The following is a 144,179-nucleotide window of genomic DNA, read 5'->3' as shown; positions in this document are numbered from 1 at the left end:
GTGAATGTACAATAATCCACAGAGTAAATTTTCTCTCCAAAATGAAACTGGCACAGATCATAAAGTTTTTCAAAGCATAGACATCCATATTAAGAAAGCATGATTTTACGGGGTAAATTTACCCCCAAAATATCACTGATCCAGAATTTATGACTTGAAACCTATAAAAGATTGCAAAACTCTACAGGGTAAATTTCCTCTGAAGGTGACATTGATACAGTTAATACACAGTAATTCAAAGCTGAAGCAACCACACTGATGATATTGAGACATTACGGGGTAAATTTTCCCCCAAGAAAGAAATATTGAGACAGTATTAATAACTTGCAACATTTTAAGAACCCACAGAGTAAATTTCCTCTCAAATATGACATTGACACAGTTCATCAACACTAATTCAAATCTAAAGTAAAAATCTTGATGATAGTAGGACGATGATTTTACAGGGTAAATTTCCCCTAAAAAAATCACGAATACAGTATTTATGACAAGAAGCATTTTCAGATAGCAAAATTCTACAGAATAAATTTCCTCTCAAAAATGACATTGATACAATTTATAAAAATTACACAGTAAATCAAAACAAAAGCAACCACGCGGATAAACGCAAGACTTTACGGGGTAAATTTCACCCCTAAGAAACTTAATATACAGTATCAACTCTCCTTTGGAAACATTACACTATGAAAATAGTAGAACTCTACAGAATTATTTTTCTCTCAGAAACTCACGATAAAGCCAAAGCTACCATCTTACAAGGAAGACGATACGGGGTAGCCCCCCCTTCTAAAAAAACAAAAAAAAAAAACAAATCTCTGATATATGTATCAGATCCATGATTTGAAAACACATTAAAGATGTTGAAGATAACAATCTATAGGGTAAATTTCCTCTCTAAAAATAATATTCAGGCTCTGTTCAAAAGTTATTTAAAAGCGGAACGTCCACTTTTCAGAAAGCAAGACTTCCCCCCAAAGCATATAACTGATTCAGAATTTATTGTTCAAAAAATCTTCTCATAAAATATTTGACCCAAGCCGGTATAAAAAATATGTTTGTTTCTTCTACCCCGACCCTAAATTCTCAAGTTGGGTCGGTAGGTAGGTAAACAATTCTATTTTTCTGACAGCAGTTTTGAAAATACATAAATTCTAAAATTTAATGGAAAATTACATTTATAAATAAGAAAAGTACGAAAGAAAGTGATTTGTGAACAAAATGTTAAGTATCATACATATGCCGTTTAAAAGTAAAACTCATGAATAGTTAATTCACAACGGTAATTAAAATGAACTGGTGAAATATCTCACGCCAGAGTACATTTATATAAATTGAATTACAAAAAGACAAAATTCTGAAATACGCAAAGACTGGAAATTCGAGTGTATTTTTCAAACCTTCAATCACCCTGCTGTGTTTATAGACAGTCAATGTTCTTTTTTGAGAGCCATGAGATTTGCAGTGGTTCAAGAGCATTTTGCTTTGGAGTTAAGACGTAAGTGGTTAAATTTAAGTCGCAGGTCAAATACGAATGAGGAACGTTGAAAATTCTTCAAAAAGGACTATAAAAATTCATGTCAAGTGTCGCAGAAGATGCTGACTCAAAAAGATCCCAACTGCTTAATGGCAAAAAACGTGCGAAGTACGTGTAAAGATCCTTTGGAGCGATGGGGAAATGTTCAAATGTCGTTCCAAAAAATCTCGAAGGGATGAAAACCAAAGAGACAACCAATCTTTAAGGACCTAATTAAAGAAAAATACACTGGACGTCTCAGGAACCTAAATTATGATTTTAAAACTATTTGGAAAGAGTATTTAAACAATATTTTAATGAAACAATCCGAATCACCAAATGATAAAAATTGTAAACAAGTCATTGTCACGAAGTCTAACCCGTAAATAAAGGCATGAAAAGTACAACTGAATTATATAATTTATCACGATGAATATGCAGACATATTTACAACTCCTATGATTCAATAATGGCATATAGTAAACATAGGAACATACTCAGTAGATGAATTGTTTATTACATCAAAACTCAAATTAAATAAAATGCAGTGAAATTGAATGATGTTTGCATTAGGTGGGCCCCTCATCTGCTCATGAGGCTGGCCTTTCCATGTATTAAGTACCTGAAATTCAACAGACAGATTTGTTTGTTCGTTGTTTACCGTCCTTTTCGAAAATGTATTCACTTACATCATAGTAGAGACGCCAAGACATCTCCAAAACACTCTTAATTAGCCATGGTAAATTTTATTATCAAATTGTTTCAAGAGTGAAAATTTCTAGTTAGCTAAAGGCATAAGATTGAGACATCGTCGTTGTTTTATGAAGAACTACTTCTCTGTAATCACATCTAGGCGCTATTTTGTTTCCATCAAATGCTTGAAAATCACAGTAGAACAATGTCGGCGTTTCTGATAAAAACTGATTTTGATGAAATTTTATTTTATAAAACTTGATTTTAATCATTTCATTTCAAAAATCTTTTCAGTCGGCGCGATTTTATTGGGCAGTTCGCGTTAGGGGAAACAAAGGTATTTTTATACCCCCGCTTGAAAAGCGGTAGGGTATATAGTAATCGGTATTTCCGTCCGTCCGTCCGTCTGTTACGCTTTGAGGTACCCATCTCTTATCGGCAACTCCTCTCATACCACTGAAGGAAATTTAAATAAACTTTCACAGATTCTTAACTATATATTGCCATTGTTTACCTCCTATTTTACTTTTTGATCTGACATATACTTTTGATTTTCCAGAGCAAAACATGGACACTGCCATTATATTCATATGGGAGGCGGGGGTATCATTTAGTGAGCTCATTGCTCACAGTACCTCTAGTTTATTTTGGCCTCACACAGTTTATATTATGTAGAAATCGAAAACATCTCATTTTAAAATAACAAGTATCTACGTGGTATATTTGCTCCCAAAGAGTGTCAATGATACAACAAAATATAATATTTCCAGCACTAAAATCATGTATAAACATTTCAAGATGATGATAGCAAGACCAATAGGGGTAAAATCCCCCCCCCCAAAGAGTATCATTGATACAGTCATTATTCGCAGTAAAAAAACAAACATTATATAATAATAACAGCAGAACAATACAGGGTTTAATTTCCTTTAAAAATAAATTGATACAATCTACACTTTTTACAGGAAAAAACATAAATGTTAAATCTTATTGACAAAAAGACTTTTGAGGGACGTTTTTATCACAATATACCAATGATGTTATACATTATATCGTATAATCTATAAATAAACAACATATAATCTATACAAACGCATACAATTTTTTTTCTGATTTCAAGCCGTATTCATCAGGGGGTTCAATGCGTTTGCAGTAGCATGGTAACGACACAAATAATATCTCAAAGTTCGTTGAAAACTCTATTGTCTAGTCTATATCCGAGAAGGAAGAATTCTTAGGCCAGTCTCTTTCTGGATTATTTTCGAACAATTTGATTTCAAACATATTTATCACATTTGACAAGAAATAAATTTATTAATCATAATGCAAACAAGTTTACAATTTCTAACTACCCGGGCCAGGATAGTTAGTATAACAAAAATAACAGAGTAACATATATTGATTAAAGCATTTCTACAAATGTCACCATCTTACTTTTATACAAGTGGGTTTTTTTTGTTAAATTCATTAAAATGTCCATATTGTTTTAAATATTTGTTTTTACATAAGAAAATAACATATCTTTTGTTTCAGTTTTGTTCTGAAATCTACAAAACATTTTAAATTTATATATATTCAATATACTAAGAAAGTCACAAAGATAGTAAAAAATTGTATTTTGGAATTCCGTTCAAAATAGACACCTAGGACCACAAGGTTCCATTGTAAATCAAAAAATAACACAGAACTCAGATTTATCCATAGTATATGAACATGTTCACAATCAAAAAGTACATGTCCAATATCTTCACAATTTCATAATTTCATCACACATATTACATAAGGCAGATGCTCTATATTTGCATTTAAAAAGAATACTGTTGCAACACAATGTATTATTCAGGAAATTTGTAATTAAATTCACATATTCTTTTGTCATAGGTGTCTTTAACTTTGTTTCTATATATATCACACTAACTCTCTTGAGTAAAGAAATAAAAATTTAAACATTAATTAATAGCTTGGAGATTTAAATTTTTAAAAGAGTAAATTATCGTAAAAGAAATTACATTTTTATCTTCAATACAATATACACCAATTACAACAAGTCATATTGAAACGTAAAGATTTTTTTTTACACATTGCTGTTTTTAATATTTTGTATTTACACATCCAATTTGATTTTTGTTTTAAATCAAAGGACAATTCTTGGAGACTTAAATTTTCCAAATTCGATAAAAAAAGTCTTTTATATGACAGTTTGTTTTATCCCACTTTTAATGTAATTTTTATAACAAATAGTTTTGTTCTCATATTTATACATATCATTATTCCATATTGGTTGTTGAGCAAAACTTACATTAGACAATTTAGTTTCATCGATATATCTTTTACAATCATTAAAACTGCAGAATAATTCTTTATAAAAAAAATCGAAAGGTTTGAAATGATTTTAAAGTCTGGGAGTTTTGTCTCCGATAATATTAACAGATATATACATTGTGTTTTGCTTAAATTAACTTTTGAACCAGCGTGTTAACAAAAATCATCAACAGTCCTTACTGAAACATTCAAAGAAGATATATCTTTTAAAGCCAATGTGAAATCGTCTGCATGCTGAATATTTTTAATATCGCTTTTCATGTTTGAGACATTGATACCTTGCATTTCATTGTTATTTTTAATTTTAAAGTAATTTTAAGGCCAGTATTTCTGCCATTCCAAAATATAAATTCAATGCTTTGTTAAAATATTTTCTTTTATTACATTTTGTGTTGTGTTCAATGCAAAAATTAATGAACGCAAAACGTTACAAGGAAAAAGTACGTTGAACATTCTGCATTGATCTCGACGCAAAATGTTTTAATCCAAGAAAATTTTTTATCGCATTTTGCATTTTGGGTTATTGTATTTTGCGTCGAGGTCAATGCAAAATGTTATAATGATCCCTGTTTATTAAGTCACCTGAGTAAACTCAGGTGACCTATTGCTATCTGTTTTCGTCCGTCGTCGTGTGGTGTGCGTCATGCGTTGTCCGTTAACATTTGAACATTTTCAGCTTCTTCTCTGCAACCACCGAACCAATTTCAACCAAATTTGGTACAAAGCATCTATGGGAAAAGGGGAATAAAAATTGTGAATTTCATGGTCCCTGCCCCCCTGGGGCCTGAGGGGTGGGGCAAAAACCACTAAAATTAATGCAATCTTTAAAAATCTTCTTCTTTACTCCTGCACATCAAGCAGTTAAACTGTTTGCATGATAGTAATCAGCATTGAGTCCTTTACCAAAATTGTGAAATTCATGGCCCCAGGGTCAGGGGTTCTAGTGCTATGGCGGGGCTAAATAAGTATATAGTGAAAATGCATTATTTCTTTGAAAATCTTCTTCTCTGCTCCTGGGTATTAAATAAACTAACTAAGTGCATAGTTATGATGAGCAACAGTGCCTCTACCAAAATTGTGAATTTTATGGCCCCAGGGTCAGGGGTTCTGGTGTTAGGGCGGGGCTCTATAGATTATATAGTGAAAATTCATGAATTCTTTGAAAATCTTCTTCTCTGCTCCTGGGTATTAAATAAACTAACTAAGTGCATAGTTATGATGAGCAAGAATACCTTCACCAAAATTGTAAATTTTATGGCCCCAGGATTAGGGGTTCTGCTGTTAGGGTGGGGCTCTATAGATTATATAGTCAAATTACATGAATTCTTTGAAAATCTTCTCTGCTCCTTGGAATTAAATAAATTAACTAAGTGCATATTATGATAAGCAAAGTGCCTCTGCCAAAATTGTGAATTTTATGGCACCAGGGTCAGGGGTTCTGGTGTTAGCGCGGGGTTCTATTGATAAGATTATATAGTGAAAATACATAAATTCTTTGAAAATCTTCTTCTCTGCTCCCGGGAATTAAATAAACTAACTAAGTGCATAGTTATGATGACCAAGAGTGCCTCTACCAAAATTCCGAATTTTATGGCCCCCGGGTCAATGTTAGTGCGGGGCCCTATAGATTATATAATGAAATTACATGAATTCTTTAAAAAATTTCTTTTCTGCTCCTAGGAATTAAATAAACTAAGTCCATAGTTATGATGAGCAAGAATACCTCTTCCAAAATTTTGATTTTATGGCCCTAGGGTCAGTGGTTCTAGTGATAGGGTGGGGCTCTATATATTATATAGTGAAAATACATTAAATCTTTGAAAATTTTCTTCTCTGCTCTTGTGTATTAAGCAAATGAACTACATATGTAGTTATGATGAGCAAGGACCCTGATCTTCGAAAATTGGGAATTTCAAGGCCCCAGGGTCAGGGGTACCATAGGGGGTGTACTTATATACAGAAACTGGATGAATTGTTTAAGATCTGCTCCTTGGTATTAATCAAATATTTTTGAAAAGCAAGGGTGCCATTTCAAAATTTGTGCAATGTGTGGATCTAGGCCTAAGGGTCAGGGGTTCATGTGTGATAGGGGCATTACTGATTATTGCTGAATATTACTGATTACTTGAAATGCATTTTTTGTTCCCCCACCCTGCCTATGGGTATTAAGTAAACAAACTAAGCAACTGCTAAGTGTACTGTTATGATGATCAATGGTGCCTCTTTCAAAATTGTGAACGCCATAACATCTGGCTTAAAACATGAATCAAATTATATAACTGGAAAGTTGTTGCATAATGCTCAGGTGACCTATAAGGCCCATGGGCCTCTTGTTAAATTTTGCGTTGTTATTACATTTTGCGTTGTACCAAAGGATCGTATAGCATATAGTTTCACTTTGTTTATTTATTTTCAGGTTCAATTAAAATTTCTGAATACAAAATCTCGACTGAAAATAATTGCGAGTTTGAGACTGTTTTTGTGGAGAGTCAAAAAATAGAGAACTTCGATGGAAGCCTCCTTGCAGAAAGCAATGGCGTATTTCCAACTCAGCGTTTGTCGTTACAGATTACAGAGGAAATATTTTCACTCCATTGCCGTAGTGAAAAAACAATATGTGAAAGATCTCTGGTTAATCAAATACATAGCCTTGAGCCGAAACCTTTAAGAGTTATAGCTAAATGCGATCTGTTTTTTGTGTTTGCAAAAAAAATCCGCAAAAGATCACAAATCACAAAGACGAAAGCGAGAGTACTATTACTGTGCGGTGGTCATTCAGAAGATCAATTGTTTGCAAATGCAATTGTAAGATATCTGAGCACTTTAAGTAGTAATGAAGAAAAGCTTGATATTCATAACCTTCAAGAAGGATCTCTGGCTGTTTTGGAGGGTGCCATTTTACTAGCTCGCTCAAAAATAAAATTACGACCAAAATCAAAATATCTTATGGCGGCGGCTATTGATATTGGGACAGCATACAGTGGTTATGTTTTTTCAATAGTATCTGACTTTTTGCTCGATCCAATGAAAACATTTTCATATGATTGGGTTGATGTATACAACGGAGGCATTACGTCTAAAACGTCTTCTTGTATTCTTTTTACTCCTGATGAATTGTTTTTCGCTTTCGGATATGATGCAGAACGACAATACTATGAAGATCTTGATGATGATGATCGAGAAGAATGGCTTTTCTTTGATTTATTCAAAATGAAATTATACGAATCAGAGGTATGAAATTTTTTTTTTTAGAATTTTAAGTTAGTGCCCAGTCCCACAATCGAATATTGCTGAACGTAAATTTTGACTGAAACTGGTTTACTCGGTTAAAACCTATTTTAACGTACACAATAATTTAATAGTTTGTATAGTTGCTCCCAATAAAATACAACTCTTAATATTGACTATACAAAAACATTTGCAAATCATTTGTCTGAGTAAGGAGAGTATTTTCTGTATTAAGAGTGATTTGACCTCAACATCATTTTGCTCAGTTGAAATTTCAACCAAGTACACTAATTATTTTTGGGGGCCATTATACGAGGGTTGTCCCGTAAAATTGTGGACAAAGCGTTTTTCTCGAAAAGTAATGGGCGCACTAAGCTGAAAATTTCAGGAAATGTTTATTTATCATATTTAAGTGTATGATAATTTTTTTTGATAAAATATAGGCAAAATAAAGATTTTATTATGCTTGAATGTGCATGAGGTATTGCCCTACGGCTCACGGTAAAAAAAAAACAAGTTTTTTTTAAAGAATACACAAGTTTGAATTCAAAATAAAAGATTTAAATACATAAGATTTGGATTCAAATTATCCTAATTCAATTCCAAAATGAATTTTGTAGTCTATGTAAAAATTTTAAGGCATTTGCTTAATTTTTGGCAGTTTTCGAACATTCTAAATGGGAAAGTGGTAAACACAACAGACGAAAAATGGCGACGTATTATGACGTTACGGCGCACCGGAAAACAGTTCCGTTTTATTTCGATGTTGTAATGACAACTTTAGAGACTTGAAATGACCATAGATGAAAAAAGATTTTAAAAAAAATTATCACCAAATGTTAAGTATACAAATGAAATAGGAGTTTTCTTAGCGGAGTTTTTTTTGACCGAATCCCTGGGGAGTTCAAAACATACGGACAAACACCTAATGTATTAGCAAAAGACGCTGTCACAGTAGACTGCCGATATTAGATTTTCTATTAGTTGAATGATGGTGAGAATATTGTCTGTTACTTACTAATAAATCTTTAGAAGATCACATGAGGGTGCCAATTGGTTCCTCGGCTGTTTATGGAGACTAAAGAATGTTTATCAAAGAAATTCCAAAATTTAAGTCGGACTCATCCAACTTCATTTTCAGCAAAGATAAAACGTGAAGCTGTTTTAGACATTTTGACGTTATAATCCATGCGACGTAAGGTGATACAATACATGGCATAACATTTCATAATTTGTTTTTTTTTTGCATATATTTATCTGAAATACTGTGTATATTACTAAAATATCTCTTGTACTAAAAAATAGTGAAAATTTCAGAACGCAGTGATTTTTATTTTTCACATTAGACAACATGTCCACGATTTTACGGGACAACCCTCGTAAATAATTAAGCCAGGAAATTGAATTAAAACTTTAAATATCTTGTGTGTGGACGTCTGAAAAAGGGTCAATCGACGAACCCACTTTGATTTTTATGGTTCAGCTTAGTTAGCAACATTATTAATCTATCAAGAAACTCACGTACGAGAATGTATATAATTATGTTTTGAAAGTTACCTGTTAGAATTCATTCAACGGACTATATATCAAAGTATGTTTTCTGTCACGAATTAAAACATTGTCATGCAAGTTAAATTTGAAAGAACGGTATATTCAGTTATATATGTTTCTTGATTTTTCTGATACCGAGTGTCTTAAAACTCATTTCTTTTCAGGATTTAAATTCATTGTTCCTGGAGTCGAAGTGTGGAAAACGATTGAAAGCTAAAACCATCTTTACAGAAGTAGTAAGATATATGATGACAAGTTTAATGAATCTATGCTCCACTCGTCTTGGTAGTAGTATACACAAGAATGAAATTAAATGGATCATCACAGTGCCTGCAATTTGGTCAAATTCAGCAAAGTCATTTATGAGAGAGGCAGCTGTTGAAGTATGTTCTCTAAAATACAATCGAACTGTGAAGTCAGTTTAATTTTATATCAAATAAAATCTAAAGCAGACTTTAAAATGCATTTCGAGTCAATTTACTTTTCATTTCATTGCCACTGCTCAAACGACTTTTCTAACATTTCATTTCCGTATGAAATTGATAGGCGGGCATTGAATCAGAAGACCTAATAATTGCTCTTGAACCGGAAGCTGCTGCAGTGTTCGTGCAACATTTACCTTTAAACAAATCAGTGGATGAAAAGGCACTACAGAGGTTTCCTCGAGGACTGAAGTATCTAGTTCTTGATGCGGGAGGTAACATATTGTGATATTAAATAGATGAAATACAAAATAAGAACTGAGATATATTTCAAAATATTATTTTATTTTATTATTATATATATTATTTATATTTATTTAACATTTTTAGAAAGTACTTGTGTTTCGTCATCACCACTGATGTTGCTAAATATATGCTTGCCATGATTCGGTAAAATAACCAATAATCGAACAAAATGTAAAGGACGAATGGCTATATTAATGAAAACAAGTTCTTCTATACTTTTCAAATTTTGTCAATAAAAAATATTTTTTTTTACTATCAATTAAAAACAAATTACAGTTGTAAGGAGCATGGCGAGAACTATATATGCACAAATGTGTAAACTGTGTAAAAATTGAGGAAATTAGAATGAAATATATGTAGGACTCCAAAGTGCGATGGAACTTCAAAGTCCGATGGTCACACCAAAGTCTTATGATCTGTGCTAACCCCACACGCCAAAGTCCTATGGTGCAGAAAACAATTGACGTTTATGACGTCATAGAACTATTGCGCAAAAATACGATGCTGCACTATGCCAAGGTCCGATTCTTTTAAATAAATTCAAATAAATATTAAATGCAAAGATCAACCCTCATCTTTTTCTTTATTATTATTTTATTAATTTATAAAGCGCAAAATTACATATAGTTTCTATGCGCTGTACAATGGTTTTGCTAACATTTCATAACAATATATCAATAAAACCTATAAATATGTTATGGAAAGTAAATAATCGATAAAACAGACTTTATTTAAAACATGGTAGTAAGATGAAATTGGTTAACATAGACAAGGCAAAATAAAATGAAAATAAAAACTGTTATGTACAGAGGAAAGTACTGAAGTTGAGTTTACGAGAGGTTACACATGGAGTCCTAGATGTTATGCTGGAGGTTATATTCACGCTTGAACAAGAGTGTTTTTAGGTTCTTGCGGAATGCTCCATGTGCTTCAAGATCCCGTAGTTCTAAACGCAGGTCGTTCCACAGTTGTGCGCCTAATGTGCTTATGGATCTTGCACCATATTTGTTTGATGATTTCTTTGCTATTACTTTCCATTTGTCAGAGGATGATCTTAAAGTCCTTTGTGGCTGATAAGTAGGGCATAACTCTTTCATATATGGTGATGCTGAGGAGGAGTGTAGAGACTTGTGCATGGTAGTCAGCACTTTATTGTATTATTTTTTTCATTCCTTAGAAGAATATTTTGCAGCGTATTACAAACGGTGTCAAGGAAACTGTTCCTTCCTTTCTTTGGATTAAAATTTTATGTATTCCTTACAAGATCACTTTCAGACGTGCTTTCGTCTTCGTCATCCTTATGAAAAAACAATGCTAGTCTTAATTTTCTTGTATATTCCTTGATATCCTTAGATAATTCCTCAAGATTAGAATCACTAGGGGTTGGTGTGAATTTGAATCCTTTTGATAATAACTTTATTTCAGCTGCGTTTAATGGCCTACTTCATAGGTTTATCACTTTTGGGTCTATTGTTCCCAAGTTTCCCTTTGTCCTTGCAGGTATTGGTCTTGCTGAAATCTTTGTCCTTTGCTCCATTTGCCTCCTCCTAAAAAATAATGTGAGGATTTCTTTCCTATGTAAGTTGTACCATTTCTTCTGAATAAGTTTCCAGAAGGATTGAAAGACTTTATGGGTCCCTGTCCAGGATGTCTGTTTATAAATGATTGTTTTTCTGTTGAATATCCTTATACATCATTGTCGAATTATTATTATTTTTCTCGATGCTGCAGTGGCCCGCGTGGCGCAGTGGTTAGAGCGTCTGCTCTAGCGTCGCGAAGTAAGTAGTCAATCCTTACGTCGCGGGTTCGAATACCACTGTGGGACGTGGTTACCGGTTCTTTGGATGAGACCGTATAAACCGAGGTCCCGTGTCGCAGTAGGTGCTGGCACGAAAAAGATCACTCCCTGCTCAATGGCCCTAAGTGCCGAGTATAGGACAAAATTTGTAGCTCTTCACCGGCAAGTAGTGGCGTTTCCATATGAGGGAAAAATTCTCGAGAGGGAAGTTTAACAATATACAATCAATCAATCAATCTCGATGCTGCATCTTCCCTGTTTTTCACCAATTCTTTGAAGCAGGGATTTGAAACGAATTTCTATTAATACATGCATGCTGAGTTGTTTCTTTGTAACTAGATGTATTTTTTGGTCTACTGGCTGCTTCAGCATAATTCAATTCCTGTTGTCTTGAGTTAGTTGCTGGTACTGTTTTTCCTTTTTCTTTTTTGTTGTAGACTCTTTGTGAATTTTTTCCTTAATATCTGCGTTTCCGTATTATCTTACGTAGTCAAGTAGCCAAATTTCCTTGTATCGCCATCTATATATATCAAGGATTTCTTTTCCTCTTTTTCGTAGTCTAGTTTCTAAATATTTAGAAAAATCTCCAAGATTCTGCCCGTTGCTTTTGTTTGTAATGCTAATTTTGTTGAAAGATATTTGATTTCATGCGCAGTAATTCTATTTCATTCTAATTTTTGTCACTCATAAGTAATTGAGTGAAGAACTAAAATGTCTGGGTGAAAGTTACAGGTTTGGATAAATCCTTTTAGTTTATTACTTTGGTGATCTCTGCAGCTGGTGTTAGTTTGCTTTCGCTGATTCCTTTAATTTACATTATTTAGATGTCGCAATGAGTAAGACGCTCGGTTTATTAGCTACTGTGTCGTGCTTTGATTGACGCTCTCCAATTTTGGAAGTGTTCACCACTTGAGCGTAAGAAAAGGGATTTTTCAACTTTTTGTCCCCCGCTTGAAAAGTGGGGGATATTAATTTGGGTTTGTCCGTCCGTCCGTCCGTCCCTCCGTCCGTCCGTCCGTCTTTCTGTCTGACTGTAACGCTTTCGTTTCCACACGATATCTCGAGAACCCATTGAGCTTTTGCAATTAGATTTAGCATAGCGACTCCCTATGGACTAAAGAAGACCCCTATTGATTTTGAGGTCAAAAGGTCAAAGGTCAAGGTCATAAATAAGCAAATTCTGTCTGTTATAACACTTTCGTTTCCACACGATATCTCTAGAAAACCATTTGAGCTATTGCAATGAAATTTTACATAACAACTCCCTGTGGCCTAGGGAAGACCCCTATTGATTTTGAGGTCAAAAGGTCAAAGTTCAAGGTCGTAAATTTATACATTCTGTCTGTGTGTAACACTATCATTTCCGGGCGATATTTCAAGAAGATTTTGAGCTTATGAAATGTAATTTTATACCAAAACTCCCTAGGACTTCTCTCACCCCTCTCAAAGTGCCCCGCCACGTCTGTTTTATTAGTATTTATAGTATTACATGTCGCTATTTTTAGCACAGGGGCATGCGGAGAGTTATTGCGTATAAAACAGGTTCTCGGCGGACTTTATGTTCTTATGACATCTATTAGAACTGTTTAATAAAGGCTTAATAAATCAAACACCATGGATTGTGTAAAATTTTGACAATATCGAGCATGAATATATACATGTATGTGACTTCAGTTCTGCATTTACGCGACGGCATTTAAAGAGCCTCCGTGGTCTAGTGGTATGTCTCCCGCTTCATAAGTGCGAAGTCCCGGGATCGAATCTCGGACTATCCTTTTTTTTTTAATTTTCTTTTTTTTTAAATGATAGTATTCAGCATGTGAAAAGAAAAATTTATGAGGTAATAAAAATCATTACAGTGTGATAAATATTCCATATAAAAAGAATCTTCTAAACACATAATAGAGAATAAGCAATCGAATCTTTATACACATATTGACATACATGTATTCTATTTTCATCAGTATACATGTATATACATTTAATAAGTCAGGGGGATCCGACTTTTTCCCTAAGCTGGGGACACGAATTCTCTGAATTAGCTTGTTCTCTTTTCTCTCCAGTGTGTTAAGAGACAGAAATCGTTCATTCTTTTTTCTTGCACACTGACACCACTTCTTCAAGCATGCTTCATTCTTATGATTTATAAGATTAACCAAAGAAAAGATGTATGCATCACCCTTAAAAATAAAATGTGTTTGAAAATTAAAATTACATAATTGATTTTAAATTAGTAAATGAACAGCAACAAAACTTTTTTTTACACAAATAATTATAAGATTTCAATATAGTTTTAATTTTTCCTTGAAGGAGGTACTGTTGACATAACAGCACATGAAGTACTTGACGATTGTGGGCATGTGAAAGAGATAATAAGTCCTACAGGAGGTCCTTGGGGAGGAAGCAATGTCGACAGTGAATTTCTACGATTCCTTTTTACAGTTCTAGAATGGACGGACACATGTTTAGAGATGAAATATGAAGATGCCATTTTTGAAGCGCGAAAAAAGTTTGAAAATAAAAAACGGCTGATTGATCCAAAAAAGCAGGGAAAAGTTACGATTGATTTGCCTCACCCATTCATTAAAATTATACAGAAGATATACAAATTGAAAGATAATCAATCAAAGGAAAACTGTATCAAAGTTATGTTTGGAACTGAGAATATTGAGTTCTCAATTGTTAAGCACAAAATTCGCTTGGAAAGTAAAGCAACTGAGATTTTCTTTCAACCGTCGATAAATGGTATTTGCGAACATCTTAAAAGCCTTTTTCAAAAGGAACGTGCACTTGGAATAGACACTATCTTAATGGTAGGAGGATATTCTTCGTCACCTGTTTTACAAAACGCAGTGCGAAGTATGTTTCCTTCGAAACGTGTAATAATTCCTGTGGATTCCATGTGGTCTATTTTGCGTGGCGCAGTAATTTTTGGTCATGATCCAACATTCATTAAACAGAGGAAAAGTAAATATACATATGGAGTAGCATGTAGTGAAGTTTTTAATCCAGCCATCCATGAAGAAAAATACAAGTTTACTAAAGATGGAAAAGTGCGATGCAAATCTATTTTCAGCAAACACGTAGAAATTGATGAGGACCTTCAAGTAGGGGAATATCAGTCCGATATTTCTTATGCCATTCTCAGTGATTATGATTTTTCCTTAAGTGTTTATGCTACAAAATCACCAAATCCAATGTATGTAACGGACACTGGTTGCAAACTAATTGGATCACTGAGTTTGAAGGATCAGGTCGCAGACACAAACAGCTTCATAAGAGTCCAAATGTCCTTTAGTGATACCGAAATAAAAGTGAAATTAGAATACGTAAAAACGGCAAAATCTACTGTTGAAAAGTACTTGCAACCATAAAAAATTACTGAAATGATTTTGTAAGGTTTGATTGTAGAAACATTGCATCTCAATAATGAAATAATTAATTGATTTTTGCATCATTGAGCTCTCCTGCGAGATACATAGCGTTGTAGCAACCTCTAATGATAAAACGCCGCTTAATGATACAAATAGCATTAAGCATTGCAGTTGCAACGCTTAATGCCATAAATTATTGCATTATTAGCTGACATTATCAACTGCTAAATCGCCGCTTAATGACAGAACTATATCATTAAGCGTCACAAATGCAGCGTAACCCCGACGCTTAATGAAACAAGCAAATATCGACATAATCGACGCTTAATGATACACACTAGTGTTTCAGTAGAGAAACACCGATATCTTACGAACGGACGTAACCAAAAACGGGGATCTGTCATTGCTGTCTATTGTATTCACGGTTGCTTTATTGAATTCTTCAATTTTTTTTGGATTTCGATAGATAAAATTCCCATAAGATACCTCAAAGCCACCTCTTGTCGTAGACGCTTCCGTCACGGTACAATACATTTCAATGGACATTTAAACGAACAAAGGGGTTCAAAGAGGGAAATGAAAAGAAAACTTTAAAAATGTCATTCCGCGGCTCGACATAAAAAATTATAGTAAGTGCGGATCTAGTAAGGGTCGGGGGGGGGGGGGGGGGGGGGGGCTTTACGAAGGGCGGTTATGGTCTAAAACTAAATTTCAAAAACTTTAAAAAATTCTTGTTCAAAATACTATAAAATTAATATGGCTTTAATACAGAGGTATTATAGCCATATTATAAATCCAGGGGGATGCCTGTTCGTAATTTGTCGGTTGATAAAGCTTCTTCATACAAACAAGATCTTCAAAAATCTTCATATTATTCTCACGGGTGCTAGTAGGCAGGACCCCCCCCCTTTCCACTTTAACATCCAAGACCCAAAGCTATTCTTTTTAATTTCACTGTAAAAACTCAAAGGCTTCTTGAGATATTGCTTGAAACAAAAGCGTAACAGACGGGCAGAGTTATAAGACGAACGGAGAAACCGAATTTAGTATCCTAAACTCTTAGTGGGGGTGGGGGGTCGGCGCAAAAATGGAAGTTTGTTTTGAATTGTGTTTTTTACATACTAGTAATTTAAGAAATCTGAGAGCAAGTTCCATATTAGCATGCCATTATAGGACCTATACCCCCCCCTCCCCAATCCCTGGAATATATATTAATCCGGGTCCAAAGATATTTTTGGCTTTCTTTCATTAATAACATTAACAATTTACAACATACAAAATTGATTCCAGCAGTTAACGAGCTAATTCAGAGAATTTGTGTCCCCCACTTAGGTAAAAAGTAAACCATGCGCAGTTCGAGAGGGGGGGGGGTGTCGGATCCCCCTGACTTAAGTTGAAATATTATTATTGGTATACATGAATACTGAAGCAAGTAAAATATGCCAATATGGATATAAAGATTTGATTGCTTATCCTTTATTATGTGTATAGAAGATTCTTTTTATAGGGAATATTTATCACTCTGTGATGATGATTGTATGAGTTTGTAGAAGCCACACCTTGTAATTTTTTTTTCATTTCACATGCTGATTACTATCATAAATAATAATAATAATAATAATAATAATAATAATAGCATTTGTATAGCGCCCTATTTAAAATAATTTACTCTAAGGCGCTGAACAGACACTATTTCAGATATAAGAGTAAGCTAAAATTATAAGCTGCTAGACTAAGATCAATTTGAGATCACATTAAAAATTTCACACAATACAGGTTTTGCCCAAAATAAATAGTCTGAGGACAATAAAACTCGATAACTTGTTCAAAATAAAAAATTACACGTCGTATGCTATCTTAAAAAGATAGTGCCCCTCCAACTGAAATTGCTTGCTTCAGGCCTGTTACATATACAGTTGTATATAAAATAAAAGCTGTCCAAGATAATTTAGTTTAGATCGCCATTTAATACATCATCTAAAAAGATACTGTCTACCATGAATAGTTTATTTCTTTGAAGTGATATTTTAATAAATTTTAAAAGAATCTCTCTCTCTCTCTCTCTCTCTCTCTTTCTCTCTCTCAATACAAGACACTTTATAAAGCGCACTACCTATTTTCTTGATTGCACGGATTTATTTTTTTCCAAGCTGTAAAAAGTAACCTTTCCCCCTATGAACAAGGCGCACACTACGAGTAGTTTGTAATCGTTTAATCACTGACGCATGACAAACGTGTTTCCTAATCCGTCTAAAGTATTATGGTGTATTTTCTTCTATTTGTTCGCTTTTTTTAAACATATTAAGTGATTACAAACAATTTTACATGAGCAATTTTCAAATACAAAGTGGATAAACACTTTCCGTTCTATTTTACACATATACTTATTTCTTCTGATTTTAAACTTTATATGGGTGCAATCACTGGTCCCGAGAAAATATCGAGATACGGAAAGTTAGGGAGAGTTACGTTAGTTCGTAAGATGTCGGTGTTTCTCTAGTAAGCGTTGCAGTTGCAACCCTTAATGATATAAAATTTAGAAATCGCTTGTAATATCTAAGAGAAACACACATCCACCTTTCCTGAACAATGAGATATCACTTGTCAAAATATTTATATATGCCCTTGTGCTATATAAATGGTAATTATTGAAGTTTTACTGTGTTTTCTATTTAGTCAAGGGAACGTCTTTAAGCCCCGGATGTTTAAGAGACAGACAGTCAGATAGCTGGCAGAAAGAGATACAAACAAAGGGATAAAATGATATTCAAATCCTTTTAAAAGAACCCTTTTTTACTGAAAATACAGAAGCAAAAAAGCAATTAAATTCCTTTTAATTTGATACAATTATTTTAATGCTCAACCTAAAGTATATAGAATATATTTAAATATTCCAAACACTGTATTTTAGATTTGATACAGCTTAACACACATGTCACTGTTAACGTTTCAGATATACGTATCGAGAAATAAATTTATAATTTTTACTATAATTGTATTTTTAATCTGCTTCGTTTCTTCAAATTTCGAAAAAGAGACGCATCAATATTGACAATTTATGTTTAAGTATATAAAATACAAAGAATATAAATGAATGCAATACATTGAATGATATATTATTTGGAGAAAAAGGTTCATTTATCCTTTATTTGTTATTAGTTTTACTTGAATACATTACTGTGGCATGATTATTTTAGAATCAATTTTTAAAAACTAGTTCATGTATATAATTATCAAATTATAAAAAAAAACATGTCGAGTGAAGTTGATGAACTTGATTTTTTTTTTAAATTCTAAATAACGCATACTTCGTTTTGTAGTATATTTGCCCGTCTGTCTGTCCGTCTGTCTGTAAACAATTTTTGAAATTGCTACTCCTCCTGCAGTTTTGGTCTGATTTCAATATAACTTAGCACACAAGTGGACTACACTAAGATACTTAATTTCAGTATCGGTTTTTGATTTTTGTGAACGGTGTTGTCTTAGTTACTAAAAATAGAAATAATATAATAAAATGCTACTTATCCAACATTTTTTTTCTGATTTCAAAATAACTTAGCTCAAATGTAGACTGCACTTAAAGATATCGGTTTTTGATTTCGATGAACGATGTTGCCGTGGTTACTAAAATAGAAATTTCTGTGAAATACTTTAAAAATGCTTATTCTCCTACAGTTTTAGTCAGATTGTAATATAATTTGGCAAGTAATTAGACTATACTGACATACACTATTATCAGTTTCGTGTTTTTGATTTTGTTGATGGATGTTGCCATGGTAACTAAACTTAAAAATTCTGTTAAAGTTTATCGAAAGCTATTACTACATATGTGGTTTTATCGCAGTCTTGCCACAAAAACAGACTTAATTAAGGACCGTCATTCTATTTATTGCTTTTGTTACGTTTTAAGCCCCAACTGCTACTTTTTTCTTCCTTTATTATAAGTAAGTACAAACGAGTAGAGCTACAGTTTCGATAGATATATATATATATATATATATATATATATATATATATATATATATATATATATATATATATATATATATATATATATATATATATATATATATTGAAATTTAAGATGTCCTTGGTATAGGTATGTACATATAGAAAAATAATCCAGAGTTTGGAAAAGATGATCACATTTTATTCCAAAGCGCTTTCGCCATTCGGCTCTTCAGTGGATTTTGAATAACAATAGCAACATGACATGATAACGTCGTTATTATGACGTCATAATGAAAGGACAACGTTGAAATTTGGCGCAAAATATGTCCGTAGAAAGCGCCAAATTAAATAGACCTGACACTGTAAATGATACATATTTACACAATAACAATCAATAATTAATAAATTTTAAAAACAATATTAACAGTCATTGATTAAATCAGAACATTTATCTGTTTAGTTTAGGCTTAAATTTATCAATGAAATATTGTTCTTTTGCCTGCCGTAACTGTTCATTTTCCTCAGTAACTTTATAAAACGGAAAGATACTAAAACGTCCTTTACCGCATTGTTCAAAATGTTCGTTGCACGGAGTATTTCTTACGGAAGGGTCCCTTGATATGAATATGAACTGCAAAACCAAGAACGTCATTTATTGCATGACTTGCCGTGGTTGCGGAGAAAATTACATTGGTCAAACAGGGAATAAAATATCCGACCGTGTTAGAGTACACAAACAGCAGACAAGGGACCCTTCCGTAAGAAATACTCCGTGCAGCGAACATTTGGATTTCGATAGATAAAATTCCCATAAGATACCTCAAAGCCACGTCTTGTCGTAGACGCTTCCGTCACGGTACAATACATTTCAATGGACATTTAAACGAACAAAGGGGTTCAAAGAGGGAAATGAAAAGAAAATTTTAAAAATGTCATTCCGTGGCTCGACATAAAAAATTATAGTAAGTGCGGATCTAGTAAGGGTCGAGGGGGGGGGGGGGCTTTACGAAGGGCGGTTATGGTCTAAAACTAAATTTCAAAAACTTTTAAAAATTCTTGTTCAAAATACTATAAAATTAATATGGCTTTAATACAGAGGTATTATAGCCATATTATAAATCCAGGGGGATGCCTGTTCGTAATTTGTCGGTTGATAAAGCTTCTTCATACAAACAAGATCTTAAAAAATCTTCATATTATTCTCACGGGTGCTAGTAGGCAGGACGCCCCCCCCCCCTTTCCACTTTAACATCCAAGACCCAAAGCTATTCTTTTTAATTTCACTGTAAAAACTCAAAGGCTTCTTGAGATATTGCTTGAAACAAAAGCGTAACAGACGGACAGAGTTATAAGACGAACGGAGAAACCGAATTTAGTATCCTAAACTCTTAGTGGGGGTGGGAGGTCGGCGCAAAAATGGAAGTTTGTTTTGAATTGTGTTTTTTACATACTAGTAATTTAAGAAATTATCTGAGAGTTTGTTATTAAAATAACAATTTAGGACACAATTATAATCCGTTTATTGATGCCATTATTTTTAGGAAAATTCACTATACCCCCCCAGACGGTCCCCTTTAATCTTTTAAATCCTGGAATATATATTTTTATATCCGGGTCCTTTAATTTAATCGATATTATTTGGCTTTCTTTCATTAATAACATTAACAATTTACAACATACAAAATTGATTCCAGCAGTTAACGAGCTAATTCAGAGAATTTGTGTCCCCCACTCTGGTAAAAAAATTGTAAAATTTCATGCGCATATTCGAGAGGGAAAATATAGGGGGGGGGTTCTGTATGAAAATGGTAGTGCTGACTTAAAAGTTGAAATATTATTATTGGTATACATGAATACTGAAGCAAGTAAAATATGCCAAATGGATATAAAGATTTGATTGCTTATCCTTTATTATGTGTATAAAAGAAGATAACTTTTTATAAATTTCGGGAATATTAAAATATCACTCTTGATGATGATTTTATGAGTTTGATAAACACACCTTGTAATTTTTTTTTCATTTCACATGCTGATTACTATCATAAATAATAATAATAATAATAATAATAATAATAATAGCATTTGTATAGCGCCCTATTTAAAATAATATATATTAAGGCGCTGAACAGACACTATTTACAACATACAAAATTGATTCAGTTATAAGAGTAAGCTAAAATTATAAGCTGCTAGACTAAGATCAAATTATTGGTATACATGAGATCACATTAAAAATTTCACACAATACAGGTTTTGCCCAAAATAAATAATAATCTGAGGACAATAAAACTCGATAACTTGTTCACACAATACAGGTTTTGCCCAAAATAAAAAATTACAAAAAATTACACGTATGCTATCTTAAAAAGATAGTGCCCCTCCAACTGAAATTGCTTGCTTCAGGCCTGTTACATATACAGTTGTATATAAAATAAAAGCTGTCCAAGATAATTTAGTTTAGATCGCCATTTAATACATCATCTAAAAAGATACTGTCTACCATGAATAGTTTATTTCTTTGAAGTGATATTTTAATAAATTTTAAAAGAATCTCTCTCTCTCTCTCTCTCTCTCTCTCTCTCTCTCTCTCTCTGTCTCTCTCTCAATACAAGACACTTTATAAAGCGCACAACCTTTTTACTTGATTGCACGGATTTTAATTTTTTTCAAGCTGTAAAAAGTAACCTTTCCCCATATGAACAAGGCGCACACTACGAGTAGTTTGTAATCGTTTAATCACTGACGCATGACAAACGTGTTTCCTAATCCGTCTAAAGTATTATGGTGTATTTTCTTCTATTTGTTCGCTTTTTTTTAAACATATTAAGTGATTACAAACAATTTTACATGAGCAATTTTCAAATACAAAGTGGATAAACACTTTCCGTTCTATTTTACACATATACTTATTTCTTCTGATTTTAAACTTTATATGGGTGCAATCACTGGTCCCGAGAAAATATCGAGATACGGAAAGTTAGGGAGAGTTACGTTAGTTCGTAAGATGTCGGTGTTTCTCTAGTAAGCGTTGCAGTTGCAACCCTTAATGATATAAAATTTAGAAATCGCTTGTAATATCTAAGAGAAACACACATCCACCTTTCCTGAACAATGAGATATCACTTGTCAAAATATTTATATATGCCCTTGTGCTATATAAATGGTAATTATTGAAGTTTTACTGTGTTTTCTATTTAGTCAAGGGAACGTCTTTAAGCCCCGGATGTTTAAGAGACAGACAGTCAGATAGCTGGCAGAAAGAGATACAAACAAAGGGATAAAATGATATTCAAATCCTTTTAAAAGAACCCTTTTTTTACTGAAAATACAGAAGCAAAAAAGCAATTAAATTCCTTTTAATTTGATACAATTATTTTAATGCTCAACCTAAAGTATATAGAATATATTTAAATATTCCAAACATTGTATTTTAGATTTGATACAGCTTAACACACATGTCACTGTTAACGTTTCAGATATACGTATCGAGAAATAAATTTATAATTTTTACTATAATTGTATTTTTAATCTGCTTCGTTTCTTCAAATTTCGAAAAAGAGACGCATCAATATTGACAATTTATGTTTAAGTATATAAAATACAAAGAATATAAATGAATGCAATACATTGAATGATATATTATTTGGAGAAAAAGGTTCATTTATCCTTTATTTGTTATTAGTTTTACTTGAATACATTACTGTGGCATGATTATTTTAGAATCAATTTTTAAAAACTAGTTCATGTATATAATTATCAAATTATAAAAAAAAACATGTCGAGTGAAGTTGATGAACTTGATTTTTTTTTAAATTCTAAATGACGCATACTTCGTTTTGTAGTATATTTGCCCGTCTGTCTGTCCGTCTGTCTGTAAACAATTTTTGAAATTGCTACTCCTCCTGCAGTTTTGGTCTGATTTCAATATAACTTAGCACACAATTGGACTACACTTAGATACTTAATTTCAGTATCGGTTTTTGATTTTTGTGAACGGTGTTGTCTTAGTTACTAAAAATAGAAATAATATAATAAAATGCTACTTATCCAACATTTTTTTTCTGATTTCAAAATAACTTAGCTCAAATGTAAACTGCACTTAAAGATATCGGTTTTTGATTTCGATGAACGATGTTGCCGTGGTTACTAAAATAGAAATTTCTGTGAAATACTTTAAAAATGCTTATTCTCCTACAGTTTTAGTCAGATTGTAATATAATTTGGCAAGTAATTAGACTATACTGACATACACTATTATCAGTTTCGTGTTTTTGATTTTGTTGATTGATGTTGCCATGGTAACTAAACTTAAAAATTCTGTTAAAGTTTATCGAAAGCTATTACTACATATGTGGTTTTATTGCAGTCTTGCCACAAAAACAGACTTAATTAAGGACCGTCATTCTATTTATTGCTTTTGTTACGTTTTAAGCCCCAACTGCTACTTTTTTCTTCCTTTATTATAAGTAAGTACAAACGAGTAGAGCTACAGTTTCGACAGATATATATATATATATATATATATATATATATATATATATATATATATATATATATATATATATATATATATATATATATATATATATATATATTGAAATTTAAGATGTCCTTGGTATAGGTATGTACATATAGAAAAATAATCCAGAGTTTGGAAAAGATGATCACATTTTATTCCAAAGCGCTTTCGCCATTCGGCTCTTCAGTTGATTTTGAATAACAATAGCAACACGACATGATAACGTCGTTATTATGACGTCATTATTAAAGGACAACGTTAAAATTTGGCGCAAAAAATGTCCGTAGAAAGCGCCAAATTAAATAGACCTGACACTGTAAATGATACATATTTACACAATAACAATCAATAATTAATAAATTTTAAAAACAATATTAACAGTCATTGATTAAATCAGAACATTTATCTGTTTAGTTTAGGCTTAAATTTATCAATGAAATATTGTTCTTTTGCCTGCCGTAACTGTTCATTTTCCTCAGTAACTTTGTAAAACGGAAAGATACTAAAACGTCCTTTACCGCATTGTTCAAAATGTTCGTTGCACGGAGTATTTCTTACGGAAGGGTCCCTTGATATGAATATGAACTGCAAAACCAAGAACGTCATTTATTGCATGACTTGCCGTGATTGCGGAGAAAATTACATTGGTCAAACAGGGAATAAAATATCCGACCGTGTTAGAGTACACAAACAGCAGATAAGGGACCCTTCCGTAAGAAATACTCCGTGCAGCGAACATTTGGATTTCGATAGATAAAATTCCCATAAGATACCTCAAAGCCACGTCTTGTCGTAGACGCTTCCGTCACGGTACAATACATTTCAATGGACATTTAAACGAACAAAGGGGTTCAAAGAGGGAAATGAAAAGAAAATTTTAAAAATGTCATTCCGTGGCTCGACATAAAAAATTATAGTAAGTGCGGATCTAGTAAGGGTCGAGGGGGGGGGGGGGGGGGGTGTATAGAAGATTCTTTACGAAGGGCGGTTATGGTCTAAAACTAAATTTCAAAAACTTTAAAAAATTCTTGTTCAAAATACTATAAAATTAATATGGCTTTAATACAGAGGTATTATATCCATATTATAAATCCAGGGGGATGCCTGTTCGTAATTTGTCGGTTGATAAAGCTTCTTCATACAAACAAGATCTTCAAAAAATCTTCATATTATTCTCACGGGTGCTAGTAGACAAGCAGGCCCCCCCCCCCTTTCCACTTTAACATCCAAGACCCAAAGCTATTCTTTTTAATTTCACTGTAAAAACTCAAAGGCTTCTTGAGATATTGCTTGAAACAAAAGCGTAACAGACGGACAGAGTTATAAGACGAACGGAGAAACCGAATTTAGTATCCTAAACTCTTAGTGGGGGTGGGGGTATATATATATATATATATATATATATATATATATATATATATATATATTCATATATATGTATATATATACATATATATATATATATATATATATATATATATATATATATATATATATATATATATATATATATATATATATATATATATATATATATATCAGAAGTCCATGAATTCACAGTGGTCGGTATAGTTGTATAGTAAAAATAATTAAAAAGAAAACACGAAGACAACGGTTTTTGAAAGTAAAGCATTATATATATTAAAATTCAAGATGTCCTTGGTATAGGTATGTACATATAGAAAAATAATCCAGACAAAAACAGACTTTGGAAAAGCTTTTGTTATGATCACATTTTATTATATATATATATATATATATATATATATATATATATATATATATATATATATATATATATATATATATATATATATATATATTGAAATTTAAGATGTCCAAAGCGCTTTTGCCATTCTGCTCTTCAGTGGATTTTGAATAACAATAGCAACATGACATGATAACGTCGTTATTATGACGTCATAATGAAAGGACAACGTTAAAATTTGGCGCAAAATATGTCCGTAGAAAGCGCCAGATTAAATAGACCTGACACTGTAAATGATACATATTTACACAATAACAATCAATAATTAATAAATTTTAAAAACAATATTAACAGTCATTGATTAAATCAGAACATTTATCTGTTTAGTTTAGGCTTAAATTTATCAATGAAATATTGTTCTTTTGCCCGCCGTAACTGTTCATTTTCCTTAGTAACTTTATAAAACGGAAAGATACTAAAACGTCCTTTACCGCATTGTTCAAAATGTTCGTTGCACGGAGTATTTCTTACGGAAGGGTCCCTTGATATGAATATGAACTGCAAAACCAAGAACGTCATTTATTGCATGACTTGCCGTGGTTGCGGAGAAAATTACATTGGTCAAACAGGGAATAAAATATCCGACCGTGTTAGAGTACACAAACAGCAGATAAGGGACCCTTCCGTAAGAAATACTCCGTGCAGCGAACATTTTGAACAACGCGGTAAAGGACGTTTTAGTATCTTTCCGTTTTATAAAGTTACTAAGGAAAATGAACAGTTACAAAAAGTAACAGACAGGCGGTATCCTAAACTCTTAGTGGGGGTGGGGGTATATATATATATATATATATATATATATATATATATATATATATATATATACAATATAGAACAATATATATATATATATATATATATATATATATATATATATATATATATATATATATATATATATATATATATATATATATATATATATATATCAGAAGTCCATGAATTCACCTAAACTAAACAGATAAATGTTCTGATTTAATCAATGACTGTTAATATTGTTTTTAAAATTTATTAATTATTGATTGTTATTGTGTAAATATGTATCATTTACAGTGTCAGGTCTATTTAATTTGGCACTTTCTACGGACATATTTTGCGCCAAATTTTAACGTTGTCCTTTAATTATGACGTCATAATAACGACGTTATCATGTCATGTTGCTATTGTTATTCAAAATCCACTGAAGAGCCGAATGGCGAAAGCGCTTTGGAATAAAATGTGATCATCTTTTCCAAACTCTGGATTATTTATATATATATATATATATATATATATATATATATATATATATATATATATATATATATATATATATATATATATATATATATATATATATATATATATACTTTTTTTCGATATATATATAAGACTAAGTTTACATCTGACTAATATTAAAATGAAATAGATTTAAATGAATAGGTTCTTTTTTCTTTACAAGAGAGACCCTCTTTATTAAATTAAATGCATGTACTAGTATTCATTTCTTTTAGAGGAATGGTCCTGTTCCTAAAAACAATGTTGGAACTTTTTTCTGAATCTTAACCTTAAAATATAATGAAATATTAAGAATATAGGAATCAAAACATAATTACATCATAGTTTTAAAGTATTTACTATTGTTAAGTAAATTCCAAAGTTTTCACTGTAGTAAATCAAGTGATGGTATCAGTGAGATTAAATTTGACCGTTTAATATTAGAGGCAAGGTCAGGTCCAGGTCATTACCTTTTTCCTGGCCATTAAGGTCATACGACACGTTCCTTTATAATATGTTTTGTTTCTCTTGGAATAAGATAAAAAAATTAATATTTGGCATTCTCTTCTGATCTCTACATTGTTTTCAAAATGTTTTTAAATATAGGTAAACCAAAAAATGGTGAGATAGGCCGTTCAGAAGATTACCCATCAGGGTTATATAAAAGATATGAACCTTTAGTATCTTGTCCAAATGACTGGTAAGGTACCCTTATTTTTTGCGAGAATCTAGTTTAAGTACCTATTCTTCATTGACAATCTCTTAAGAAAAATTATATATTTTTGAGGAACGTATCGTCTGACATTAACATTAAACCAGAAGTTTCTGTCGAGACTGTAGATCTAATGGTTTGTATTTATAACAAAGGATCACTGCATGCATCAGACCAAAACTATAGAAGGAGTAGCGTTTTAAAGGAATTTCACAGACATTTCTATTTTTACTTATTATGGCAAACGTGTTCATCAAAATCAAAAACCGATGCACTATTTTATGTATCTTAGCGTAGTCTAATTGTGTGCCAAGTTATTTTGAAATCAGACAAAAATTGTAGGACAAGTAGTGTTTAAAAGGAATTTCACAGAAAATTCTGTTTTTAGTAACCATGGCAACACTGTTCATCGAAATCAAAAACCGATGAAATATCCTATGTATCTTAGTGAAGTCTATTTGTGTGCCAAGTTATATTGAAATAAGATCAAAACTGTAGGAGGAGAAGCATTTCAAAGGAATTTCACAGAAAATTCTATTTTTAGTCACCACGTCAACATTGTTCATTGAAAATGAAAAACCAATGCATTATTTTATGTACCTCAGTGGGGTCTACTTGTGTGCCAAGTTATATTGAAATCAGATCAAAACTGTAGGAGGAGTAGCATTTAAGAGAAATTTCACAGAAAATTCTTTTTTAGTAACCATGGCAACACTGTGCATCGAAATCAGAAACCGAGGCACTTTTTTATGTATCTTAGTGTAGTCTACTTGTGTGCCAAGTTATATTAAAATCAGACCAAAACTGTAGGAGGAGTAGCGTTTTAAAAAAAATGTTTACAGACAGACGGACAGCTATACAGCTAGACGGATGGAGGACGGACACATTACTATCGCAAAAGCTCTTCTGGTCAGAGCTAAAAATTACCGTTTCCAATAATGCGATCCCTACGTGTAGTTCAAAAGATTTTTTTTTTTTACAGTTCTGCATAAAAAGATACTGCCATATAGGGCCTATAAGATGATATTACCAATTTGACATGGATGATATAAATAAAATGGATATTTGCTAATCCGAATTTCCGCTATTTTCTCAAATTTTTAGGATTTATTACTTATTTTTATATGCTTCCTATATTTAAATTTTTCTAATTTTCATATATAGTAAAATTGGCACATAAAGGTACAAAATGATACAAAAACTAATAGTTTTGATCGTTTACTAAGGGCGAAATAACATATTTTACGGATTTTTTGCTCAAATCTGTACTTGGATTTGAAGCATTTAAAAGCAGACATAGATCTAGTATGTGTGAAAAATCTTATTTATTTCATATATTTTGAAACTTTAGTCCCTTATCATTAATTCAACTTACATTTAAATATTGCGTCTAGTCTTTGATTGCGTGAAAATTATTACTAAATTCAATGTTCTATAATAATTTTAAGAGGCAGTACGCCACCATTCCGCCAAAAATATAGTCCCTGCTAGTTTTCAAACGCAATTTTCAATTTCTATTTCAAGTTGTATAATTGTGATGAGGAAAGAAAAATATGGTCTTTTTATTGTCTTGCATCTTAATATATGACATATAAACAAGTATACTTTGAATATTCCATCTAGTCAGAAACCAGAGAATAATCCTACTTAAGTTTAATATTTCTTCAATGTTTTGGGGAAGATTGGGGATTTTTACTCTCCATTTTTGGAGGCCCTCCCCTTTACTTGGGAAATTTTGACACAGACTTGTTTTACAGTACCGACCTGACACAACCTAACACCAGAGCGAACCCGGAGCGGACCCCGGGTTTGCTTCCCGGGTTCGCTCGGGGTCCGCTTCGGGTTTGCTTTCAGAAATTTTGGGACCTCTCCGGGTGCGCTTTGGGTGCGCTCCGGGTTCGCTCCGCGTTCGCTCGGGGTCAGCTCTGGGTCCGCTAGAGCGAACCCGGCGTTCGCTTCCTGGGACAGCTTTACGCACTGATGCGTGAAGCGGACCCCGCTTTAATCTCACCGCCCGTAAGCCCCCCCCCCCCTTGTATATTCCATACAGTAATGGTATTGTGGATCGATCATTGTTGTTTATGCGACGATGCGGACATGTACACTGTACATGTAAACAGTGATATAATGGAGAACATTGATAAATTTTCTAAAATTCAGCTGTACATTCGACGTAGATTTACATGTACATGAATAACTGATTTCCTTGATTTTTCGATCCCGAGAAATTCAAAGTAATTCAGCAGCGGGTAACAAGGCATTTATTTTTCTTAAGTTATAACGAGAAAATAAAAAAGAAGAGGAAGAAAAGAGTGTTGAATTAATTGTCCTTGTATCGAATGTTGTACAAGTGAAACTGACGAAAGAAATACAAACTAAACAACTTTTAAATTCATGCTTTATATAGTTTAAAGATACATTATATTTTGTTATTCCTACGTTTTGCTAAATCGAAGTTTACATGTTTGCTTAACACGTGAATTATGATATGGCATCTATAAATTACATGTAACGTTTTGTACATCTGATATATTTAGATTTCATTTATATTAGTTACACATTAAAAGTTCGTAATAAATATTTACCGGACATTTTCTAAAAAAAATATAAAAAAAAAATTACATTGTATATTAGTCTAGAACTTTTTCACGGTCAGAATTTTTGAGCCAGTATGATTTTTATCAGAATAATGAAAAGGGCAAATGATAATTGTTCTCCCGACCCCATAAGAATATTTTAATATATGCCCCCTATTTCACACACATATTGTCTTTAAAATATTCTAATTATTTAATTATTTTATTTTTGATTTCTTAATTTACATGTTACATTAAATTATTCAAAATTTACATCAAAATTATTGATCTTCTTAATCTTCTTGGGCATGAAAAAAATGCGTATATATGAAAATCTTCCTTCTGGATGCACAGATTGAAGTCATTTCGCCCTAATGGTATCAACAAACTGAATGACTTCACCAGAATGAACGTGAATGAGACCCAATTCCTGATGATACTTAACAAGATAATTCTTTCAATATAGTGTAACTCTACAGTTTATGGTGTCCGGATAGGGCCATTTGCGTTAGCGCGACATCGCGTTCAGATAAACGAGACATCGCGCTAACATACAACACGCCGTCGCGCTAAGGCAACTTTGCACAACACGCCTTCGCGCTAACACACAACACGCCGTCGCGCTAACACAACTTTGCACAACACGCCGTCGCGCTAACGCAACTTTGCAAGTTTCACAGTCTAGTAGCTTACACAACTTTGCACAACACACCGTCGCGCTAACACACAACACGCCGTCACGCTAACGCACAACACGCCGTCGAACTAACACAACTTTGCACAACACGCCGTCGCGCTAACGCAACTTTGCACAACACGCCGTCGCGCTAACGCAACTTTGCAAGTTTCACAGTCTAGTAGGAAGTCGTGTACGGAAATATAAGACTGCGCATGCTGATAGCAATTTACGTGTTCATCATTTTTAAAATGCATGATGAACCGAATGGGATATTCGTCTTTGGCAGAAGGCAATCACAGGGAAGACGTTACTCGTAAATATAAACTTTTGATATTTATCAGTGTTTATCTTATAGAAAAGGTTACATGAATCAAATGAAAGAATTTTAGAGGCCGAATTTTCTCTCAAAATACAATATAATATATTTTCTTCTGTCAAATTGTACATTTCACAAACTATTATTTTTTTGTTGATAAATGAGAAGACCTCATTCGAGAATATTTCTACGGTGAGTACACAAATCTGGAGATTTGTGGTATCCTGCTTTTACGACATGAAATAGTAATCAGGTAGGCCTACTATATAAGATCTAATATATAGATCCCGGCGCCCCCCCTCCCCCTCCCCTAAAATTGTCAAAGTTAACGTAAATCACAGTTTCGTCTAGAAAATGTAAATATGTCTACTTGGTAGACTTCATTTTTACCCTACAAAATCTCTAGAACCCAGGAGCTTCCGGGGGGCTTCGCCCCCCTGAGCCCCCACCAGATCTTTGCCCTGGACCCACTGGGGGCCTCAAGGCGACCTCCATACCCCTTTCCTATTTTTGGCGCCCCCTCTAACTTCAATTCCTGGATCTAAGCCTGTACTATAAATTGATTATGAAAGTCCCAACCAAAATATCATTTTAGAGCCAATTAAGTAACAAATATTGCTACAGGACATACAGTGTATGCACATGTATTCTCTTGATTTTTTGCACCCAGTATAAGACATCTGAAAAGAATAATGGCGATGATTGGACTAAGAAGACGAATGCTGCAAAACACTGTTGAGGCATCTTATGCTATCATGGTAAAACATTATTTAAAATAATAATAATAAAATATATAAATCTTAAAGGTCCTTTTTATACATTTTCCTTTCTTTCATTACCATAATTTGAACTACTACATGGAGCTCATGTAAATTATATCTTTAATAACTGTTCTGTTATTAGTTTTTTTTTTTGTTTTACACATTCTTTATTTTTGTTTTACACATTCTGTTATTTCATACAATAAATGATTAATAACAAATACAGAAGGTGTAAATTTTTACATTTTAGAAAGGAGAGAGAGCAAAATAGAGAGAGAGGATGGGGGGGGGGGGGGAAAGAGGGAGAGAGAGAAAGGAGTGCATGTATTCATAATATTTTTTATCAATCTATTTAAAAGTTCATTGAAATAAAAGCTTCCAACAGTTCCAGCAGGTATCAAACATATCCTTTTCACCATTTTTGTATGCAATATATTTTTGAGTTTCATAAAATGTATTCATGAGCGATATCGCAGCAGGCACATTGAGTGTCTTCCCTGTACACCTCGTTGTGTAGATATAATATTTAAGCCATAGAACAAGATTATTTTGAATCTTTTTCCTTTTATCTAAGAATCCAAAAATGAAATTGTTTTTTGTAACTGATATTTGAAAATTTGTTTTATTTTCAAGGTAATTTTCAAATTCTCTTAAAAAATTTTGTACATGATCACACTCCCAAAGCAAATGTTCAATTGTTTCTTCTTCCACTTGACAGAAAGTACAATTCTTGTTGTCTATGATTTTGATTTTGAATAGATATGAGTTTTAGGCCAAAATTTTGTTCAAAATTCGATACTGAAACCATTGCAATTTGCAATTGTTTGTAACTTTAAAAGTCAATTTAAAAAAAACAATTTCCATTCTTTGTCGTTCAGTTCAAATACTTCATTCCACTTTCTTTTACCAGTAGGTTCTGTGCTATTTTGATTGAGAAGGTTATAAAACTGCCTTGATTTTTTGCATTCTAAAAGTGTTTGTATATTTGAGATAACCAGAGGGTTTTGTGATTTAATTATATTTCCATCAAAATTCACTTTTTTCATGCATGCTTTAAGAGCACTAATAACACTCATGTATTCTAAAAAATTAATTTTCACTTGTGGATATATATCACAAACAGATTCATAAGTCAAGAAAAACCCTCTTCGTTTATAACATCATTAAGGTATCGGATATTACAATCAAACATGGATTTATTGAAAAAGACTTTTCCCCCAACAAGGATGTTGGGATAATAAAAATGTGGAGCATTTGCTGTAACTGAAGCTGGGTTTTGTTTATGATGTAACTCAATCCATGCATCAAATACATCAGCCCAAAATTTGTTTTTCAGTGACTTTTTAATATTTTTAATATATTCAATTCCGCATGTTGTAGCTTTATTCATATCTAAAATAGGTATAAAAACATGTAGATCTCTATTTGACAGTAGGAGTTGTCTCATCCAAAATAATTTTAAGGAAGTTGTAAAAGCCTTTACATTTATCATCTTTAACCCCCTCATCTTCATATGTTTTTACAATTACATCCTTTTTATTCTATGTTGAGAGTGATTCCACAAGAAGGAAAAGAAAACTTTATCCAACTCTTTATAAAAAGTGTCATCTGGGTTAGGAATAACCATAAAAATATGTATATGTATATAAGGCAAAACCAAAGTTTTGATAACAGTAATTTTTCCTATTGGAGTTAAGTGTCTTTTCTCCCATTGATGCAAGATTGATTTTATTCTGCTTAACTTTGGCTGATAATTCAATTTATACATATTTTAAAGTTCTACATCAAAATCAATTCCAAGTAAAGAGAATCTATTAGTCCCCCATTTCAGATTAAAATCTCTAGAAAGGATATCTTGACTGTATTTTTTGGATCCAATCCATACCGTATTAGTTTTCGTAAAAATTAACTCTTAGTCCCGACTTATCTGAGAAATGTTGTAATACTTTAATTGTTTCTAAAAGTGATTCCTTGCTACAATCGAGAATAATTGAGGTATCATCAGCTAGTTGCGATAATTCCTTTTCATTATCACATATAGTAATTCCTTTAATCTTTTTATTTTCTCTTATTTGTATAGCTAAGATTTCTGCACAAAGTAGAAAAATATATGGTGATAACGGACCCCCTTGTCTACAGCCTCTTTGTATATTGAAGGATGCTGAGAGATTGCCACCTTGATTAATAGCAGAAGTAATATTATGGTACAATAATTTTACCCATTTATGTATATCAGGTCCGAACTGAAAATAAGTTAAGGTTTTTTGTATAAATTTCCATGAAACAGTATCAAAGGCTTTTTCAAAATCAATAAGTAGTAGAAGACCAGGAATTTATTCCTCTTCAGTATACTGCATTATATCATAGATTAGCCAAGTGTTTTCCCCTATATATCTGTAAGAAATAAACCCTGTCTGATCAGGATTGATCAGTTTATCTAAATAGGTCTTTAGTCTATTTGCAATAGAACCAGAGGCTATTTTATAAACAGTATTTAAAAGTGTAATTGGACGCCAGTTTTTCAAATATTGTCTTGGTTTTTCTCCTTTAGGCAAAAGTGTAATAATCCCATGTCTCTGGGTGATTGACAGACTATCATTTTCATAAGCATAATTAATTGACCTAATAACAAAGACTCCGAGAAATCGCCAAAAGACCTTAAAAAACTCTGCTGAAAACCCATCAGAACCAGGTGATTTATTTGCTTTCATTTTGCTAAGTGTATTAGAAGCCTCTTGTAATGTAATTTTACCTTCCAAAGATACACTTTCATCAATTGATAACTTTGATATATTTTTGAAATTCAATTCAGAATTTAAATCATATTTTTTTAACTCATTGTTAGATGTAGAGTATAAATTTTCATAAAATTGCTTTGTTTCATCTAAAATTTCAAATTGGTCTTGAGTTATCTCCCTATTGTCTTTAACAAGTTTGGGAATTATTTTACTGGTAAAATTTCTTGATTCTAGACCACAAAAGTAATGAGATGGTTTCTCCCCCTCTTCCACCCATTTCGCTCTACTTCTTATATATGTTCATTGAAGTTTGTGTTTTCTAAGTTTTTCTAGCTTTTGCTTTTTTCCATTTAATTCCTCCACATTGTGTTCAGAAATATTTTCTTCTAATGCCTTTATTTCTTCTAGTAATGTTTTCTCTTCATTAACTTGTTTTTTTTTTAGATATGCAGAGTATGAAATGCTTTTCCCTCTTATTTCCATAAGTAGAGTTTCTAGAAATAATTGATCATCGATGGTAAAATAGAGGTTTTCATCTAAAATAGTATCAAGATTATCATAATCATAAACAGGAAGTGCGTATTGCCTTTTTACCCTTGAGATAACATCTCTGATACATTCTAAGTATTGCTTATCACTAAGTAGGGAGTTATTAAATTTCCATAGGCCCCTTCCCTTTTTAAAGTCATTAAAAGTTAAAACCATAGAAATCATAGAGTGATCAGACCTGTAACTTGGTTCAACTGTACATGCATTAAGACAAGGTAGCAATGACTCAGATATTATAAGATAATCTAACCTACTTTGTTTAAAAGGATTTTTTTCCTCCATGTATACCTTCGAAGTTTTTCATGAAGCTGCCTAAAAGGATCCAAATAACCATATCCTTCCATAATTTCTAATACTTTTTCTCTAGCCTTCGGATTATTAATTGCTTTGTAATTATAGCTGTCTATCTGTGGATTTAACACTAAATTAAAGTCTCCACACCACATTATTACAGTTCATTTCTTCAATAGACTCTTGAATATTTTCATAAAAATTTGGTGTATCAGTATTTGGACCATACACTGTGCATAAAACAACCTCATGACCTTCTATACATAATTTCAAAATGTGATAATTTCCATCTTTATCACCCTTTTCGGAACAAACTTTGAAGTCAAAATTATTATTAAAAAGTATTGCTACCCCTCTCGAGTTCGAAGCATAGGAACTGAAGTAACATAGGTATTCCCACATATTTCTAACCTCATTTTCTACATTATTTGTAAAATGGGTATCTTGAAGACAATAAATATTATAATTGAGACTTCGTAAGTAGTTAAAAACATCTTTGCGTTTAGAGATATCGCCTAAACCTTGACAATTAACAGATAGAAATTTAATCCTCATCGAAATTTACAGACGGAATTTCTTGAGACCTGCTGGAAGGTGATCTGAAATAGGTATGTTCATGAATGCATGCGTATAGAGAGAGAAAGAGGATCAACAGAGCCCTGCCCTAACACCAGAACCCCTGACCCTTGGGCCATAAAATTCACAATTCTGGAAGAGGCACTCTTGCTTATCATAACTATGTGCTTAGTTAATTTATTTAATACCCAGAAGCAGAGAAGAAGATTTTCAAAGAATTAATGCATTTTCACTATAAAAGCAATAGAGCCCCGCCCTAACACCAGAACTTCTGACCCTGGGGACATAAAATTCACAATTTTAGAAGAGGGACTCTTGCTCATCATAACTATGTACTAAAATAGTTGATTTAATACCCAGGAGCAGAGAAGAAGATTTTCAAAGAAATAATGCATTTTCACTATATAACTTATTTATTCCCGCCCTAACACTAAAACCCTGATCCTGGGACCATGAATTTCACAATTTTGGTAGAAGACTCAATGCTCACTACATTCATGCCAACTCTTTGCCTGCTTGATGTCCAGGAGTAAAGAAGAAGATTTTTAAAGATTGCAGTAATTTTAGTGGTTTTTGCCCCACCCCTCAGGCCCCAGGAGGGCGGGGACCATTAAATTCACAATTATTTTCCTCTTCACCCATAGATGCTGTATACCAAAATTGGTTGAAATTGGTTCAGTGGTTTCAGAGAAGAAGCTGAAAATGTTCAAATGTTTAACACACGACGGATGACGGACGACGCACGACGACGGACGAAAACGGATAACAATAGGTCTCCTGAGTTACTCAGGTGACCAAAAACAGAAGAAAAACGTTTAGTAGAAAAACAACAAAAATAGTATTACCATTTTCAAGAAAACACCTATGTTTAATCTAAATGGTGAAATAATTTACAATCCAAAGCATTTTTGGTTTCCGACACTCCTTGATATGAATTTAAGTACTGTAAATCACTTTTTATCAGCGAGAACTTTATTTTCGCGTAAATACGCGAGACAGTGTCTCCGCGGAAATTAAATTCTCGCGTATAATGGTATTCCTTAAGATGATATAGAGCAAAAACCAGAATTCGTGAAAATTTTATCTCGCTAATCAAGAGTCAATGACAATCTCGCGAAAATAAAGTGTCGGAAAAATTTAGTGATCTACCGTAACAACTAGCACAGGAAAAATGTCCACATGTGTTAAACATATGTTTGGTTTCACATGTGTTCAACACATGTTTTATAGATGTAATACATGTGTGTAAATAAACACATGTAAAATATGTGTTTCATTTATATGTAAAACATATATAATATACACGTGTTATACACCTGTGAGAAAATATATATGTTAAACATATGTTTTTCACCACACATGTATAACACGTATGATATATATGTAATATATGTGTGCGAAAATACAGATGAATTATACTAGTTTAATTTATATAAAATATACCGGTATGTGTATTCATATACACATGTTAAGTTTTATCTCATATGTGTGTGTACATTTATTCAAAAGAATTTGTAAATGTTAGTAAATTTTTACTCATGTAAAGTTTTACTTTGTTTATCCCCTCCCCCCCCCCCCTTTCCCTTCTAAAAAAAACTTTCACAATTTTTTTTTCTGTAATAATGCATTTATCAGACAAACATTGATAAAGAATGAATCATTTTCTTTTCATTTTAAATCTTATGGGCTTGGCTTACCTCTTGAGTAAAATTAAAATAATTCCGTATTTGTCTCCGGGCCGGTTTTGTCTTTTATCGGATGAAAATGTACGTCATTTTTGACGTCACTGCTGCAGCAGACGTGCTGGGTGTATTGGCAAGGTAATTGATCTCCAAACAATTTTTAAAAGACTTTTAATTCATATTGTTTTTAGCTCACCTGAGCCGAAGGCTCAAGTGAGCTTTTCTGATCACATTTTGTCCGTCGTCCGTCCGTCTGTCTGTCCGTCTGTCCGTCTGTCTGTCCGTCTGTCCGTCTGTAAACTTTTCACATTTTCGACTTCTTCTCAAGAACCACTGGGCCAATTTTGACCAAACTTGGTACAAAGCATCCTTGGGTGAAGGGGAATTTAAATTGTTAAAATGAAGGGACATTTCCCCTCGCAAGGGGAGATAATCAAGAAAAGGCAAAAATAGGGTTGGGTCATTAAAAAATCTTCTTCTCAAAAACCACTGGGCCAGTAAAGCTGAATCTTATGTGGAAGCGTCTTGGGGTAGTGTAGATTCTAAATTGTTCAAATCATGACCCCCGGGGCAAGGGCGGGGCCACAATGGGGAATCAAAGTTTTATATAGAAATATATAGGAAAAACCTTTGAAAATCTTCTTCTCCAGAACCACTGGGCCAGGAAAGCTGAAACTTATGTGGAAGCATCCTGGTATAGTGTAGATTCTAAATTCACATCATGACCCCTGGGGGAAGGGCGAGGCCACAATGGGGAATCAAAGTTTTACATAGAAATATATAGGAAAAATCTTTGAAAATCTTCTTCTCAAGAACCACTGGGTCAGAAAAGCTAAAACTTATGTGGAAGCATCCTGGTATAATGTAGATTCTAAATTGTTCAAATCATGATCCCCGGGGGAAGGGCGGGGCCACAATGGGGAATCGAAGTTTTACATAGAAATATATAGGAAAAATCTTTGAAAATCTTCTCAAGAACCACTGGGCCAGAAAAGCTGAAACTTATGTGGAAGCATCCTGGTATAATGTAGATTCTAAATTATTCAAATCATGACCCCCCGGGGAAGGGCGGGGCCACAATGGGGAATCAAAGTTTTACATAGAAATATATAAGAAAAATCTTTGAAAATCTTCTTCTCAAGAACCACTGGGCCAGAAAAGCTGAAACTTATGTGGAAGCATCCTGGTATAGTGTAGATTCTAAATTGTTCAAATCATGACCCCTGGGGAAGGGCGGGGCCACAATGGGGAATCAAAGTTTTAGATAGAAATATATAGGAAAAATCTTTGAAAATCTTCTTCTCAGGAACCACTGGGCCAAAAAAGCTGAAACATGTGTGCCCATGGAAGGATCATGGGGTAGTGTAGATTTCAAAATGTCTAAATTATGATCAGTGGGGTAGGGTGGGGATGCATTATGTAAAACAAGGGGGAAATCTGGTAAAGAACAGAATGGTCAACGCTTCTCAGGTGAGCGATGTGGCCCATGGGCCTCTTGTTTAAATATCATTTCATTATAGTTACAAGTGCGTATGAACTTTCTACATACATGTAATACTCTTATCATTGTGACTTGTCATGCATTTCGTAAACCTAACGATAGTGATCTGTAAGTAATTTTGGTAAAAAATGTTTCTGACTGAATGTAAGAACGGGCACTGGAAGTGAATGTAAATATATAGTATGTGTATGTATAAAAAAGACCGTTTTTTTTTTATACATACACATATTAACTTCCAGTGCCCGTGAATATAATCGGTTACATGTTAGGCATTACTATTTTTTATAAATTGTATACAGGTAAGTTATTTTGGATGAATTTTTTTCTGAATGAACGTAAACATTACATGTTAGGCTTTTTTTAAAGGCATTATTGGTTTTCCTTTTGTTACGTACTGATATGAAAGTGAAAGTAGAAACCTTGAAACCATTGTGACTGTCAATTGGTGTTTATGTATGTTGAGGTGGCTGTCAAGTCGATTCTTTCATCAACTTAATAACAAGTGTTTGTTTTTATGGCCTATAGATGCATGCAGTAACTTGAGTTCAGTTTCACATTGCTGCGTCTAAAAAGCCCAAAGCTGATAAGACTGGCGATTGATCCTAAAGTTGATTTGACAGAAGATTGCATCTTCACAATATTAAAGGTAAAAATAAATACTTGCAATGAAAAATCAAAGTAAACATCTGTAATGACTCCTTCATGACAAAATATTTCTTGATACATTGTAATTTCTTTTTGTTCCTTTATAATTCTACATTATATTGTTTCCACGACTTCATAAATAATAAGTCCAATGCAATACTACAATAGTTTAATTCTATATTATAAAACAGTTTTAATCCAGTGCACTTTTAAAATATGGAAAGTATGAATAGAATTTGCTGGCTTTAACAGCTATGAAACTGGTACATGTACTGTAAATTACTTCAAGGGGGAGGGGGGGATTGAATTTTTGAATTTCAGTTAAAAATTAATAATAACACTGACATGTATCCAACTTTCAAGGTACAAGTACATGTGCATATGTGTTGATTGTTGAAAGTACATCAGCTAGCTAATCCATTGGATATTTATTTACATCTATTATGTACCGGTATTCATTACCTGACATTTATTATTTTTTTCCAACACTGGAGAACATAGTTTCTGGTAAAATGTAAGATATTAATTAAGACTATTAAGAACCTACAAACATGTACTCTCTCTTTTTTGAAGTTGTAGTTTTGTAGTTTAAGTTTTATTTATGCTTAGAAGATATCTACTGCGTGAATATTTGTTTTACAGGTTCAATATACAGTCAGCGGCTCATAAGAATAAATCCCAAGATCCAAGACTTGCTTAAAAGCTTAATTAAGGTAACTACACACTGTTAAATAAACTTTGTTATATTCTTCCCAACAACGTTTGGGATGTCCTGGAATCACACTGTCCGTTTTTCTGCCTATCTACTTCTCTGTAGTATTTTTTGTCCAAAAATAAAATATTTGTGTCAGAATCTTTATAATTTTTGGCAATATGAATTAGTAATACTGTTTGAACATTCCAAATTTAATTGTCAAAATAAAAAAAAAAATGCTTTTTATGACTTTATTATGAAGCATATCTTCCAACAGTGTAATTGTCTTGCAAATTACATCATAGGATTACACAAAACACCTAGTATAGCATATATAACATTAGTTTTATCTCTTATCATATCTCTTTTGGTGAATTGGGCATACATTTGTTTGCTGAACTTTAATATTACTTGTAGAATTGATTTTGTAATTTAAGAATTGACTGCCGTCATGAGAAAAGGGCCCTTATCTTTTGACGTCTCAATGCTCAGAAAACGACGTCAAAGTCGCGGTATTGCAAACACGGAAGTAAAAAAAAAATGTCAACTGAGTTTCGTGATCTAGAAAAAAAATTAGAATTCAAAGTGTAACAGAAATTTGAAATTTGATGCGGACATTTAAATAGGTATATAGTATGATATTATTACTATTTAATACGTGAATTTATTCATAATTCTGCTTAAGTACATGTATTTAACTTGATGTTGATTGATACGCGACATTTGACATGCACCTTGCTAGGAACAGCGATAAAAACGATGTCTATTCGTGACTAAATTAAAGATGCTGCCTATTTGTTTTTGAGAAATTTCCAAATGCTTAAATTTGAATTCATGTTAAGAAGTCTTAATATTAAAAGGTGTATGCCATTTCCATAACTTTTTTCCAGTGAGAGAAAGAAAGCGCGAGCGAGTAGTCTATGCACTTATTGTATTACCGTTCTTATAAGCGCTTCTTTTTTTCTCTGAAAAATATATACCATAACTTAAAATGTATTTAGCCATTTTGATTTTAATCCATAGATAATCATACTGATGAACCCCGATAGCTAGCCCATTCTTAATTGTCGATTTTAAAATGTATGTAAAGAAGGGAGATATAAGTTAACAAGCCAAAAAAAATAACCGTTTAAAGTTCAAACTAAAAAAACATATTTATTACGCACAAAATAGTTGCGCTTAGTTCTGGATTTATTCTTCCAAATTCTTACCTAAATGACGAACAAGATAAATTAAAAAGAAAATACCTTACTTCTCTATAAAGTACTACCGTAGTTGAAATCTGCACGAAGTGTGTTGGACGGGGGAATATATGGTAGTATACAAAAAAACGAAGTTTTCGATAATCTCAATGCATGTCAGGACCAGGAGGGCTATTAACAACAATTGTTAGGGATGCTTTGGTATGAATACAGTGAAATAAAATGTTAGGAACACACAGTTCTTAACATTTTGAGATGGCATTTTAAAATTTGGAGAAATAAATAGAGAAACAGCGCACTTTTTTTACTATGGGTGGAACTGTAGTTCTCTGTCAAAATATTTTCTTCGGAAAGCTACAGATCTGCAGCTAGCGAAAGACGCACTGATGTCAGATATGATGACATCTTTTGAGAATCACTGATAGAGCTAAAAGTCTTAGTGACAAGTGATTATGGGTAAAATTTCCAAAAATTATGAAGATGTTTAAAATCATAAACCACTTCAAACCTTAGACAACAAAGAAGTCTAAATTTTAGAATATTGAAAAAATAAATTTAAACACTGGTGATGTTCATTGCGGAAAAAAAGGACGTTCGTGCAAAACTTTAATGGTCGTGAAATATATTTCACTGACTATTGAATTCATGATATAGTAATTAAGTCTCGTTTTACGTTGAAAGCTTCAACTCTGATACATGTACATGTATCTAAATACCCCGCATATCTCGACTTTATTAAATTTCCGTTGAAATCGAAATACTGAAGTTGATATTATAATCATATAGTGACTCCGAGGAGAGGTATTAATAAACACACTCGAATATTTCTGTATTGAAAGAAAAATACTATCTACATTACAGTTGCACGCAAGAAGCATCGGGGAGGGGGGGTACATTGAAAGTTCGGTTGCCCCCCCCCCCCCCCCCACACACACACACACTTTTTGTTGCAGCACAGTCAAATTAGTGCACAATAGGACAAAAGGCAGTGTATCATGTTTGATAAAGAAAAATTGATACTGCAAAAAGTCTGATCTAACACACCCCCCCCCCCCCCTCCCCAACGGTGAAATTAGATTCAAGTTTGGACAATCCCCATTTTTTTGTTTTTTTTATGGCGAATTGAATTTTTATTTTGGCTGTCCCCCACCCTCTTTTCAAACGATGCTACGTCACTAAGTTGTAGGGAACAGGCGAAATCGAGTATATATATATTTTTTAATTTCGATATACCGAGAAAGTAGTACATGTGTGTTTTGAACTAATTACTAAGAAAAAAACGGATTATAGCGATAGATTATAACTTAACCGCATCGCCTCCTACAAAATACATAAACGTGTGTTGGACGTAATATTTCATTATTGGTTAAGAAAGCTCATCGAAATGTGAAAAGGTTTTATTAGGTGTCAGATTAGCCAATGTCACGGAGGAAGATTAAAGATTACCTTTCCTGGCATTAAAAATAACAACAAAATTTAATGTTATGTTTAAATGAAACAGATTAAAGGTGCCTGAAAATTAAAAAAAAAGGGTGAATGTGCAGAAATATTTGGAACCGATTTTAATCGTGATTTACTTTAAAAAGAAGAAGTTGTAGTACAATTTCAATTTTAGGAATAAGTTCAAAGAAAGTTTCAATGTAAGGTACGGTATAAAAACCATTCATAAGACAATCCTTTGACATCATTTGCCTCTTTATTATATTTTTACACCATAACTAAGACAGGGGAAGAAAATGATTTCTATTAACAATTGAAGGTAAGAGCTTTAAACATTTTAACAAAATATTCAAAAAAAAGTAAACTTTAAAAAAATCCGCTTGCATGGATGTAGCGAACATGAATTCAATTCATGCATTCATATTTTTTATAAATGGAATAAACATTGTAAAAAACAAGTTTACATATCTTGGCGTATCTGCATTTACATCTCATTTTTCGGTGATACAGAAAATATATGGTGTTTTGATCCTATCGTAATAGTTATGTAAAAAAAAATGACGTGTGTGTGTGATGGTGAGTGAATTATGAATTTTGATGACTGATAAGAAAATTATTTTCTGTTTAATGTCGGGATCGAAGTGCTTTTTTGCGAGGGAATGTCCCGGGATTCTCTCTATTCCTTTTAATGTTTAAGTGTCACAAGTGCTTTTTATATATTATAAATTGAGAAGATTATTTTATATCACAAGAATAATTCGTATGGATTTAAATAAGTATATTTTTTCCTACTGAATAAATTATAAACCTTTCCTAGATTTTGTCTAGACCCACACACCCCCTTTACGATATTACTAGATTTGTACTAAAATAGTATGAAAATACTTGTAACATACGAAATCCCTTAGGAATAGTCACATACTAGTCGCCTGGAAGAAAAAAAATATTTTCTCAAGTTTATAATTCTCAAAACGATTGAGTTAATTTAAAGAGCGTTATTCTAATACAATTTTTGGAAACTGTATTAGACGCAGTCGACGTCATTACGTTTTCAGTGAGTAACGTCAAAGTTGTGTTGATTAGCTTTACTAAAATGCTCATGAAATAGTGAAAAAGCGAGATATTTTCAAAATTTATGTGCATTCAGAAAGAGTCCGGCGATCAAAATTTGCCTAAAAGTGAATTAATGAAAATTTGACCTTAAGGGCCCTTTTCTCGTGACGGCAGTCAATTGTTTTATTTTTACTTTTGAAATTTTTGTAGAGACCATTCTGTGCCACAAAGAAATTGTTCAGGAAAAGGAGAAATGGTGGATTTGCATTTTGGGTACAGTTCAAAGAGAGTTCACAATGGTCAGATCAGAGGGAGGACAACTGAAGAAAACTGAAAGATACAGAAGGAAAAAGAACAAGAAAATATATGAAATAATTATGAAATTGGGAGGATGTACACAATCTTGTCTGCATTTGACCTGTAAAGATTTAATTCCCATTCTTATTTGTATGCTGTAATATCAAATAACTTGATTTTTCATAAATTTACATTAGAGAATACATGACAAATGTTATATGTGATATTTCAATTTTGCCTTGGACACTTTCATGTCAAATCATATAAATTATAAAAAAGTACTTGGACTAATTATGTTATTTATTTGTACATGTATGCGAGTTTAACTATTTAATCATTTTGTGGAAATCTTATAATTGTACTCAACTTAGAATATGTAAAATATATGTATTGACAAATGCTACTGACTTGTTTGTATACTTTCCTGTTTAGAAAGTACACTGAAAAATAAGTTATTTCTCTTGATGAAAATAATTTATCAAAAAAGTTGTGTAAGCATTTTAAGATATTAATTTTCAAATATTTAACCCATGAAGATAGATCATTGGAATGTAATGGATTTTCACTGAAGCAGAAATATCTGATTTTTAAATGTGTACAAGAATGTGTTTTTCCTTGTGATAAATATTGAAAGAGAACACATGTAACTATTTCATATGATTTACATATGCTGCCCTTTTCATATGATTCACATATGTGGACAGACATGAAAAAAGTATAAAAATGATTATAAGTACAACAATAATATTATACACGTATAATTCACATATAAAGTATAACATATATAAAACACATGTTTAACACATGTTTCATATGTAGAAATATACAATGTGTTTTTTTTTACACATGTTAAACACATGTGAAACATATGTTTAACATGTGTAAAAATAAACACCCTATACATGTGTGCTCCTTTTATGTGTTTTACATGTGTAAAAAATATATGTTAAACACATGTTTAACATATGTTCAACACATGTGGACATTTTTCCTGTGTAGTAGTTTTAAAATGCAAAAATTTGAAGAAAAAAAAACAAAAAAAAACAACTTGTATTTTAATATTCGAGTATAATATCAAGTGTGCATATGACAAAAATGGTATATCATAAGATGTAATGTATCTTCATTGCAACTGAAGAAAGATGGACTTGCTAAAATATATTATACTATACTATTATATCCTAAAATATAAACTTTTATAATTGTACGTACCAAACCGCAAGAAAGAAAATAGCAGCAAACATGAAAAACTGCAGGAAATAAAAAACATGTGTCTTGTCCTACCCATTTTGTTTTATTATTTCCTTGTTTATATGTGTATGGTGCGCATTGGATAACAAGTTGAAATAATATTAGGAAAAGAAAATGAAAAAAAAAGGTAAATAAGGTTCAGGTGGCTTGCAATAATGTTGGAGTTAAGCTGAACACATGTTGTTTTGAGATAAATCAACATTATATCACTTTTGATCATATTATTAAAAAAGGCTAAAAAAAAAATAGTGAATATAACAAACTGTTATCAATCTCAAAAATCTAGTTAAGAGTCATAAGCTAGATATCTCTCAGAAAATTCTTCTCCGTTTTTATCAGAATTCGTTTTTACCGACCGAAACTTTTGTAGTCCTTGTGGAATTTTTTTGATGGAAAAATAACGCGTGTTGTTAGTGATGGAAGGTAGGAAATGATTCAAGAATGGCAGGTTCAAAACAATGAAAAGAACAATGTGGAGACTGGTGTGAACAATAATAGTGTTGATTGTGAGTCAGATAACGCACGTTTACCAGCTTGCTAAAGTAAATCTTGCTCTGAATCTAAAACAGACGCCAAAGAAGTTGATTGTGAATATGTTTTGCATGGCAGACGCATTATTGACTTACAGTTCCTTGCAGAAATGTTGTTTACGGGTTGTTCCTCGTGTAAAAAGCCATTTATTGACATCTTGTAAACATTGTGAAGGAGAGAAAATATGGCTTTGCAAGTATTTTTTACATAAAATGTGAATGTCGTGATGTTACATCTGTGGCGACTGGCCGTAGACAGAATGATGAAAAAAATGGCCAAAGATCTTTTCAAATTAATGCTAAACTTGGAGTTGGTAAGTACTAACTAAATGTATTTTTGTTATTATAATTTTTTTTATATGTAAAACATTTTAAGGATATATTCCATGCATGTGCACTTTTCCTTATTTTTTAATTAGTGCAGGAAACTTGGACCAATTCAATTTTATATTATTTTCAGCTCTTGTTCATACTGGAATTGGTGAGGCAGCCATTTCAAGAATTTTTGCCACTCTCAATATTCCATCTATCAGCCCAATAAATTTAAAAAGCAAGAGAGAAAAGCAGGATCTGCAATTGAAAAAAAAGCCGGTGAATCATGTGATAATGCCCTAGCACAAGAAGCAGAACAGTCAAGGATTGCAAACATTTTTTTTTTTAAATTATAAATTGCAAATCTATTTTTAGTTTTGTAGATGCTATAATTTTGTTTTTTTTTTTAAATGCAAATCATGCATGCATGTCTTATTGTGTTATAAGCAGACCTATTTTTGTATTCTTATGAAGCAGAATTTGTGCAAAATCTTATGCGTGAAAAGAAGAAAACGCTTGCTGTGGCATTCAATTCGACATTTAGTTAAATTGACGACGCATTGTCAATTAACAATCATGGTAATTTCCATTCCTTCGTCGATACGATATATCCTGTGAGCTTGTGATGGGAGATACCACAGAGTCTATCATATCTGTATCATACATGGATATTGTACTTAAAAAGAAGTTATTGGTAATTTAACAACCAAGCTATATGATAAACGGGATGACTTAAACTTTTATATCGTCAACTTAATAATTCCCTTACTTAAATGCAGCAATATACTTTCATCACCTGCATACGGTGTTTATATATCTCAGTTGATTCGATACGCAAGAGAATGTTCAATTTTTCAAGCGAGGTAAGTTCATGACAAACAGGTTGATGAAACAAAATATTAGCAGTCTCGCTTAAAGTTATCATTTCTTAAGTTCTTTGTCGATATAATGACCTTGTCAGCAAATACAATTTATCATTGAGTCAAATGCTGATTGACGTTTTTAATACTGATTATTAGTTCATTACTTATACACTGAATTGACAACGGATTTTCCCGTTATTTCCTGATCATGACAAGGAGCACACAGCGGATGTGACCGGTCAGCAGGGAATGCTCACTCCTCCATGGCACTTGATCCACCTCTGATGTTTGAGAGGGCCTTGTTTGCTCTGCTCCTATTTTGTATTAATTTTTGTGGACTTTGGTATTAAATAATGTTCGTGATCTCCATTTCCTTCAACATTGAAACCCTATATCCTATCTTTTTTGACTTTTTCATCACCGCTCGTAGTAATATCTAGATTTTATCCTCATCTTTTAAAAGATATACTCAGAGAGATGTGTGACTTGTTTTTATCAATGAATGTAAATATATCTAAACAGTGTTCACAAAATATAATGAATATATCTTTTGTAGTGACTCTCAGTTTGTCAGCTTATGCAACTCTGATGTACTATCATACTTTTAAAAAACTAAGACAATTAACAAGTACAATTATTTAATGAATTTATATCATTTCAAGATGAACATGTAGATCTACCATTTAAAAACATAATTATTTCCCTTATAGCAACATTCAATTTAATGATATATATTAATCAAATGTATTCTAGGTACAGTTTATCAGGAAATTAGTACGTTTTAGGGGCTGATGCTATGTAAATTCACAAGTATCAATGTCTAAACTTGTTATACTTTCACTGCACTTACTGTAATTATCATTATTGTCACTCTCTGAAGTTTTGTCTTCCTTGGATGGTACTTTAAAACACTTCATACAGTGTGGAAAAACGTCAATATCGTCAACAGTTTTACTATTTCTGACACTGGCATTGGGATAAGCCTCTTTGCTATCCAAGTCTTGTACATTTATTTGCCCTGTTTCAGTAGTTGGTAATAATTCTTGATAAAGATGTGGAGCTGAAGTGCATGAAGAGTTCAGTGATTCATATGACGAATGTGGTGTTTTGATAGGTTCACAGTCTTCATAACCTGAAGATTGAGAGGGCAGATCTTTATCTTCCAAAGTGGAAGGAATTGTCTTTAATTGTAGCCTAGATATGCTATAAATACTAGAGCTAGGACTTGTGCTTGAATAACTGTGCTCACTGTTTGTACCTGATCCAAATAATTTCAGAGTAGGAACGCTATCAGACGGACGTTCATGTACCATGGCTGGTATCCTTTTTGATATTCCAGTTGACATTTGACTCTTACTTTTGTCTTGTAATGATGGGTTCTCAATGAAAGTTGCTTTCTTTTTAACATATGGGGAATTGGAAAACGAGGTCATTGAAGCATTACTTCCCATCAAGGGTTGATTTTCCCTCCAAAACGATTTAGATTTCCACGAAATATGCTGTCGATCATTAAAAATAACATCATCTTCATCATCAGATTCTATTTCATTTTTATTTATATGTCTTACAGAGATGGTGTGACAATCTTTGGCTGTTTCGACTGCACTATTATTCATATTTAAATCATAAAAAGCGCGTCTCAGTGCTTTAGTAACTTTGTAATTTCGAATTGATTTGTTTTTTCTTATATAAGAACAGAAATGAGAGAGTTGTTCTGGAAATAAAAATATACGAGCTGTCAACCAAAGGCCGCTTGGGATGGATGTTTTGTGTGATTTGTTAAAATATACACATGTCAATTTCCTATTGGCGTTGTGTTCTAAATTCAGTGTTAGATTAACACCTGTTTTTAAGTGGCTGGAAGTAATTCCACCTTCTTCTTGCTCCCGAATAAACTCTGGAGTCCAGAATATGATGATTATCTTTGATCTCTCAATTTCTCTCTTGAACCATGTTGTATAATCTTTTAGAACGATGTCATTTTGGGGTTTCAGATAAGAAATGTGTATTTGCATTTTTTTCATGCAGAATTTTGCAAATTCACTGGCTAAAGTATTGGTTTTTCTACTATCACTGGAATAAATCAGAAGTCCGTTAAAAAAATCTGGCACATCTGAAATAAAGAAATATATTTAAAAAATCATAAGATAGACAAATTTGAAGAACGATGTTTATGATGAAGTTTCAAGTGAATAATGCATAATAACTTAAATAATAAAATCAAGAGGTTTCGCTTACATGGTCATAAAAGATCATAGAATGAATAAAATGCTGCAGTTATATTGTTGAAATAAACACAAAAAAATGTTTGTTGAAACTGAGTAGCAACATTTGAAGTATGTTTTCAGAAATGCTTTCTACAAAGTTTGTCACAATGTAGCATTAAGGTTTCCAAATTCAGAAAAAACTATAACTGTTTGCTTTTGACCTGCAGCAAGACAAAACACCATGAATTATTATTTTTTTTACTTTGAGCATGCTACATATCTCCAACATAATAGACTTGTATAACAAACAGTCATTGGTTTTTTTAGCTTTATTCATCGCTGCAAACTGTTTGTAGCTTCCCTGCGTCAGATTTGCAGAAAATGATTTTAATAAAGCAAAGGGGGAGTTTCAATAAGGCCGTTTCTCGGCCCACTTATTTTCATAAAAATAAATTTCAATTTATTTTTTCAAAATTAGTTTAGAATTTAAGATGAATATCTTAATTTTTGTTATTTATATTTCAAAAGTTAATATGAGATAAACTCACCTTATCCGACACAAACTTAGATGTACCCGCAAATGCGTTAACATTAGGCCTATTGGAAAATATAAGAGGGTGCCATTTATAAATCGATTTTTAGAATATGAAGTGCATGAGGGACACTCACCTAGTTTTGCCCAGTTATTAGATATACCCTGCACACTAATAGTTTACAATATGATAAGTGTCGCGTGTGCACTTCATATCCAAAAATTGAAAATTGTCTAAAATTTGCATACCTAAAATTAGAGCCTTCTGGTTACTTGATCATACACCAGGTTAAAATACTAAGCCAAAACTAGCACATTTTTTAAAATCAAAGATAATTCTCGAAAATATTAACAATAGAATACATTTTCGGATACTGTCTTTATTTCCATACTTATTTCGTCGCCAGCATATAATGTTAACGTCATATTTTTAGTTCAACTACACGGAACATGGAGAGTTTTTTTAATACCGTCGGCATTTGCGTGTCCAGTTAAATATTTTTCAAGCAGATATTTTTTTAATATCATATAGTCCCTTGACAAGAAATTCCTTGTCATCTGTCGGGTTTCAGATGCTGTGTTTTAAGCTAATATGTGTCGAGGTCAATGTTTTTAAAGTAAGTTAAATTTTTTTTTCGCAATGCCACTATCAGTACTTGATGACCAGACGTGCTTCATGATGCATCTTCGGATGCACAGTACCAGACTTGGTTCGGATGCTGGGTCTGACTTACATTTCATTGATGAATGCTCAGAGTAAAAGGTTGACTAAACATGCACCGATGATACATTAAGGGTTGCACAGTACCAGAAATGGTCCAGATGCCAGATCTTACATATATTTTCTGACTGATTGAACGAAAGAAGTGAAAACGAGTCCATTCCGTAACGTTCTGAATCAAACATATATCAGAAAAAATATCATATTTAGCCTTTTTTTTCGAATAGAAACCCTTGATCCAATCTGCTAGAGAAGGTTCGTTATGTTTTTTTTCCGTGTGGTTGATATTTAAGTAGGGAACGTAAATTTTTTAAAGACTCAATATTGATTTATATGTTTCTGCAGAATTTTGGATTTAACACATCTTTGGCATTTATAAATGTATTTTGAACTGCGATCTGGACAAGCACTTACTAAATGTAACTAAAATTGGTAAAGCAAGTACCTAGTTTCAGTTGCTGAGAACATAATGTGCATCTTTAGGTTGTTTTAAAAAATACTTCTAACATTCAGAATGAAATTGAGACACTCAATCTATTTAAGTGTTTTTTTTATCATCTGGCTATTTATTCGAGTTAGTGTTGCATTACCCATTATAGTTTTCTACATGCAAGTATAACCTGGTTTTTTAAATAATATAAAAAAACATGTAAATTCCAATTTAATAATTCTGAAAAAAAAATCATTGAAGCGAAACAAAATACAAATATGATCTCTTACTGATCGAGGTTAACTCATTTACCAAATCTTAGCACAATATTTACACGCATTTCGGGGAAAAAATCATATTAATACTTAAGATAAGTTTATCAAATAAAAGTTTGCAAACGATTATAGAGAAAAGTGCGGAAAACCAAATGGGACAGACTGACAGACAGAGGGACGGACAGCTAAACAGACGATACGGAAACTATACCTGTAGTCCCTCTGGTTTTACCGGTAGGGGACTAATAATTACTATCTTGATTAAATATATTGACTTTTTAAAAATATTATTGATACATTAAAATACAATGAGCATTGCAACTGCGATTCTTTTGAATATACTTTTAAAATAATATAAATATGTACTTGCATTTCTTTAATCGTACGAAAATCTATTTGTTTTTCAAAGCATGGTTTAAAATTAAATTCAATAATATTACTGTATAATTTCACAATAAAATTTGCGCTATAACTTTAGTTAATTACACTCAAAGTTGATCTATCACATGTCTATTTTTTTTTTTACATTTGCTTCCCTACGTACAGGAAAACTGTTATAAATTGATTATTATGTTCAAATATAAACTGTTAGTAAAATCCTCTCGTAAATGTTTCTGTCTATACAGAATATATATGTTTTATAAGTTAAATTCTCCCTCTTTTAAAGAAAAGTTACAATGAAAACACGAGAAAAATCTTGCAATTTAAAAAAAATTCACATAAAATACATTTTATTAATTTTCTGTAAAATTAATATAGAAATTGGTTATTTGATGTCTTTATTCACATTTATCACATTTCATTTATAATTTGACGTTGAAAAAACTTCAGTATCCCGTTTTAAATATGCCTACTCCTAAAGTGAAGGGAAGGGGGTATACTTAAACTTTGATTTTCCACGTGACCAAAAAATGTGCAGCATAAATTATTTTTATATTTTTAGGAAGATAAGACATTTATCTACAACATATCACAATTTCATAACATTTCTCGAGGGACCGCAAAACAGCCTTATCGAAACTCCCCCTTTGTGTCGGGAAAGGATCGTAATTGATAAACGTTCTACTCAATTTTTTGTAACTACATATTGGTCAAGGACACATGTAACTGTTATGAGCTGTGTAATAAATATACACCAATTTTCATAATACCGTAATCTTTTTTTCGCCGAAGGTAACAAAGGATACCAAGGAGTAACAGAAGTAAAACAACCCCGCTACCAATCAAAATGGCTGCCATTTTTATTAGCTCAGTAGGGTCTTTGCTGTCTCCTCTACCTGATAATAGAAATGACACACTTTTCTAACTTAAGAAAAAATAGGAAGCCAATATGGGCCTTAATGGTCACCGGAGTACATAAATGAAGTTTTGTTGCCCATAAACAAGAAAAATTGTATGATTAGGGTCAACAAAATAATTGATCTTAGTATCTACATGTACATGCATTTCCCCCCATATATTACTATTACTATGAAACTATTAACGATCAAATTAACTATTTATTTAACTCTCTGTTGTTAATGTAAGCCTCATATTGATCTGGTTGACCTTTGAAGAATATATAGAAAGATAAGTTACTTTTGTCTCATTTTTATTCATCTATTTTATACAAGTCTACATATTATTAAATCTATGAATTTTCAAAGTACATTTTGTGTTATAGAATAAATGTTCTCTTAAGGACAGACGAGACGTTCCTTAATAATAGATGAATTTTTCTAAGAGTTTGTCATTGAAGTATTGCTTCTTAAACATGTTTACTAACAAAAATTTGAGGTACCTTACCTGGCATTTCTGCGAGATACCAGGGGTAGTTTTTCTTACATAATCCTTTGGGGAAGAAAAATAATTTTCGAATTTCAAAGTTTTAAGTGTTTGAATGTTTTAAAAACGTTTAGAAACTGCTTTAAAAATCATAATGTTATTAAAATTTTGAAAATTTTTCATACATTTCGAAGATAAACAAAACAGATTTTCAGGAACGTCTCGTCTGACCTTAACCGTTCAAATAACTATGAAATTCATAATTATGGAAGAGAAAGTCTTGTTCAACATAAATTCTGAAAGAGGCACTCCTGCTCATCATAAGTGTGTACTTAGTTTGTTTAATACTCAGGAGCAGAGATTTTCCAGCAATTTAATATGCATTTTCACTATATAACAATAAAGACCCGTTCTGACACCATGAATTTCACAATTGCGGAAGAGGCAGTCTTGTTAAACATATATAGAATGGAAATAATGCATGTTCACTATTTACATGTAATCTTTAATGCCCAACCCTAGCATTAGAACCCCTGATCCTTGGGCCATGAAATTCACAATTTTTGTAAAGGACCCATTGCTTATTACAATCATGCTAACAGTTTGACTGCTTGATGCATACGAGAAGCATTGCATCAAATTTAGTGGATTTCACCCCAACCCTCAGCTGGCTCGGGGGGGGGGGGGGGGGGGGCATGGAATTCTCAATTTTATCTCCAAATAGATGTATTCATTGATACGATAGCATTGGTTGAAATTGTTTGGTAGGTCGTAGAGAGGAAGCTGAAAATGTTTAAATACGAACGCACGATGGACGACGCACGGCGAAGAACGAAAACAGATAGCAATAATGAGCTAACTGAGATGAGCTAACAACCTGTAATTCCGCAATATATATAAGTCGTGCCTCCAAGATGACTAGAAATTAATAATGCTTTGATTCAGTCTAAAGTAGAAATTTGATAGCCATTAATATATATTGCTTTTTTTTCTCTGCCACGGACTCTGGACTCCCTTGCATTCTAAAATAACTGACTGCCGTCATGAGAAAAAAGCCCTTATCTTTTGACGTCACAATGCTCAGAAAACGACGTCAAAGTCTCGTTATTGTAAACACGCAAGTAATTTTGTTGACTGCATTTTGTGAACAAGAAATAAAATTGAATTTCAAAGTGTTTCAAAAATCTGAAAGAACTTTATTCGGTAATAACCAATATCTGCCCCACAAATCAAACTTTGATGGAGATATATTTAATTAAGTTCTTAAACAGTGGAGTATATGCTGACTTCGAAGCACTGAATATTTTCATAAGTAATGATGTCATATGTACATAATGACGTCACAAACATGACGTAAATTTCAGTTGTTTATGAATTTTACAGAAAAATGTACATATTTTGTCGATATTTTGAGTAAAAGTCACCGAGCGCATGTGTGTTCAGGATCAATATTTTGATATAATATGTAGAATGATAATATCAATGAAATATGTCAATGTTATTCCTGAACAAACTTGTGCTCTATAAATTTTAAAGCTAAAATTGTTGAAATTTTGTCCATTATGTCCTGTTTCTAAAACATGATAAAAAATCAGACTAGTTTGTGACGTTATAAAAACAAAAATTGTAAAGATATACTGCTTTGACACTATAATATTTTCTGATAATTTATATTTCACATACAATTTATTAAATTCAGCTCATTTCAGGAAGTTTTCAAAATTTGACTTTTGTGGGGGCAAATATATGCAATATACCGCATATAGTTCTTTGATGCAGATATTTTTAATAGGTATATGATATTTTTACTATTAAGTACGTAAAATTAATCATAATTTTGTTAAAGTATTTAACTTGTTGATATACGGAACATTGGACATGCACATATTGCTGTGGAACACAGGAACAGCGATTAAAACGATGTCTATGCATGACTAAATTGAAGCTGCTGCATATTTGTTTTCTGGGCAATTTACAAATGCTGAAATTTGAATAAATAATAAGAAGTCTTAATATTAAAATATATATTCCATATACATGTACATTTTTTTTCAGAGAAAGAAAGAAAGAGCGAGTGAGAGATCTTTGCACATATAGTAATTACCGTTCATATAAGCGCTACTTATGTATCATAATTTAAAATGTATTTAGCCATTTTACTTTTAATCCATAGTTAATCTTACTGATGTACCCCGATAGCCAGCCTTCGGTGAACTGTCGATTTTAAAGTGTGTAATAAAAAAAAAGGGGGGGGGGGTAAGTAGACAAGCCAAAATAACCTCCGAATTAAAAGACCGGTTAAAGTTCAAGGTAAAAACATAATCCCTTTTTGATTGAATAAAAATACTGGGAGACCTTCTACATCAACAATATTTTTTTTTATAAATTAACAGTAATAAAACATGCTAAGGGAAAAAAGGGGAAAGGGAAAGGGGGGATACGGAGGATGGGGATGCTACAAAAATTTGGCTAAAAATATTTGGAAAACCAAATTTAAAATGATCAAATAACTACATTCAAAGGCATTGTATGATAAAAATTACTATTGTTTTCAAATTTCTAAAATTATTCCGATGAAATGATTGAATGAAATCCCACTCGAACCTGTATTGCAATTTGTTAAGAAATTAAATACAGCTATGGTAGACTTCTCCCAAAAGCATTATACCCAATGTTGTTGGAATTAACAATATTGTATCGACAGTGATATTTTGAATGAGGATACCGGGGGTATTTATAAACCAAAAGAAAATATATATATAGATTACAGTAAGCGAAAAGACGTACGAATTTCTGGCTAATGTCAGATGTATATGGGTACATGTATTAAGAATACATTTCTATAGATAGAGCAAAAAGTATAAGTTACAAGTGGTTGTGAGTGTACTTTTCAAAAGTTATGAAAATGATTTGAAATATATATGTCACGTTCGGCGTTGAAATCTTCAAATCTAATACATGTATCAAAATACCCCGCATATCTCTATCGACATTAATTTCTTTACGTTTCGTTAAAATCGAGCTAAGACTTTACTAGTATATCATAATCCTACATGTAACATGACTCTACGGAAAAGAATTAATAAACAAACACAAATATTTCTACTTTTAAAGAAAATATTGGCCATTACAGTCCACGCAAGTAGCAACGGGGGAAGCTACATTGAAAGTCCGCCCCCTCCACACACACACATACACACTTTTTGTTGCGGCATAGTCAAATTCGTGCACTTCAAATGAATAAGGCAGTGTGTTATGTTAGATTTAAAAATTTGATACTGAAGGAAGATTGAACCTACCCCCCCTCCCCAACGGCGAAATTGGATTCGAGTTTCGATAACCCCCTCCCCCTTTTTTGGTTGAGTAGTTTTTTAAAGATAAATTTATTTCTTTTCTGGCTGCCCCCCCCCATTATTTTCAAATGAGTGCGTGGGGATAGGAGACGATACGAGTCAAATGTGTGGGTTTTTTTTTATATGTTTGGTATGTTTTGAAGTAATAACTAGGAAAACAATGGTTCGCATAAATGTTTTAAGCGAAAGGGAGTCAAATTAGAGCGGTATATTATTACTTAATGAAAAGGATCGTCTTATACAAAAAGCATGAACGTGTGCTGGACGTAATATTTCATTAGTTGATAAGTTAATCGCATCGAAATGTGAAAAAACTATAAGGTGTCAAGTTAATTAGCCATATAGTTACGGATGAAAAAATGAATATATAACCTTTCATGGACGCTTGAAAGATTTTTTTGCTTGTCAAGGAATACTAGTATTTGGTGGTTGAAAGTACCCACAACTGAAAAAAAATATAGCTCCCCCCCTGCACATACAAACACACCTATGGATTCCTACGGGCCTGTCGTTCTTGCGTAAAAATATATTAGTATTTATTCAGTTTCAGTTTCAAATAGATTTCGTCAAAATTTTAATGGAACTTTAATTTCGCACAGAAAAGTCTAGCTACAAATCTGTAGCATTATGTTTTTACATATTTGTCTTTGACCATGGTCAAAGACAAATATGTGAAACCATAACGTTACAGATCTGCAGCTAAGAAAAGTCAAGCACAATTCACCATCCCTTTTGATTATATCATACAATATACATAAATCATTTTTTTCAGATCATAGTAGCGGCCTTTGGAAAAAAATATACAAATGTTGTGTTCAAGTTAAACAGGGTACAGGTGCCACAAAATTAAAAAAAAATGATAAGGTGCGGAAAAATTTGTAAACGATTTTAATTGTGGTATACTTAAGAACCCTCTCTACACTGCACACTAAAGAGTTATGATTCTAAGGTATTTTTCTGCAGTTAGAATGATCTGCCCTTAGATCTAAATTCTAAAAAATTGCAATTTACAATATATTACTCAATGTGTAATCAATTCAAGTGTTTCTTAACATTTTAAAAGGTCAAGATAAATTAACTGAACGTTTTATTAACATGTATTTTTTACTATTGAAGTAATTAACAATGATTTCTATTTACTAAAATTGTGCTGTCTTTAAACAGTTTTCCCGGGTGTAAATGCCACGCACCATACATTGAAAATTAAATAGATAACCTCAATAATAACTCCTTAATACAATATATTTTTCTCAATGTCCAAAAAAAGTTTGTACTTGTGTAGAGAGGGTCCTTAAGTTAAAAGACGGTTTAATTTGAGATATAAATTCAAAGAAAGTTTCAACTTAAGGTACAGTATATAAACCATTTATATGAAAATCCTTTAAGTATAAGTCACATTATCCAACGATGGGGTTTACGATGAGGAACCGATGCGTTTTTTGATGAAAATGGCGTGGTTGCCGGCCGGGCACCACTAGTGATCGGACGGTGACTGAGGCCATTTTGCGAATCGGTGGGGTCATCGGTAGGAAATAATTCTTAGTTAAAATTCAGCGATGTCTCCAAAGATGCCTTACATCGCTCCTCATCGGCAACCCACCATTAAAACATCTTTTAAGGATCGGCCGATGTATGGCCGAGCATCGGCCAATATCCGTTGAATCTGAGGTCATCGAAGAGTTTAGTGGTGTTCAACAGATAACGACCGATCATCGGTCGATGTTCGACCGTAGTCGACCGATTTACGAACAATGTTCACCAATGTATGAGCGATGTAACATACATCGGCCGATTATCCTGGAAAATCGTTTTATGATTAGCAATGCATCGCTGGGCCTTTGTAAGTCCGGCCGGGAACCACGCCATTTTTCTCATAAAACGCATTGGTTGTCCGTCGTATACCCATCGCTGGATTATGTGACTGATACTTTAAGGACTACATGGCCGGTGTGGAACGATTTTGAGACATCGTTAACACCTTGGATTACTACCGATTACCACCGGTCTACGGCTACCGGCCGGGAAATGTGACCTAGGCATTACTAGTGTTTGCCTACTAACTATGTTTCTACTCCATAATTAAGACATGCGAAAAAATGATTTTTTTTTAAACAATGGAACCTTAGAGCTTTAAATATTTTAAATAAAATATTCAAAAACTAAAGTTTTGAAATCAGCTTGCATGGAAGTAGCGAACGTATAGTATTTTTTTTTTATTCATGAGTTTTTATAAACGGAATAAACGTTTTCAAAGTTTATATATCTTGGCATATCTGAATTTATTTTCCAATTGAATTTTTCGATGATATAGAAAATACATGGTGTTTTTCATCCTATCGTAACAGTTATAGGGAATAAAGTTACGTGCGTATGTGTTGGTGAGTGAATGCTGACTCATATGAATTTTTTTAATATCGGGATCTATGTGCTTTTTGCAAGGGGGTGCCCCGTTTTGCGCACGGTGCCATTCTGCATGGGATTCTCTCTCTGTATATATTTCCTTTAATCTTTTATTTTCCGAGTGCTTTATATATTTTATAAATTGAATTAGATTGTTTTTATTATTATATAAAAAGAATAATTTGTATGGATTTAAACAAATATTATTTCCCTACTGATTATGTTACATGTGTAAACTATTCCTAGATTCTGTCTAGAACCCCCCCCCCCCTTTTACGAAATAACTAGATCTGCTCTTAAATAGTATAAAAATAATAATTATATACGAAATTACTTAGGAATAGTTACATACTGGTCGCTTGGAAAAAAAAATACTTTCTCAAGTTTTAAATTCTCAAAACGATTAAGGTTATTTAAATTCACATGTAACGTAATTTTAAGAATTTCTGAAAAATGAATTAGACGCATGCGACGTCATTACGTTTTCAGTGAGTTGTTTTTGGACCGCCTCACTAAAATGCTCATAAAATACTGAAAAAATGAGATATTTTAAAAATTTATGCATATTTGCATTCAGAAAAAGTCCGGCTATGAAAATTCACCAAAAAATCATTTTATGAAAATTTGACCTTAAGGGCCCTTTTCTCATGACGGCAGTCAACTAGATTTTATTTTTACTTAATGATGTATACATTGCAAACATATCGACTAACAGTACATGCATTGCCTGATACGTGTATCACGCATTTAGATATCCAGATAATATTAATACAAGCTTACTTTTTTATTATTTACGTGTTAATTTAAAGACTTCAGTTAAATTATTTGTGATTATCAAATGAACATTAATTTTATAAATATTCTTTAAGAGTTAAAATTCAGGTAAAAGATTTGAGAAGATAAATTAATAAGTTTTGGATTTATGTATGCATGTACCTCTAACTTGTAATGGTTGAAAATTTCCAACTATGAAACTGTGAGACCTTGTGTATCTACAACTCATTGGACAGTTATCATCTGTAGTATTCACCTCTATCTACAAAACAGAAATTTTATTTGATAAGTCAAATTTCATCATGTTTATACCATTATTTCCTGAATTCTAATACTATTCAATGTTTCAGAGAAAACTGCTATAATTTCTAAGTAAATTGTCCTCATCAAGTTTGTTGTTTGTACAGTGTTGTCTTATTCAAGTTTTCCCTGCATATTGACCTACTAATATATAATAAATTCCATCCTCTACGTCCAGAAAGACATTCTGAGTTGGTTGTTCCTTGAAAATACGCTGATTCCTATACAATGTGTTATTATATGCATCAATTAGCGAAACGTTGTACATTTGGAATGTTACAGCATCAGGAACAGGGTCAAACACAAATGAGACGTCTTTTTCCCAAGGAGAGAAAGCAACAGCTATCGTGGATTTCCATGAATCTTTAAAGTTAACTGAAAAAAATAGCTATCATATTGACCATTGCAGCAAATGAAATATTCAAAAGGCAAGAACAAGCACGAGAAACACCCACATGGCAACATGTCATTCTTTGCATTGCTTGATAGATTTTAAATAAAAAAATGCATACAAAATACTTTTTACCACCTTCTTTCAAAACCAACAGCTAAGATAAATACAGGAACCAAAATGTTTTTTTAACTTTAAGTTTTTACATTAAAGTTTGAGAAGTCAACAACACCGGACTTTACATAGGAAGAAATTATACATACCAGAAACGTTATACGACGTGATATTGTAAGTACTTTGTGAACACGCTATTTCTTCAAAACTTGTGTTTAACATGGATAAGCTCGATTCTGATGTGATGGAAGCAGAGTACACTTTGTATTCAGCAGATAAGCACGGTTCATGTCGGAATCCCATAAAACAAGGGAAACTCAAATTTCTCTGTAAAGGATTACATAAATTATCCTGGTGACCTATATTGTCTACAATTTTTTTTAAAAAAAGAAACTGGGATACTTTTAACGATTGTTTCAAATTATTGCCATCTTTGACTGACGTGTCATGATATTTCCTAATGTCGCGAAAAAATGCTAATCTACCGCAGTGAAACCGTAGTGAAAGGGAGGAAATATCCTTTTAACAAAGAATCAAACTTGAATGAATTGGACAGAGCTAAATATATATCTCAGCAAAAATATTCAAAGATGAATAAAGAAATGAAATATTTACAATAATTTACCTGATAATTTTTATCACTATCAGAGCTGGAATAAGTGTATTTAGAAAAGTCAAGCAGTCTATATTGTGTATCAAACTCATAATCACCGGCCATCGATTGGTTGTTACTGCTAAACGTCAATGAAATTCCACCTGGATCTGAAAATGGAATTGCATACAATATAAATGTTAAGCAACTTTCGACTGTATTAAAACATCAGATTAAAAATCTGAGGTTTTCCCCTTCCCTTGCATTAATAATGACTTTTTATTTTATTGATGACAGATGAATCGCTGATTCTCTCAGATATTCCTTCTCATGGACCATGTGTCATGGAGGAGTGAGCATCCCCTGCTGATCGGTAACACCCGCCGTGTGCTTCTTTTCTTGTCATGATCGGAAAATAACTGAATAATCAGTCGTCAATTCAGTGAATAAATAATTGACTAACAATTAGTATGAAAAACGTCAGTCAGCATTTTTCTCCAGGAATCAAGGAAATTAGAGAAGTATATTTTCGATAAATTCTCATATAGTTTAACTCAAAATCGCAGAGAAAATAGGGGGTCAGTGTGCATCTAATTGAGCTACGGTACGATTAAAGTGTCCTTTTTGCACTTAAATTTAACTCTTTGGTTAATTACTATAACCTTTATCATATGTGATAAAGGTTATCATTATCAGGTGTAACCATGGCAAAAAATATAATCTTATTTTACGTAAAATAGATTGAGTAATATTTTTTATTGAACAAATCTTGCAAATTAATGCGCGTAAATTATTGTGTGACCTTTATGCACTATAAAGTAACATGTCTTGACTATTAAAAATCTTGTATAAATTTTTTTACGACCTTAGTGCTGATCAATCAAAGTATTGAGTAGTTTAAAATAATGAAAGAAATAGTGGGGTTTAGAGATGTTTATTTTGAGATGTTGGTCAAAAGAAGTGATTTTCATGATAGAAAAGGTGTATATTTCATCTTGACTACTTTAAAAGATCTTCATTTCTCAGCAAATTTGCCGAGGGAAGGTGAAAAATTTGTTCAAAATATATATATTGAGACTTATATTAGATTTCTAGCATATCATAGCGGAAGATATTCTCTGAGTCAAAGTAGCAAGACTAAAGTTCCAAGATATTAAATTTAATTAATGTGCAGATTTGTAGAATTTTTTAGCTGCTAAATATCCTTTCACCAGAAGAAATAGTCCCTCAAAAATCTAATGCTTCTTTGTGGTTTTTGGGCAGTTTTTTTCCATTGAATGTTGAACATTTTACATAGTTGAATTTAAATATGTCATAAAAATTAAATTATAATAAATAGTTTTGAAGTAAGAGGTTTTCAACAAAGCTGACCAGTGACATATCTTAACTTTATTTTTTAAAAAAATCATAACACTGTACTTGAGGACAAATTATGGTAGCTGATTCATAAAGTCTGCCCAGTTAAAATATTTCTTATTATATTTGTAATTGAAAGTAAAGTCAGTAAGGATTTGAAAATGTTTATTCATTATAATGAATTTATTTCAGGTTTTTATTACATTTTACCCGTGAAATACTGAAATTTATTCATTGAATAAAAATGATATCCTGTCACAGTGTGAAAGGATATCAAAATGATATCCTGTCACAGTGTGACGAATATCAGAAGTGCGGGAAAACTTTCGATTTTCCTTCCCAAAACGAAGATTGATGTAATAAAAAATCTTCCTTGACCTAATATAAGATAGATAGAAATAAATAAACCATTCTGACAGCGAATAAAACTGTCAAAATTACCAAAAATATGTTGTTAAATCCATGTTTACAGTTAAAATCACCTAATATAGCTATGATGTTTCAACAGCTCAACTAGGACGTCAAGAGCCTATGACTGTATTACAAAAAGACAAAAGCAAAGGAAAAATCAAAGTTTTTTTTTTTAAATCTAAGAAACAGAAAATTTAATGTTTTGTAGTTGAATATGGAATTTATTTTACTCGTGAAACAGGATTTTTTTTTTTGTATTTTCACTCGTGCTTCGCACTCGTGAAAATATCAAAAATCCTGTCCCACATGAGGCTCCACTGTATATTATTTCTATCATTAAATATTGGTCAAATCACCATTGACTTGTGTCTTGATGTCTAATAATGAACCTAAGAGCTGCTGACTGACATGATCTACACATATCATATACCGGTACAATATAAAGTATTATTCATTATATACTAGAACTTTTAAGAAAACGTCTATTGTAGTATTTGTATGACTTGCTTTTAAGTGCGAAAAATTGGCAATTTCATAATATATAATACTATAGTAAATGTAACTGCATTTTGAGACGGTCCCTTAAATATACCTGGACTGTGGATTTTCCCTAAACTTGGCATATACACTGAAGTCAATGTAAGTTATATATGATATAAAAATAAAGAATAAAGTTAATAAAAACATGTTCATATTTAATGTTTAAATAAAACTAACATAATTAGGTCTCCAAAAAATAGATAGTTTTCTCATAATTGGTGGAATTTTAAAGCCATCTGAAAAAATGTTGTCATTAACATAAATATAAATTTTTTAAAAGTTTAGCTAGACAAACTTAGAAAAAAAAACAAACAAACAAACAAAAATCAACATCAACAACTTAAATGATCGTCACATTTTGACCAGAAGTGCTTATTAATTACTTACGTAAAATAAGAAATGAAGATAGATGAAGATATATATTATACCTTTCTGTCTTTTCATTTTGCAATCAAGTGCAGTATCTCCCTCTATGCCTTTTTTGGGCTAAAAATAGAATATATAATATGTAATGCATTATGAATTTTTCTGCGGCTATTACAGATCTTGATGAATATATATGCCTTTCCCGCATAAGATTATGTAAGAGGGTTATGTTTTTTCTGTAATGGCTGCAATGTTAATTTCCCTACCAGCAATAAATGAATACATTTTAATGTTTATATTTATTTCTGTTAGTAAAAGTAGAAAAAGGAAAATCAATTCTAATAATCGTAATCTATGTTGATTTTCGTTCGTTTATTTATTTCGTGTTTGTTTCTTTTGTTATGCCCCTATAAATGAGGATTTCTGTGTTTATAATTTTTGCCCTTTTCCGTCCGTCTGTCATTTTATCTGCAGAAACTTTAACCTTGTCCTTATTTTTTTTTATTCAAGCTGCATTTCACATGTGTACATGTATTCCTTGTTACAAATCCTTTCTTTTGGTATCAATATATTTTTACCTTTTTTTCTTGACCATCGAGTTGACACATTTTTGCAAAGGTTTATCAAATTTTAACCCTGGTTCGTGGGTTTTCATATTTTCACAGGTACTTCATTGAAATAAGTCTTTTCTTTCAAAAACAATATTTTAGAATATATCTTGGAATTTAACATGCATTAAGAAAATTAAACTTTCGCCATAGGCTGCACTGCGAGAGAATCACTGTTAACATATCTTTTTAATACATATCATGATCTTTTGAAGTACATGTACCAAATATCCAACATGTTCAACATACATTCGTACATGTATTTATGACTTAATGTTTTCTTTTTTATCTACAAGTTAATGTATATTTTTGATTTTTTTGAATCATTTTCAAATAAATCTGTCAATGCATAAATATTTCAGTTATTAGAATATTATGCATGGATCCTTTAGACTTAAAAAAGTGGTGAAATGAGTTTCATTCTTACAATCATTTATCATACAAACTTGCAGGAAGAAGTCAAGCTATGACAAAATAGAACATTTGTTTTGTTTTAAACAATAAATATTTTTTTTGTATTATGAATGCATAGACTTTGCTATTAAAATATGTTTAATAACAAGGAAAACAAGATGTGTTTTTCAACATTATCGATCCTTTATAGGCTCATGGCGAAGTTCTCAAATGCAAAGAGATGAAAATGTTGTTGCACAACTACATGTGTAATATCTATTAACAAAGAATGCATCTATGAAATATGAAAGTTCTAGCATCAAATTTTCAAAATTATGGTAAAAGTTCTTTTTTTATTAAAGTAAGCAAAACACAATGGCCAGGGTTATTTAGCCAAAATATATGGCCAATGAACGTCTTGTTGCAAGAATACAAATGTGAAGTAAGGAAGCCCTAGCACTAATCGATCACATGCCACAGTCAAAGGGTCATATATGTTTGTCCAAAAATGGACTTGTTACAAGGAATGCACTCCTGAATATTAAAGCTCTATCCAATTAAAAGTTAAGGGCAAGTTTTGTTTGACGTACAAACAGTTAAATGATAGAAAAACTGACAAAACCTTACCTCGCGAAATAAGTAGTTGATCCTAACATCGTGGGTTTGAATCCCACTGTGAGACATATAGACTGGTCATTCGGATAAGACCGTATAAGAAGGATATGGAGATAACGAACAGTATTCAATCTCAACGTCCATTAAACAATATACAAAATAAGAGCAGAGCAAACACGGACCTCTGAAACATCAGAGGTGGGATCAGGTGCCAACAGAGGTACTGTGTCGCAGTAGGTACTGGCATAAAAAAGATCCCTCCGTGCTCAAGGGCCCTGAATGCCGAGTATAGTACAAAATTTGCAGCTCTCCACTGGCATGAAGTGGCGTCTCCATATGAGTGAAAAAATTTCAAGAGGGATGTTAAACTATAAACAATCAATCAATCAAAACCTTACCCTCGATCTTCAATGATAGGGTAATAAACATGTTGATAAAATACTTACGCCAACACTGCAGTTGAAATTATGCAAAGTGCTTTCACAGTAATCGCCCAGTCCTTCTCCGCCAAACACAGGAAGGAAGTGCATATTTTTAAATACTCCCTCACATAAATTCGTCAAGGTCATAAGTTGTAAAAGCAAAGATAGGTAACATCCACAGACAGTTCTAAACATCATGGTGATTGTCTTAAATCTATATATAAAATGTAATTTGTTTCAAACTTTTATCAATCATATAAACATATATACATGTATACACTAAATCAAAATATCTCATTTACCCCGCCGAAGGATTCCTTCGCGAAGTGTCACATAACACAGATAAGAGTATTAATTTCAAATACCTTCCGAAAAACAAATTTTAAAAAGAAAACTTCTTCAGATAAAATCAGGAATATAACAAGAGAACTTGATGATAAGAAAACAAATCGTGAAACTGGGCAGCTTTAAAAAAAATAAATGAGTCTGGTAAATACGATTCTTTGATCCACTCTTGTGGACCGTCTGACAAGTGGTATTTATGTGCGGATCAAAGGATGTAATGAAGCTGCTCTATTTGAATGGTTATAATGAAACAAATCTATACTTTATATATGTATTTAATTAAAATACATTATTAATCTTCTGATTAAAAAAGAATAAATGTTATTTATGAAACCTTTTTTAATTTTTAAATGTTTTCACCAAATGAACCCCACCACCTCCCTGTGCATTTCAAGTAACACAATGCAAACAATCTTAATAAAAGATTTTGTTAAAGATTTATTGTACATTTATTACACACAGCTTGCTTTAGTTTAAAACAAGGCTACACCCAACGACATTCACATGCAGCAAACATGCAATGATTACTATAATGCCGTGTAATATTGAAAGTACACTGAAAATTATATGAAGAGATATAAATATTTCACAATAATTGACATAAATGGATTGCATATCTTACCTGTACTTTCTTTTCTTGAATTTGGTAACATAACATAACCTGATTTATTTTTAGATCCTTGTCATATTTTTTTCAGGTTTTAAATGGCTGGACTTGGGTATTCAGGGTTTACTTTGTGCACCCAGAAAATCCTCTGCTAGGGTCGACATCTTGAATGAACGTGTGATTTAAATATTTATTGTGGGGTATTTTTTCAAAAGATCACAATGCAATGTTTTAATGAATATAAAGCACTTACATAGCATATGATACTGAGTTTAATAACGATTCAAATTTAATGCACACAGTAAAAATTTTGCCGACACAGTAAGATCTGTGATAATTAGAAAATCAAACACATAGATTCTATCTAATTGAAACTTTAATCAAACAACCCATCGTCTTCAATTATTACAGGTAGAACACTTAATTAGGGCTTCACCTTGCATTATCAATTATCTCCTAGACCGTCGCCGGACTTTACGCACTTAATTTGTTTTCACATTGTATGAAACATATAGATTACAAATACATTGTACGTTTTTTAGACAATGTCTTTTCTATAGGTCCGAGGCTCTAGAATTATGATGGTAATGTGGTAAGTAAAACATAACTATAACCATAGTACCGAAGTCATATAATTGGTGTTAATAAATTGTTTTAATTTTTCAAGTAGATTTTTTTAATTCGAAATAATTTTATTCATATGTAATCATGCAAATTTTGGTGTGTGATGTATTCGTTGGTTATTCAGGCGAATTTGATCGGAAACAGTATACTCTGCAACACAGTAAAATTTCAAATGATGGAGAACCCTGTGATATTGAGTAAATTATGGTCTAACACAAATATTCAAATGAGCTTAACTTTTGGACTTAAGCATCAAACAGGCACATATTTTAATGAGAATCATAAAAGAAACTGTTCTAAAGTCACTGTTTCATTGACAAATGGATTTTCATTTTTAAATCAATTAAGATTTTCTAAAAAAAAATCTATGATATCTAAAGAATGGAAAGAATTAGACTATTTTGACAATATGAATATCTGAAATTTCAAATAGCCAAAGGCTGTGATGGGGTACATGCAAAGGGTATATGAAATCATACATATGTATTTATTGCTACACGTACAATAGGTTTAGTTAGTTATGGTTATTAAAAATGTATTTAAAAATTGATAGAAAAACACAGTAGAATACCTTATTATGAAATTGTTACAAAAATAATCTTGAAAGGTTTTTGGTTGTATTGCTGTATCCTTGATAATTCATTTGAGTCAGTGCGAGTGTGACCTTTGTGCCTGTCGACAGTGGATGCTTAGTCTTTGTAGGTATCAGGTCCACCTCTGGTATTTCCAGGGGCCCATTGTTTGCCCTCTTCACAGATTTGTATTGTTTTAGCTGTTTTAATCAATCACTGTTTTTTTCATGTCAATCTTCACCTTTTTATATAAAATTCAGTTTGATTGAACATTCTGTGAAAGAAAATGAATCTAAGAAGGAAGACGCATAATTAGAAATATATATATGTTTAAAAACTTTTTGACATTGATCATCATAATATATTAAAACATTTACAAATTTATTTCGTGTCCTATAGCATGCAGTAAATTTTTTTCTAGTAATGCTCGTGAAAAACTAAGAAGTTTTCATCAACCTTACAATGCAGCAAAAAAGACGGTAATATGTATATATAGTTTCACGTACTTACAGTATTATATAAAATCTTTAAGGGACACCGACCTTCAGCTAGGAAGGACAACTCTTTAATTTATACTTTAATTCAAAAAGTCTTTAAATGAAGCTTGAAAATTAATTCTTTTCATGCAACAATTTTCATTATATGTCTCCCAATGTGCTTCAAGGTTCTTTGCAAAGATCCATAGATCACTTCTAATTTCATATCATGTTAATGAACATTGGTATCTAAAAATGTTTTTTCGGGATAAAAATTTCTACTTTTAATTAGACCTTTCTGAGAAGTTCAAAGAACCTTGAAGCACATTGAGAGGCATACAATGAAAAGTGTTGCATGAAAAGAATTAATTTTCAAGCTTCATTTAAATACTTTTTGAATTAAATTATAAATTAAAGAGTTGTCCTTCCTAGCTGAGGGTCGGAGTCCCTTAAACTTTGTATATAACTCGTTCAACTTCCTAAACCATGTTTTTCTATAACAAGGGACATATAGTTTTTCATAGAAATTTTGGATATTTTATTTTCTTGGCTGACATTTTAGAGCTTAATATTATTTATTAATTTATGTGCTTTGTGCGTAGCATTTATTTAGAAATAAATATTTTGGAGTAAAACAACTTTCCAAGAGTTTGTCCTAATGGTTTCAGATCCTTGACAGATTATATAATGATATAAAATGAAATAAAACGTTTTGTCATTATTAACATGTTTGTTTGTTTACGAGAAACTTGCCTCTCTAGAATTTTTCACTTATAGTGAGAGGCCACCACTTACCGGTGGAGAGCTGCAATTTTTGTTCTATTCTCGACACTCATGTCCATTGAGCAGCGAGGGATCATTTTCGTATTTTTTTCAATAAGAGAGAATTTTTTGTGCTTATGATAAATCTATTTAACCAAGAAAGACGTCGCTATCAGTAATGCTTTGTAACATTACATATATCTACTCATTTTCATGTAATGCACAATAAATCAAGATGTGGAATTGAATTATGTAGACGATAAATACCTTCATTTGATCAGCTGTAACATAATCTATTGATGTTTACATAGCCATTTCCAGGTATAAACAGTAATAATATTTAGTTTGATAAAGTCAGATTTTACTATGCTAGACTTTGCAAAACATTTCTCTGCTAAGGGTAAGTACAACCATTTCATAAAGTTACGATTTTCTTTATTTATGCCGCCTTTATCATTTAATCTCATGTTATTTAAACATTATGACAGAATTAAATTTTATTCCTTGTAATATCACGTGCAATATTGATTAAAACATTTCTGCTTTGGAGAAAAGTTGAAAGATAAAATTCAGTATCCTAAATACTTGCCTGAAAATTAATCAGAGAAAAGGTATCATAAGATGATACTGATTTTAGCTTTGATAAACATGTTATATGATACCTCAGTGAATTATATATCTATCAAGTAAAACCTGCTTAACGCCTGTCTAAGAAAGATAAATTAAAGTCCTTTATCATTAATTGTTTAATTATACTAAAAGAAGTGTATAAAAAACTATTGCATATATTTGTTGATGGCGTTTCGAGGCAATTTCTAACTGAACTCGTTGTAATTAAAATCAATTATGAAAGAACTACGGAGATGAGCAACAGTATTCATGCCCCAAAAATATAACTTAAACAATTTTGAGCAAGGCGATCACTACCTCTGAAAAATGATCGAATGAGGTGCCATGGAGGAATAAGCATCCCCTGTTGACCGGTTGCACTTATTGTGAGCCCCTGTCATGACTGTGTATACATAAAATATTGGATGGTACATTTTAAAGATTGATTGATTGAATGCTGTTTTACGTCCCATCCTAGAATTTTAATTTGCTTATGTAGGAAAGTCACCTTATACCAGTGAAGGGCTTCTCGGTTTATATTTTCTAAGGACTGGTCTCCACGTTGCATAATGGGATTCGAACCTGCGACATAAGGGTCAAAGCCTTACTTCGCGACGACTCTAGAGCAGACGCTTTAACCACTGTACCACGCAGTCGGCATCATTAACTATTGTTTACTATATTTTTTTTTTGTTAGAGATATTTGTATTGTTGTATAGATGCTTTGAGACGGATTACTGTTCGTTATTACTGACTTTTACTTTTTTTTACAAATGTTAAACACTTAATTACCCAAAGTTTTTTTTTATTATTTTAAAGGTGCATGGAAACACAGATTTGAGTTTAATATTTCCTGCATAATATCACAAATTATACATTTTAATAGCATTACACAAAAATATATTTAAAGATTTATTTCATCTTAAAGGTATTGAAACTTCAAATTTTTGGATGGGTCTGATTTACATATCCTTGCATTTCCACAAATTATTACTATTATTCTTAATCCTTCGGAAAAGTGGCAATCTATAGGTAACGAAAAAAAGCAATGCTGAATCTGTGTGTTTTATATATATATGTACGAGAGATGATTACAGCCTGTTCCGTACCGATCAGGGTTCTTGTGTAGTTTTGTTTTGATTAGAAGTACGTCAGGGCAGGTAGGTTCTTTTATTCATATTTCCATATTTTTTAAATATCAGGTAAGATAAAGTGTCCATTAATTTGACTCAGTTTAAGAAAACTAAAATGTTTACAGTGTATTGACGTACATTGACAAACATTTCATTTATATTTTATTTTTGAGAAGATTAAAAAATTGAAATTAAAGGTATCGAAGCTCCCTGATGAAAAAAAAAACAATACATTTAGATACGAGTACATACTAATTTTTTTTCTTTCAAGGGTGATAAGAATCAAAATATATGCTTCGTCCCTAGAATATTTTTTTCAATATGAAAACGGCTGTTTTCATTGTTGTTCCTGATAAAAATTATTTGATTTCTTGAATTGATGTCATATTTTAAGGGTGGTTAGGTGAAGGAGGGAGCGTGAATAGGGTCAAGGGATACATTAATATAATAATAAAAAAAAGAATACAGGTAAACTTTCTTTCTTTTTGAGAAATATTGTGTCTTGTCTTAAACGTGTATGTTCTCTGATAATAAAAGTATGTAATAATATTCACATGTTCTCATATCAAATCGTTGTTTTTAATACAATTTTGTAAAAATAGACCACTGAAACTAGACAAACAACATGAAAAGATTGTCTCATGATAAAATCAACAAGCAAGAAATATTTAAAATCTTTGAGTGTGTGTGTTTGTGTGTGTGTTTGTGTATTAATGGCAATTTTTTTTTATGAGAAAACCAAGTTAAAAAGATTCCTGGAAATCTATTAGATAAGGAAATGTATGCCGACGGGATACCGCATGCTCATAATTTCAATAACTACACAAAAATATTTTATGTAAGGTGTGCCATCAAAGCCGAATGGACAAGAAATTTTTATAGAAAGAAAGTAAAACTTTACAAAATCTAGGCAAGTCAAATTTGCATAACCAAGAAATATATAAATAAACAAAAACTAATTATATAACATAAAAAAACTAGGCAGCAACAGTCAAATCAATCTCTGAAATGGGGATGGGATCACATGCCATGCATGAGTTAACACCCATCCCCCACGTTGTCAATCAGTAACACCCGCGTTGTTCTCCTTTTTACGCATTGTTAAGAAAGAATTATAAAAAAAAAAAAAAACAGTTAGAAAATAACGGCCTCAAAATTATTATGAAAGACGCGAGGTAATATTCGAGATGGCAGCAAAATTGTATTAGCATTCAATGTCGTCATCTACGAGGTGCAGATGAAAAAACGTCTGCTTTATAGTCACAGAATGAAATATATTGAGATTACGAACAGCATTCAAGCTCAAAGTATATAGAACAATACAAAATAGGAGCGAGCAAGCATGGTACTCCAAAACATCCAAAGTGAAATCAACTGCGATGGAGGAGATAGGTGTTCCTTATATGTAGCGGGATTAAATCAATGTAAGACCTGAAAACTTGCAATTGACCTTCATATGAATTTGTCTAAACCGAGGTCCCTTGGTAATATAGTTCACACTTTTGTATATCAAAGATTTTATTATTTTGAATCAATAGATTGATACAAAGTCTTAATTTTGTCTAGGGTCATCCGTTTCCATTAAAATCGATTACTGTTCATTATATCTATACATTATCATTATTTTTTTTATTCAAAGCGAAGAATTCCCAGAGAATGATACTTTTCATTTAATTCCATTTTTGTTTGCTAAGTCACACTCTAGGATTGTAATGATATTTTCCTTCTTTTCTTTTGAGGGGAACATGCGGCTTCTTCATATCTTCATTTCCGCCATTAGTAAGTTACATTACTTTGTTTTTAGTTTCAATATTTAGCGTCTTTTGATAAATGTAACATACTGTTAAGAATATAAATGTATTAAGAGATCATTTTGCGACCAAAACATATCCTTCATCCATGTAATCATAATGTTATCTTTAGAAATCTTAGACATACAATTAATAATGTTATCCTATCAATTTTCACGTACAGTTGTCACATTTGTTTCTTGTGATGAAAATGAGATGCGGTTGGAACAAGATCTGATGAGAAACTACAGCACAAGCATCCGACCGACCCGGAATCATAGAGATCGTGTAGACGTTTTCCTGGCAGTGTATTTAATCGGTATTGTTAACGTGGTAAGTTGAATACACAATCAGTATTCTACAGAAATAGGGTAACTTAGTATCTTAAAAAGCAAACACAGAATTATAGTCAATACAGCATTTAGGTAAATGCCGGGCTATAGTAAGTACTACATGACTTAAGTAATGTAACTGTAGAATTAAAGTAACTACAAAACTATACATAGATGTAACTATACTATTATTGGGGTTTGAAATTGCGTAACGTGTAACACTGTAAACGACGGGCGTTGATGTTTATGATCATTTTATCGTTTTGGCTACATTGAGAATCTAAAATTGTCATACTTTAAAAACACGTACTCTGAAAGAGAAAAAAATTATCATTTAAAAAAAAACCTTCCGCCACAAAATAACTTTTCTCAGATAATGCTTCTTGTAAGGCATTTAATCCTGGTGTTTTAACTGAATGTATTTAAATTGGTATTGTAGAATCCAAATTTGTTGTACGAATTAAAACATTATGAAAAGTTTTGAAATATAAGATACACTTAAGTTACAAATTTGCCCAAACGCTCAGGAGCAAGCCTCGTTGAGTAAACAAGTGAATTATGTAGTTTTTCTACTTACAAAATTAAACGTTTGTGTTCTTTCCGACTGCCTAGCAGGCCGATACTGATCATATTGATAAATTTTTGAAAATGCTGAAAAGTTTAGTCTGTGTAAACTTTACTACTGACAGAGCGCTTTACACCTTCTTATAGTTAGTACTGTACATTTTTATATACATTTTCTTACATTTACATTCACATACATTGTCGACAGAATTGAATTATTATTGATAATGGTATTTCTTAGAAAGATTAAAAAAAAAATCTTCCCAAAATAATCAATCTACAATATGAAATGAAATGTATATAAAGAAAAACACTTTGGCATCTTGTATCTGAATCTCCAATGTTCAACACCGACGAATACTTTTAGTACTTTGATTATATTTCTGCACGAAAGATGGAACAATAGTGACAGTTATCAAAAGTAATTGTCGGCACTTAAATAGGTTTTTAGAACGTGGAAAGATAATATATAGAATATTGTTTTGTAAGATAAATGTCAGATAGTATTAAGATGAAACCACAATAGTACTTTGGATTGATTGTATATTGTTTAAAGTACCTCCCGAGAAGTAATCTTTCACTCATATGGAGACGCCACCACTTGCCGGCGAAGAGCTATAAATTATGTCCTATACTCGGCACTTAGGACCATTGCACAGGGAGGGATCTTTTTCGTGCCAGCACCTAATGTAACACGGGACCTCGGTTTATACGTTCTCATCATAAGGACCGGTCTCCATGTCCCACGGTGGGATTCGAGCCGACGTAAGATTTTTTTTTCTTTGAAAATATAGAGGGGACACTCTAACCACTGACCACATGGGTGACCTTAAGCACTTTGAAAAAAAAACTTAAATATACTTAAATGTTTTTTTTTTAACTTTTAGAGAATCGAAGCGAAGTTTGATAGATTATCAGCTTCAAATATCATAAAACTAAACAGCTGATCACGTTTAAAGGCTGAGTTTATTATAAAGTGCATGAAGTCTTAAATAAGACACGTTTTAATATTAGGCCCCCTTTTCATCGAGGGATATTGTGCATACCTCACAGCTGGTAGGAGAATTAAAACTTTAAATATGTAACAAGTAACATATAACATCAGAGATATGTAACAGAGCACTCACAAGATGTTCATTAAGATATTACAGATGGGTTTACCACTGTAATTCGTACAGAAATATTTATCATCAAAAAACGCTATAAACAAGTTTGAAAACTCGCCAATTTCCGAAGACTGCATATCTTAAATCTTAAAGATGCACACCGTATTTTATCTTCTAAATTAATGGCTAAGTGTTCCGTGTGATTTATAAGCAAGTATTTTTTAGAACTAAAATGCAATGCAGCATACACTTAATGTTTTCGTAATGGAAATATACAGTATATAAGGTTACCCTTTCCCCGCAAGCATATTTTATAGAGTGGCTCAAGTTTCTCTAAAGTTTTGAGTAAATAATACTATGACGTTATATTTTAACAAGATCATAACTTTTTTTTCTTTTAAGAGATTTAATCAAGCATAAAATAGAAGGAAATTGGTTATTTAATTGAAGATTGAACTTACTTTTAAAAGTGCGTGGAAAATGTGTACTTGCGGGGAAACGATTTATGCGTAATTTTGCTTTAGAAATAGGAAATGGTATATGCCTTAAAATGTGTAACATCGAGGAAGGGAGTCAAAGTTGCTTTGATGGCAGTCACAATTCAATAAGATAACTGTTTAAATGACTAAAATGGTTTAAATATTTAATGACCTTTCATTTTTCTCCGTTTTCTAAATTTTCAATCAGATCGAGCGTCGATACAAACTGATTCCAAATACCTTCTGTTTCTTTCTTATTTCAAGATATCTTTTTGTAAACTTTCAAATCTATTTAGACTTTAGAGGATTCTTTGTTGACCGGTAAATAGATAGGTAAATTAGAGAGAAAGCTTGACAAACAAACATTAAAACAAGAGGGAACAATCATGCACTTTACCAGTTTATACTCCTAATGATAAAATTCCATAAAAATAGAAATTCGATCACTTCATCTATAAGTAACCTAATTATCCTTTTTTTCATTTCCACAAAGGACGAACAGAATCAACTGCTAACGTTCAGCTGCTGGTTTCAGATGGTGAGTACTACATTCGTTAACGATGATGAATGGACAGGTATGCGTCGGAAGTCTAGTGGTTAAGGACCCCGTGGGGATCCGGGTTAGAATAGGTCCTCAGTACCCCCTGCTTGTCGTAAAAGGCGACTAAATGGGACGGTCCTTCGGATAAGACCGTATAAACCGAGGCCCCGTTTCACAGCAGGTGTGGCACGATAAAAATCCCTCCCTGCTCAAAGGCCGTAAGTGCCGAGCATAGGCCTAAATTTGCAGCCCTTCACCGGCAATGGTGACGTCTCCATATCAGTGAAATATTCTGGAGAGGGGCGTTAAACAGTATACAATCAATCAATTAATCTAGTGATTAAGGTGCCGGACTTAAAACCGAAAGGTTGTGAGTTCGAATCCCGGCTGCGGCAAGTCGACATAAATGCCTTTTCCTTGGGAAAGGCGCTTTACACGAATTTCCTCACTCCACCCAAGTGTAAAATGGGTACCTGGCTATAGACAGTGAAAGATATTGTCAGAATATTAATGTTAGTGTTCTAGCGCCTTAACGGCAGCTTTCACTGAGAAAGACTCTGGGGTGTTATGGTCTGCTGGGGAATAATGATTGTAAAGCGCTTTGGGTAGCATTCATGCTAGAAAGGCGCTATATATTATAAATCCAATCATTATTATTATCATGCGTTTAGTTATACTGTACACATAATGTATATGTAGGTCATATTAAATCATGGGGTTAAATTAATTGTATTTACCTTTTTTCTTTTACACTACACATTAGAAAACATTAAAAGAAGTGTTGCTACACAATATAGCAATGGTCGTTATATTTGAACTTAAAGCATTTTTTATGACATTTGTTTATCATTCATAGAATTGGACAGATATTAATCTAAGTTGGAATCCCGAAGAATACGATGACGTTCAACTTATCCATCTTAAACATGATCAGATCTGGAAGCCGGATATCATTATGTATAACTCGTAAGTCTACCGGATATCATTATGCATAACTCGTAAGTCTACCGGATATCATTATGTATAACTCGTAAGTCTACCGGATATCATTATGTATAACTCGTAAGTCTACCGGATATCATTATGTATAACTCGTAAGTCTACCGGATATCATTATGTATAACTCGTAAGTCCACCGGATATCATTATGTATAACTCGTAAGTCTACCGGATATCATTTTGTATAATTCGTAAGTCTACAACTACCATCTACTGTTGCGGATATATTTTTAATGAATCAGACTCAACATGCAAGCCATCATTTGAACATTTAGTGGTTAATGATTTTTATTTGACATTTTATGGAGTCAATGTTTTTCTAATGAGTTTTACCACATAGTCTTCAATAAATAACAAAAAAATAAACATATATTTTTTTTCAGGATTGAATCAAGCACGGGATCCTCAAGCAGTACAAATATCCCTATTAATTATAAGGGACAAGCAATATGGTGGTCACGGTGGATATTTAAAAGCACCTGTTTAATGGATATTCGATATTTTCCATTCGATGTGCAAGAATGTTTCCTTGTTTTTGGATCTTGGTCATTTGACAACAGTGAAATTAATATCATTCCTGACAACCCAGACACAGATCTAAATCGATATTACCCAAATTTGGAGTTTGATCTCATAAAATATAGTATTGATAACTACACATTGAAATATGCCGAATGGACTCATCCGTTTCTTTTCATAAGATACACGGTAGTTTTAAAGCGTAAACCTCTTTACTATTTGTTCAATATATTGATGCCGACAGTTTTACTTATAATCATATCACTTATTGGATTCTTCGTCCATGGATCGGAGGAGAAAATATCCATTGGACTAACTACTTTATTGTCTATGGTTGTTTTACAAATGGTTGTGGCCGATAGCCTCCCTCCAGTGTCAGATGCAATTCCTCTCATAAGTAAGTCTAAACAAGGAATGCTTTCTCCTCCTTACTCCTTTTAATTAGATTAAAGTAAGTCTGAACTCTATTTTTTTCAAAACATTTTGCTTTGAAGACGCTTTTCGATTGTAGTATATGTTTTGTTGAAGGCTAAGAATCTCTCTCCCTCCCCCCCCCTCTCTCTCTTACACATTTTTGTCTTTATTGCCTTTAAAAAAAAGACATTGTATGTAACACGCTTTATTGAAAAATACATTATCAACATCTTTTGAACAGTCTCACTATTCCACTTTTAGGTTTATATTATGGGATATCAACCTTGCTTATCTCCCTTTCCATAAGCATTAATGCAGTTACTCTGAACGTCTATCACTATGGAGACAGTGGCCATCAAGTTCCAATCATTCTTAAAAGAATATGCTTTGGATTCATCTCCCGACTTCTCTGTGCCTCTATCTCTGTAAAAGAACCAGGGCAAAAGGATCCGGATGTCCAGGTATAATTATAGCATGCACTAGGGATAGGGTCATTGAGAACAAGAAGCCCATTGGTCACCTCGCTCACCTGATCACACTGGCATGGAAAAATCATAAAAATTGTAGTATCAAAAGGATTTCAAGGTGGGGGAAAGGGGACTTAACTTCAAAAGTACCTTTAGATGCACCAATATCAACAAACAAATGGCTTTGCTGTTCTTGAGCAGAAGACTTTTAAAGATTTATTTCCTGTATATACCATTGTAAAAATTTGATCCAACTTTGTGGCCCTTCCAGTCCCCGGGGATCATAATTTAAACGAATCTGAATTTACACTTCCTGAAGATGCTCCCATATCAATATGACTAATCATGACTTTAGTACCTACATAATTTGAGATTAAAAGGTCGTCCTGACGTAACATTTACGTCAATCAACTGATAAGGGTTAAACTTGCACACTATTCGACTGATTAGGGTTAGTCTTACACACACTTGAGAGATGAGGTGCATCTGCACCGGGACATTTCGTCTAACCCTGTTAGTCCTTGCATACCATCCGCGAAATTAGGGTTAGTGACTTGTTCTTTCAGACAAGTTAAGAAATTTGGTTGCTTCTGTGATTTTTGCAAGATCAGCTTGAACAGAATTTTGTTGGTTTGTTTGCATGAATCCGAAAGAAATGACTCTAAACATGCGCCACACACGCTTCGTTCAGAACAATTCTTAGTCGATTTTTACCATGAATAAACAATATTATCAATCTTTTCAGAGAACGACGTTTAAAACTTCGTTAAAAAAAGAAGTTTTAAGATTTTGGGGTCAAAAAGACCGAAAACTTCGTATTATAATTTTTTTTTCGATCGCTCAGACGATCCCATATATACTGAAGTCGACTGCGGCGACATTACATTTTAGTGAGTTTTTCTGGGGACCGGTAGGGAAAGTTGTTTCAAAGTCATCATTTCGTATGATCTACGGTCGATACAATGACCGTGTCAGCAAATACAATTTATCACTGAGCCAAGTGCCGACTGGCGTTTTTCATACTTATTTTTATACCATTATTTACACACGGATTTTTTGCGTGGACCCTGAGGTCCACGCAGTAAATATATAAGCGAGGTTAAACTGGATGACCTGGGCAAACGACAGGCTACGCATGCGCTACAGTGCCAGAAAGTTCGCACCTTAGGTAACTTGCCCTTGGAATAATTCGCCCTATTTGAATTAAAATATACCATTCATCGGCAAATCGCACTTTTAATTCTACAAATCGCATTTACATATTCATTGGCAGATCTGATTTTCTCTCTGTTACATATACTTTTATATACAAACTAAACATTAATTCTATGGTACAAGCATTTTGATAAGTTACAGTGGACCCTCATTTATCCGGACACTTTGGTTCCCAGTCAATTTGTCCGGATATATGAAGCATCCAGATATCTGAATCACCAGTTAAACAAGACAAAATAACATTTAAAAATTTCGTTCCGATGAAAAATCGTCCGGATACTGAAGCATCCGGATATCTGGCGTCTGGATATCTGAGGGTTCATTGTATACAGTATATAGATACATGTAACTTAACATCTGAAAGAAAAACGTCATTCAACGAATATAGATAGCTTTTAAAAGATAGAGCAAGTATTTGCCGGCATTAGTTTTGTGCATCAAGGCTCGCAAATTAATTTAGTGTTTCAGCAAACAAAATATCGTTTGATAAAGGTCTGTAACAACGGTTTTAAATGTGTGTGTGGGGGGGGGGGGGGTCTGACAAAAAAAAATCTGCGTACTACAGGGCTGTGCTTCTCGTAAACCATCAGATCTCTATTTTTCATCATAAATTTCTTCCGTATAGATGCAGAACAGATGTCAAGTCCAAGTCAGTATGAGTTACACGTACCAAAATAACCCGATTTTTTAAACTGACAAAACTAAAGGTCGCTTATCGGAGATAAAATTTCACAATTTTGCTTTGAGACTACAATCAGTTATAAGTAGGCAGATCATTGTAGAAAATGTGAATAATCCTATATGAATAATCCCTACACCTAAAAATTTTCTTAATTGAATTTCAGTTAGAAAAAACATGCGTATGGTCCACGTATTGCAGTCCTTTTTTAAAGGACAGCAACTTGTTCTTTATTTTCTGATCTTGACAAGGAGCTCACGGTGAGTGTCACCGGTCGGCAGAGGATGCCCACTCCTCCATGGCACCTGATCCCACTGATGTTTTGAAGGTCATTGTTTGCTGTGATCTTATTTTGTACTGTTTTATAGGCCTTTCAGTTTGAATACTTTTCGTTATCTCCATATATTTCATGTTGCATGTTTGTGAAATTTATTTAATTTATTTAAATCAATCCAGATTCGAATGAAGATTATACATTGCGACAAATGTTTTCAGCAATTTTGGGGGTATATGATCATAAGGAGGATATATAAAATCACAGAAATACTTACTCAGTTTAAACTGAGTTTTAACGAAGTCATTGGAACCTATGAAATCACTTCACTATATCTTTAATTTGTCATTTCAAAGAATTAAAAGGAATTCGTGAAATTTATATAGCTTAGAATTCAAGAAAACTTGTTGTAATTTTACATAAAGATTAAATGCAAATTTCAATAATTACAGAAACACACTCTATATTTTAAAAGGATTTTGTAGGCAACCTACGAGGGTTGGTCCAGAAGTAATGTCACAACTTCGATAAAATTGCTATAAATCGACGTAAAATAACGATATTATATATTCATTTCAAATAAGACTTGAAAAATTCAAAGGAATATGATGTATACTTTCCAAAATATTGAATTTTAAACAATGTGCGTTTATGGTTGTCGCCGCACCTAACTATAACGTCAAATGACGGATACACATCGTCATGTTTTTAAGCGTTTCCCCTTCTTTTCATTAAAAAATATATGTGAATCGCAAACACTTTCAGCAATATCTTTCTTGAAGAATTCTTGGTACCATTATACATTCACTCTTTTCATAATTTAGCCCTCTGTCAAAATTTTTTGAGCAGTAGCATAAGAAAAACTTGAAAATTCTCATGTCCACTTACCTGTCTGTCTTTTTTGACAACGTCAGACACCATTGAACGTTTCCGTCCGTCCAACCATCTTTCAGTCTCCTTGTCCTCTGCTGATCATTCAATGACTCATCACCCTCCAAAAATTGATGAAACTATCCATAAAGAAGTCTCTTTTATTGTGATGATTCCCATATTTTGATGCAAAAATGCATTACAAATCGTCGAGTTTTTTTCTCATTTCGACAATTCCTTTGTTCAATGCAACAGAGTAAAACGACACTGTTTATGAACACAAATACGAATGGCGTCTTTAAATTTCCAATTAAAGTCTAGAAAATGACGTGCATTGTGTCTTTTTTTTTTAAATGGGAGATTAGGTCCTGTTTTTGTATCGTTTTAGTGTTTGTCACACTAAAAAGTGTTCGTACACTTTAAAACGTGATGTTCAGATTTGACGCGGCGACAACACCCATATGCTTTAAATTTTAAACATCTATAGAATAAATTCAAATAAACATCATTAAATGAAAATTTCAATGTTAATTAGATTTGTATTTGTGCATCTTTTGGTAAATTGTATTTGATCATATGACGGCAAATATGAAAGATATGGACATTGTGACATTACTTTTGGATCAACCCTCGTGCAATCCTAAATTTGTAGATATTTACCAAAAGTATTAGAGCCAGTGTTTTCAAATTTTAAAATCTTGATGAACAAATCTAAATGATTTCGAAAAATGATTAAATTATATATGCAAAAGTATGAGAGATTCGTATATCGTAAAAGAGCTTCCGACCATTGTTCTTGTGTAAAACTGTAATAGTCACTGCTCGTTGTAAAAGTATATTTGTAGATTTATTTTCAGAATATTTATCAATAACATTTGATTTTTAAGCAAAAAGTAAATATATAACAGATATGAATAATTTACAAGTAATTATGAAAATAAATACACAGCATTCCATATAAGATATTTTTAGAAATGAACACACTTTCTTTTATACAAACATATCATCAAGATATTCTTTATATTGATATTAGTCAAATGAAGGTTTAAGGAATCATTGTCCAGTTAGTATAGTTGCTAGGGCATCAACGATATTGGGAAACATGGGATAATTTGCATAAGGAGCTTCGCCCGTTACACTGTATATACAACTTATCCCAGGTTCCCAACTATCGTCCCAGGCATACTTTTCAAACTAGACAGTGACTCCATATATTTCTATTTCATTGGGAAATAGAATCGTAGATTTAGATTCTATGCAGACATAGAGTAAAATTACACGGGGACTCTCAAGCCCATTTCAATAGTCCTCGGCCACTATCGTCAATCTCAAAGGCAGCCGCACGAGATTAACATGCATATTTGGCCTTCTTAGCGTCAGTCTATTTTCAGTAGAAGTATATGGAGATAACAAACATTATTCAATTTCAAAGTTCAAACAATACAAAACAGGAGCAGAGCAAACTAGGACCTCCAAAACATCAGAGGTGGGATCAGGTGCCATGGAGGAGTGAGCATCCCCTGTCGACCGATCACAACCGCCGTGTGCTCCTTGTCATGATCCGGAAATAACAGAAAAATTTGTCTTCACTTCAGTGTATAAATAAGGGACTAACAATTAGTATGACAAACGTCAGTCAGTATTTTACTCAATGATAAATTGTATTTGCTGACAAGGTCATTGTATCGACTGATGATATTTTTGTTTCATCAACTTGCTTGTCAATAATTTACCTCGTTTTAGAAATTGTTCATACGTAGAGCATGCTCTTGTGTATCGAATAGCTAATTTATTCTAAAATTCATTTCCATTAAAGACTAGTATGGAATCACACAGCGTGGGATCTACGTTAAAATAGTGGGTTTCTGACTCAAAATCTCCGAAAATTGCGATATTCTACCAATTCTTTAAAACCACATAAACAAAACTGTTGGTATAATCAAATAATACAAAATAGTTTCTTTAATGAGAAAAAAAAATTGTCCATCATACATATCGCATTTTAAATTCTTGACTGTTCCATTTTTCTGCAGAAACAGCAGTGTGCAATTTTGGTGATTATCATTTTAGGAAGGACAAGACTACAGACCAGAGGAAACAGGAGAAGTTTTTCTCGGACATTGCTTCAATGAAACACAAAAAACTGGAGCAGAACACCACTCCCCTGATGAAAGAACTGAAGAAAGGTTGCAGTTGATTCTGAAAAGTATTATTCAAGAAAATCATATACGTCACAAGGCAGAAGAAGGTTCCGAGACTCTTAAACGCGAATGGCGAGAGCTAGCCTGCGTCCTCGACAGATTGTTCCTCGTTATTTTCTTAATAATCTATGGTTGTTTGACGATGTCTTTATTTTACATCAAAGTCGATGTCCCAATCTAAGCCAAAATTACTTACAGGATTACTTAAGGCATTTTTTTTTTCGGTTTGACTTGTGGCTAGAGCAATTGTTTGGCTTCACCTCCTGCCTGTTAACTTTAGCTTAAGAATTCATCCAATTTTCTCTCAGAGACTATATTTTTAATTCCGTAGTAGATCAGCTGTCTCGTTTTAAGTCATCATTTCGGAAGTTCTATGGTCAATGCAATGCACTTGCCAGCAAATGCAATTTATCATTGTCAAATTCTTGCTGACTTTTTTCATTTGTTTTTCATACTAATTGTTAATAATTATACACTGAATTGATGACGAATTTTTCCTTTATTTCCCGAAAATGACAAGGAGCACATGCATATGGCAGGTGTGACTGGTCGGCAGGGGATTCTTACTCCTCCATGACACCTGATACAACCTCTGATGTTTTTGAGGTCCTTGTTTGCTCTGCTCTTTTTTTTGTATTGTTTAATGGACTTTTGATATTAAATACTATTCGTTATGTCCATAATTATGTTTTATTTATAGAAAGTAACCCAAGTCATTTGTTTTGCATGTTTCTTTAGACATGGTAGACGCAGACTTGATATTTAATGCCAAGACAGTAAATATTTTCATTTAAGCTACTAAGATGCAAGATGTATTCATTTTTCTTTACTTGCACATATATACATATATGTTCAATGCACATTCTTCAGAACATTTCAAGTAAATATTTCTGTGTTAAATCGAATGTCAAGTTTGATTTTCCTTTTATGTGGCTCATTAGCCTTATAAGCATATTTTCAAAACGATTTTTTCAAAAAATCGAAAAAATAAAAGAAAGGAAAGAAGAAGAGAGAGAAAGAGAGAAAGGGAACACACGAAAAGAGAGTTTCACTCTAAGTGATGTCATTTGATATTTGCTAGAAGTTTTGAATTCAAATCTGTACTCTCACTATTTGATAATTCTACAGAGGCTTCCTTTAGCATAGTGGTTAAAGCCTTTGCTCTAGAATCGCAGATTGAATAATATGTCTGATGTCGCGGATCCACTGTGTTATTGCAGATTCCATGGACTTTTTAAAATGTGTTGCCCTGCAAAACATTTCTTTAAAGTGTTTATTCATCAATTCATTGTCTGTCCTCTAACGCTTCTTGTTGAAGCCCATTTAAAGATCAGACAATATCTATAGAATATTGATAAGGGTATATTGCTAGATATATAAGCAAAGTTGACGGAAAAATATAATATCAGTTTATTTAAACATTTTTGTAAGGTTACTTTAATTTGAATTATTGTTACATGTAAATGATGATGCATTGAAGATATATTTAAGTTACTTGTCGAAGTCTACAGCAATTCTTGGTCTCAGTTCACTAAATGATTTTAAAACATTTCAATTAAAGCAAATATGATGTCTGGATTCAGAAAAATTCTATTTTAATGGATCTTTAAATAATCTTTCAATATTTCAGCAATTAAACTTTACGCACGTGTCATGCCAGATGATAACGATACACGGAAGATTTTGGACTCAGAATGCCAAAGTAATTTACAGATTTAAGAGACGTGGATATCTTTAGTCTAAAGCTATGCAGACTTTTTTTTTTAAACTGTTATTTTATTAAATAATACTTCACATATATTAAGGACACATCAATAAAATATTACAGTTAATATGCAAAATAAACATTAACCTGCAACTACCAGCAATGTAAAAGAAATGACACAAAGCAACAAGGTCATGTGATGATTTTTCTGCACTTTGATAGTTACCTCTCTTTAGCTGAAGATTCTCAAAGAATTACAATTTTCTAGGTAATGTTTACAATGTTTCATCCAAAATTTATGTGTGATATTTATCAAGAGACAGGAGACAATGAGAGTTGTTTTTATTTTTCTTTTTTTTTCTGTTTCAGATTTTTTATTCAACAAAAATACAAATCAAGTTTTGAGGCAATACCTCCTAAGAGGTCCTCCGTATATTCCTCACCTTGGGTGCCAGGGGCCCCCTGGATTGGAAATTTAAAACATATATGTGTATATAAATACAAAGAATATTCAAAAATATTATTAAAGGTATTCATATAGTAATATATATGGATTGTGTCTCGTACTCATAGTTACTTCATACATTCTTACTATAATATATATGATGATTTTTTTTTTATATATCATATAATAAGATGATGGACCACTCACAAATTCGGAGGTACAATCCTTACACACCACAGAGTCCATATCATAAATTTACCTCCGAAATACAAGATTACTGGGTAATCTTGTAGTGAGTGATGAATAAAAAAAATAATTATAATAATAATTTACAAATCTTCAGACAGAGTTTTTAGCATACAATAATCAAATTTGATAGTTTGTGCTTGCCGATTAACAAGGTAAAATTTAGCAAGCGATAACTTCAAAAATAAATTAAGCCCATCGCTTGTTATATCTTCTTCTAACATTTTACATTTCATCTTATATTTAAAAATTTTAAATGCTATGAAAGAAACATTATTCAAAACTGTGCTTGTTTGGTTTCCATAGTAACTAAAACCCAATACAAGATGTTTCCAAACAATATTAACATTAAGTACAACAGACACTCGTTTCCAAATATTTTCTATAAGTGTACAGTCAAAAAGCATATGTTTAGTATTTTCTATTTCTTGACAATGAGAGCAATATTTTTCAATATTTTTATTCCATTTACTAAGATACAAGTTATTTGGTAACATATTGTGCAGTAGTTTAAAATTGAACTCGGCAATATTTTTATCATTAATTTTTACAATTTTTTCATCATATATTTTTTGCCAACGCAGTGGGTTTATATCGCTAAATTCCTTTTCCCAAAAACTTTCCATGATAGGCTTTTCGGACTTGTTATATATTAAGATTTTGTAAAAGAAGCTAGATTTTGTTTTACTTATATCTTCTATTTTCAATTGTAATTTAAAATGATACTCTTTGTTGAAATTGACAAATTTATAGTGCTCAAGTTTGCTCATGAACAATATTTACATATTTCATTGATATTATCATTCTACACATAATATCAAAATATTGAGCCTGATCAGATCTGCGTTCGGTGACTTTTACTCAAAATATCGACGTAAAATATACATTTTTCTGTAAAAATCATTAAAAATTTTAATTGACGCCATTTTCATGACGTCATTTCAAACATATAACGCCTTTGCTAATGAAAATATTCAGCGTTTTGAAGTCAGCTTATATTCCCCTAATTAAGAACATAATTAAATATTTCTCTGTCAAAGTTTGAATTTTGGGGGCAAATATTGGTTATTAATGAATAAAGTTCTTTCGTTAATTTATAAATCAAGAAATATGAGAAGAATCCTATTTTAATTTTATGCAAGCACTTAATTTTTTTTATCGTATTTAACATTAATTCGTTAATTACAGTTTTCAGTTTTGTTTCCTGTGACGAGAATGAAATACGGTTAGAAAGAGATCTAATGGGGAACTACAGCAAAAGCATTCGACCGTCCAACAACCACAGGGACCGGCTAGACGTGCTGCTGATGGTTACTCTAACTGGGATTATAGACGTGGTATAATAATAACGTTAATGATGTCACAAAATTATATATATATATTCTAAAAAGCTTCCCTAAATAGCATCAAAACCAAGTCGGGATAACACAAGCATATTTTCATTTTTTACAGATATAATATATTCAGCCCTAACCAGATCCCTCATTCTTCTCATTACAATTTCAGACTATATTAATCCGTCTTTTCTGCTATTTTAGTTTTGAATTTCAAAGATGTTATTATAGGACACAAGGTATACTCTCTTTTAGTATGAAATAAATTGTCGACGGATTTCTTCGTTTTTTTTTCGATCATGACAATGAGAACACAGAATTTGAAGATAGGGTTGATACAAGGATTTTTATTTTTTTTTTGAGAACTTATCTAAAGCAAACCCATTCTCTACCGAATTAAAATTTATTTAAAACCATCTGTATATCAACAAAACTGTAGAATGTTTAAAAGAAACTAAAAAAAGACGTTAGCATTCTTTGACTTCTGGGGCCTTAGAAAGTCTCAGACAGTTAAAGTCAATGCCACTTCATTACTTTTTGTCAGAATTATAAGAAAAAAAAGAACCTTGTATTAACTGTAACATTTTTTCCCGTTCACATTCATGAAAAAAAAAACAGTTTTTAAATTCATTTGTTATTTTATTTTTTTTATTTTTAATACAGGACGAACGAAACCAGTTGCTAACTACCAGTGCATGGCTCCAAATGGGAAGTATATTACTGTAGAATCATCATTGTTCGTTGGGGACCAATGTTTATGGTTTTCGAGGGTCACCCTTACCCACGAATTTACATCCCCTCGAACGTTTATTTTGTTACCGTATTGATTAATTAACCTTCGTATTTACGAGAAACCCACGAATCTAAGTCCCTATGAAAAGTAAAAGTTTGCTTATCCACGAACATTGACCTCTGCGAATTAAACTGATTCCACAGTTTTTAATACATTCAATCATGTACTTATTATAAATCAAAAATGAATCCGGCTTAACCTTGCTCTGAGTCCAGTTTCATGCTGAACATGTGTTTTTCCATAAACATATTCTATCATGTTATCGCAAGATGACAATGAAGTACCCTGCATCCTTTATGTTAATGTATGTACATGTATAATTATCTTTGTATGGAATTTATTGAAACAACAAACGTACATTAAACAACATAAAATAGGATCAGAGCAAACATGGAACCCCGATACATCAGAAGTGGGGTGAGATAAGGGTGCCAAGGAGGAGTGAGCATCCCCTGCCTACTGTTCACCCCCCCCCCCCCCCTGTGTGCTCCGTAAGATCTAAAAATAGCTAAAAAAAATCCATGGAAAACTCAGTGTGTAAATAATGGCTTTAAAATCAGTATAAGAAAGTCAATCAGCATTTGACTTAAAAAATAAATTGTTTTTGGACAAGGTCATTGTATACCATAACCTTTATAGAACTCACGAAATGATGACTTTAAATTAGAATGCAGATATCCTTGCTTCATAAACTTGCCTCTCAATAACTTACCCCGTGTCTGAAACTGTTCTAATCAACTTCAGAGTAGTTGTGTGTACAATTAGAATGGTTAAACAATGTAATTTTGCAAATGTCAAGGTGAGTAAATTTACAAGTTCCCTTTCTATTGAAAAGCAGCTGTCAGTGATATATCAGAAAGCCTGCGCATTAATTTATCGTGGTAAATAGTTGTATAATAATTTTGATTTCCTATTTTGCAGAACTGGACAGATCCGAAACTTTGCTGGGATCCGGTTGAATACGATAACATAACCCTAATTCATTTTCCTTATGATCAAGTTTGGAAACCGGGCATCATTCTACATAACTCGTAAATATCGTTCAGTAATTATGTAAATATACATGTAACTCTTTCATTTGTCGATCCACAGATATCTAGACTTCACAGAAAAGCATATCGACCGAGCACGAAGTGCGTGGTCGATATGCTTTTCTGTGAAGTCGTTATATCTATGGATTGACCGAATGAAAAGCTACATGTGTTATATTACATGTATTTTTTACAGAGATTGACAAAACAAAATTTGAAACAATGGAAACAAGAAACAAGTTTTTCTCATTACTTTTTTTTCATTGAGGCTTACTGATCAAATTAAGTTGTTTCTTTTCTAATGATAGAATAGTTTTGGGGGATTTACTAATTCAAATAACTACTCTTGATTTATTATGATCTTTTGTATCGATTTAAGCAAAATGAATCTTACTTAAATGTATTAATACAAAGTTAATCCTTAATTAAGGCATCGTTTTGTCTAAACAATCTTTTATAACACATTATAATTTTTTTCAGAAACATTACGTCATACACTGTATTTACTATTTTGAAACTGCATTATTGTTTTTGTTTCAGAAGACTTTTTAATCATTTCATTGCTTTTCAGAGTCTATAAATAGTAACACAAGTCTATATGCTGTTATATACTTGATCATTTGAACAAGTTTTGGCCAATCAGAGTGCTTGGAATAATAGAAGAAAATACTATAATAAATTTTTATGCAATACATAATTCACATTTAAAGTCTTCGTTGTTTCAGAAACTTCAATAGTTATTCTTTTATCTACATTTTTTTCCATTTATATAATTTTTGGAAATAACACAAATACTACTCCATGGCAGTTACTCCAATCTCTCATGCTTTTGGAGGTCCGCCTTTGCTCTTGTCCCGATTTGAATTCTTCCTAATAGAATGCACTTTTGTTATTCCTTCTTCCTTAACACAATATCTCTTTATTTCTAGGATTGATTCAAGCATGAAATCTTCAATCAGTACAAATATCCTGATCAACTCACTAGGACATGTTTTGTGGTGGTCACAATGGATTTTTAAAAGCACGTGTACTATGGATATTCAATATTTTCCTTTCGATGTGCAGACATGCTTCCTTGATTTTGGATCTTGGTCATTTGACAGTAGTGACATTATTGTAATTCCAGTGAATCAAGATGCACAACTTAATTTTTATAGTCCGAATTCTGAGTTCGATTTTATGGAATATTCTTCTCATAATTACACATCGTTTTATGCCGCCTGGACAGATCCATTCTTTTATGTAAGGTACAAGATAGTTATCAAACGTAAACCCCTCTATTACCTGTTTAATATTTTGATGCCGACCATTTTACTTACTATCATATCACTGCTTGGCTTTTTTATCCACGGATCGGAGGAGAAAATATCCATAGGAATTACTACATTGTTGTCGATGGTCGTTCTTCAAATGGTTGTTGCCGACTGTCTCCCTACCGTGTCTGATGCAGTCCCTCTCATTAGTAAGTCTAAAACTGCAATTCTTTTACTGTCTTTGAGCCAAAAAAAAAAGAACAGAGTGTTAAAGGGTTATATACAATATAGATTATTAATGTCAATCTGAAATGCACAGAGAAAATCTTATATTATTTTTGACATGAAATTATGTATTAATATTCTTGAAATAGTTTTATAATGACACTCCAGGTTTATATTACGGGATATCGATCTTACTTATCTCCCTTTCTACAAGTGTCAATGCACTGACTATGAATATTTACCATTATGGGGACAAAGGCCGTGAAGTTCCAGCCATTTTAAAAAGAATCTTCTTCGGATTCCTGTCACGATTTCTCTGTGTTTCCGTTTCTTTTAACGAAAACTTCAAGCAAAAGGATTCATTTGCCCAGGTACTAATATTGCAGGAATCTGTAAATTGTCGATCATTCCAACTTTTCACTTTATTTCATCATAATGCACTCGTACACAGAACTTTTCAAACTGTTCCGTATAATTATTTTCCTCATGAAACTCAAAAAGTTTGTTGTTTCCCTGTAATACTATAGTATTATATAAATTCTATAAACTTTTAAGTTTGATGTCTATTATCTTCTTATTTCGTTCTGAAGAAAGTTTATGATTTATCATATATCGTTGCACAGAAAAGTTCAGATTGGTGTTAAGTCTACATTAAACTTTAAATTTATTTAGCAGGGATACAAGACAGTTTTAAAAGAAGAGAATTCTCTAAAACGAAAGTTCCGGGAAACACACAATAATAAAGTAGATGACGACTCTTCAGATAGAAAAGGTGAAATTGTCTTACTCGAAGAAATGCTGCAGTTAGTTCTGAAAAATATAATCCAGGAAAATGATAAACGTGTCCAAACGGAACAGCGTTCTGATGCCCTGAAAAACGAATGGCAAGAACTCGCTCGCGTTCTCGATAGATTGTTTCTATTTATTTTCTTATTAATTTATGCTTGTTTGACAATGTATTTGTTTATTTCGCATTAAAATGGATTATCCAATTAAAATAAAAATCAAGTAAAATATAAAAATCCTTTTCTTTTCTTGATCGTTTAATCCAAGAAAGACAACTTTACGAATTGCAGTATATAGGTAATTGAAAAGCAGGATTTAAATAATTTTGATCTTTCCTTTAAGAGCGTTGCATGCATGCGTTTCTTTTGTCAACAGGTAGTTCTCTTTTCATAATTTAATGTTGTATTTTTTTTTCTTTCTGTTGTGTTTGTGATGCGTTTTATATTTAAAAAAACCTTTTTTTGGGCATTTTGTTATGATTGGTGTTAATGTGTGTGAATATGTAAAGAATGTAATCCAAAGACTTCAAGAAAATTGCAAGCTTCATAAGAAGATAAGATGACTCTCGATTATTTGTTTGAATATCGTCTCGTAATGGGACTATTTTGTTTATCGGAATCGTCTGCTTTGACGCTATTTGTTTTGTTGTTTTTTTTTGTTTACTGTCCTATTTATAGAAAGCTAAAGAAAGTCGATCATGATGCCTATAGCCAGAACTTTGCTTTCAGCAAAACCCGGCTAATCACACAACGTCCTGAATTCTATTTCTAAAATTTGTTATGAGTGTTTAAAGAGTTTTCATATTCCTTTATCATAGCTTTAGAATGAAATAAACATATTCAATTTTTATTATTCTTTTCAAGCCAAAAAAAAAAAAACAACAAAAAAACAAAAAAAAAAAAAACATTTCCAAGAATTTAAACATTTTTTTAAGTTTCTCTTAAAGAATGATGTGACATATGGCCCCCAGAAAAATGACAAAAATAAGAGTCTTATTTTTTTTCTTATTTTTGCGTGCACTTATTTCCTGATATGTATACCCTAATGGAATACTACTTTTAGCAACAGTAGAAAGGTTATTTGGAAGATATAGATCTCTACTTTGGGTTAGTGTACTATTTTTACTTCCGATTGATACTAAATTTTGGACCACCTTACTCGTTGAAAAATCAAATACGAGCGCAAGTAGGTACATTTTTGTACGGCTGGACATTGTATTTTATTGCAATCTATTTATATTTGAAAGGACAAAAATATACCTAACTTCGCTCATATGCTGATTTAGAAAACCATTGTAAAATATGGCTGGCCTTTTTCTTTATGAACAGATCGACGAAACTGTTTTCTGACGCAAGAAATAAATTCATATTCTTATCGAAGCACTCCCGTTACTTTCTAACTGACCAATCAGCTAAATAAGATGTGTTACGAGTGAGTACCACAAAATATGTAATGTAAATGAAAAAAAAAGTTTTATTTTTGTTTTTAATTATGTTCATCGAAGTCGGGCGACATATTGCGATTGTACGCATGTTTTTGTTCTCCAGGCTGTTTCTCGGAGATGGCTAGGACAAACTCCCTGAAACTTTCCTCAAAGGAGGATCACTGGTTGTAGATGTGTTGTTTGGTCATTCAATTTTAAAATGTCTACTGTTGCTATGGAAACCTGCAAAAAGGGATGAATTTTGTCCGCGAGTGTTCTCTCTGGTCCCTTGGACATTCGTCATGAATAGCAGACTTTCTAGTTTATATTATGTTTCATACGTGTATTCTGGTCTTAGTTTTAGCAAAAAAATGTCTTGCATTAATTTTTCTATGAAGTTGAAAGACATCCATGAATGCCACTTGACCAGTCGATACAGTGATACATACATATTTTCGTAGCATCTATGAAAAAAATTAACATGAACACTTAACAAAATTAAAAATAAACTAGAAAGTCTGCTATTGCAAGCAATAGCGTATGTCATCCCGAACTGGACAAGACTTTCATTTTATCATCACTAAAACAATACCAATTAGCTAAGCTTGGAAAACCATCAACTCGTATCAGTACTTTCAGTACTTTGATTTAAAAATCAAAGTAAAAGAATTTTCACTTTCCCCTGTTTTCATAGAAACTATTGACAAATTGCAATTTTTAAATCCAATGAGCACAATTACAGTGAGCACAATTACTAATCATTACATAAAAAGAATTTCATGAAGAATGATCAAGGGACCAGAGACAACACTCGCGGACAAAATTCGTCCCTTTTGGCAGGTTTCCATGGCAACGGTAGCCATTTTGAAACTGAATGACCACACAATACACTCACAACCAGTGATCCTCCTTTGAGGAAAGTTTCAGGAAGATTGTCCCAGCCATCTCCGAGAAAAAGCCTGGAGAACAAAAACATACGTACAGTGTACAATCGCAATATGTCACCCGACTTCGTGCTTTGATAAAATGGAAACCTCCTGTTTGAAAAAATGTACTTTGTTTTACGGTTTCCTAATAAAACAAAAACAAATATTACGTTAACAATTTTTATTTCATTGCTGAATAAATAAAATGCAATTTAGAACTCTTTTTGTGCATTTGACATAAAATAAATTATATTAATTGTCTCGTTTCCTGATCATTTCCCCCATTTTCAACCAAACTGCAGCACAAATATTTTTAACAAATTTAAAATTGAGTGATATGATGTCTGGCTACGCTGCCCTTTTGCCAGTATGGAACATACGCCACTAGATATCTCTTTTCCTTTAGAGAGATGTCACGTGAAACAAAGGGCCAGCAATAAGGCTTGATAATATTAGTTGCATCCGACGCACAATAAAATATTGTGAGGAGCTTAATTATTTAGAAAATAACTACACTCATTTGATCAGTTATAACAATATTCAATCGTTTATTATACGATTGCATAATACGTGCAGTGGTATTAAAGATTGTACTCGTCACCTCTGAGTCAGATTCAGCTAAGGGTAAGTACAATCATATGATAGAGCTATGATTTTCACTTTTTCCTGCCTTTATCATTTTGAACCCGTGATTCTAAAAATCTATAAATCAACTGCTGAAATAAAGAACAGTAATATAGCTCACAAATAAACAATGCAAAATTTGAGCAGCACAATCACATACATTTGAAAAGAGATCGGATAAGGTTCCATGACAGCTAAATCAGCATACCATTTTGACTGATTCCATTCATTGTGTGCTCTAGTCATATTTGGGTATAGCGAAGATAAATATTTTAGAAATATGGTAGCAACCAATTATTCTTTTTACACTCAAAAAGAAAAAAAAAACAACAAACAAACAGAAAACAAAAACAAAAAACACCCCCCCCCCCAAAAAAAAATAAACGTTTTCCCGAATGAATTCTTTTTCTAAATAAATGTCCGACACAAAATTTATTTTTCATTCTAAGCTCACAATTAAACGAGCCTTTCTTTTTTCTTTATTTTGCTTTGTTTTGTCCCCCCCCCCCTTCTTCCTTACTGTGAGTAATTGTCTATATTCTGCTTCAAAATATACCGTAGGTACTGCTAAATACAACTCGCTGTTCGAAAATAAATAATGGCTGATTGGGTTTATATTATTTTTGTTTTCTAAATCTTTTTTAATAATTTCATAACTGTATGAAAATTTATCATTTAAATTAGCACATGCAAGGGTCGTTCAATAAGTAATGCAACTTGAGTGGAGACAGAATAATTTCTGGTAGCTCACATGCAAACAATCAAGCTTTCATTTATACATATGCATACTATTGGTCTCAGTTCATAAAAGTATCTTAAAACCAGTGAATTGAAAACACAGTTATTGTCTGGAGTCCAAAAAATTATATTTTGATTTATTTATTAATATTTTTTTTAAATTACAGCGATTCAATTTTACGTGCCTCTCTACGACAGATATTAACGATACACGGAGGATCTTTGACTCATAATGCCAATGCAATTAATCGATTTAATGGACTTAATTATCTTTAGTAAAGCTAAGTAGTTTTAAAAATTAACATCTTAAAATCAATTGCAATTAACGGGAAGTGTGAGGAAAATATGACATGTTTTTTTTTATTTATATATGCATAATTAAGTCTGTCGAGGCCTAGACGATCATTGATTGTTCAAGCCGATAAATGAGACATTTCCATCATTGCAATGTAGGGCAAAGAGCAGTTTAACATTCAAAATAATAATACATAATTTGGAGGTTCATTATTTAAATTTATTGAAATCAACATTTATCCTAATGATGGATGATAATTTTATTTTGGCATATATATTTAACTATAGCTCTGAACTTTGATCTTAGGACATTTTTGTATTTTATTCAATATACGTGTCTTACTGGGAAATGTCCACAAACATGTTTTTATGTACACGTACATTTAAACTTTATGTCAAGTATGGCACCTGATCTCATTCCTGGAATTTCCAGAGGTTCGTGGTTTAGATCCTTCGCATTGTATTGTGTACAGTTTTTTATTTTGAGATAACTCACTGTTCTTTATCTTCACCTTTTGTACTCTTTTACTTCGCCCGCGTGGCGCAGTGGTTAGAGCGTCTGCTCTAGAGTCGTATAGTTAGTAGTCAATCCTTACGTCGCGGGTTCGAATCCCACTGTGGGACGTGGAGACCGGTTCTTCGGATGAGACCGTATAAACCGAGGTCCCCTGTCGCAGTAGGTGCTGGCACGAAAAAGATCCCTCCCTGCTCAATGGCCTTGAGTGCCGAGTAAAGGACAGAATTTGCAGCTCTCAACCGACAAGTGATGGCGTCTCCATATATATGGTTGAAAAATTATCGAGAGGGACGTTAAACAATATTAATCAATCAATCATTATACAATTTTACATATGAAGTAAATACAAGTTACATTAAGTTTAATTTTTTTAAAGGTTTTTCAATACAATTCCAGAAAATGATTCAAATGTATACATAAATAAATAGATTAGGTAAGTAAAATGGCAATGTTGTATCAGAGTGTGTGTGTTTTATATGTATGGGAGACATTATCGCAGCATATGCAGATCATTATTCTAGTGTATTTTATTTGGTAGAGGTACGACAGGGCAGGTAGGTGCTTTCTTATATCTACATGGGTAATTTTTGAATATCAGATATAACAAAACGCCCATTCGTTTGATTAATTTCAAGAAGATAGAACGTGAAATTTGATTTCTGCCTGTCCAAGTACATTTCATTTAGATTTTATTTTTTGAGAAGAAAGAGAAACTGAGATTGTAAGTATTTCGGGTCCCTAGGGATAAACATAAAACATTGAAATGTATATTATTTTCCTATTCAGTGCATCTTGAATCAAAAAAATAGTCCTGAAAATATTTGCTCTGTTTGAAAACAACTGTATTAAAATTAGGTTTCTACAGAATTTAAGTAACACCATAATTAAAGTAACTGTTGTAAAGTAAAAAAAAAAAGGTCTTAGGTAATTTCTTAATTTAGAAAAAAACACTCTAATATTGGCATTATCTATACAGGTAAAATTGTAACGTTTGTTCAACATATTTTTCGAGTAATATCAATTGTACATATTGTTGCAATTTTACTTGTATAAAAGCATATATACTCCATATCTTTCATTCCAACAGGAAACATACATGTACATACATACACTAGTTATGAACCCCCATGAATTAATTTGATAAATAAGAACATCTTGATTAAGCTTTATAAAATGCAAATTATCTTCTCATACTTTTTGTACAATAAATGCCAGATTACTTTAAGTTGAATTTTCTACATGCAGATACAGGGGGAAAATATAATTGAATGTATGTATTTTAAACTTTTAGATAAGTGTATTAAGATATTGTCCTTAATTCAAATCATATAAAAATAAAACACTGATCAGTCTGAGTGCCTTACTTCATTAAAAAGTGCATCATTTCTTGTATAAGAAATCTACATTTGCTGATATGAATATCAAGGATACCACACTGGTAGACAGGTATAATAAAATCCTAAAAAAACGTACAATCAGCACCAATTAAAAACTTCAAAGTAATGTAACGAAACACATACAAGCAGTTTATTATGATTTGCAGATGAGCTTGCCAGTTTTTTTTTACATACGTCTTTATTATCAATAAATACGACAAAAATACCTGAAAATACAAAGAAACTTCGAGTTCCCGAAGATTACATATATTACATTTCACTATAATGCACGCCATTTTACATTGTATAAATGAATGTTTTTGAGTTTTAGACCCAAATAATGTATTACGTGAAAAATATATGGCTTCAAAAGAAATTTCGAACTGATTTCTATATACGAAATAAATCTATTGTAATTTGTTGTAATTCTAAGCATTTTTTCACTTCTAGAAGCATTTCATGGTAACTTAATGCCACAATTTTATAATAAACGTGCATGATGACTTTTATTTCTCGAATTATAACTTCTTTACTTATCTATGTACATGTATCAATATTAAATTATCACTTTATCTAGATTCTATTTCTCTTAGTGATTCGATACATAAAATTATAACTGTTTTCTATTTCAAGGATAGAACTTCAAGCTTCGATTTATTCGGTGAAGTAGACGAACATGTTTAAAACCCTGGCATATTAGTCCTCGTTCATGATAATATATTTTTTTCTTATTTCTTATTTATTTCTTGATTTTTTTTTTTTTTTAAATATTGCACCTTAATGCCTGCAATAGTCAACTGTAACACTAATGCCCTTTGACATCGAAATTTGTACCTCTATACCATTACATAAGAAGAATATGCAATAAAGAATCTTCTTTCTGCTTAATATGTTTTTGGCAACTACTGAGTAAATTCCTACTGTATCCGGGAAGACATATTTTGTTTCTAATTTTAGTTCATTGCTCGAAATAGGGAACCAATGGCCATGTTTCCTTTCCTGTATCATTTGCGTTTGCAAATTGTCCTTTAATTTATGAAACATTTTAAGTAGTTAATACTTTCTGGTCATCTGTCGTGAAATATATGCGGTATTCATCTGGCAGATAATTTTCGTACTTTCAAATGTACTGCACCCGCTACCGATATACAGAGAGCTTTGGCAAATATCATGAATCGCGTATCGTCCATCACATGTAATTATTATAGAGCACCCTGACTTTTTACAGCCACAGGTCAATTAGGTTTTGCTTTATCTTTGACTATGCAATTTATAAAGTCTTCCTCTGCCATAAAAATTGTCTCATAAGTTACCTTATAAAACCTCCCCATATTCAGTTAAAAATCTACATAACTAAACGATCAGATTTTTTCAGAAAATTAATACAATTTCTTCCCCATATCCTCCTTCCGTTTTCCAACCATTTTACAACAAGGGTCATCAACTATCTACATTGAAATGATAAAAACTACCGTAAGAAAGGTATTAAATAAAGTTATAAAAGAGTACCATCATTAAAGACATTAATTGCGCGTATTACTGCGTTGTGCAATGCATTTAACTGTTTCAGTCTGTACTATTCATTTGGATTAAAGTGTATAAATATTGATGAGTCTCATATTTTTATAATTAATTGAACAAGAAGCTTTGATATAGGTGACGTTTTATTATAAATAATTCTCTGCAAAAATATGCTAAAAGCACCAGAAGTCACGTATACAAACCAGTAACACATTTTAGATATCAACAGAAACAAAGCAAGTCGCCAATATTGTTGGCAAAGGCAGAGTGATTATTCTGTTTTCCTCAGGGGAAATATTTCCGAGGTTCGGAGAAGTCATTTAGATAATGAATTCCATGTTGGATTGGAAAAACAAACAAGAAATGTATGCTTGTTTTCCGTATCGTTTACCAATATAAAATGAACAAAGATATTTCTACAGTGATAATTAATTGAGATTAGAAACCAATGCTTAATGACTACGACACAGTCACTTGCATGTCAGGTCGTTTAATTTTGTAAATGTTCAGCATGTTCAGTGTCTTTCAATGTGTTATTGGAGGTAGGGTAAAATAAAGGATTTTCATTATCATTTGGATTTCCATAAGTGTAAGTGCAATAATTTTTTTACCAAACTTACCACGAACACATATCTATAGGAATAGTTTTCATGCTGTTAGGTACTTAAACAATAAAATGCTTTCTTTGTTTTTTATTACTGGAATTAACGAAAGCAGGTGTTGCAGAAAAAATACATAACCCGCGTAAGTAATAACAAAGAAAGAAAGACATTTTATTGTTTATATTTATATCTGTTTAAATAATCATTTAACTGTTTAAAGAAGGATTAAAAAGTTTATTTATTGTATTAATGATGCGAACGTCTTTATACGTTTCATTGATGGAACAGCCACTGATCAAGAAATCTGTACAGGCGACATGCCTAATGTAGTTCATGCAGTGATTACCGCAATGGGTTTTCTTAAGAAATAAAGGAGAAAATATTCAGTGGATGTAAATATATGTAACTATGTAACAACTAAGGATAGTTTTATAAGTATATATATTTTGTTTCATAAAAACCCGTATCCATTTAATGATTAATTGATTGTTTGTTTCTTTCTTTGTTGTTTAACGTCCCAATCGAGAATGTTTCACTCATATAGAGGTATCACCTTATACCGTTGAAGGGTTTCAAATCTTGACCTTGACCGGCCACTCAGGGCAATTGAGCAGGCAGTGAGGGATCACTTGCCGTGACATGGGGCCTAAGTTTTTAAGGCCTCATCCGAAGGGCAATCCGCAACTTTCACTCCAAAGTGCCAAGCGCATGGCGAAAGAACAGTACAGTTGTTACCCATTTTTTATCGATTTAGGTCAGTCTCGGTCGACATTTGAACTCACGACCTCCCGATCACGGAGCGGGCGCTCTACCGACTGAGCTACCGTGAATAGTTCGTATCCATTTAATAATTATAATGTACTTGTAAATTGAATCAAATACTTTAATATTCTAAGTAAGTTAAACGTTTAATTCATTTTGCAATTAAATATTATTTTTATATCAAATTCAGACTAACTGGGTATGTGCATAAATCCTTTTTTTATTTTGTTTTTTTTAATCACAGAACCATGACGTTACTCAAAACCTTCCTCCTCGCCATCGGTAAGTTTTATCATGTATTAAGTGTCGTTTGTTCTCAGCCTTAAACGTACATTGTATTATGTTTAAACAATGTTTTAAGAGGTCACTAAATTGATTCATTGCAAAAAGTGTGCAAATAGGCAAAACATTATGTTAGTTATTCATTTTAGTTGTCGTCTCATCAGTCCTAATAAAGATTGGGAATATTTAAAAAAAATAATAATACTGAAAATAAATTTTAGTTATTATTATTTTTTCATTTTTCTTTGATGTATAATGCATACTTAACTCCAATACAGAAGTCTGATTACATCAATGCAGTACAACAGAACTTGAATGTTACCAAAAGCCGTGTTTTTGTTTTAAATCAGTTTCTGTTTTTTTATCATACATGCACTTAAATTTTTTATCATAAGTACGATATCGTAATCTTTACATTGATTTTCTTAATTACAGTTTTCAGTTTTTTTTTCTGTGACGAGAATGAAATACGGTTAGAAAGAGATCTAATGAGGAACTACAGCAAACACATTCGACCCTCCAACAACCACAGGGACCGCTTAGACGTGCTGCTGACAGTTACTCTCACTGGGATTATAGACGTGGTAGAGTAACAACGTTTGTTTGTTCGCTCGTTCGTTGCCTGACGTCCCTCTAGAGAAATGTTGCTTTTTTATTTTATTAGTATCTTCGTTGTTTAAAGTCTCTCACGAGAAATAAACACCATATGGCTGATTGCTGATGGAGAGCTGCAAAATTTTGACCTATGCTCGACCTTGAGCAGTGAGGGATTTTTCCGTGCAACATGGGACCTCGGTTTATACGGTCTCATCCAAAGGACTGGACTCGACATTCCGCAGTTAGATTTCAACCCGCCATCAGATCCTTACTCTGCGACTCTAGAGAAGACGCTCCTACCACTGCGCCACACGGGCAACGCGAAGTAAGGAGTTGTTCCTTACGTCGCGGGTTCGAATCCCCGGAGACCGGTCCTTCGGATGAGACCGTCTAAACCGAGGTCCCAGGCCGCAGTAGGTGTTGGCACGAAAAAGATCCCTAACTGCTCGATGGCCCTGTGTGCCGAGTTCAGGACAAAATTTATAGATCTCCACCGGCAAGTGGTGGCGTCTCCGTATGAGTGAAAATTCTCGAGAGAAACGTTAAATAATATACTATCAATCAGTAAATCTTTTTTGACATTGTACAATGCCGTATGTTTAAAAGTACATAGAATCTAAAGAAAGAGAGGGGAATCAGGGATTTTTGTCATTCATTTTTGAGAATCTAAGTATCCAAATCAAACCCAATGCATTCTCTTCCTATACTTAGAATACACTGTATATATTTATAACCATACATATATTAACAAAACTGTAGAATGCTTAACACAAACCGTATTAGCATCCTATGACAAGATGGGCCCTAGAAAGCCTTACACGTTTTAAGACAATACTACTTCAATACTTTTCGTTAGAATTTAAAAAGAATCCTATCTGCAACATTTTCTTCCCTTGACTAAAATCCTTCATGAAAAAAGAATGTATTTATTTCATCCCTTATGTAACTTTTTTTAATTTTTAATACAGGACGAACGAAACCAGTTGCTAACTACCAGTGCGTGGCTCCAAATGGGGAGTATTTTATGCATTTATTTCAATAAACTAAAATAAGACACAGGACAATTTTGAAAAGAAATGAATTATACTGTCGATCATAAAAGTAATGCAACATCTAATTTCCGAAATATTAATAATTGACGTTTAAAAGTGAGAAAAAAATTACCATTAAAAAAATGAAGAGGGAAATATGCCAGGAAGAAGTTTTAAACAGATAACGGTGTCGTGTTATAAAGCGATGGAGGTAAGGGTAAATTGGCCAAAGTGTTATGTGTTATTTCTTTGATTCACTATACAGGTGTATAAGTAATATTACATTATGCTTTAAAAAACATACAAAATTTTATTGTTTGATTAATCATAGTACTTCACAAAATCATTTGATTTGAAAAAAAAAGTTGCATAAATCGTGTACAATGTACATGCAGAGGCTTTCTGAAAAAAAAAACAAATTGGATAAGAATTAAACTACCATGATTGTAATAAAGCAATGGCGTATACCAGAAATTTGAAATTACATTATATTTGATATACTCAATATTCTTTTACAGAACTGGACAGATCCAAAACTTTGTTGGGATCCGATTAAATATGATAACATTACCCTTATTCATCTTCCATATGATCAAGTGTGGAAAGCGGATATCATTCTACATAACTCGTAAATGTCTTTCAATTAAATTATTTTAAGTTTCATGCAATATTTCATTTCACATTTCAAAATTAATTTTGATGATTGTTTCATGAACTTTAATAGCTAATCTTTTTTCTATGATTCTCGTATTTTATATTCTTGAAAATAACACAAATACTCTATCATGGCAAGTGGTCCAACCTCCTTTGCTTTCAGAGGTCCACCTTAGCTTTGCTCACAATTTGAATTTTGTGCTTCACTGTTCGTTAACACCTTGTTTCACTTTATTTCCAGGATTGATTCAAGCATGAAATCTTCAATCAGTACGAATATCCCTATCAGCTCACAAGGACAGGTTTTGTGGTGGTCACAATGGATTTTTAAAAGCACGTGTACTATGGATATTCAATATTTTCCTTTTGATGTGCAGACATGCTTCCTTGATTTTGGATCTTGGTCTTTTGACAATAGTTACATTAATGTTATTCCAGTGAATCAAGATGCCCACCTTGACTTTTATAATCCTAATTCGGAGTTCGACTTTGTGGAATATTCTACTCACAACTACTCATCGTTTTATGCTGCCTGGTCAGACCCATTCCTTTATGTAAGGTACAAGATAGTAATCAAACGTAAACCGCTATATTACCTGTTTAATATTTTGATGCCGACTATTTTACTTACCATCATATCACTACTTGGCTTTTTTATCCACGGATCGGAGGAGAAAATATCCATAGGAATTACTACATTGTTGTCGATGGTCGTTCTACAAATGGTTGTTGCCGACCGCCTCCCTCCCGTGTCTGATGCAGTCCCTCTCATTAGTAAGTCTAAAACTGCAATCAATTCTTTTACTGTCTTTGAGCCAAAAAAAAAAAAAAAACAAGAACAGAGTGTTAAAGGGTTAAATATAATATAGGTTATTTATGTCAATCTGAAATACAAACAAAAAAATCTTATATTATTTTTGACATGAAACGTTGTATTAACATTCTTGAAATAGTTTTATAATGACACTTCAGGTTTATATTACGGAATATCGATCCTCCTTATCTCCCTTTCTACAAGTATCAATGCACTGACTATGAACATTTACCATTATGGGGATACGGGCAGAGAGGTTCCAGCCATTTTAAAAAGAATCTTCTTCGGATCTCTCTCACGTATTCTCTTTGTTTCGGTTCCTTTCAACAAAACCATAAAACGAAAGAATCCAGGTGCCCAGGTAATATGACAAGAAACTGTAAATTGTCAATTTGACGATATCAATTATTTGGTTCGTCTAACCTCATTATAAATACATAATGCACATTCTTCTTCAGCGATATATATACTTTTTAACTTTTATAGAATTTTGGATATATTTAAGATTCGTATTCGCACCAAAAAGTTTAGTTATGAGTCAAGCCCGTAACAAACTTTATTTTTTAGCAGGGTTACAAAATATGCTTAAAGGAAGAGAGTTCTCTAAAGCGACTGTTCAAGGAAGCACACGATAATCAAGTTGACGAAGACAATTCAGATAGAAAAGTGGACATTGTCTTACTCCAAGAAATGCTGCAGATGGTTCTGAAAAGTATAACCCAGGAAAACGATAACCGTCTCCAAAAGGAACAGCGTTCTGATGCTTTGAGAAAGGAATGGGAAGAACTCGCTCGCGTTCTCGATAGATTGTTTCTATTTATTTTCTTATCAGTTTATGCTTGTTTGACAATGTATCTGTTTATTTCGCATTAAAATGGATGCTTCAATTAAAAGAAATCAACTGAGATGTAGAAAATCAGGTTTTCTTTTCTTGATCGTGTATTCCAAGAGAGACAACATTAAAGCAGCCACGTAGCATCGATTTTGAAAGTGGGGGCCAGCCAGAGAATTTTTTTTACTTACCTGAAAAAGTTGACAAGCCAAAAAATAAAAAAAAAATGAAAGTTTCCCAAAGTCGAAAATCATATTTCGTGGGTGGGTGGGTTAGAGGCCAACTTTTTTCAATACTAACTTCTGCCAGTACCAATTTTTCACATTTTCCTTAACATAGAAAGTTGGGGAGCCAACCTACCTTTCAATGAACATTTCCTATAGTATAAGTAAGGTTGGGAAGAAAAGTGAGGGGCCAGCCGCCCCCTCCCCCTCCCCCCCTGTTGCTACGTGCCTGTAAGGATTGCATCAGAAAGTTCTTATTAAGCAGGATTTAAATAATTTTGATTTTTCTATAAAGTACATTGCATACACTTTAAGTGTATATTATACATGACTGTATGAATTTCATTTCTCAACAGGAACAATGTAGTTATCATTTCATTATTTCATGTTGGATTTTCATTAAATCCTTTTTTTCATTCTATTGTGTGTGAGATGAATTTCATATTTAAAAAACTTTTTATTGGCTCTCTATTAAATTCTGAGTGATATTTGTGGGTGTGAATATACAAAGAATGTAATCCAAAGAATTTAAGAAACATCAAGAATTTGGAAACGTATACACTTTCTCTGTAACTTTGAACACTTGCAGAGTATATATCTAAGACACTGTTTTTACAGTACATGTATTTCAACTATGTTTAGTTTTAGGGTGTATGTCAATAAGATCATCTAGTTTATTTTCATTTCTATAAGCACACAATCATGAACCTGGAAAACGCGTAGGAAAGTCATTTAATTCAATACAATAGTTTATTCTCTTAAATTGTACTACAGTATAGAGAAAATACAAACATGAAATAGGTACAACACAATACAGCATGCGTGAGAAAAATAGAAAAAAAAAACAAACGATGAAAAATGACAGTGTCATAAACCAAGCAACCAACTCTCTCAATAATAAACCCAGTAAATTTACATTGACAACATACATGTAAGTATACTCGGTACTTCCCCAGTTCGTATTATATCAATTCTCTTTCTTCGTTTTAGGTTTTACATTTTGTTTTTACCGTAGCGGGATAAAAATCAACACTTAACCTTCGTGTTTATATGAATTTTTTCCCCGAGTCTTTATATTTATTAATTATTATAAACATATTCATCAATAAAATCTACCAAACTTGATGATCGTATATTGATTGACTAAAATGTTACACCCAGTAGAAATAAAACTACACATCGTTCAATTTTGTGGATTACCAAAAAAACAAAAAAAAAAAACAAAAAAAAAAAAAAAAAAAAAAAAAAAAAAAACAAAAACAAAAAAAAAACAAACAAAAAAAAAAAAAAAAAAAAAAAAAAAACAAAAAAAAAACAAAAAAAAAAAAAAAAAAAAAACAAACAAACATTGGAGCCCATTAATCGAAGTCCCAAATTCAATGTTGATTTTTTTTCAAGCAAGGACAAAGTTTCCAAGAAATTCAACATTTTGTGAATTTCTCCTAAATTTTTTTATATCCTGAAACGCAGAATAAAAATAATGAGAAATGTATTGCCTAACAGACATACTCTTGGTCAGGAATGGCACATGCTTTTGAAACCATATGTTTAATATGTTTAAATGCTAACTTTAATGTAATTATGAAATTATATAATATAAATTAATGTAAATGCTTTGCATATTTAATTTATCTTATTAATATTGTGGACATTGAGTCTCTATTTTTCTTACATACAAAACATGTACAGTTTTACAGTTTTCTCAATGAAACTCAAGGAAATAAATACATGTATATAAATTCAGTTTTTCACTAACTTCACGCAAAAATACAAGTTTAAAACGAGGAACAAGTTTTAAATACTTGAAAACTGATTAAATTCACTGATATCCTTGGATTCACTACCATTCTCGCTTCCTGCCGGAGGAAGAAAGCAGATATATATAACTTGAGACACACTGACTGGTATGTTAACATCAATGCAGTGTATATTCCTGACTAATTTATAATAAAACTGATTAAGAAAGACTGAACATAACATTATGGCATCAATAAATGACAGTAACAGACAATATAAAATTAAAAAAAAATCTTAGAAAATATCAGTTGTGCACGAAAAAAAGGGAATGTTGTTGGATTTATACCAGTTAATAAAACAAGAGGCTCATGGGCCACATCGCTCACCTGAGCAATATAGCTAGGAAAAAAGCATCAATTACATGTAGTTTATTATTGAAAAGTTAAAACCCAAAAGTGGTTCCAAACAATCCTTAAAAGGGAGAGGGTATGATTTGAACAAACTTGAATCTACACTAACTAAGGATGCATGCATATTTCTTTGACTACATGTACCTGTGGCTTTATTGGCCTTTACATTTGAACTTACATTGTGGCCCCGCCCTACACCTAGGGGTCATGACTAAAGCAAAATTGAATCTACACTATGAATAGGGCTTATCATGGCTTTGCTACTCTTGAGAAGATTCTTAAAGATTTTTTTCTAAATGTTTCAATGTAAAACTTGGATTCCATGTTGTGGCCCCACCCTTACACCCAGGGGTCATGATTTGAACAAATTTAAATGTCCACTATCTGAGGATGCTTCCATAAAAATATGATCATTCATGCCTTTGCTATTCCAGAGAAGAAGATTTTTAAAGAATTTTCCTATTTATTTCTATGTAAAACTTTGATCGGCCATTGTGGCCCCGCCCTACCCCCAGGGGTCATGATTTGAACAAACCTGAATCTACACTACCTGCATGAGGATGCTTCCCTATAAGTTTCAACTTTTCTGGCACAGTGGTTCTTGAGAAGGAGATTTTTGAAGAATTTTTCTATATTTTCTATGTAATATATTTAATGTAAAACTTGGATCCTCCATTGTGACCCCACCCTATCCCTGGGGGTTATAATTTGAACAAACCAGAATCTATACTACCTGAGAATGATTCCATATATAATCACTAATCATGGCTTTGAAGTACTTGAGAAGACGATTTTTAAAGATTTCCCTGTCTACACCTATGTAAAATTTTGATCAGCCATTTTGGCCCCATCCTACCCTCGGGGGTCATGATTTGAACAAACTTGAATCTTTGCTACCTGAGGAAACTTCACCATAAGTTTCATCTTTCCTGGCACAGTGGTTCTTGAAAAGAAGATTGTTAAATCATAGCATCAAATTTTCACTATTTCTGAATTATCTCCCCTTGAATAAGGGCGTGGCCCTTCATTTGAACAAATTGAATCTCCTTCACCGAAGGATACTTTGTGCCAAGTTTGGTTGAAATTGGCCCAGTGGTTCTAGAGAAGAAGTCCAAAACGTGATAAGTTAACAACAACAACGACGACGACGAAAGACAACGGATAAATTTTGGTCAGAAAAGCTCACTTGAGCCTTAGGCTTAGGTGAGCTAAAAAAGGTTTAAACGTTTCTTTTTCATTTAATTTGTTAATTTTGTACATTGCACCGAGGAGCCCCCCCCCCCCCCCCCCCCCACACACACACACACACAAACGCCTTCCTCGCATTTTCTTAACTAATGCTATTATATTTCTATTTTTTATACTTAATCGGCATCAAATTGATCAGCAATTTTAACAAAATTTCAAATATAAAATGTTAATGAATTACACTTTTCTTCGCACGAATCATTCTATGAACGGCTCACTAAATCTAGTTGACCTTGACCTTATGCCGAACACTCGGGAACAGATCGAAAACTGAAAATGGATGCTGTTACAAAGGTAAAAATTGCTGATTTTTTACCGTCTTGTTGAAATTTTTTATGTTTCTTGGTGCAGACAAAACTTAAGCAAGTATTTTAACCAAGAACAATCTTTTGCGGTTATTTTTAAAAGGGAAATTTCCTTAAACCGGGTAACTTGTCATAAGACTTCAGCCTAGCCGATTTCAAAATTACTATTTATGATTCTGACTCATGTGTGTAAGGCTTCAATTTATCAGAAAAAAGAACTGTCTTTACAATATAAATATTTCATTTAAGTTACTCCGTCTTGTTCTGGTCACCAGTACACATACTTTACCTGTTTACAACACGAACACGTTGTGACCAAGAAAGATGCAGTCAATCAGTGATAGAACCATTACTACACAGGTCCACATACATAACTTTATTTACTTACCTGAAGCAGCTTTATTTACCTCCTGAATCAAATTTATTTCTGAGGTTGGAAGTTTTTTTTCTTCTTCAGAATGGTCAGAAATTTCACTGAGGTGCACTGATAAACAGTCAGGGGTGTGATTGAAATCCATCATTTTTAAAAATGATGATTTTCAGTCATTAAATTGATTTTTAATAATGATGGAAATTCATCATTTTTTAGTAAAATGATCAAAACAGTCATTTCTATTTTGAAATTTATTTTGGAAATAGAGTAACCTCTGACATTAAAAATGACTGGAGTTCATCATTTTTTATCAAATTGTTAAAATTGGTCTTTTTTGATTTGCATATTTTTATTTATTTTTTCCATTAGTTTTACGGGGCGCACTGAAAAAAATTATTTTGGTTTCAATTACTTGTCAAGATGTTTCTCTACACAAGGGTCTATGGCAGGATAGTGTACTATATCTAATTACTGTAGTAAATGGGATGGGAAAATTGACTTGAGAATGGAAATATGATGAAAAGACGTCATATTTACAAAAATCAGAAAATTGTGTACATTATATACTTAGAAGAAATGACCATTATCCATCATTTTCAAAAATGACTGATTTCAGTACCACCCCTGACTGATAAATTCAACTTTGAATTCATGATCTGAAAACCATTCATGAAAACATCATTCTTGAAGATGTATCTACATGAAGATTTTACTGCAAATTTTGCAATCAAAATTCTTTAAGTCTTGGGAGTATATACAATAGTTAATTTCTTATCAAACAAAGACTCCCAATCTGATTAAAATCAGGTCCTTTGATCTGCTCTCATTAAGATTGCTACACAAGGATGTTGAGAAACCTCATTCAGGATCATCTCATGGTGACCTTTCTTATAAAAATTTTCATTTAAATTTTGACCAATCAGAGAGATTTTACTTTATCGACATTCCGGAAAATGAACATGGAAGTGAAAGTAGCCATGGGGAAGATCTTATAGTTACATTCAAAACAAATAGCTAAAAACCAGGCAAAAGCAAGTCCTTATATTTTTTTGTACAGAAGAGACATTGGTCGCTCTCTTGGCAGGCTATCCCAACCAGATCACAATTTTCTGTTCCTGTTTTTATCCTGGCTTTCACTTCTCTAACTGAATCCTGAAGTACTTCTAAAATATGTCAGACTATATACATGCAGTTAAAGTATTCGTCTGGGGACACAGCAAAAAAAAAAAAAGGAAATTAGGCTATTTTTACGAGGCAAAGCTGACAGAAATAGGGCATGTAGGAGAACTAGAATCTCAGTAACTCTCTAAGAATGCGGAGACTGAGTGGATGATATACTTTAAATGTATATACATTACCAATATAAAAATTAGACCAGTAAAAAAAAAAACTCATAACATCATATTCTATTTTATGTGCAGAGAAAGTATATTAAAGGTCAAAATATTGATCTGACACTCAGAATGTATATAATTTTTAATACTAAACACTGATTAGTTAATATTTTTACATGTTGAATCTAGTTTTGGAGTAAAAGAAAGATAACTCTTTAAATATCAACAACTAAAGTTAAACAAGTAGTGCATCGCTTTGTAATTGATCATCCTTCTGATTAGTCTCGTTTACCCCAGACTTCAATGCTTTTTTGTTGTATTTTGCCCGAGTATTTCATTTGAGTCAAATGTCTGATATATATTTAATTTTTGTAACCAGTTTATAAGTTTTATGATCGCTAAACCGACTAACAAGATGGCGACTCCCATGAAAATACATGAGAATTTACTTTTTAAACAAAGATATGTGCGTTTTTTGTTCCTTGTAAAGCAGACAAAGGTATTTTATTATAAAACCAGATAAAAGTAAAGGCGCGGCCTATGACTTTTTAAAGAATACAGATCTTAGCATCGAAGAGAATGTATCAGCCAATGAAAATCCATACCTAATTCTCGGTAAGCCTCGATTTGAAATTACAAAAATTAAACATGTTAAATAGGAATAGTGTATATACTTTGTAGCGTAGTGAAAGCTCGCTCGGGAGAGTTCAAAGTCTCGAGAGCGAGAGTAAAAATAAATTATTCATAAATAACAATAAAATATAGAATTTGATATGTAAAAGATGATATAAACCATAAAATTTTGAAAAAATACTACCTTTTAAACTGAGAAATGATTTATCAAACTTCTTCTATTCAGTAATTGATGTTATTTTAGGGACCACCTTTAAATGCTTTTTTGTTGTATTTTCCCTATATATTTCATTTGAAACTATCAAATGTCAGAGTATATTTAACTTAATTTATTATAAACTGCTATTATATACATAAATATTTTTAGAAAAGAGAGCTCTTTATAAGGTTTTATGAGAACATGTATATACAGCTTATGGAAGTTAAAATTGTGTATGGATGTCAAATATTGACAGCCAGATTCCAATTGTAATTTTTTATCATGCCTAAATATAGTGAATATTGGGAATGATATAATGCATATTAGTAAAAAGAAACAAGTTTTGTTTTGATATAGATATTGTGAAAAGATCGATTAAAACTTGATATTTGTTTATTTCAATGACTATAGAACAGATTCTAATTTGTTTCAGTGTACAAGCAACTTTAGTATAGAACCTCTGAAAGAACCCAAGGGTTTCATCAAGGTCATACAATGGGTATGTATAGTCATTTATTATACAAAGAAAAATAATAGAAGTCTGATAAATCTTTAACTCATAATTATGATTATTGCATTATTACATTCAGACTCGCACATATAAATTATTGCAGATACAAATTGAGATGTATAAAGGGGGTTGGGCTATGGATCATGGATCAATATCAAACTTAAAAATAGCTCAGGGGTTGCTAAAAAACCTAAAAAGTAACAAAGGGGACTTAGGTTCAATTCTCAGTTTCTCCATTAAAACTTTCTTTCCTACCTTTGGTGGCAATGATTTTTAGGTGCACTTCTTGACTAGTTTTGCAGGGTGAGGGTAGGTCCCTGTTTTGATTCTATGTCCAGTACATGTAATAAATTTGCTCTTTTCTTGTTGTTTGGATGAACGGGTATAAAGTTTAATTTACATAGTATTACATTAATATAATGTATTTATATATGTAAGCATGGTAAGAGGGGGAGATAAAAAAAAAATGGATGGTAAATTTCTCTTTTTTGATATTCTTGCACCAGGTAGTTTAATGGAGAAAATATAATTGCAAATTTTATTAACAGCTACAAGAAATCTTTTTTTTTTCAGGTATGAACAGAAAAAATGTAAATCTAAACATTTATATATTTATAATCTGCCTATAAATTATTTAAATCTTTTTGATGAATGAATGTTTATCATGTGCTTTTGGTAGAATTCTAAGCATACAGAATACATTTTGAAGAATTATTTATTTCAAATTTGAATAATTATACCACTGCAATTCTGCATTCATTGAAACTACTGATAGTATAGAAATGTGCACCTAAAACACTATTGATCGCTACAAATTGGTATGTTTCTCTATTGTCATTGTATATAGTGTATAAACTACACTAAGAGAGAGAGAGTAACACTTCACACAATTACTGTACAAGATTGTGTGCACTTTACTGCCCTAAGTAAAAATATCATCCATAATTAAATACTCTCTGAAAATGTTAGACACATAAGTGATTGTTCACAGATGTACAGAGTTGCCTCTCTAGATAAAACAATTAGGGGTCATTAGAAAACATCAGTCTGTAATGATGGAAAAGTCCCACAGCAGTGGAGGATATTGATTGGGCCCGTAGTATGACAAGTTTGATCCGCTCAGTTCAGCTGTGTGATGTGAGACAAATATTAAAATGACATTATTTTGTAATAAAAAGAATCCTCAGTTTGTGAGAAGGTTATAATGATGATGATTTCATATTGCTTTGAACATGTTGAATGTGTATCATATCTAAATTCATAGTTAAAACAAGGGAGCAGCTTGGCTAGCTAAGGGTTTCTGATCTGCTACTCTGCTCACAGACCCTTGGTCTCCCATCATTTTAGTGGAGATTTTTTTTTCTCGTTTTTTGATTTTAAACCAATACATGTATTTATCTTTCTTAAATGACTAGATTTAGGTAAGATCAAGGTAAGAAAACAAAACATTTTATAAATTTGTTGCTTAGGTGTCATCCATCTAAAATTTATGAATCATAGACTCAGGTAATCCTGCTAAGATTGATTGGTCCCCATAATTCTTATATAATTATAATAATGGTATTACTAAGTATATTGACACAATAATATTCAATATTACTGTTATCTTTGTTAGCCAAAGGTTTCTAATTTGCTACAGTGGCCCTTCAGATATGTGTGACGCTTCATTATCTGGACAATTTTTCGTCAGAATGGATTTTTAAAAAATGTTATTTTGTCTTTTGAAATTGTAATTCAGGTATCCAGACGCTTCACATATCCCAACAAATTGGTTCCACTGTACTCTCATCACAAACCCTTGGCCTATGGAGCTTTCGAAAAACGGAATTTTTTTTATGTCAGTTGATCTTGAATCTTACCATCTATACACACAGATTGTTTCATCAGGGAATTTAAGAATAAGTTTATAGAGAAGTGTCAGGCAATACTCATTTGTTAAATAGGGTGCAAGTCTACATCTGTAATATTGACTATTAGATCTTGAATTAGCTTGTGATTAATCATTATTGTCTCAGAAAGAGCAGTTTCTTATCTATTGAAATATTTTGTATGGATGAAACACATACATTTTAGTAAGTCAATCTACATTTAATATATTGATTTTGTGTGGATCTCTGGGTTTGTTTCAATTCAGAATCACCTTGCCAAGGAAAGAAATTAGGATGAATATTGGTCAAAAATACTTTTATGTCCCAAAAAATTTTCTGCATGGTGATAAACAACAGGCTATCAGTCCACTGCAAGCAATATTGTGTAATTGACCATTTAAGAGTATCTAGATTCTCAGAGGAAAGGCATTATCAGCAGAATGTTACCCTTGCTGAATCAATACGGAAAAATCTTCAAATATGATCTGCCTTGAGCATTTGCTTCGTAGACTGTGACACTAATCATGGCTCTTTGTTGATGAAAGATACGGGCTTTATGTTGCTAAAATTAAACTTGAAGGGAAGGGGAAACAAGGTAATTATGAAATTTCCATAAATTCCAGACCTACCTGCATTTGATCATTTGTTGATTGTCTAATTATGACTTTCAAAAAAAATTTTAAGGAAGGATATGCAGAGTTTTATCAATACGTTTATCTGTTTGGTTGTCACCACATAAGGACCTACTTGCATACAAATTTCATTTTTGCCCGGATTTCTCTGAAATTTTAGAAAATGGTGAAGGCAAACTAGCCCAAGTTAATTAGTATTTGAGGTTTGATTTGGAATATGACATCACTATAATTGCAGAAAATTCCATGATGTTAAGAAATAAATATTCATACATATTTTCAAACCTATTATGAGGAATTTGCGTTATTTAGTATTTACTGCGAAACAGAGAAATTCATGATTAATGAACATGATGAAGCTTGACAACAACATTAGTAAAGAACATAATGCATACTTTAAACGTATTTTATCAAATAATTCTGAATAAGGATTGGGCAACAGGCAATTAGCCGATGCACATGCACTTTTTCCTTTAAGTACGTATACATGCTACGAAGTTTGTTTAGTATCTTTGAATCATGCAGTTACCACCACACGGTCCACAAAATTTTGACGAAAAAAAAAACTTGATTAAACTAGGGAAGTCAATCCCAGCCCTATACAGAATGTTAATGCTCATGCAATCAGCTGAAAATTCTATTTTGCCACACCAGAGATCCTTTTGAAGTTTAGAAGCCAATATTCCCACAATGGAGTACAAACACCTATCAATGATTTCTGAGTAATGTTCTTCTTGATTCGTGTTTTTTAAAACTATTTCAGAATCTATAACCTTGGACAGCAGACAATGGAGTGCTAGAAACTTTGTTTTCATAATAACAATGATTAAACATGGTAAAGTTATCAACTTAGAATAGGAAAAAATCAATTTCCATTGCCTCTTTTTACAAAATTCATCAAATTAGATCCTTTTTGCAATATGGCCATGCATTGATAGGATGTACATGTATACATGTAGCATCATATGATCTATCTGTAAATACAGTTTCACACTAAGTGCAGACCCTTTAAGGTATCAATTGAGAATATTAAGAAAAATATCAATTTCCATTGCCTCCTTTTTTTTTAAAATTTGTAATAGCTTCTTTTGTGAGCTTTTTAAAATGCTAAAATTACATCTCGCTAAAATTAAAATACCAATTTTTAAGGTCAAATCGCTAAATTTGCGTCTCACTAAAATTTCCACTTATACTGTAATTTTATTCTGTTCTGGAATCCCTGGTGTTTCTTCTCTGCTTTTTACAATATCATATTATAGACCAATTAATGAAAGAGCCATATCTTACGGCAAGTGAGAAAATAATTATACTCTGCAGCCTGTGAGAGAATGAACAGGATCTTCTTAGTTAATGCCTCTGCTGCATTAAGTGGAATGTCAAATGATCAGTTTGAAGACAATCGCCCATCCATCACTCTGAGTTTGACACTGTTGGAAGACGATTCCCCTTGGGAATAATATTCCATTAGAGTGCTGATGCTGAGGCTTCAGCCATCCTAGGAAGTGATGCATTTTAATTTGATTATCCATTTAATTCTTAACTACACTCTGTATAACCTATAGGCTTAGAATATCTTTCTTAATAACAGTTCAGCATTATTTCAGAAAATTTTCTAGCCATTATTTGTAGCAAATTGGTCATTGTTGCAAATTGGTGAAGTCTTGGAGTCAGTATAAATCTTTGGCCTTGAGGAATACAAATTTTTGTGGTTTTATAGTTTTAGGTCATGCTGTGGAGTATCTGGTTTTTGTCTCCAGCCAATTGTGGTGAAAAGCTTGGCAACTATTGTTTTAGAATATTTTTTTAACAAGATGCTAGGAGATGTCGATAAACTGAATTATTAATCTTCAGCTTGTTCCATGAGATTTGACAATAAGAGCATGGAGCTATCTGACTCACGGAATCCACACTTTGATTATTAAATGAGCTAAGTAGATCAATTGATTTGGAGAGAGATGTTATTTTTTGCAATAAAGTTTGAATTGATATCATATCAGGTGATTCTGTTTAGAAATGTCAGGGGCCCCTAGGAAATGATTGCGAGAAACAATTACAGGCAGCTCCTGAATTCAGTCAATATTTCATCATTGGAGCAGAAACCTTACATAGTACATTTACTTGGATGGTAATTTGCTGTCATAATTTCTAGTTAAAAGAGTGGGAAGAATTAGCTTTTATCTTCTGGGAAGTTTCAGCTAAACATTCTTTCATGTGTTTTGTCTGTCTTCAATTTCTGTTTTGCCTTGTAATGAAACAAGGACTTATAGTCAAGGAAAATATTTCCTTAACTTGAAATTTGTAATTACCTGGTGAAAAATACCACAAACTGGGAGATTTGTTTTATAACTTGAAGTTTTTAGAGGAAGGCAATTGAAATTCAAAAAAATTTGCACGTCTTATCATGCTTATGGTGATATTTGTCCCAAAGTGAATACAATGTTCTAAATTTCCTGCCAATTTCCTTGTGGAGACGTCAGATTGAATGGAATAAAGGATTATTAGAATGCTGGGAGGAAGAGGTTTTCAGTATCAGAGAGAAAGCTTTAATAATTTGGTGAAGTCGGAGAACATTGGACAATTGTATAATCAAAAAAAGCAAAATGAAAAAGTGATTAGTTGGCAATTTGTATTAGCCTGGATGTGAAAGAAAGTTGGAAATAAGTAGTCTATTTCTGGAATGATAAAAGAAATAAGTCTGTGTAGTGTAATCCCTAACTATTGAAGGAAGAAGGTGATATTGCTTACTTTTTAATGAGAAAATGGATTGTTCTTTTATTTGTTCCTGGAATCAGGAAGGAGTTTTCATGGAATTCATGAATATATTTTGGTTTAAGCATGCAATGATATTGTAAGACTGGAAACGTATGGATGTGGAGGTTAAGATAATTCACTGGGATTATGGGGCGTCTGGTCGAATGATAGTCACTGTGCTGTCATTAAGAATAATGAATTTGGTAAGTTAAAAGAACATATTGTTTTGTCAATCATACTCAATCAATCTGTAAATTACCGGTATGTACACATGTAGGTCACAATATTGGACCTGGGGGTTGGTAAATTTTCTCCACCTACAATGACGTTAAGTCCCCCCAATTATTCGATTAAAAAAGTTCTATGTTTGAAATTTTGAAGACTTGACAAAATAAATTCTATAGATTTCATAACAATAAAATGGCACATCCCTAAAATGAATGCCCTGTGTTATTTATTGTAATGTACACAATACTGTGTGATGGGTTATGTTTGTGATTCAGGGTTGCTAAAATTTACTCACCTGGACCCATTTGCAAATCATCTTCGATAATTTACTAACCTTATAGGAGATTTCCGGAAACCCTTGGCTAGCGAAGATGTTAGCAAATATGAATACATGTAGTTTTGTTTGTGGGCAACCAAATATTTGTATTTGTGTTGCTTTCACCTGACATTAATTAATTTAATGTCAATTGAAAGCAACAAGGAATGTGATGGCAGAATAAGTACCAATCTTGTAAGATTTTTGCATATGGTAATTTTTGTTTTTTGATTGCCTGTGTGTACAGATTATCTGTAACTGTTACTTGTACTTACAATAGCAAGCAAGATCAAGGTTCACAGAAACTTTTAGGTGTGTGCTGTGTCTATAATATCCAACATATGAGGAACATAGGGAGGTTAACTAAAATTACATACATGTAAAGCTTAGGTAAACCACACCTGGCCTTTTCCTCATCACCTTTACTTACCTGTGTTTTACTTCTCTTACGTATGTTTTATTTACTTAGTACTTATTCATGTTTTATTTATTTTGTAGATACTGGCCATCTTTGCGTTTGCCACTACTACCAGTGTGAACACCAATCTACAGATCACAGCTAATAAGTGTCCGGGAGGTGGAAAAGCAATCATAGAATCTGTACAGATCAGCTATCCTTTTGAGTTAGTATCAGGGAACGTTATGTAATCAATATTAGTACTATATTCAAGGAAAATTTTGCCCCTGTTTTATTTTACCCCCCTTTGCCCCAATAACAGGTGGGTGAATTTAAAACAGGGCAAACTTAAAGAAAACATTGTGATTTCTTATACACAATTGTGACTGGGAAAATTTAAAATAAGGCAAAATTGTTTGCAAGTGCAAAAAGGCAAAAATAAAATGGGCGAAAATAATCCAGTATATAGTATCTTTCAGAGAAGTACAGTCAATCTGGTTGGTTAACAGCATGTCGCAAGCAGGAATTTAAGACAATTTGTGATGTCTCCTTCATTGCACGTTGACAATGACCTTGCATCAAGCATGCAGGGTGACAACTGTGTTATTTCCCTTTAGTTAACATTTAAATTGAAGAAGGGAATAACTTGTATTTTATACTTAATTGATATAAAACAGTAAATTCTAAAGGCAACCTCAAAGTTGGCTTGTGACATATTTTGAAAGTATGGAATGAGATCAGTTTATATAGAACAAAAGGATTTTTTCTTCAGTAAATCTCGAGTTTAATTAGGGCTCCGCTTGGCGGCAGGGATGGGGTAATTGAAAAAAGTAATTGTAGTTGACTGTAATTGATTACATTTTAAAAAGTATTGGAAGTAATTTGTAATTGAACATTTTTTTCAATTACTTGTAATTGTAATGTAATTAATTACACGGAAAAAATACCATGTAATTTCAATTACTTTTTCAATTACATTCAATTACTTTATATAATATACATGCTTGATAAATTGTCACCACGACCTCCCCATTATACTATATTTTATTGCAAAACATATCCTCAGTCCTTCAATTATACAGAAAACAGATTTTTTTTAATAATAATAATGTAGTTTCTTTCTAATCACTTTATAAAATTTGATTTCTTTGTTTTATGTTAACCTGAATTTTGCACCACGATTTCTAGGTCTATTCAGCATGAAACATGCATAATTTATTATATTTCAATCTCTTTTGTTTGTTCAATGAAGAATAAGAATATGTGTGTCAAGAAAAAAAAAGGAATGTGTGTGTCATTAATGAAGTTCTCTCTTGTTGGTATTATGAGATAATTGCCCTCCAGATCACACCTGTAAATTACAAACAAAACAAATCAACCCCTCTAAAGAGGTATTCATTCCTTGATTTAGATGACAAAGCCAATGCATGGGGATAATTATTTCAATTAAAAATGCTCTGCTAATTTGAGAAAAGAAAAAACTTTCAATTTGATAATTATTTTAACATTTAAACAGAATTTTATGAATGTATTTTGTATAGATCTGAAAAGGATTTGTTTTATTTATGAAGTAAAAATGTTCAACATAAATAGCAATTTAGGATTTTACCTTTAAAAGATTACCTTTATTTAAAAGAAATATTTAATTTGAGGGGTTACATTTGTGACTTATTTTTACTCTATTGAAATATCCCCTTAAGGCCTTTTAATCAAATATCATATCCCATGCAATTAGTGTACATGTAGGTTTTGTGTGGAGGCAATTGCATCAAACTGATCTTGAACAGTTCTAAACTGTTTTATAAATAAAAAAATGTGATTTAAACCACAAAGATACACAATGCCTACTAGCATATTATTTCTTGTATTGTTTATGCAGAAGCTGCTCTTATATATATATACAGGTGAATGATCCTTGTTCTGTATACTCATATGATTCATATGAAAACATTTCAAAAAAATAAAAATGTAATTTGTAATTTAATTAATAATTACTTTTGTAAAGTAATTGTAATTTAATTAATTACATGTCTTAGAAAGCCTGTAATTTAATTGTAATTTAATTGAAGAAAAAGTCAAAGTAATTGTAATTTAATTAATTACTTTTTAAAGTAATTGACCCGATCCCTGCTTGGCGGGCGCCCTATAGTGATCAGTCTGTCCGTCCGTCTAGCTGTCCGTCTGTCTGTCCATCTGAGATCTCTTGTCCGGAGCATATCTTCTCTCTCCTTAAACCAATCTGACTCATACTTCACCAACAGAGTGCCTTTGGGTAGCTTGTGTGCAGTGGCCTTAAACCATGTTTCTAGGTCAAAGGTCAAGGTCATAGCAGAATTATATGAAAAATCCTTGTCTGGAGCATATCTTCTCTCTCCTTAGCCCAATCTGGCTCATACTTCACCCACAGAGTGCCTTTGGGTAACCAGTGTTCAGTGACCTTGAACCATATTTCTAGGTCAAAGGTCAAGGTCATAGCAGATTTATATGAAAAATCCTTGTCCGGAGCATATCTTCTCTCTCCTTGGCCCAGTCTGGCTCATACTTCACCCACAGAGTGCCTTTGGATAGCTGGTGTGCAGTGACCTTGAATCATGTTTCTTGGTCAAAGGTCAAGGTCATAGCAGAATTTTATGACAAATCCTTGTCTGGAGCATATCTTCTCTCTCCTAGGCTTAATCTGGCTCTTACTTCACCCACAGGGTGCCTTTATGTAGCTGGTGTGTAATGACCTTGAACCATGTTTCTAGGTCAAAGGTCAATGTCATAGCAGAATTATATGAAAAATCCTTGTCCGGAGCATATCTTCTCTCTCCTTGGCCCAATCTGGCTCATACTTCACCCACAGAGTGCCTTTGGGTAACCAATGTGCAGTGACCTTGAACCATGTTTCTAGGTCAAAGGTCAAGGTCATAGCAGAATTATATGAAAATTCCTTTCTGGAGCATTATATCTTCTCTCTCCTTGGCCCAGTCTGGCTATTACTTCACTCACAGACTTCCACTGGTCAATGGATATGCAGTGATCTTGGTCAAAGTTTCTAGGTCATGGTCAGAATTAGCCTCTCTGTTTAAAGTCTTTGTTTGGTGCAAAAATTTTTTCCTTTAATTCCAGTAAATTTATATAAATACAAGATAACTTTGATATATATCTGTAAATTCACAATATCCATGAAGTCGTACTAAATGACTTTTACTGTATTACACAAATGTTCCTCTTCTAAATAAACCCTTTTAAACTACCTTACATTTTCATGTTCATTGTTGAAAGTGGGGCCCTTTGAGATGGCCACCATCTCAATGATATATAGTTCTTCATGATAATAAAACTTATTTGGACTGTTTTTGAATGGAGATATTTTAGTTACTCAATTACATTTTTTTTACCTCGTTTCAGCCTAGAGAAAGAATATTTCACCACCCCATTCTGCAACAGATCCAGTGATGGAAGTAATGTAACGACTGTGTTTTTACTGGAGGGATCAAAATCTTCCGCGGAGTTCTACGTCTTTTTCGGAGTGATGGTGTTTTTGTACTGTATGGCTGCTCTTGTTGTGTACCTGTTCTTTGAGGAATTGTATCGCAGAAGCAATGTCTGGGCTATTGTGGTATGATTGCAAGAATTTCCATTACCATTGATTACTGAAAATATGAATTTTTTGTGCATTAATTATGGAAAAGATTTAAGTGCAGCAAAATTAGCCTAGAAACTCGATTAACCAATTAAATCCAATCTATTTTATTAAGTATTTTTCTCATCAATTCTGATATACAGTGTCATCATAAAAAAAAATCTAATTCAAATAGTAAAAGTTGATGCTAAACAGTGACCTAAAATTTTCTAAATCCTTGCTGTAACAATCAATTAATGGCCTGAGCCAGTACTAGTTTACTTACGCTCATGTTGACTGCATGGCATGTTTAAAAAAACACTGAACTCTAACTGAGTTCTGTTATATTTGTTCATCTCAAAAAGAAAAATATGGCATATTGCTGAAGCATAAATACTGGTTCCAAAATAGGGGACTTATGGTTGCATATTATAAATGTCTTTTCCATAATGTGTTTGAAAAACTGTGCTGATGATCTTTGCACAGTTGTAGACCTGAACTTTTAAGATGATGTGAATAGTTAAAAAAAAAACTCTAGTTTTTATTGAAAGTGTGATCGAAAAGTTCAAGTGCACCTATAAAACTCTTTCATGAATTATCATAAAAAAAAAAAATTGAGTGATGGATTTTATTTGTAATTCTTACTACTTGATTTATGAAGAGAGATTTTTTGACAATAAAGATTTTTACCCCCAATTATATTTGCAAGTAAATTACTAGCATTGTAAATCTTTGGATCCTCCACTTCTCTCCAGTACAAGTATTGATTTCTGTACTGTAAGTATCCATGTGTCCTTGAAATTTCAGGACTTTGTAATCTCAGTGGTTATAACTGTCCTCTGGCTGATTTATGATTTGTATATTTGTGACCTTGACATTTCAGGACTTTGTGATCTCTGCGGTGATAACCCTCCTCTGGCTGATCGCGTCCTCAGCCTGGGCCCAGGGTCTGGTCAACCTAAAGTACTACACGGACTTTAAAGACTCCGGAATGTTTGAGCGACTACCAGAGTGTAAGGCCGGTGTGGGTTGCGTTCAGACGGCGACTCCGAATTTCGGAAGTCTAAATGCCTCAGTGGTATGTGTTACCGTAAAAGCAGAATTTTTAGCGAGGATTTAATTTTGGCATTATTAGCGAGGGTGTTGAGTTCTCTAAAATTAATTATTGCTAAAAATAGTTGCATTTTATTTGTAATTAACTTCAGAATTTATAGTAAGCATTTTAAAATTGCTAAAATTGCATCTCCCAAAGACTAAAGTACCATTTTTTAAGGACAAATCGCTAAATTTTCTTCTCGCTAAAATTTCCACTTATATGGTGAATATTACTTTTTTTTAAAATGCCTATCTTTATCTATTTTGGCCAAAGTTTGAGTCTTTTATTTAAAATCATATCGTCAAATGACGTGCAAATTAAACATTTATATAGCACATTCAGATAGCTCTTAATCAAATCATTCTATGCTTATTTGTTGAAAATTCTATATCTGCCAAATATCGTACATGCCAAATTTAATACATTTACAATATTGTTATAATTAATATCTTCCTAAACTTGATCTAAATATATTGTGTATATTGATAAATGCTTATTGTTTTGTAGATATTTGGTTTCCTTAACATGGTTGTCTGGGCTGGTAACCTCTGGTTCCTTTACAAAGAAACTCCTTGGTTTGGAGGAAACAAGTCGGAAAATCCCCCACAAACTGGGTCACCTCAGGGACAAGACCCTCAGAGAATCTAGGGGGATAGAAAACTGAACCCATAGGTAGAATCAAATTATGTGCTGAACTGTTTGTATGATGTATTGGTCAAAGTGTATAAGTGCTAATCTATGTATGGATTATAACGATAATATTTTCAACAGATTTAGATAAACAATACATTTATATATTAAAAACAAAGATCCAGGATTTTTTATATTTGGAAGAGAGGTACCCACTTCAGCTCTCAAAATATTTTTAACCCAAAGTATTCTAAACATGCACAAAATTAATTAACAAAGAAGTTTTTTATGCAAAATGAATAATATATTGGAAGGAATAACTTTAAGGCCCAAACACATTATAAATAAAACCAACCTATTTTTGGGGGGTTTTGTTCATCATATTTTTATGAAATGATAAATCTGAAGCCTATTTTCATTATATTGACATCAATGTATTTAGTGCTGAAAGTCAAAAAGGGTGAGGGGGGTTTGAAAACCGCCTTGCTAATTAAAGACAATTTTGCCTCCATAGAAATATAGCTAGCAACATATATTTTAGGTTTGATAAACTTTTTTTGGCAGATTTTTTTTAAGTTAGCTGGGAATAAGTGATATTTTAATATGCAGATTTCTCCATTCCTTACAATATGTACCTAGGATGTATAAATGATGTACTTGGTGCAGAATGTTAAACATTGCATATGTTCATAATGAATGGTCAAATTTACTAGCTGAATGCTTGTACCAGGTCGAATAATATTTTGTTTTTAGCAGACGTGTCACGAATGTTTAATGGAATAACTCTCACAGATGAACTTTGTAAATGAGGAGTGAATATTTATGTTCATTGATCTATAAGAATAGCAAAGTATCATGACAATTTTGTAAACTTGCAAAGTTATGTTTTTTAGATTGGAAGCTCCTATCATTTGTATATTTTGATTGCAGTGTCAGGGAAAGGTAGACTGTTGTGTTTTATTCATTCTAACTATTTGGTTGAGTTTTGAAATCCTGCTGAGTGAAATCCAGTGTAGAATCAGTAAAAGTTTGATGAAAGCTTCATTTATGTTGTATATTCAAGAAAAAAATAACTGTTTTCCCTCTTTTTCTTAAGACCGTAATAATTAAGTGCCATTGTCATCAAGACTAACCATGATATCTGTTGCATTCATTCTCAGGTATTACTTAATGTCTCTCCCAAATTAAGATAATTGAAATCTCTGTTCTCCTCATTTTTCCCACGTAAAATGATCCAAGTAGTTGTTCCATTGTGAGCACCATTAAGATTGGTGAACATTAGATCTGTCACAAGATCTGTGTGTTAGTTTGCTGTTTGTATTTATTGTCCATATAAACGTGTTAGTCCACATTTTGTTTGTGTGAAACAAGTTGATGCATTTCTTCATTCATGTGCTTATATGAAGTGGCTAGAAAATATTAAGTCAATATAGTTATGGTTATATATATTTATATTTTTTATTTGTATAAAATTAGTGTTAAGTTTTCTATGCACTTTTTGTTTATTTAATTATATCTAGCTTTGATTTTCTGTATTTTTTTGTTTTTTTGTTTTCATATTAACACAGTTTTTTTTACAGGGTTAAAGCATTGTAAAAATGGTGTGTTTAATCAAAGTATGAAGATTTGGTTTAGAGAATTTTATTGGTGTTTTTGGCAGTGTTATGCAAATTAATAGCAAATAGCTTGTACCTTTTGTTTCAATTTACTCAAAGTAGAGGTTTTTTTTTTCATTTTTATTACCTTATTTTCTTATGTGTGTTATTTTTTCACTTTTTTTCTTAAGGCCTTTGCCAACAAAATATTCTGTTGATAGTTTTTTTTCTGTTTAATTTCATATTTTCTGAAATTACATTAGTTGTTTAACGTTTTTGTTTTTAATATTAATTTTGATGCCAAGGTATGTAAATTTCAAAGAACTTCTTTGATGTGGAAGTAATTTCCCCCATCTTGTGTCTAAGACTTAAAAAGAGTAATAGTCTCATTTTATTTTGGAGTGTAGAATCCTACTTGCAAAATAGATATTAGAAACAGATTTTTTATTTCCCATTGCATATCATAAACATTCCATCATTGGCAGGTATTTTATTGTGTGGCGAATTGGAGTAGTATTTCTGTCCCATTAAAAACTAGTTATATTATTAGGGAAAAAGAAAATTTTAAAGCAATCTGAACAATAGAAATAAAAATAGAATGGTTGCAAAGAAGACGTAATAATTCATGCCTTTGTTTACCTTGATGCATATGTATACATGTATTTAATTGTAAGAAGATCCTAGTTGGTTATTATTCACAATTTTAAAATTCCAAGTGAACGTCATCTGTATCGTAATATTATTTTGGGATTTTTCTAGACAATGATATATATCAGAATTATTTATTATTAATTCACGTTGCTTTATTAAATGGATATGGCTATTAAACTCCTTAGTAGATTATATTTTTGTTGGTTTTATTTCATGCAGAGAATGTTGTTGTGGTCTGTGATCTTCATATTTAACTTCATATGGAAATAAGATAATGATGCATAATAGTGTATAATAGGCAAGGTTAACTTCTTTTTATGCCCCCCTTTTGAAGAAGGGAGGGCATATTGCTTTGCTGCTGTCAGTCGTTATGTTGGTCTGTCAGTCCACTTAGATTCCGTTCATTTTCTAACCAACTATTGCACATACTGAAATGACATTTGGAGTACAGGTATATCTCATGAATATCTAGGTCAAGTTTTATTATGGGTACGATCGCACCATTTTTGATAGAGTTATGCCCCATGGGCTCAGAAAAATTCCAATCATTTGCAGTTTCTGTTCATTTTCTTTGCAACCGTTGCACATACTGAAATGAAATTTTATTTACAGATATATCTCATGAAAATCTAGGTCAGGTTTTATTATGGGTACGATCGCACCAGTTTTGACAGAGTTATGCCCCTTGGACTTGGAAAAATTCCAATTATTTGCAGTTTCTGTTCATTTTTCTTTGCAACCGTTGCTCATACTGAAATGAAATTTAATATACAGATTCATCATATGAATATCTAGGTCAAGTTCTGTTTTTGGTATAATCGGCCGATTTGTGACAGAGTTATGCCCCTTTGACATAGAAAAATACCAATTAATTGCAGTTTCAGTTCTTTATCTTCACAACCGTTGAACTTTCTGAAATGAAATTTTGTATACAGATTTATCATATGAATATCTAGGTCAAATAAATGTTCTATACACTAAACAAAAAGTTTTTTTGGACTTACAGAAAAATACGATTATGCTGCGCCGTAACTGAATGGTATGTCCTGAAAAATCACTCAAAATTAATACCAATTTACAACATTTTGATATGAAATTTTGAAGACCATATAAGTAAAGATTCTTTTATATTATTTGTGAAATTTTGCCCGATTATGTCGTCAAATATTTTTTCTGTGCAACAAGTCCGCGTAATTTTTGAACGACCCTCGTATATCATGTAAAGATGTACAGATTGAGACTATTTACTTCATTACTCTGTCTTAATTCTGCATGAAAAATCTTCAAAGGCAATGGACTATGCTTGAACAGAAACACTTATTTTTAAAATATATTTTAAAAATGGAAATAATTAAGGTCTTCCGTATTCAGCGGAAGACCTTCTTGTTATTCTTAGGTTTCTTTTTCACTTTTATTATTATTATTGTTTTTTTTTCTTACCGATTTTGTGCACGCGATTTCTCGAAAACGGCTCAATGGATTTCCGTGAAACTTTCAGGACTTATGTTACATCACTTGAACCTTATGCGTTTTTTTCTGTTTTGATGACGTCACTTCCGGTCCGGAGTTATCGGCACTTTAATGGTTTTTTAAGGGTCAGTTTGTCCGCATGATTTCTCCTAAACGGCTTTAGATAGACACATGATACTTTCAGGTATGGTAGACCTATGTCTGTAGATTTGCGGAATGTATTTCATTTTTATCGGAAGTGCCGCACGTCGGCGCTCGCTATGGCCCGAAAATAGACGTATCGCGAATTTCAAAATTTTTAACACCTTTTCTACGATAGCTTTTTACCTGAAAATACTTTGTTAAAACATACAGAACGAAAGAAGTGTAGAATTCCAAGATCTTTCAAATGATATCAAGTAAAAAGAGCTGGCCCCTAAAATTAAGGGCCTAGAGGGGCCGAAAGTTTTTTCTTTATATCTCAAAACGTATTGAGAATTTGTAATACGTCAAAGAAGCAAAGTTGTTCAAAATGTCAATCTAAATCTAACGGGGTCGTCAAAATACGTCCGGCGTCGTCACTTCCGGTCAAACCGGAAGTAGTTGGAAAACGCATATGTTTGCATTTCTTGACAAGTTTTTGGGTAACATATGTCTCTGAGAGCATAAAAATAAATTTTTCGTCCGTCGTCGTCACTTCCGGTCAAACCGGAAGTAGCCAAAAATAGCTTATTTTTGCATTAATTAACATGGCTTTAGAGGAGTCTAACCATTTTTTAGGCTTTATTTCGTATTTTTGTTAAAAATGAAAGCTACTTCCGGTCAAACAGGACGGAAGACCTACTCGTTGCTTTGCAACGAGCTTTGCTCTAGTTCAATTGCTTATTCTTGGTCTAAGTTAATGCTTAGCATATTATATTCTATTACAAGTTGTGTAATGAACTGTAAATAACAATATTTTTTCTATCTCGCTTCTAAGGGCAGATCAGTCTAACAGCATAAAACTACCCTACAGTTAGAACTCTTTCGTGTGCAGTGTTTAGAGCTTCCTTAACTTCAACTTCTATCAAATTACATGTCGTAATGAAATATAACAACGCCTTTGAAGATCAGCGTTTGTGTTTTACACAGTTGTGCTAATAGGCATTTTCTGACGACTAATACCAGTCCTTGATGAAGTGAGTAGTAATTCCCCAACATAACCGGTGTTCTCCAAGTCATCATGTTCATTTTGTTTACGGTGTTGATCCTCTGCATGTCTTCTTCCAAGATTTGAATCAACCTTCTTCGATGAACCTTTGTATTTATCTATTATTCCTGAAGTAGGTTCACTTACACAATTAAGAGTTACGTTATCATTCTTCATTTCGACATACAGGTCGCTGAACACCACAGTTTTTCTATGGTTTTCACGAAAAGGTTTGGATATTGGTCTCATCATCACAGCATCGGAAACGTCTTCAGGAGTAACTATTGACAAAGATAATACATAAAACAATATAGAATTCAAACTCTTCAGTTATATTTGATGCAAGAAATTAGAAGAACAATAAAAACAGATGTGTTTGTGAAACACTGTTGCCCCTGTATGGCAACATAGCAAAGATTAAGCTTTTCTTAAATGCAAATTTAACTAAATAGTACCAAAAGTAGGGTATTCTCACTGGAAAACAATTGTGAAATTTAGAAGTAACCAAATGTTAAAGTTTTTTTTAAATAAGTACAAAAATCTCCAAGGTCAAGGTAAAAAGGTCAATGTAATTAGCAGTCCAGTCCAATACGAAAAGTCGTAATATTACAGAATATCGTAATATTATTCTTATATGGGTCAATATAAAAAAAAGCAGCTAAATGTGTCACTTCTTTGTAAAAACCTATTTCTTATTTTCTCCCAATTTTTGATTGTCGCTTTACAATCTATGACATCTGTACTTTCTATTTACTAATAGAAATTTTCACATAATTAATTTCATTAAAGTCAATGGATGATTTTATCACACCAATCAGCCAAATTCATGCTGTCAATGGAATTTTTCTCTTCAAATAAGGTTAACTACGCCAAAAATTATATGAAATTTTGTTTAAAAAATCGTGTATACATAAAATAAACATTAAAAAGAATATATCTTTGAATAAAAAATATGAGCCCCACCTTCCATTTAACTGATACACCTTTTAATATGACTGTACAAGAAAGTTGTGTCATTGGTGTTACTATTTTTGTTTTTGCTACAAAAGAGTTATCATTCCTGATAAGAAAATATAAACAGTCCTAAGTCATATTACATCACTTCTCACCAAAAACAACAGAAACTGCTCCTTGATATTCATGATCAGAACATATTAATGGACTTCAGAAGTTAAAAAGTACACAAATACAAACTTTTTTTGTCAGTGGTGTTTCCCTCGTTATTTCAAAACGATTTTAGATATTCACTGAACTCTTTTACGTAAGATGTTCTTTAGGGAAACTAAAAGCAATGTTGACAAAACTTTTACTTTATCCAGGGTAAATTAGAAATATTAGATCATTTTATGACTAATACGTTATCGGTGTTACGGTCATTGGCATTACTTTCTAAAGTTTAACACCAATGACAGGAATGGTTACACCATTGACAAAACAAGTACTTTTGGAGGCAAAATATCTTCTTAAATTCTTATATTGAAAAATTATTTATTTGTATTCTACTTTGCAAACCTAATTTATGGTATTTGAAAGTAATTGATTTATTTTCCAATTAGTATTTTTTTTCCAAGTACGGAAGTTTTAAATATCTGGTAATGCCAATGACAACTTCAGTTCATATAAATGTAACACCAATGACAAAACATTTTTTATGCTCAAAAAATATATTTTCCCTTCTGAAAAATTCACTGGCCATGCATGAATGTCAGAGTTTATCACCTACGTAAAGTAAAATTAGTCAAGTTTAACTTAGTTTGTACAAATCTCTCTAAGAATAGTTAACTTTTATGGTAACACCAATGACTGGTGAAGTAACACCGGTGACAAGAGATTTTGATTAATACATAATACATTTTATCTGACTAGTTCTCTAATAAAGAATTTGGGATTTAAAACATCATATCCTTCACAACTGAGACACTTTTACCCTACAAACATTATTTTTTTTCAAAACAATGATTAACAACACTGCATATCTCTTGTCACCGGTGTTACTTCACCAGTCATTGGTGTTACCATAAAAGTTAACTATTCTGTCACTGGTGTTACCAGATTTCTTTTTGATATAAGATCATTTTAAGTATGAAATCCCAGAAACTTTTTTCATTTTTGTATGTAAGCCATGCAGTGTATTCTGTCTTTCACATGAAGTTTCATGTTATAGTATGTTTAAATGCTAATTCTTAAGTGCTAAGTCATTAGTATTACTAATTTCGATCATTGGTGTTACAGTTGAGTCAGTGGAGTAACCAACCTAAAACTTGTTATTTTTTTTACTTTAATAAGTTTAAATGTAAGAAATAACTTTATATTACCTATTTTCACTCCTTGAAAAAAGTCATAAATTATTTTTTAGTGTGTGTCTATTTATTTTTGTCTCATGTTAATGTCCAAATATGATTGAAAACTTAATTTTCATCACTGGACAACGATACTTTTGGACTTGTCAGTAAACTTGAATAATCCTAGAACATGTTTATCATGGCTTGCATTCATAAGTCTTTTAATTGATTCTATACAACAAAATTTTATAAGGTAACACCAATGACAGAAAAACACAATTTGATATTTTTTACGAGAAATTTCTGAAAAAAGTAGCTTCCCTACTGTTTGCTAAATGTTGTTTTCCCAAAATATTGTGCAGCTTTATCAATTTAGATACAAAAAAGAAACGGAAATATTTAATTGTATCTCCAATTTTCATATGAACCATTTAGCTGCTTTTTTTATATTGACCCATATAACTATTTTTCGTAATATAGTTAAATTACGAAAACTCGTAATATAGCATGTTGTGAGATACTATATTACGAGTTTTCGTAATGTAAGACAAATAAAGCATTGAAAGAAACTGAATGATGTTAAGGAAAGTATGACGTCAGAAATACATTATGCCCCAATGGTACTAGTATCACGTGGTCATTTTGGTCAGTGACGTCTATCGAAAAGTATGATAATGCAAGAAGAAAGTAACAATAGTAATGGGTGAGTGAAAATTTTGTATTATTATTCTTATATAAGAATTTTTCCAGGGATGGGAACAATTTTCCATAAAACTTCAATGTATCCTAAAACTTGTCATAGTGTTCTATAATCCCCGAATTCCCTATATTTTTCCCGAAGTCTACACTAAAAATCAGACCCTCATCTCCAACAACGAGATGTTACGGGATATAACTTGTAGAACTTTCACTAGGCTCTGACTCTGCATGCACTTGGATCAAATGCATCAAAACAAAGAAAATGCATGCATATCCACTATGATTTGATGAAACCAGAGACGTATAAACTCTCATGAAACATAACAAGCAGGTTGTATCAGAAAAAAGGGAAGTAACTCTTAAAAGAGTTAGAAATTGCTTATGTTACGAATTTTAGTAATATTACGATTTTTCGTATTGGACTGGACTGATTAGTATCAAATGAAATGTCTTGCCACATAGAATACTTATGTTGAGCATGAAAGCCCTAGTCCTAACCATTCAGAAGTTATGGCCAACGTTCATTTTTTATTAAAACTAGGTCAAACTCCAAGGTCAAGGTCAACGTTCTTGTTATCAAATGAAAGGTCTTGTCATAAGAATCAAATGTATAAAGTATAAAAGCACTAGCCGTAACTCTTTAAAAGTTATGGTCAAGGTTTGCTTTTTTAAAGTAGGTTAATCTCAAAGGTCAAGGTCAAAGGGTCAAGGTTGTTGGTATCCAATGAAAGGTCTTTCAACAAACATTACATGTGTGAAGTATAAATGTCCTGGTATCTACTGTTCAAAAGATATGGCCAAAGTAAAATTTTAAAATTTTCATGTAAAAGTGGGTCAAACTCCAAGGTCAAGGTCAAAAGGTCAAATTTGGTGGTACACCAACGAAGGGTCTTCTCACAAGGATTATATATATGAAGTATGAAAGTCCTATTACTTATCGTTCAAAAGTTATGGCCAAGGTTAAAGTTTTTTCACAAGTACGGAAATCTACAAGGTCAATGTCAAAGGGTCAAGGTTGTTGGTATCAAATGAAAGGTCTTTCAACAAACATTACATATGTGAAGAATAAATGTCCGGGTATCTACTGTTCAAAAGATATGACCAAAGAAAAAGTTTAAAATTTTCATGTAAAAGTAGGTCAAATTCCAAGGTCAAGGTCAAAGGTCTTGCTATCAAATGAAAGGTCTTTTCACAAAGATTACATAAGTGAAGTATAAAAGCACTATCTCTTACCGTTCAAAAGTTATGGCCAAGGTTAAAGTTTTTTCACAAATACGGAAATCTACAAGGTCAAGGGGTCAAGGTTGTTGGTATCCAATGAAAGGTCTTTCAACAAACATTACATATGTGAAGTATAAATGTCCTGGTATCTACTATTCAAAAGATATGGCCAAAGAAAAAGTTTAAAATTTTCATGTAAAAGTGGGTCAAACTCCAAGGTCAAGGTCAAAAAGTCAAATTTGGTGGTACCCTAAGAAAGGTCTTGTCACAAGGAATATACTTATAAAATATGAAAGTCATAGCTCCTCTAAATCAAAAGTTATGGACAAGGTTAAAGTTTTTGCGGACAAACAGACAAACAGAGAGACAGACAGAGAGACAGCTAGACAGACAGACGGACACGACAAAAACTATATACCCGCGAAACTTCGTTACGGGGGCATAAAAAAAAATTAAATGTGTTTGTAAAACACTGATACCCCTGTTTGACAGCTCATCTCGAAGGTAACAGTTTCTCAAATGCAAGTCAACTACATGTATAAGACCAAGAGATAAATTACCAGGGTCGATCCAAATGTGATGTACTTGGGACACCAAAAAAGGTTTAGTTTGTGACGAGGAATGCAACTTTTTAATGTAAAAGCCATATATACATGTAGCTAGCTCTAACATGTATGGTCAATGATAACGTTTTTTGTTTAAATGGCCAAACTCCAAGGTCAAGTCAAGAGATAACAAAATGTTGACAGGTTATAGAAAGAATTCACTTATGAAATATGAATGCCTTAACTCTAATCATTCAAGAGTTTTTGACGAGGTTTAATTTTCAAATGTAGGTTTAACTCCAAGGTCAGGATCAAACGGTCATATGTTTGATATCTCATGCCTGGAAAGGCCTCGTGAAAAAATATACTCATGAGATATGAAAACCTTAGCACGGACTGTTCAAAATTAAAAGTTATGGTCAAAGTTACATTTTTTTAAATTTTTGAAGAGTGGGTCTACTATTAAGTCAATTTTTGCAGACAAAAGAATGACAGACAGACAGACGAGCATAGCCAAAAATATATGTCACCGAATCTCCAATTTCGGGGGCTATTAAAAATATACATAGATTACTATTTCACTCAATAATTGTATATTTATTCAAGAAATCTGATTATTTTTCAACAATCATGACAATGTCTTTAAAAATAAAAGTTATAAGTTGATATATAGTCAAGAACACGTTATATGCAATGTAGGATAACACACAGTGAAACTCTGTTAAGGCACGGTCATGAAACTTTTTCGCCTTTTTTCGTCGATGTCGTTGAAAGCAGTGATCGAGGCAATAAAAGCATAAACAACCGACCAACACCAGCAAGGCACCTATACCAAGTGCTATTCCGATCTTGTGTAGGATCCACTCTGCTTGTCTAAAACAAAGTTTAACGTGTATGCTCTGACAACGATGAAGTTTACACAACAAAAGAAATATCATATATGATGTTTCCATTTCAATTTGACTTAAATACGTGATATAATTGTAAGTATTTATAAAATTGTAAACAAAAAAATTCAAGCTGGGGAGCAACACATCAAATGTTGCACTCATAACATTATTAGGCATGTACATGAACTCTTATAAATGCTGCTTGTGATTTATATACATTGTAGCATTTTATATTCTAAAATTATATATTTCTTTACACTTTGAAAATTCAAATTCTTTTTTAACTTAATTGTCTTTCAGAGTCTTATTACTATCAACGTTTTTCCAGCAACACAATACATTTTTTTCTGTTGCAAACCTATAATAAAATAACATTTTGTCAGCATCGCCATGATCATATCTTGATCAAACAAAACTTTTTACAGTAACCTTTAAAAACTCAATACTAAGACTATTATCTGGGAAGTCTTTATTTTCGACATAAACCATTATCATTTAGTTCACAGATGTTTAAGAAGGATATGGAGATAAGGAATAGTATTCAATCTTAAAGTCCATAACACAATACAAAATAGGAGAAGAGCTAACATGGATCTCCCAAACATCAGAGCTGGGATCAGTGCCATGCAGGGGTGATCATCCCCTGCTGACCGGTAAAAAAAATTGTAAGCCCCCCCCCCACCCAAAAAAAAACTATTGAATTTAATTTGATGTTAAAAGAAACTGTTGAATTTTCAAAATGTTACAAAAAGGTGTTTCACTCCCTTACATTTTGGCATCATTTTTGGGCATAACCTTTTTTGTGAATTTAGATGTCAGTGAGATATTTGTCAGGTATTTAGCCACTGTCTAAAAACATATATCGAGACAGAAAACGTTTAATCTTTTTTTCTGTATTTTTAGTGTAGGTTGATAAAGGTTTGTTTGATAATTTTTTTAAATCACCTATTTTTTGATATAAATTTCATGGATATGCTATTTCAAGCCTTTTACTGATAGTTCAGAAATACGTGAAATTCCCGATTTCACATATTAATTGTAACACTGATATATATCAGACACGTAAGAATAATAGATGATTGATTGTATGTTGTTTAACGTCCCTCTCGAGAAATTTTTTCTTATATGGAGACGTCACCATGTGTCGGTAAAGGTCTTCAAATTTAGACCTATACTCAGCACTCAGGGCCATTGAGCAGTGAGGGTTCTTTATCGTGCCAACGCCTACCGTGACACGGGACATGCGTTATTAAGGTCATATCGGAAAGACTCGTGACTTTCATTTCTAGTGCTGAGCGCTTGGCGAGGGAACAGTCACTACCTATGTTTACGTCTTAGGTTTGACGCGGCGCCGGGAAAGAGAATCGAACCCGGGCCTCCCGATCACGAAGCGAACGCTCTACCACTAGGCTTCCGTGACCAGTGAGTTATCGACGAAAATACATGTAAGTCCCCAGAAAATTTTGGTTTCCAAGAAACAATGACATTCCACTAATTAAACTTGGCTTTTCATTATTCTATTTCCAAACAAACATTTCTATGCCTTTTCTGTCTTTTCTTTCCATAAGTTATAAGAAAAAATAAATTAAGAAATCCATCAGTAATTGAGGTTTTATTTACTCACGTCATTTGATAAACCATTTTCTTTGGGACTGCCTGCTTGTAATATTCAACTTTAGGCTAATCATGTGGACCTACGTGAAAATAGAGGTATTTGTAGAATACAAATTAAACGTGTCTTACCTAGAAGTACATTCCTTAAAGAAACAAACTACAATCTTTTTTATATACACTATAAATTATAAGTGCTGCAAATTGAACAAAACACACAAATTTAATCAAGCCAATGATGATAAAGAGATAATAATCAGAAACGGGTTTCCTTAATTTTATCATTCTATGATTATTTCCTCTATATATATTATTATTTTAATTCTGTGCGATAAAGATACGATTAAATATAGTAAACAATCAAAAATTTAATAGATATGTATAGACAAAACAAATATTATTTGAAGTATTCTCAAAAGACATGTATATATCGCTGGAGTTCTCATTATTTTCACGGGCACTGGTAGTTAATGTAAATATTGAGTATGTGCATGTGTAGAAAAGGATTCTAAATTAAAGTGAAACGTATTTCACATTTAAATGAAAAAAAATAATAAAAAAAAGACATTACCTTTTAACAGCCCTAAATGTACACTAGCTAAGAAGTACATGTACACACAAGACAAGAATATCCGTTTTTTTTTTTAAATCCATCCAGTTAAAAAAAATCGTTGATATTTCTCTTCCAACTTTCTGTATTGAATTTATTTAAACGCGTCTTATCTCGCTTTTTATACGAAACAGCATTTGTGTACAAATTGTTAAAATTCAATTTTAATATTATTTTCGGAATGATTCTAACATTTTTTAATGAAAATCAAGAAATACAGGTAATAAAGCATAAAAAACGTCCATGAATTCAGAAAAATATATTGAATCAGCCTATGGTACGTCTATGAAGAATACGGTTCATTTTAGTCTTTTGTTTTGCTCTGTGATTTCTGGAAAATTAAACTGCCGAATTTTGAGTGAAAATATTTTTCAAAAAATTCGTAGACAATGTCCTTTATCATCATATTATTTTTACAAGATCTAAGATCAACTCATTTTCATATGTTTAAAACATATATTTTGTTAATGTGTAAATTGTTTCATTTCATTTGCTTAAATGAAACTCCTGTTAGCCAATTTAAAAAGCAACATGTTTTGTCACTACTGAGCACGGTTAAAACCATTACATGTTTAACGTCAAAAACAACCCCAAGAAAGTTTCTCAAAATTACTCAGCCTTTTCATTTCATACACTTTTTAAACGACTTTCCTATTTATAAAAAAAGTATTTACTACGTATATCTTTGACACCCATAGTTTACTAATAATTCTTTGAGAAAGTTACTTTGAATTGTCAATGGTTTCATTCTTTAACGCGTAATTCTGCTTTCATAGGTTCTGCAACTGTGAAAAGCACACCATGTTTCTTGATGTAACTCTTTTGACAAGATTTTTAACAATCATATGTTTCTTCGCAGACCGTCCATTGTCCGAGTCAATGTCTCTTCCACTCAAAAATTTTCTTCTCCATCATATACAAAAGCACGGCTTATTTTTCATATATTTCTTGGTCCCTCCAACATTTCCAGAATTTTTTAGTGACTCCCCGAATGTAAAACAAACTTTAAAACTTAATTGCTATTCGTTACACCGTGACGTCCCTTGATGTTACCGCTTTTTGAAGTCAGGTCTATCTGTCTTTGAAATTAATGTCTTTTACTCGAAGCCGTATGTTATTAAACACAAAAAAAATATTTCGTTGAAGTGCCATTTATTAGAGGTAAGACTATAGACATTTTAAAGTATATAATTAATATTAGTAATTAACTCAGTTTTGACCCTGCTCCGTGACCCTATTTTTGCTGTTAAATCTTTCATAATTTTGATAAGTATCAAAATTTATATTATTAATATTTTTACCCAATTTATTAGAATTTAGTTAAGAGATGTGTACTAAATATGACGTTAAATAAAAAAAAATTATGACAAAAGTCTACAAACTTTTTGAGACCTTCGTACATTTAATTTCACTTCGATCTTTGTTTACTGTATATCTTTTAAAAATGATTCACTGAGATGTGTTTTAGTAATTCGCAAAATGTCCAACCCCAGATCAATTTTGTGATGAACGAACTATTTTCGAAGATTATAATTCATATTATACATGTATTTCTTTGATTGAGGGATTGTATTATAAAAAGTAAATTACCATTTATTCGCGAGAATTTTATTTTCGAGTAACAAGTGTCATATTTACTATTTAAAAAAATACAAAACCAGATGAATTTTATGATGAAAAGAAAATTGGTAAAAATCAGCATACATACATGTAACTGAAATATGAAAACCTAGCACCTGCACTTCACCAATTCTTACCAAAGTTAAAAAGCATCGAAAGTAGATCAATCTCAAAATTCATGATCAAATGTGCAGATACCTATAGAATAACCAGGTAACAATGAAAACACCATTTATATATGAAAGTCTTAAAACACATCGTACTTCAATTACGACTAGTTTTTCAAAAGATTCAAATTTAAAGCTGAACATGATTCCTAAAAGGAATTGTCCACCATATTCGCTCACTATATTCAAGGGCCTCCATATAAAGCCGCTGACTAAACCACTGTTCATTGTAATACATTTAAATCGTCAATGTATGCTATACGGCACTCGATAGCTAGCGACAAAATTATTGATGTAGTATATTAAAAGTACACGGTATTCTTTCAAACAAGACAATACTGTATGTCTTTTAAATATGTTAAAACTATCAATGTATGTGTTATGTAAACTGTAGGTAAACTGCATAGTAAAGTTAATCGATAATCAACATACATATTAAACACTTTCATGGATAAAGCTAAGTTGTATATCTTGTATAAAAATATAGTAAATGTGATAACAAATACACAAATGTATATGATAATATTGTATAAAATCAGAATGTAAATTCACAATAAAAAATCTGTATCAAAATGAGTTGTCTTTACATGTAATGTCACATGAACCTTGATCTCGATAAATAAAAATAATGGACAGTTTACTCCATGCATTCGATTTTTAGCGTTCGTTTGCGTTAGAATTTGGCCGAGATTGTAAAGAGAAAATATAAAGAGAAAATCTAGAACAAAAGATGATTGATTGTATATTGTTTAACGTCCCACTCGAGAATTTCCACTCTAATGGAGATGCCACCACTTGTCGGTCGAGAGCTGCAAATTTTTGTCCTATACTCGGCACTCAGGGCTATTGAGCAGGGAGGGATCTTTTTTCTTGCCCGTACCCACTGCAATACGGGACCTAGGTTTATGCGATTGCATTCGAAGAACCGGTCTCCACGTCCCACAGATGGATTTGAATCTGCGGCGAAAGGATCAACTCGATCCTTACTTTACGACTCTAGAGCAGACATTTTTACCACAGCGTCACGCGGGCGACTAAAACAAAAGATGTTATAGTTATATCAAAACGATTTGTCGATAGTGTATAATTTGATCTTCCACTTCTATCAAATTACGTGTAGTGATGAAATGTTACAATTCCTTTGAAGTTGGGCTTTTGTTTTAATTACACAGTTGTGCTTATAGGCATTTTCTGATGACTGAAGTGAGTTCTTGGCGGAGAGAATAGTTCTCCAACATAGCCAGTGTTCTCCCATTCATCATGTTCATATATTCCGACGTGTTGATCGCTTGACAGCGTAGTTCTTCTGTAATTATGAAAAGGTCTAGATGTTGGTCTCATTATAATGCCATCGGAGACGTCGTCTGGAGTAACTAGTGACAAACAAATACATAAATCATAATAGAATGTTAAATCCTGTATTTATAATCAATACATTAATTATGTTATTATAACATTTTCGTTAAAAAGATCATAATTACAGTAGAGTCAGAAAAACGTTATATATACAATGCAGAAGTACATACAGTGAAACTCTGTTGAGATATGATCATGGGATTGCTTGGAAATTTTGTGCCGGAGCCATTTACAGCAGCGCTTCAGGTGAGAATAGCATAAACAACCAATCAGCAGAAGTGTTCCAGCTATACCCCACGCTATCCCCACCTTATCCAGGATCCACTCTGCTTTTCTAAAGCAAAGTTTAACGTATTTTCTTATTTGATATACAGTTATAGATATATATTTATAATAATATTTTATATAATAGAAGCAATTATGATGATTCTATTTCCACTTGTCTTAGAAACGTGATCTCCACTGATTATGCAATACAAGTATATGTACCTACATGCATGCTGGCACGCAGACCACATTCATCATTTATCCGAAATTTTCCATATAACGTATTTAGAGGGAATTTTAGCGAGAAGCAAACCTAGCGATTTGTCCTTAAAGATTGGTACATGTATCATGCGTATCTGATTTGTAGCTAGATGCAATTTTAGCGATTTTAAAATGTCCCCTAGAGAAGCTATTACAAATAAAATTCGATTGATGTTCAGCGATGTTTAATTTTAGCGATCTCAGCAACTAGTGCCAAAATTAAAACCTCACTATTTATTCTGCTTATATACGGTAATTCACGCATATTTATTGACAGTGATTTTTGAGAAATTCTTCATATTAAAAATCTACAAATTTCATATATTTATCTAAACAAAAATGTTTGTGAAGATACACATGTATAGTCATCTTCGCTAGCTAAGGGTGATGACCCCCACCCCCCACCCCACTCTGCGGATCACTACTACTGGCTAGAGAAGACTGTTGCAGGTTTCTTCCGTATTTCCCAATCATTACAAGGAGCATACGGCGGGTGTGACCGATCGGCAGGGGATGCTAACTCCTCCATGGCACCTGATCTCACCTCCAATGTTTTGGAGTTCCGTGTTTGCTCTGCTCCTATTTTGACTTGTTTTATGGACTTTCATATTGAATACTGTTCGTTATCTCCATATCCTTCATTTATTGTGCAAATTTGTAAATTATTAAAGCAATCAAATAATTGAAGAACCGTTCAATTATCCTTGTTTTCATAAAAGGGATAATTTGGCAATGCATGTAAGCGTAAGCAAATTGAAAAAGTAGAGGGTGGAGGGCTAAACCAAAAAATATAGGCCCTTCCTGGTTTCCGACGCTTGTGCTGCACGATCAAAATCATTATAATCAGACATAAATTTCCACATGCCAAACCTTTTTTTTTTTTTTTAGATATACGTGTATACAATACACTTACACTTTAACATATCTAATTAAATCAGACATGTAAGAGTTACAGACGAAAGTAATCCCTAAATATGAACCAGTAAAGAAATGGTTGCTAAGGATCGATAACTTTCTTTTACATAAACATGGTTTTTCATTATTCTATTTCAAACATGCATTTATGTCTTTTCTGTCTTTTTCTGACCATGTTTAAGAAAGAAATATTTAAAAATTCATCAGTTGATACTGAGGTTTGATTTACTTACGCCATTTTATTAACCATTTTCTTCGAGACCGCCTGTTGTAATGTTTATCTTAAGACTAATCATGGGGACCTACAGGAAAATAGAGGTATTTGTAGAATAGAGATGAAACGTGTCCTAGAAATGAGTTATTCAAAGAAACAAGCAATGTTCTTTTTTTACACACATTATCAAATTATAGATGCTGCAGATCAAACAAAACACACAAATTGAAATCAATAATGATATGCAAAAACGGGTTTCCTTAATTCATCATTATGTTACTATTATTAAACATGTATATTATTTTATCAATATGAATTTTGAGCGATGAGGATATGATTAAACGTATGATATAAACTAAAATTATGAAGGGTATATAAAGACAAATTGAACATTTTTTCCAGTATCCTCAATATACACATGTATCACTTGAGGACACATTATTCTCTGGCAATGGAAGTTAATGTTAATATTGATTACATGTATGTGCATGTGTTAAAATCGATGCTTAGAATAATAAAAATTATAGTATTTCACGTTTAAAACGAACTGAAAAATTGAATAATCCTTAACTGTACACTTACTTAGAAGTCACAAAAGACAAGAATAACCGTAAACAAAAAATAAAATCCATCCAGTCTAAACATTGCTTATATTTATTTTTCAACTTTTTATCAATGCGTCTTATCTCGACTTTTTACGACACAACATTTGTATACTAAAATTGAATTCTGATACGGTTTTCTGAATCATTCCAACCAAGATTAAGGTAGGATTCTTCTCTGGTTTCTGAAAAGATGAAATACTCAAAGTACAGTTGCTTATTTGTCCTTTAGATTTAGGTGTTAGATATTTAAAAGCCACGTTTTTCTTTCCTCATCACAATTGTTCTTTGAATAAAAATGGTAAACCGAATTTGAAAACTAAGATGGACTATATATGGCGGATTGGTGGCGTATGAAAATATCTTCTCTTCTGCCTTCAAAAATAATTATAGAACAATGAATTTAAATATAATTGTAACACGGTAAAAAACACGAAGAACTTTTCAAATGTAAGTTATATAAATAATAAGGGGTTAAAGTTCCTTAGTACCGGTAAATCAAATAAATATGATTTTTAAAAGAAAAAGACCTTAGCTTTTAAAAGCTTCAAATCTGAGCAAAAATTCGGTAAAACGTATTTTTCTCTCTTAGTAAACGATCAAAACTTTTTTTTGTTTTTAATCTTTTTTTTAACTTTATATGTGACAACTTTACCATATGTGAAAATGAGAATAATTCAAATATGGGAAGCAAATAATAATACCTTAAATGTCATAAAAATGTAAGAAAAAGAAGAGGAAATTCGGATGGACCAATATCCATTTTAGTTAAATTATTTATTTCAATTTGGTAACATCATCTTACAGGTCCTAACCCTTTATGGTAGTAAATTTTTATGCAAAAAGAAAAACATTCAATTCTTTTGCATAATTTGCAACATTAATTTTTATTATTATTAATGTCCAAGAAAAAGGTAATGACCTTGACCTGACGTTGTCTCTTATGTAAACAGTCAAATTTAATTTCACTGATACGAACACTTAGTGTTATAGTCTTCTTAATTCCGTGAAAATTTCCTAATTTTTTAAGTACAAGAACTATGATATAATCTTACCTTAATCTTAACTGAAATGGGAAATGATATATCGCATGACACAATTTTGTAATTAAAAGACATTTATGAGGTATATAGAATGATACCGGTTTACATATTTGATCCTAATGAAGATGAAGAAGAGTTATATTATCGTTTTCTACAGGATCCCAACAAAGTTTTGGATCTGTCCAGATACGAAAAATATTTACCTTTTTTTATTCCACGACACTGTTTACTGTCCAAAATTTCTCTCTGGTGTTTTGATATTGTTTTGCTATTTATGGTCATCTATGGTCTGCAACATTACATTTTTCTTACAATTTTGTCTCACTTTCAAACTTCAAATACTAGCAACAATTATTCGAAATTAAAATGAGTTATTAAACTGAACAGCACTAACGTTTACTCATTGGATCTTTGTCAAGTCAAAAATGTACCATGCTTGGGTCTTTCGTAGCATCAACCGACAGAACACATAACCCATTCCAGTTTTTTTAAAGGAAATTTATAGCCTTAAGGCAATTAGATGTTAGAACATTAATTTGCTCATGAAAGAGGCTTTGCAGAATAAGATTGAACTGCAGTGCAAGGTGAAATAAATGCATTTATTACATAAAATTCTCAACAGTAACTTGTTTAATAAAGGCTGATACCTGAATTGCATTTGCTTGACATAGAACACATGGAGATAACGAACAGTATCTAAGATTATTAGTCCATAAAACAATACAAAATAGGCGCAGATCAAACAAGAACCTCCAAAACCTCAGAGGTGGGATCAGGTGCTATGGAGGAGTGAGCATTCCCTGCTGACACCCGCCATGGATTCCTTGTCAGGAAGTAACGGAAAACCCGTCGTCAATTTTGTGTATAAACGTCATATCTGTGTATAAATAATGGACTTAAAATTAGTATGAAGAACATCAGTCAGCATTTGACTAAATGATAAATTATATATGCTGACAAGGTCATTTTTACGCCCGTCGAACTTACGAAATGACGACTTTAAATGAGACTGCTGAATAAGATATTTTTGTTTCATCAACCTGTTTGTCAATAATTTACCTTGTTTTAGAAATTGTTCATACAGAGAATGATCTTGCGTATCGAATCAACTAAGATACCTAAACTCCGTATGCAGGTGATGATGGTATATTGCTGCAAAATTTAAGTAAGGGAAGTTGACGATAGAAAAGTTAAAGTCATCATGTCTATCGTAAAGCTTGGTTGAAAGAATACCATTAATGTCTTATTCAAGTAAAATATCCTAATATGAAAAAAATGAATTATACTCTGTGGTATTTTTCCCAAGCTCACCAGGATATATCGTATCGATATAAGAATGAAAATTACTATTGTTAATTGACAATTATACGTCGTCGATATATCTATTATATGTCGAGTTGAAGGCCAGAGCAGGTGTTTTCTTCTTTTCACGCATTGTAAAATGCAATTCAACGTGTTAACTTATATTATTTAAATTAAATGAAAATTTCACTAATTTCGGTTAGTAAGATTCTTTGCACAATGTCCATGCGATCCTGGTTTTGTCTTTAATTATGGAGGAGCAATAATGTTTTTCTTAATGTAAAAGAAAGTAATGCTCGCGATCATTTCAATTTGTTAAAAAATTCATTCTTTGAAGTGTGTCATTCGTCAGCTTTTAAGAAAAATTTGGTCAGAACCTTTAACTTCAAAAATATTCCTTACGATTCAATATTCATGAAATATTTGAATTAAAAATGTATATATACAATATTCAATTCAAAAATCGCTCTAATAGGAACACAGAAATTAGATTTACGGGGGAAGAATCTTTCAAATCTATACATTTGTTACACTAATAACATTTAAATCTTTTGGACTTTCAAATATTTTTCCACATATATTTTTATTCAGAGAATATTTTCCGTTTTAAGTGCTAGGAATATTATCCTTATGTTTCAATGTATATTTTAACATTTGCACATTAACACAAAGACTTTGCCAAGATCTAGAAATGAAAATATTTTAAAGAACTCAAGATAAAATTCATATTTTTTTTTATTGCCGAAAAATCGCATATTTTGATAAATATCTCAAAATTTACATGGCTTATCTTAGCCTTTTCTTTCATTATCATTCTAAATTACATCATACATCCAACTGATCACAGATAAAGTCATAGAACGTTTGA

General features: G+C 32.3%; 6 protein-coding genes and 1 long non-coding RNA gene across 11 annotated transcripts; 4 read left to right on the top strand and 3 right to left on the bottom strand.

Moving 5' to 3' along the window:
* Positions 1-48,035: 48,035 nt before the first annotated feature.
* On the bottom strand, positions 48,036-67,140 carry LOC134269600 (uncharacterized). Its single transcript, XM_062751802.1, has 9 exons — positions 66,902-67,140; positions 65,959-66,148; positions 63,959-64,016; positions 61,257-61,393; positions 60,755-60,958; positions 60,272-60,514; positions 59,989-60,088; positions 52,687-52,812; positions 48,036-49,483 (listed from the first exon to the last, which is right to left on the bottom strand). Exons 2-9 carry the CDS (start codon positions 66,130-66,132, stop codon positions 48,165-48,167), a joined length of 2,361 nt encoding a protein of 786 aa, XP_062607786.1. The 5' UTR covers positions 66,133-66,148; positions 66,902-67,140; the 3' UTR covers positions 48,036-48,164.
* A 5,660-nt stretch (positions 67,141-72,800) lies between these two features.
* Positions 72,801-84,301, top strand: LOC134269606 (acetylcholine receptor subunit alpha-1-A-like). Its single transcript, XM_062751811.1, has 7 exons — positions 72,801-72,841; positions 73,037-73,185; positions 75,827-75,871; positions 76,731-76,840; positions 77,257-77,789; positions 78,068-78,267; positions 83,382-84,301. The coding sequence occupies exons 1-7, from the start codon at positions 72,808-72,810 to the stop codon at positions 83,691-83,693; spliced, it is 1,383 nt and encodes a 460-aa protein (XP_062607795.1). The 5' UTR covers positions 72,801-72,807; the 3' UTR covers positions 83,694-84,301.
* A 5,699-nt stretch (positions 84,302-90,000) lies between these two features.
* Positions 90,001-91,523, top strand: LOC134269605 (neuronal acetylcholine receptor subunit alpha-10-like). 2 transcript variants are annotated; one of them, XM_062751810.1, is made up of 3 exons: positions 90,001-90,528; positions 90,803-90,915; positions 91,217-91,523. In XM_062751810.1, exons 1-3 carry the CDS (start codon positions 90,009-90,011, stop codon positions 91,520-91,522), a joined length of 939 nt encoding a protein of 312 aa, XP_062607794.1. In that variant the 5' UTR covers positions 90,001-90,008; the 3' UTR covers position 91,523. The 2 variants fall into 2 exon arrangements, with proteins under 2 accessions (XP_062607794.1, XP_062607793.1); XM_062751809.1 differs by having other exon boundaries at positions 90,713-90,915.
* Positions 91,524-99,102: 7,579 nt separating this feature from the next.
* Positions 99,103-104,422, top strand: LOC134269604 (neuronal acetylcholine receptor subunit alpha-10-like). 3 transcript variants are annotated; one of them, XM_062751808.1, is made up of 8 exons: positions 99,103-99,338; positions 100,106-100,183; positions 100,358-100,395; positions 100,831-100,979; positions 102,542-102,651; positions 102,919-103,451; positions 103,650-103,852; positions 104,062-104,422. In XM_062751808.1, the coding sequence occupies exons 3-8, from the start codon at positions 100,362-100,364 to the stop codon at positions 104,362-104,364; spliced, it is 1,332 nt and encodes a 443-aa protein (XP_062607792.1). In that variant the 5' UTR covers positions 99,103-99,338; positions 100,106-100,183; positions 100,358-100,361; the 3' UTR covers positions 104,365-104,422. The 3 variants fall into 3 exon arrangements, with proteins under 3 accessions (XP_062607792.1, XP_062607789.1, XP_062607790.1); XM_062751805.1 differs by having other exon boundaries at positions 104,059-104,422; XM_062751806.1 differs by lacking the exon at positions 99,103-99,338 and having other exon boundaries at positions 99,940-100,183; positions 104,059-104,422.
* Positions 104,423-108,170: 3,748 nt separating this feature from the next.
* On the top strand, positions 108,171-125,258 carry LOC134269607 (synaptophysin-like). Its single transcript, XM_062751812.1, has 6 exons — positions 108,171-108,236; positions 111,220-111,285; positions 117,591-117,715; positions 120,883-121,093; positions 121,980-122,174; positions 122,700-125,258. The coding sequence occupies exons 1-6, from the start codon at positions 108,219-108,221 to the stop codon at positions 122,838-122,840; spliced, it is 756 nt and encodes a 251-aa protein (XP_062607796.1). The 5' UTR covers positions 108,171-108,218; the 3' UTR covers positions 122,841-125,258.
* A 2,600-nt stretch (positions 125,259-127,858) lies between these two features.
* On the bottom strand, positions 127,859-135,677 carry LOC134269603 (uncharacterized). Its single transcript, XR_009992612.1, has 4 exons — positions 135,526-135,677; positions 134,968-135,037; positions 133,163-133,326; positions 127,859-127,987 (listed from the first exon to the last, which is right to left on the bottom strand). It is a non-coding gene; the product is annotated as an uncharacterized LOC134269603 (long non-coding RNA).
* Positions 135,678-138,491: 2,814 nt separating this feature from the next.
* Positions 138,492-141,060, bottom strand: LOC134269601 (uncharacterized). 2 transcript variants are annotated; one of them, XM_062751804.1, is made up of 4 exons: positions 140,947-141,060; positions 140,384-140,452; positions 138,878-139,041; positions 138,492-138,724 (listed from the first exon to the last, which is right to left on the bottom strand). In XM_062751804.1, the coding sequence occupies exons 2-4, from the start codon at positions 140,398-140,400 to the stop codon at positions 138,516-138,518; spliced, it is 390 nt and encodes a 129-aa protein (XP_062607788.1). In that variant the 5' UTR covers positions 140,401-140,452; positions 140,947-141,060; the 3' UTR covers positions 138,492-138,515. The 2 variants fall into 2 exon arrangements, with proteins under 2 accessions (XP_062607788.1, XP_062607787.1); XM_062751803.1 differs by lacking the exon at positions 140,384-140,452 and having other exon boundaries at positions 140,947-141,015.
* Between the last annotated feature and the right edge of the window lie 3,119 nt (positions 141,061-144,179).

This window comes from Saccostrea cucullata, unplaced genomic scaffold (genome assembly GCF_032062105.1).
Source record: "Saccostrea cucullata isolate Sc308-1 unplaced genomic scaffold, CSIRO_AGI_Scuc_v1 ctg608, whole genome shotgun sequence".
NCBI lineage: Eukaryota > Metazoa > Mollusca > Bivalvia > Ostreida > Ostreidae > Saccostrea > Saccostrea cuccullata.
The sequence above is the reverse complement of the archived record's forward strand: the minus strand, read 5'-3'. Positions and strand labels throughout refer to the sequence as shown.

Excerpts from the sequence above, each read along its gene's own strand:
- LOC134269600 (XM_062751802.1), bottom strand. The coding sequence starts at position 66,132 with ATGATGTTTAGAACTGTCTGTGGATGTTACCTATCTTTGCTTTTACAA. Across the intron at positions 64,017-65,958 it reads ATTTCAACTGCAGTGTTGGC|CCCAAAAAAGGCATAGAGGG; the intron begins GTAAGTATTTTA and ends TTCTATTTTTAG. Across the intron at positions 61,394-63,958 it reads CAAAATGAAAAGACAGAAAG|ATCCAGGTGGAATTTCATTG; the intron begins GTATAATATATA and ends TTCCATTTTCAG.
- LOC134269606 (XM_062751811.1), top strand. The coding sequence starts at position 72,808 with ATGCGGCTTCTTCATATCTTCATTTCCGCCATTA. Across the intron at positions 72,842-73,036 it reads TATCTTCATTTCCGCCATTA|TTGTCACATTTGTTTCTTGT; the intron begins GTAAGTTACATT and ends TTTCACGTACAG. Across the intron at positions 76,841-77,256 it reads GATATCATTATGTATAACTC|GATTGAATCAAGCACGGGAT; the intron begins GTAAGTCTACCG and ends ATTTTTTTTCAG.
- LOC134269605 (XM_062751809.1), top strand. The coding sequence starts at position 90,009 with ATGAAATCTTCAATCAGTACAAATATCCTGATCAACTCACTAGGACAT. Across the intron at positions 90,529-90,712 it reads TGATGCAGTCCCTCTCATTA|GTTTATATTACGGGATATCG; the intron begins GTAAGTCTAAAA and ends ATGACACTCCAG. Across the intron at positions 90,916-91,216 it reads AAAAGGATTCATTTGCCCAG|CAGGGATACAAGACAGTTTT; the intron begins GTACTAATATTG and ends AAATTTATTTAG.
- LOC134269604 (XM_062751805.1), top strand. The coding sequence starts at position 100,362 with ATGACGTTACTCAAAACCTTCCTCCTCGCCATCG. Across the intron at positions 100,396-100,830 it reads AACCTTCCTCCTCGCCATCG|TTTTCAGTTTTTTTTTCTGT; the intron begins GTAAGTTTTATC and ends TCTTAATTACAG. Across the intron at positions 103,452-103,649 it reads TGATGCAGTCCCTCTCATTA|GTTTATATTACGGAATATCG; the intron begins GTAAGTCTAAAA and ends ATGACACTTCAG.
- LOC134269607 (XM_062751812.1), top strand. Across the intron at positions 117,716-120,882 it reads CAGATCAGCTATCCTTTTGA|CCTAGAGAAAGAATATTTCA; the intron begins GTTAGTATCAGG and ends ACCTCGTTTCAG. Across the intron at positions 121,094-121,979 it reads GCAATGTCTGGGCTATTGTG|GACTTTGTGATCTCTGCGGT; the intron begins GTATGATTGCAA and ends TTGACATTTCAG.
- LOC134269601 (XM_062751803.1), bottom strand. The coding sequence starts at position 140,996 with ATGGATTTTATTTTTTGTTTACGGTTATTCTTGTCTTTTGTGACTTCT. Across the intron at positions 139,042-140,946 it reads TTGTCTTTTGTGACTTCTAA|AAAAGCAGAGTGGATCCTGG; the intron begins GTAAGTGTACAG and ends ACTTTGCTTTAG. Across the intron at positions 138,725-138,877 it reads TATCTCAACAGAGTTTCACT|TTACTCCAGACGACGTCTCC; the intron begins GTATGTACTTCT and ends GTTTGTCACTAG.